Raw genomic sequence first — 121,896 nt, 5'->3', positions numbered from 1 at the left:
GGTGTTTGATAAGTGAGCCCCCACAGATTTTTAAAAGCAATATTTTGATTATTCCCACACTGACATTTACCTTTCAGTCACCTCTAGTGCCCTCCCCTGCTCTAACCTGGCCACGGCTTTTATTCCGGTAGCACAGGTGAAACAATTTTCAAAAACAATCCTGAAGTAACCAGAACTGCAGTACTATGTCCCCACTAAGGAGATATTCCAAGTCAGTTTGGAAGTGCTCAAAGTGTACATGACATTAAACTTGACCTATAGCCAAGGGAGCAAAGGGAAGAACTGCCATGGTTGAAGCTGTAAACAGGCACGCCTGTAATCAGTAGCTGGTTTAGCATGGATTTACTGTACATAGGCTCTTCTTTAGCCACCGTAAACTCATGGTAAAGTGCCATGAGTACGCAAGAAGGTGTGTGTGTGGGGAGGGGGAGAAGTCTCCTGCTGCGTAATGCACTATCCACTGAAGGAGTTTATTGAAAACAACTGAACTGTTGCTTCCTTTTATAAGGGTAAAATTGTGTATGGACAAAGAACTAAGAGAGTCATGACAGACAGTGACAACTGCAGTCACATTTGAAAAGCAGATAAAGGACTGTGGGTTTTAAATGTACACTCTCTCTCTTCCCCCTCTCCTCCTTGTCATCCTCTTAGCATATGGGTTTCAGGAACGTGAATAACTGTTGTCAAGAATCACAGTGAGTTTAGCTACTCACATAAAACATGCAGAGTAAACTGCCCACACAAGAAACTGAAAAGGTTTTTGACAAGGTGCAGTTAAGTGTCCTTCCAAACACCATTCATGGCAGAGTGATTCCTAGAGGACTGAAACATGTATTACACAGTCCAGTTCCCCCTCACAAGCAACAGCACTGAAAAGTCTGCCAGAGAATCACTTACATCGGGGTGGCCAACCTGGGCCTTAGAAGGAGCCAGAATTTACCAATGAACATTGCTAAAGAGGCACAGTAATATGTCAGCAGCCCCCCATCCACTACCCCCTCTAACCCCCTAGTGCCTCCTGCCCACCAGCAGCCCTGCCCCCTCCCTCTTCATGCTTCCCACCCTCCGCAATCAGCTGTTTTGCAATGTGCAGGAGGCTCTGGTGGGAAGGAGCGAGGGCATGGCAGGCTCAGGGGGAGGGGTGGAGTGGTGGCTGGACGTGGGGCAGAGCAGGGGGTTGAGCAGTGAGCACCCTAGAGCACATTCGAAAGTTGGCATCTGTAGCTCCAGCCTCGGAGTCAGCACCTATGCCAGGAGCTGCATATTAACCTCTGAAGAGCCGCGTGCGGCTCCGGAGCCACAGGTTGGCCACACTTTATCTACATAATGCAAGAAAGTCGCAATTGAGACTGATAATTGCAGGCTAATTGCTATAAAACAGTCCTATCCAGAAAAGATATCTGCGTCCAGCAGTCTGCATTCATTCCTCATGCAATGGCTTTCACAGCTCAGCAGAAGCAGCATTGGCCCGCTGATGAAATGGAATCTGACATCAATTAGAACTAGGTGACTGCAGAGGACAAATAGTACATGGGTAAATTTGACTTTACAATTTAGTGCTCCTGACATCCCTTTGCATGAGCTCCCTGCATCCAAAGTATACAGTTGCAAAGCTCTTAATTTTTCACATCTTGCTTCCAAGCAGATCTAGGACTGTGACAAGGAACTGGCTCCTGTTAAAATCAGTGCAATAATTGCAAGCAGCCGTTTCCAGCCCTGACAGAACTGAACTCTGAAACTTGAAGGAGTCTTCAAAGCATTAGCTAATGCAAAAATAAGCAGCACTATAGAACATCACCAACATAAAATTCTCCTTCGTACCAGAAGAGCGTCTGGCAGCTTTCAATGTGAGCCTTTTAAACTGGAATAGAAAGTCACAGAATGAAGGACCAGGGACAAGCAAAATTTGTGGTGACTTCATTCAATGCCTGGGGCTTGCTGTAGGGGTGAGAGATTCCTCATGCTTTTTAACCCTACTTGGCAGACACCACGCTTGGTTTTTTATCATTGGAAAATTCAAGCAGGGTCATTTAAAGAGACAATTGATTAGTTATGGATAATTCCTCAGGAGGGAAGGATGCTCTTGTGATCACAGTACTGAACTGGGACTAAGCAGATCTGGGCTTGATGCCTGGTGCTGACACACACAGCCTGGAAACCTTCAGAATCTCTCTGGGCTTCAGTGCCTCATCTGTAAAATGGGATAATAATGATGCTCTCTTCTTTCGTCCAAGTTTTGTCTAGTTAGATTGCAAGCTTTGGAACATGAACTCTGTTATGGGCACATACAGCACCAGCTAGGCTGGGGCCTCTCGGTGCTGTGGTAATAGAAATAATCATTTATTAAGTGGTAGTGGAAGCAATATCCACTGTAAGCATGACTAATAGCAGCAACAAATCAGAGAACAGGCAAAAGCTGCAAGGGAATTCCCCTAAACCGAGAGGGGTCAAACATTTCCTACTCCACTGCTGCTTAAGGTATAAGATTCATAGCCAGTGTTAGCCAACATATCATAACAGGAATATCATAACATCCAAACCCTTTACAATCTTAGCAGATTTGAATCACCAGGGCTGAATCCACCACTACAGTTTTAGACCTGGGTAAGATCTAAACTGAAAGGGGAAAATACACCAAAAAGCCCATGAGAACGTGACATTTCTGCCCTTAACACCTCGTGAGATTTCAGCTTGATTATACCTCTAAGCCAAGTCTGGATCTGAACGTTACATCATCAGCCCATACCTAAGTGAAGTCTACTTCTAGCACTGCCCAGTGTATCTGGTGTCTCCTTACAGAAGGGCCCATGTACCAGCAGGGAGAACTTCAGAGAATGTTCCACAAGTCCTCTTTAATACTAAGGATTCAGCTGAACCGGAAGCCAAAGGATTAAATAATAGCCCATAAAGAGCCCATTTATATCTGGGCTGAACCATCTGGAGTTTACCAGTCAAAGAAACCAGCTAGTAGCTTTTTCCATGGTTCCCTTTTAAATGTACTTTTTCTTATACCTGTGGCATACAGGAATGGAGCAGCCTCACCCCTGCCCCCCCTCAGAGCCAGTGGGTGCCAGACCCACTGCTCTTGGAAGTGTATGCTAAGGACCCCAACCTGAAGCGCTGATGAAAGCAAAGGTGAGTGACTGAAGCTGGGGCAGGGAGGGGCTGTGTTTTGGACAAGCTGATTTTCAAGTGTCGGCATGTAAGCAATTAGAAGGAGGAGTTGAAGTTCATCTTCAAAAACATGAGGTCTGCTAAAAGGGAGAGGCAGACATTCCTGTCACTCTTCGTGCTATTGTTTCAGTCCAAGATAAGAAAATGGAGGGCGGGGAACAATTTCCCCACACGTGAAATACAGCAAATGCCATTATCTATTGGGAGACAGGACATCCAGCTGCCTGGAGTGCGGGTTCTAGGAGTGGCCTTTCTAAAAGCACCTGCCCTCTGTTGTCTTATCCTTGGACTGTAAGCAGTCTGGAGCAGGGGCCATCCTCTCACCTGCATAACACCTAGCACAATGGCACCCTGATCCAGGACTGGGGCTCCCAGGGGCTTTCACACTGCAGCTAATAATGTGTTGAAGTCTCAGGGTCGGCTTCTCTGGTTAACCAAGGCACAGTACAAAGCTGGTAGAGAATTTTGCTTGGGAGGGGAACTGGTCACTGGGAGGGGGGAAGCTAGCAGAGGCAACACAGCCACCTTCTACACCAGCTGCTCACATCCCGCCCACCCTCATAAGGGAGCAGGTTAGGAGCATTCTGGGAGGGGAGGATAGCAGACGTGGTGAAGTGCAACCCCTCTATGCCTGATCCACTGCTGGCATATGGCTCTTATGCCAGTGGCATTTAGAACAGCCCCTCTGCTGTTCTAATGTCAGCAGGAGCTATGTGACCAAGGATCAGTGAGCACAACCACTTCCCTGAAGCATCCTTGTGCTCAGGCTTAGTGGAGAATCAGGGCCTTATGGTTCCTCCTCCCGGGCTTATGCAATCTGAGGCCATTCTTTCCTCTTTTCTGTGTGCTCTGGAGACCACCACTAGTCACCTTACAGTGCAGAATGACCACCACATTCCTAAGCTCCAAGTGACAAATTGTGCTCTTTTATGCCCTGGAAAAGCTATTGACTTTGCTGGGGCAGTACAGGCAGAACTGAGGATAGAATTTGCCCCTGCATTTTAGATGAGCACTGAGCTGTATTTGAGAAAAGGGACAATTATTCCAAGCAGTGATCTCATGGGAACAATTCGGCAAGCCTTTAAGTGGTAAGAACTTCTATTACTGGGTGTAATGCCGTCCACACAATAGGTAATTATCATCCCTGTCAATGCCAGCCATAAGCCCATTCAACACCTCCCGTTGCACTAGAGAACTACATGAAAGCAGGAACTGTTGTAGGGGAATATCTGTTGAAGTCCAGATTTTAATTTTTCCTTCAGCAAAAGGCTTCAAGCAAAGCAACCTGCAGACAGTCACAGCTGCAACCTAGAGATTTGCTCAAGGCTTATCTGCAATGAGGCATTTTGCAGCACTATAGCTGGACAGGGCTAGGTCAGCAGGGCTCGATGTGGATGGAAGTCTCTGGACACCAGGAAGATCCAGGTAGAGGTAATGTGATGGGTAAAACAAAAACTAGCCTAGGTACACGTATTTCTCGGACAGTATCCAAGGCTGGGTGTTTGTAAGTTACGTATACTTCATGGTTCAGTAATGGAAGTTGGACACAAAGGTCAGGAGAACTGGATTCTCTTCCTGCCTCTGCCCTGCTTTGTGGGCAAGATACTGACACCAACATTTTTAAGACTACCCCTTAATTTTAGCTGCCTCTGTTTTGGTGGGCCCAGCCTGAGACGCCTAGGCCCTGATTTCACAGTTGCTGAGCACCTACCTCGCCCACTGATTTCAGCTGAAGATACAAGTGCTCACCATATCCGCAAAACCAGGTGTCTCAAAGAGGGCACTTCACAATTGAGGCAAGTTTGACATTTTGCTTTAACTACTCTGTGCCTCAGTTTGCCCATCTGTACAATTCTGAAACTCCAGGGTCGGTGGTGAAAGTCTACAGCCCACATTACAAACTGGCCTTAAAAAACAAAACAACCCAATGGAAATGGGGACAGTGACCCTTCCCCGCTTTTGTGCAACAGGTGGAAGGGGCATAATCTCCAAAACCCCACAAATATTAATTTTAAATACTCTACTTCCTGCAGTTCCTTTGTCGGCCCCGTGGTCTTCTGTTTCTATGATGGCTTCCAGAATGGAAACTGGCAGATTGGGAAGTACCGAACAGAGTAGTAAAATCCTCTTTGTGTAGCGCTGGCGTTTCAGGTTTAAATTTAGAACATGTTATCACAGCAGTTCAGTTTGGGATATATGATGTGTTCCAGTGACTGAAAAAAAAAAGAGTGACTTCATACTTTATGAGAAGCATTTTTACAGATGTGGTTTAAGGAAAATATTCTCCAGGAAAACCAGCAACATCTGCAGATCGTATGCCGCTTATGTCACAGTAATCAGAGCTTCTATGTACTGTAACTCAGCAGAGCAAACTAATCAATTCAGACGGACCATGCCATCCTCTTTGTGGGTAATGGAGTGAAACAGGTAAATGTAAAAGTTGTTCACTGGAAAAAATCAGTTCTCTGATTTTATTGGCATTCTCTGGAGATCAGGAACCTTGAGATTTAGTGTGTCCAGTACACAGCTACAGGGGCAGTTGAAATTTAGCAGCAAACAGGGTCAACCTGGGATACCGCAAAAAATATTCATGGCATAACAGGAAGAAGAAGAAGAACAAAAACAAACAAACAAACAAAATGGCAATAGAGGCTGAGATTTTCAACACTGTCCAGGTGATTTAGCGGCACAACTGTCAGCAGCGCATGTAAATCCTCTAGGCTGCTTTGAAAAATCTCAGCCTAAATGTATATCAAAGCAGCAAAATGCAAATAGAGCAGGGGTTCTGAAACTGGGGGTCAGGACCCTCAGGGGGTCACCAGGTTATTACATGGGGGGTCGCGAGCTGTCAGCCTCCATCCCAAACCCTGCTTTGCCTTCAGCATTTGCAATGGTGGTAAATGTATTTTAAAAGTGTTTTTAATTGATGCGGGGGGTTCGCACTCAGAGGCTTGCTATGTAAAAGGGATCACCAGTACAAAAGTTTGAGAACCACTGAAATAGAGGGACCTGAGCTAAATCACAGGAAGTCAATGGGAATTTTAATGTGAACTTCACTGGGAACAGGATTGGGTCTTGGCACAAGATGGCAGGGCTATAGTGGCCCATCCCGTATGACATCAGAAGTGATTCTTTCTGATGCACCGTGGCAGATATAACTCATCCATTGCTTCTGGACATAGAGAGATAGGCAGGGGGAACAAAAGTCGGGTCCAAGAGGTCCCACCAGAGGAATCCTAATAATAGCTAAGATTGAAATTCATAGAGTTATTAGTAGTCACCTTGTTAATAAATCCTGGCCCCAAGAAGGGAGTGAGTTTGCCCTTACACAATGTGCCTGCAGATTTTATTTGGAGCAAAGTGGAACCACCCCCACTGTGCAGGCCACATCTGTGAAACAGTGGAATTGCAAAGTGATGCAAAAAAAACCCAACCCCCCAACCCACACACTTGTTGTTCAAGTGTCAGCAGGTCTAGGGACTAATAAATAAGGGCCCTCTGTAAAATATTAAGAAAGAACAGATGGAGACAGGAAGGAGAGAGCAAACATGCCTCCGTTTGCAGCGACGGATGCTAGGTTAGTTCACAGACCACCCATCTTGTGTATCGCTCCCCCGCCTCAACAGTGCGGATTGTTTTTGCAGGCACAGATGCTTGTTTTGCTCATGCTCTAGGATGAGGAATACTGAGGGCAAACAGAAGCCAGTCAACAGCACTTGGCCTTTTCAACATTGTTTGCTCTTTAGCACCATGAAAAAGAAAAGTAAATCTTCACTACCATGCACAACTACCTAGTTTCTACTTCAGTTGGAGCACAGAAATTAGATGTGGAATCCAACACTCGGGGCTTGATTCTCTACTTTCTTATGCTGTTATATCTATGGAAATGGATGGGACCTATTCGGTTCGGTGCCTCTCAGGAGACACAACAGAGATGAAATCCAAACATAAGTGGGAAGTGCCTTGAGAATTTAGGCTGCTTCAGGGGCCAGCATGAGCGTCAGTGTAAATTAGAGCAGATCAGGGTTTGCTCTGCAACCTTGAATTGCCAGGGCACAAAATACTCTAGACATTCCCCCTCCCACTCCATGACTGTGTAGGGTTGCATAAAGAAACCATAGCGAGAACAGAAATCAGGCCCAAGAAGTTACACAGGAGAGAAGAATGAGTGGGGCTTGATTTTTCAGACGTGCAGAGCACCAGCAGCTCTTATGAAATTTGATTAGAGCAGCGAGTGCTCAACCCTTCTGAAAATCCGGTTCTCACATCTGCTTGTGCCCAGGAGTTGTGGCTCTAACAGGTCTGTGTCACCCAGCTGCAAGGAGAGGGACTGAAGAACGATGCAAGGATCCTTAGCTTTTAATTTTCCTGACTTTTGAACATAAGGGTCTGCATGGCAGACCCTGGAGCTGCTGTACCATGCAGCAGGGGCATTTTGCCCTCGAAACCATCCAGAACCTGGGTAGCATAAAGCGATCTTTGTGGTCCGTCTCTCTGTGCTGAGGGCTCTGCATGGCATCTCTCTGAAAACACAGCACAGAATCTGGCCTTGAACATGTTGTTTCCCCTCAGAGTCCTTGCCCTGTCCTGCCTAGGAAATCAGCTCATTTCCCCCAGACAGAAATGATCACAGAAGTAAACAGCAAACAGGACTTGGCTGGGAGAGAAGCTGACACTCCACTAAGGTCAAGCTTAAAACAGTAAGGGACTTCTGAGAAAGTCAGTCCCTTTTATGATAAGCTCCTCCTATCATGGAAAAGTCACTGCAATAATCTAATCTTGTATTAGCGTCTAGCTGGGTAGGGGGGAAGAGGAGGAAAAGCAGCATTATGTAACTTACCTTGGAGTTCTGGGAAGACTGAAAAGAGTCTCACAGGCAAAGAAACTGCTGGGGCAGTTGCAGCAGTAGCAACAATTTGCCAAGTGCATCTGATCCCCTTTAAAAGCACATTAGATGCACCAGTTTCTTTTTTAAAAGCAAAACAGCATGTCAGTTCCCAGTGGGCTAGTAAAAGGCAGGCTGGACCCCTCTGTGGTCTAAGATCTCCAGCCTGTAGCAGGCCTAGGCAATAAATTATGGTATGGTGAAAAGCAGCAACAGGCCAATCACACAGACTCAGCTTGGACTGTAATGAGATGATAAAGTCCAGATAACAATTACCAGCTGGGATGGGGATGTGGACTCATTATCATCAAGCAGCTCATTAAGTCCAAACAAGTTTAAAAATATTTAAAGGCAACATTTGTTTGTATTTCCCATCAGTGATTGAATTAGGAAAGGGTTCTGTTTCCCCACCTACATTTTGTGGGGGTGGGGTGGGAAGGTGGAAGCTGGCAACCCACCTACGTTCTGCCATTTCACATCTGGCTGCTTAGTAATGTTTAATGGTCTGTGTTTAGAAAGGGAGCTCTTGGTCCTAAGCTTTGGGAGAGTGAGCGGGTGTGTGTTTTCAAAATGTCCTTTGAGCTTTGGAAACCAACTGATAAATCCAGTACAAGTCACAACCTAAACCTAGAAGCTAGAAGTGGTTTACAGGCTTCACTTAGGTCACAGTTGGAAATGTTTGGAGGTTTCTTCCTCGTCCCTCTGCACTTATTTTGTGCCCGATGATTATTCAGTGGCAGACGTTTCGTGACCTCCACTTTTTTTCTTATGTAGAGCTTTTTTGTAAACAAAAATGGTTTCCTGTGAATTGAGTGCTCCTACAGGTACTAGTTTGATAGCCATGAAGATCAAACCCCACTATCCACAGGATGGGGGAGCTGCTGGAGGTTCTCCCATATTGGCTTGTCAATGCACCGCACTAAGGAACGGCAGGTACAACTTCCAGCTACAAGAGGTTATTTCAACTTATGGCCCATTCGGTCCTAGGCCTTGCTGCTCAGGCTCCCAATTACAACTGATACTGTTGGTGGTAGTGGCTTTTGTGCTGAAGATATCTGTCCAGCAGGAGCTGAACTGTAGCCAAATTCATTTCACATTAGCCACCCAAGTCACAAACAAGTAACAGCTTTCCGTAATTAATCATCTGGGCGGGATTGAAGCTAGTGAACTAGGAGTGAAGAATAAAAGAAGGACATTTGTAAAATATTGCTTCACTTTTATATTGACTCACAGTTTGGGTTTTTTTTCTCCTTTGCCTTATACGTACATTCAGAAATTCTTCCCAAGCAAGATTTTCCAGAAAATGTCCTTTGCTATGTTAGCTATTGAGCATGCCAAATCTTCCTTAATCTTATGATTTGCACTGTTTTGAGCAGGTGACAAAGTATCTGGATCTGTGCCCGTGTTAGTTAAGCCTGCCTGCCACTGGATTTGAACTCCAAGTTGAATGTGTGCCAATGCCTGGAGGTCCCTATATTTCTGCTTGATGCTTTTCCTCTGGTCATTCTAATTATTTACTCAACTATAAAATGGAATCCAGAGCTTTCTGTTTCTTACACAAATAATTCACTTTTCCTGATTGTTCATTTGATAGATATATGGAATACTGCCATCCACCTCGCCCTGCTCATGTGCCTCAGCTCTGTTCTGAAGCAACATGCAGTGCTGAGACTATTTGGTCTTTATGCCCATTCAGTTCTTGGCCTCCTTGCTAAGACTTACATGGGGCCAACTTTAGCAGTGGTTTTATGGGATGTGGACACCTGTCCATTTGGATCTGGGCTAAGACCACTAACACATTCTGCACAGGACTCCAAACAGCTGTCAGATGATCACTTTGCTGAGCCTTAAGACCAGCTTGTAGACTGAAAGGAGAAAACACATTTATGGTAGATAGCGGCAGCCAAAGTGACCCTCTGTACTCAGCCTGTGAGGACCAGAAACATGTTCAGATCTGTCCGTCTGCTTGGCTACAGCTGTTGACTGCTTCCATTTGCTTTTTGTAGGAGTTAATATGGGCAGAGGCAAGACATGAGCTCCGGACAAAGGAAAAATTATAGTTTTGTACCAAAAGACCCAGGGGCATTAGATCAAAATTGTAATGGAGGCTGGAGAAAAGGCGAAAGCAAAGACTCAACATATACCTCGAACCAGCATGTGTCTGCGTAAGAGAGGAGCCATCTTGGGACAGTTACTGCTCAGTCTCAATCTGTCGTGATTTTGCAGGTTAGAGCCAAGTGGCCTTCATGCCAGATCATTTGGAGAAGGATTGTGGGTTCACAATGATACATGGTAGTTCTCAGCTATTTCTTTGTCCACCTCTAGATTATCAGAGCTACTGACAGAGTGAGTATCCATTCCAGCATTGACAGGCCTCATCCAGGCACTGAGGATGCATTCATTCTCTACTTGTACGTGTATATCCTACTGCACTTTAGAGCCTGGGAAGGTGAATCTTGATACCACAAGACTCTTGTGAGTGCACCTGGAATTAGGGACAAAACCTTTTTGGTTGATTTATCTTTACATTTAAACAGATTTGCCCTTTACAAAGCCCAGTATTAAAGGGCAGAGAATGCTATGATCACCATAACCCAGGCAGCATCTGCACATTTCTTACTTCATATTGTGTCCTCACAGATGAAACCCTCCATCCTGTACTAAAATGTTTCCAGCTGTAAACAAAATAAACAGACTTGTGAGCGAGGCTGAATCACAGGGAGATGAGACAGGACCTTACAAAACCTTCTGAGTTTGTGTTCTGGCCTCAGTGAAAGGGGTCTGGGGTTGTGCACATTAAACCTCATTGTGGGCAACTCTCTTCATATCCATCCAGGGTGTTTTTGCAGATGAGAAACTCAATGGGCAAAATAAGAGAGCCACCATCTCTTGAAGAAAAGGATCTCTGACCAAATTCTTTAGTAGCAACACCTGCCCCAGTACCGCTCTGCCAGCAATAGTCTAGGGCTTATATCCTGGACCTGACTCTGATGGCTCTGAGCTGCCCTGGCAGCAAAAAGCAGCTCTTTAGTCAGTAAACTTGGCTCTCTGAGGATTCCTGGCCCCACCTAGTGAAAACATTGAGTGGTGTAGGAACCACTGGAATATCTCCTGCACCATTCCCCCCTGAGACCCAGATGCATGATTCTTTTTGGGATAAGGGGGGAATGACTGGGATGCCCCTGTGGCCACATTGGGCTGTAGGCAGCCAGCATATGTTAGAACTGGGGAGGGGATCTCACAGAGTTAACAGTTAATTAAGCAAAAACTCCATTGCAATTCTGATCTGTTCCATTTGGCACTGCAGGACGCCAATGCTTACATGAGTCCAGTTCTGGGCGCCACATTTCAGGAAAGATGTGGACAAATTGGAGAAAGTCCAGAGCAACAAACATGATTAAAGGTCTAGAAAACATGACCTATAAAGGAAAGATTGAAAAAACTGGGTTTGTTTAGTTTGGAAAAGAGAGGATTGAGGGTGGGACTTGATAAGAGTTTTGAAGTACATAAAAGGTTGTTACAAGGAGAAGGGTGAAAAATTGTTCTCGTTAACCTCTGAGGATAGGACAAGAAGCAATGGGCTTAAATTGCAGCAAGGGCGGTTTAGGTTGGACATGAGGAAAAAACTGACTGTCAGGGTAGTGAAGCACTGGAACAAATTACCTAAGGAGGTTGTGGCATCTCCATCATTGGAGGTTTTTAAAAACAGATTAGACAAACACCTGTCAGGAATGGTTTAGTTGCTACATATTCCTGCCTTCAGGGCAGGGGACTGGACTAGATGAGCTAATGAGGCCCCTTCCAATCCTACACTTCTATGATTCTGTGAGTAACTTCACTCAGTCAATTAATCCCATTAAATGCAATGAGAGTACACCTGTGAGCGGTTATTTTAGATGCTTACATACAGACTCTGGTGCATAGTCCTCTTTAACACTAGAATGCGTTAGCAAGAGGCACAATCGGCGTTCTTAATCCAACTACACTGTCCATTCCTTTTGCAGAGATGATGGACGTGCCTGTTTGGAAGGGAAGCATATAGCAATGATAGCTCTTCTGCATAAAGAATAAAAATGATGTGACTACAAATTCAAACAGCATTAATCCCCCTGCATACGTGAGGCTCTTTGCTCCCATACCACAAAAATACTATAACTGTTAGGAAATAATATGGCTATAAATCAATAACCAAGATAAGGTGGGAGAGGTAATATCTTTTACTGGACCAACTTCTCTTGGTGGAAGATACAAGCTTTCAAGCTAAACAGAGCTCTTCTTTAGGTCTGGCCTGAAGAGAAGCTCTGTGGAGCTTGAAACTTCTACCAATAGCAGTTGGTCCAGTAAAAGATATTACTTCGCCCACCTTGTGTCTCTTATATCATAGGAGCAACTCGACCACAACAACACTGCAAACACAACAACATTATTTCCCAAAGGAAATCTGCACTGAGAACATGTACCTTCTGTTTATATAATGGCATACCCTGTATCCACCTGCGTTTGGACACTGGGAACAACATGCACACGCTTTGCATGCCCTAATGGGACAACAGGGAGCTTCATTGCTTGATAAACTAACAACCCAACGATAAAGAATGTGAGATAGGAAACTGACAGTACAACTTTATTTTGTATTTCATACAAACGTTCTGCCCCAAATGCTTTACAGAGTTAAATAATAGAGTTAACAGACACTTACGGTATTTACAAGGTTCATTCTTGTCACTAGCCTGGTATGGCAGCTAGAACAGCAGTCTGGTTTTAGTCATTTGTTATGAGACAAATAATGTAAGTGAAATGGAATCAGTCCAGGAACTAATTTACCACAGGATATTATTGCGTGAGGCGACTCCATTTTTAAGCTACTCAGGGGAGCAAATGAGTTGATTACTCATAAGAAAGAGTGGCCATGAGACAAGTGTATGGAAATTTTGATTTGTGGGAACTTATTTTCAAATGAAAAGAGAAGTAAGTTTGAATCCCTACGGTCAGATCTTGCCAGCAGTTATTTATATAACAGCTAAACGAGACCACTGAGTACACCTAAGTGAATGGTTTGCTTGATTTATACATTCGAACACAAGCGTAATGAAGCAATTTATGAATGTCTAAGGCGATGCCTCATGTTAGTGTTACAACACATCTGAAGAGTATGCTGGACACCTGCAGTGTGAAAAACCGCCTTACAAATGGGGCTGAACAGGAGACAGAGGTGCTGGAAAGTGGTAGATGGCTCAACCTGACACGTACGTCGTTCTCACAATACATCTGGATAAGCTAGGTAGGCCAGTCTCATAGTAACACTTCCTCCTGCCCAGTCAACTCTGCACTCAATCCTGTTTGTTCAGAAACTTTCATGTTCTGCTCTACGTCACTATGCTTCCGACTTACTGCCAGGTCCCCATATGATTATTATTACAGGTGCCCATCACGCATTAACTATCATTCTTTGTTGCCACAAATATTTTAATAACGAGAAAATGGGTAAGGGCCTAAAGAGGATGTTTGACTATTTATTTCTCTGTGGGAACCAGAAGGATGTTAAGTGTCTGTTTCGAGTCAAGCAAATCCAATGGACACACATGCTTGTGTCCCATACCTGATATTACGCAATGGCTTTCTGAGAGAGGACACATACAATAGGGGAAAATGCCCTTACAATCTTAAATCTTGGTGTTTGATTAAAAGGATACTTCATGATTAAAAAGACACCTTCCATCTGAGTATGTCAAGGTGCTTGACAACATGAACTCAGCTTCACAACAGCCATATGAAGAAGAAGTCTTACACTCATTTTACACATGGGGAAACCGAGGCAGAGAGCAGGGTTAAGTGACTTGCCCCAGGCATGACTGGCAGCACACCCCAAATCTCTTGACTCCTAGTCCTGGACTACCATGATTTCTCATTAAGCAGACAATTAGCTAATGGGCACATGAGAAAATGAGCATGAACTTTTAAGTGGAGCTGTAAAGCTAGAGAAAATGAGCCACAAGCAACATTTATAGAGGAAGCGCAAAGAGACCAATTGTCAGCGATGATACATCAGCACGTAAATACCCGAGCACAACCCCAAAACCGGGTAAGGCAGGCGCCCACTTCACAAAACATATTAACCAATTAAGCTGGGCCCAGTAATGGACAAGGTTAATAAACTAAGTACAAATGAATGTGTATAACAATTGCAAAGTAATAAGCTTCCAGTAGTGGCGGGCAAACAGTGCAATAATATTTTATACTTGATTAGGAGTTTAGCAGTGCAGCTAATCATTTACAGTTGTCCAAAGTATTAATGTTCAGATGATCCCAACCCTTAAGAAAGGCTAAGCATATGTAGGGGGAGACCTTACACTCAGCTATCTATGTGACAGAACCCCCTTACGTTACCTGGACCTTAATAATTAAAGCTGCTCCTCACTGAAGGGAGTTGCAAACCAGGATGTGGACGGATTTACAGACTTGATGCAGGTTTTAACGGTGAGCACAGGATATAAAAGGGGGAAAGGTATTTTCCATTACCAGGAGAAACACATGGGGCTAAGGGACAGTGCATCAATGCCATAGCCTTTTGTCTCTTGGGAGGAACACAGGGTTCAAATCCTGAACAGATCACAAGCGAAAACAAGCTACTGTCTAAACCACATTATAAAACTACTGCTCCATTCTGCGGGATGGGTAACTTTTGTTTGGGGGAAGTTCAGGCCGGGCATGGACGGTGCATAGTTGGTCAGGATTAAACTGCATAACTGAAGAAAAAAATAAAAGAGTCAGCCCTTATTTACCAAAATGTCAAGCTTTCAGCCATGCTATTAGGCTGTCACTTCCATTAGCACCACTGTAAATCAATGATCCTCTGAATGCATGAAACAAAAGCAAGAATGGACATGCTGCTGTCAGCTGGAATGACCCTCACTCTCTCACACAGAGAGATGCCCTCACCCTGCCAACCAGAAGAATTCCTGCAACTGAGTTAGACATACATGAACAGCAGCAGCCAGACCTGTGGCACCTGGACTCAGGATTGCCTGACCCTGGCTTCTCATGCAGCCTGCCAACACTACAGCACATTCAGCACTAGGAAACCTTGAATACCAGCGCTACGCCAGCAACCAGTTTCACCAATACACGGTTAACCAGGTGTCCCATTTCTAGCAGGCCAGCCTCCCTCCTGTGATCCAGCATAGCTTCAAACAAAATAAAGAATATGCCACTCAAACCCTCACAGCCTCTCTGTGTCACCGTGTGATAAGCAGCCATAGGAAGGACGATTTCTACAGGTGATTTCTATACCTAGCACTATCCAACAGATCTTTTTTTCTGACCTTCTTTTGAGACTCCATTTCTCAGACCCCTATTAGGGAAAAGCGACAGGAGAGAGGCGCAGGCCGGTTGCCCCATCTATACTGGTTTGTGCCTGCACAGAAGAGGCAGCTGTGTATCAGAGTGCCATGTTCTGCTTTCCTCACAGTTCTCTGCACAAAGCAGGGCCGGCTCCAGGCACTAGTGAAGGAAGAAGGTGCTTGGGGTGGCCAATGGGAAGGGGCGGCACATCACAGTTTTCGATGGCAATTCAGTGGCGGGACCCTCAGTCCCTCTCTTCCTCTTTGAGCTGCTGCCGAAGTGCTGCCGATCGGCTTTATCTTTTTTTTTTTTTTTCGCTTCATTGCTTGGGGCGGCAAAAATGCTGGAGCCAGCCCTGGCACTAATGGCCTGGAGTAGGGGAACGGGGCTACTGCTCCTAGGCAGAAATAGCACCCCCCATCAGATAGTAACTTTTTGACATTGATAAATAATCCTGTCCTAGACTGTCCAATTCAAACCACAACACATTCTTTTCTGGGGAGCGATCAAAACCTATGATCTGCCTGGAACAGAACTGAATATTTGCACTGAATGTTTTACTAGGAGCTGCGTGGAATGCCGTGGGGAGGTCTTGTGTTTCTCAAGAGTTACTGTTGATGTTCTTTAACTGCTAAGAAAAAGACCAGAACTATAACCAGGATATGGTAACCCTGGCAACATGCAGTTCAACGTTGGCCTTTCTGACACAGAAAAAAGGTGATTTGTTTTCCAATCTGTTTTTAAACCACGTCTATGGTTCAAAGGTCGGATATTTCAGCAAGCTGAGTGTCTCCAACCCCCACTGATCCCAAAGGGAGTTGGGGGAACTACAGTCCACCAATTTTCAGTAGAATGCACTCTACCTCTCTCTGAAGTGCAAATTCAATTCATAAGGGTGGACTAATCTCATAAGCTGCCTAGTATATGGTGGTTATTGTGGCAACTGCATCCTACTGCAGTGGGAGAGGACAGCAGGAGCACACATGACCTTTCTAAAAGAAAAATGTTTCCAGGCTTCTTATTTTTAATGTCCTGGAAATGCAGGGATAAGGTTTCCAAAGCGGTGCATGGGGGAAATTGGCCACATGGCTTCCATTAGCAGGAGTGGCAATCATGCAGCCAAATCTCAGCTCACAACTTACAAAACGGCCCAACGTTCAGCCAATACTGGATGTCAGATGCCGTTCCAGCAGGATGCCCAAGGAAAATAAAATCCTCCAAACACCAGAACAAAAATCTCTCCCAATAAAACCAAACGTTTCCCCAAAACAAAAGGGAAACCAAACCTTGTTAATGGCTTGGGTTTGCACTGAGCATCAGTGGGTCCGAATCTAATCGCACTCATTCTAGACCAGGAAGAGTGCTGCATTTCCCAGTTCTGATGTAACTTTCTATGTTCTTGATGGTTTTTGCTATTGGTTCCACAGCCAGCCAGCACAGCAGGTAGTTTTAAGAGCTGCTGTACAATTCTAGGGGCCAGTGAAAAAAAGCAAAAGCTGGATCAGGCCCATGATGAACAAAAACAAAGATACCCTTTGCTGGGGGAAGAACAAAGCAGTCAAACTTAGGAGCTGACGACCAGTTTAGGAATCACCCAGGCAGCCCCAGTACTATTTCAGGGTCCCAAGCATTAGATACCAGAGAATTCCAGAAACTATAAGGAAAAAGAAAAGCAAATGTTATAGCACAGGGATTCTCATACTGGGGGTCGGGACCTCTTGGAGGTCGTGAGGTTATTACATGAGGGGTTGCAAGCTGTCAGCCTTCACCCCAAGCCCTGCTTTGCCTCCAGTATTTATAATGGTGTTAAATATATTAAAAAGTGTTTTTAATTTATAAGGGGGGGTCCACACTCAGAGGCTTGCTGTGTGAAAGGGGTAACTAGTACAAAAGTTTGAGAACCACTGTTATAGCAAAATGTAGGTGCAAAGTGCCTTTTTGATTCTTTTTTATTAAAACCTGGAACAGGTCTGCAGATCAGGTCAATGCCATGTAATATAACTAGTGAATTTCACCATGGTTATTTTTTAAAAAGATCATTTTTGCCCAGGACAGTCATCTCTGCTTAATATCAGATCATGTCTGAAACTCTCTCCACCCCACCACCACGCTACATTGCAGGAACACAGCTTCCACATGGTCTCAATGTGTTACTGAAAGGTATGGATCTAAAGCAATGCAATAAAAGTTAGTTTCTCTTGTTAAAGTGCCTTATTTCCTTTGAGCTTTTAAAATGTTTTCCTTACATTTTAAAATGAAGAGGAAAAAAAAGAATACTGGTTTTATATGAAACAGAGTAGAACATTAATCAATATTTACACAGATCTTGGACAAGGCCATGGCAGAACTTATTTAACACCCCCCAGCACAACAACCCAAAAGCAGAGCGTCAAAAGGAAGGAAAAAATCTGTTCATATGCTTTCAACACCATCCCCTTGAGATCCCTAGTGTAAACCGCTTTATCTCTGAATAGGCATTTTACTGAGACGCTAGTAATCGGAGCTGATTACTGACATATTTTAAAACTAGCGGCATGTGTGTGGGTGGGCGAGTTGCCTTTTGACCTCTGCAGGAATAGAGTATGCACTTAGACAAGTTCGACTTTTGCGTTTGGATAAACAGCGACAACATCATATCCTTCGGGGGGCTTAACCCTTTCCTTCGCGTGCGTTTCGCAGTACAGTTGCTCCTCGATGAAGAAATATCCCCTCTGCTTCAGGTTTAGGCCACAGTCATCGCACATGAAACATTCTGGGTGGTAGAGCTTGTCCCGAGCTTTGACAATGGTCCCTCTGTGTGTAGGAGAGAAGGCAGATTACACACCAAGCTGATGTCAAAAGCAACCACGAGCGCACTCTGGAGCAGTTTGTTCCATTGCCCAGCACAGCAAAAAAACATGAACGTAAATGTCATTTAGTGGCATTTTGAAGACATCATTTGACCCCTGCAACCTCTTCTGCCTCGGTCTCTAACACCCCCCTGCTGGCCATCTAAAATCCCACTGTGAAAATTCTCTCCCTCAGCCACTGCTTTGATTATTTTGACCTCTCCTTCAAGGGTCCAATCCTGCTTCCACTGATGTCAGTAGCAAAATCCCTGTTAATGTCAGTGCCTGAAGCCCTGGACTGGCTCCTTACTGCCTTCTGCATCAAGTTCTCCTCAGCTTCAAGGTGCTGCTCAACTCTCCTCTCCATCATAGTCCCCCCAGCTCCTTTTTGCCCCACACCTCTCAACCTGGTCCTCCTCTTTGCTTCCTTCTTCCATGCCTGTCTCCACAGCACCTCCTACATGGTTATCTTTGCCTGGGACACCCTTCCCATCCCACTGTGGCATTTCTGCATCTGCTCTTTTACATTCTTCCTTGAAAACTCATTTCTTTCTCAAAACCTATCAGCATTAGGCTGTCCCTCCAACTCCACCCCTCAAGGGCCCCAGTGGGTGAGGTAATATCTTTTACTGGACCACCTTATGTTAGTAAGCTTCTGTAATAAAGATATTGCCTCCCCCGCCTTGTTGGCTTTTGTCTGTCTGTTGAGGGATCATGTCTCCTTCATGTTCTGTACACCCAGACACTTGGCACCTTCCAGGATTGGACCTCGAAGGGGATGTGCATGGTAAGCCATTTCCTACTCTTGTGGGTTGCTGCCTAACAGCCTGAATTCCTTACCCCATGCCTTGGCATGACGCTGGGTGTGCAGCAATGGTTCTCAACCTATTTACCATTGCTGGCTGCAGGTTGAGAACCACTGGTCTGGAGTATCTACATTCAGCCAGGATGATGGCAAGGAGACCAGTCTGTGAGAGCAGGGAGCCATCCCCTTAGGCTAAAGCACTAGCCTGTTCACATGCGAATGTAATAAAATGATGGTCTTCGTAAGCCAGTTATGGGAGATCTCCCATCATTGTGCTCCCCCCGTGATAGCAAGGATGGACACAGGAACACGAACAGTGCACAGGAACTTTTACCATGTTGTCAGCAAGCCCCGCCTGGACTCGCTCTAAATGACGTGTTGGTAAAAATGCCTGTATTCTGCATACAGCATTGCAACAATGGGAGCTCTCTCAAAACCCTCAAACCACCCACCACCGCATGGCTAGTCAAGCAGACAAAGCCCTACAGACTCTGCAGTCATTTACTAGGACTGAAACCAGCACCTTCAGCATGAAAAATACTGGCCTCTTCCACTGGAGCCAAATGAGAACTGAGTTTGTTGTGGGATAATAAAAGGCTGTAATAATTTCTGGGGCCATTCACATGCGTTAGGCCAGTTTATTACAATAAGCATGGTAAAATCATATGCTTCATTAGAAATCATTGATACATCACTGTACTGGTCATTTTTTTTTTGCATCTTGAAAAGGCAACCAAACTGTACTGGGGAATGTCACCTTATTCCAATTTTATATCTTGTGTAAGGTCTCACTGGCAAGAAATATGAAGAACTGGAGGACTGCTGTAAATATTAATAGAGCCACTTCTATTAGATGAATACCACAATAGAGGTCTTGTGAATAGTTAATCATCCTTTTCCATTGCATGGTGTTATTGACATCTAATGCTATGGACAGATTATGTACTTACACAATCCCATTTCCACATCTGGTGCACTCAGGAAGCATCTGCAATCCAGACATGGCACCACCAAGTTTTGATACTGGAGATTTGATGTTTCTAGGGCCAGTCAGTCGGTCGAGTTTTTCACCTGCCAAGAGTTTTGAAAAGACCCAGATTTAAAGTTGATCTCTATTTTAGAGGACAGATGTGATGATTCTGCCTGAGAAAACATGATATACATATTGCAACAGAAAACTTCTTGCAATTTGCATAACAAAGAAAATGGTGGGACCATTTAGCTAGTTCAGCATTTAAGTTCACAGAACACTGATAGGCCTCACATAAATCACATAAATCCATTGTACATCATAATGAAGCCAGAGGGTTAAGTAACTAATTGCTCAGAATGGTAGAAATGAAATGGCTGTAATATAACCATTGATTACCACATCACCATCTACTGGTACATTCTCAATGATCTAAACAGACCCCATCAATCTAAACAGACCAGGGCTGAATTTGTTTGACAGATTTTTTTGGGAGCTAAGAGACAGAGATGGGGAGAGAGAAGCACACTCATGAAATCATAGGAGAGCAGAACAGACGGAGTGGGTTCTATCTGAGTGAGATTAGATGTATTGTTTTTTATATCAATGACCACTCAAAGAGAAGATGATGATTAAAACCTTTTGGAGCACAGGGCAAACCAAAAAAAGAAAGAAACCAAACAATAACACAGTTAAGTGCATTTTTCTTCTTAGGAGATTTATTTGTTTTATTACAACTGTCGTGAGTCAGGAAGACTTTTGTGAGCTTAAAGTAAAAAGTAAAACAGCATGTTAGAAGCTGACTTTTTTCTTGGCATTAAGTTTTGTTTTACATCGGAGATTAGCCAAACTAAAAGGAAGCAATGAAAGCTTTATGCGTGGTGACTGGCACGCTCTCTCATATGAGTGTGCATGCATATATTATATATAAACATTCACTATATGTATACATATATATATAGGGGGAGAGAGAGAGAGAGAGAGAGAGAGAGATTATACATATAGTGAATGTTTATATATAATGTATACACTCACTCTGATTCATGTACATATCGCCAAAAACTGTAAAACTTAATGTACACGACTAACTGCGAGGTTTTCCAGAATGCCCTGTTGCCCACCAGATCACAGCTGCAATTTTGAATATGCTCATCCAAGCCCCCATTCAGCAAAGAACTTTAAGCACATGCTTAATTTTAGGCACATGCTTAAATTTCGTCGACCTCCATGGGACTTTAGCATGTGCTTACAAGCAGGGCAGGCTCCAGGCCACAGCATGCCAAGCGCGTGCTTGGGGCGGCACACCGCGGAGGGCGCTGCGCCGGTTTCCGGGAGGGAATCAGGCGGCTCCGGTGAACCTCCTGCAGGCGTGCCTGCAGAGGGTCCGCTGGTCCCGTGGACCTCCCGCAGGCGTGCCTGTGGAGGGTCCGCTGGTCCCGCAGCTCCGGTGGACCTCCCGCAGGCATGCCTGCAGGAGGCCCACTGGAGCCGCTGGACCAGCAAGCAGCAGAGCGCCCCCCCGTGGCGTGCCACCGTGCTTGGGGCAGAGAAATTGATAGAGCCGGCTCTCCTTACAAGCTGTGCTGAATAGGAGTAAGTATTCACCAAACAGTTACTTTGGATCTTTAATAGCTTTGATTCTGCCCAAAAGTGCCTACTACAGCTTAAAAAAATTCTGTGTATATAAAAGTTAATTCTTAGCATTTTTAATCAATCAGGGTATCATTCTTCCGGGCTGTTTATTGATCTTGGCCCTATTGTGTGAATCTGTTTGTAACAGTATATTTCTGACTTGCATTACTCAGTGGTGCGTCCCTTTCTTTTTGCTCAGAATTCATTTTCCCAAATGATTTGGGGATAAGAAGTGCCTCCTCTTTCCTTTCAGAATAAAGACGCAACACGTAAGACAACTTGCTTTGCTTTCAACACAGAAAGACAGATCAGTGCATTTCAGCTCCAGCAGTTACCAGCATCACTGTACTTTCATCCTTATAGAAACCGTTTGCAGTTAATGTAGAGGAGGCTATTCAATTATAGAATTAAGAGGTGAGCAAAGGGCCCACAAAACTGTCTCCCTCCCAAAGTCAGGGTGTTTTTTTTGGAGGGCTTTTTATTATTTCTCTGTCTTTGCACAGTGACAGAGTCTTAGTCATTAAGACTAAGCCAAAGCATGATAGTGCTCATGGTTTTACAATCAAACAACTAAGATCATGAAAGCCAAAGACTCTCTCAGCCTCCCACAAGTAAAACACAATGTTAATGTTTTCAGAAGACTTGGAATAAGACAGCTCCTCGCTCTATGTGTGACTGACTGCCCAAGCAACCTACTGAAACTGTTAAGCCCAAGAGGCCTCCAGTGCGCTTGGTTGGACTCAAGCAGAACTCGTTTGCTGAGATTTTCTGTTGAGCATGGACTGACACAATCGCGCACAAGGTCAGACCTCACAGACTGAGAGATGCTGTATTTGAGCTATTCATATATTCATTTGCCAGTTTTTAAAATATCACCCTCCTTACGCCTGAAGCTGCTCCTGTTCCTAAGCTAGGGAACTTGGATAACTTTGACAGAGGTGGGGAGAGAGGGAGAGAGAGAGAGAGAGAGATTTTAAAACAAGGCAGGACCTTCAAAACTCTCACCAGAATGCTAGGTCCTTTCCCTCTGTTTCTGCAGGCGCAGAGCCCCACAATAATTTATGTTCCTCAGCTAGGCAGCTACTAACTTTAACTAAACATTCTTGTCTATGCTTTGTGCTTAGGGTTTATCTTTCACGGTCGAGGGGCACCCATTGAGGCAACTTTAGGTTTCTTTACCAATCCTGTCAGATTCCCAGCAGGAAACATTTCTTATTAGGAGGCACAATATGAGGCCAATCATCATAAAGAAAAAATACTGCTTCTGGCAGGAAAATTTTCCATATCCCCAGTCCTTCACATGAAATACCAGGTTTTCTAAGACTATGAAGATCCTGCCTTTAAAGGGACACTGAACACTAGTCTTGAACCCAAATCATGTATTTCTTCTTTTTTGTATTTAGTTTTTAAAAGGGGGAAAGGAAAATCTGAAGAACCCTGATACGAATTAAAAAAATTATCATTTAAAAAACAATAAAACTAAATCTCTTAAATGGAATCTCTAGTACTGAGACTCCCCAATACAATAATATTTTCCTAGTACACCAGAACCCAGAAGTGAAATAATTTACTCCAAAGTGAAAGGGATTGGTCTATTTCCATCATCCAAGCTGAGTGAAATGCAAAAGAAGCTTAAATTAAGAAAAATACATTCAGATTTTAAAATATTTTATTTTTAATTACCTATGCATTTTATGCTGACAGAGTCTCTTCAGAAGAGAATATTTCATTTTTAATCCTTTACAAAATGAACCCCAGTAACTTAACAATCAATGCTCCTGGCCAGAGTTTGTGGCTGCAAAACTGGTCAGGGATTCACCAGCCTCATATAAAAATCATTAAGAGACCAGAACCAGGTGTAAAGTAAGAGAAAAAAGCATGGTGTTGGCCTAGAATCAAGATCTGAATTCTCCAGCTTACTGACCTTTTGGTTGGTATCTTTCATCAGTTTTGTAATTCCAGACTCTAACAACATTGTGCTGCTATGTTACCAGAGGTTGGCATTGCAATAAACTCCATGTGAGAGGGCAGGGGGCAGTTCTTCAAAAAATCTTTTAAAATAGTGTTGCTCTTTTAAGATACCCTATTAAAATCTTGTAAAAGCAAGGCTCTGCTGTGCTAGTTACGTCTCATCATGAGAGGATGGAAGAAGGGGAGGAGACAATAGTCATTTATGAGCTTCAGCTCCAGTGCTTTCTACTGGCTTCTTCCTAATAATGAGGTTCTCGGGTATGTACAGTTGTGCACTGCCAAAAAACCCAAAGGCACAATCAGATCCTGCTGTTACTGCCAGCTAATCATGCATTTGCCCTGCCAGCCTAGAATGGAATAGAGCGTCTATGCTAGGAGTCCCATGGCTAATCTCATATTTTGCGCTTTTCCAAAAGGAAGTTATTGGCCCTTCTCCTTGCGAACATAGCCTAAGAAATGTAAATGGCTGCTAGGGTTGAAAGCGGATTTTCCCAAAGATCATAGCTTAGTCTGAGGCCTCCTGCAAGCACGCAAGCCTGGCCTGTGGGATCTGTAACACTCATGGCCACACATTTTTCCATGTCTTGGAGGACACCTAGAGTGCACAGATGATGTTTTTAGGGCTCCCTCAAAGCCACTTGCCTACAGCAGGGGACTGGCAGTAACCCAATGATTGTAAAGCAAGGTGATGATATTCGACAGAACCCAGAATTGTCTGCCTGCCAGACCTGGACTCGGTGATACGGACACAGTGGGCAGTGCTTTGGGATGGCGGGGTGCAGAAAACTGTTCTGTTCCAGCCAACTATGACCACAATGTGACGAGCAGAGAGACTGCCAGCCCAAACACGAAATAACATTGGGCCACTCTGTAGTACCTCTTCTCTTCAACTCTCAAATGGCTTTGCAAACATTTGGGCCCAATCCTGCTCACCAGTGGAAGTTGTGTCACTGATTTCAGTGGGGACATGATATTGCTTGTCATGAATTACATCTCGCAACAGACTAGTGGGGTAGGAAAATATTCTCAGTAATTTTACGCACAGGGAAACTGAGGCGCAACAAAGCTGTGTTACCAACTCTGGCAATTTTATCCCAAGCCTTGCAATTGTTGTTTTCCTTAAAGTCCCAGCTCCTTGAGTCATGTGGGAATATCAGTCTTTTTGCAGAGAAAAGCTTGAAAATTTAAACTCTAAAGGCCCAAAGCTCAAAGTGAACAAAACATTTATTGTTTAAAATCTTGTGGCTTTTTAAGACAACCTCATAATTTTTGCAGTCTGGCTCATGATTTTTGTATGGTTGGAGACGAGTGGACAACAGTTATCTAAAATATGGGCTTTGTTACATTCTATAGGAAACTGGCTGCAAGACTGAGTATAACTGAAACTGCTGACTCCCATTATTATGTTTGTTCATGTAAATGCCATTTATTTAGATAGAAAAGGTGGGTGAGGTCATATCTTTTATTGGACCTTCTGTGGATGAGAAAAACAAGCTTTGAGCTTACACAGAGCAATCCTTCAGGTCTTCAGCACCTGAAGAAGAGTTCTGCGTAAGCTCGAAAGCTTGTCTGTTTCACCAGCAGAAGTTGGTCCACTAAAAGATATTACCTCACTCACCCTGCTTCTCTAATATCCTGGGACCAACATGGCTACAATACTGCGTACATTTATTTAAATAGGAAACTGATATTCTATTAATTATGCTCCCAATCGTTTCTAATGTATTACATCTGTATGATACTCCTAGGAAAACAGTCGCAGTGTGCATCCAACCTGCAAACCTAGACACCTTCCACAGGATGCCCAAAGTCTGAGTTTGGATGCAGTAAGCACAGCTGCTAATCTGGGCTGTGTGTTCAGGTACCTGGTTTGAAACCGCCATTGGGGCATTTATTGCTGGAGAAGTGTTCACATGTCTAATCATTCCAAGTCTCAGCACAAAGGAGGCGAGACTGAAAACAACAGGAACCAGAACAGTCAGTTTCCGCGTTTCCTTTCAAAGTGCTTTCCAGGCCTGTGGAATGATTCAGTAGAGAATTACACAGAGGCAGTCAGCCAGGTCTTTTTCTCAAGGGATGATGTGGCTCAGCCGAGAATGTGGAGTCTAATCCTTCCACAGGCAAGAAGCCAATGTATGCGCACCTGTGCAACAACAGGGAAAATCTGAGCAGAGGTTTGCCAGTGACCAGGTAATGCCTTTGCACACTGTCACAATGTCATTTCCCAGCATCCACATAAGCAATGAAAGCAGATGTAGGTTGCTGGCTGGGTTAGTTGCTGAAGTGGTTGTGGCCGGTGGAACCAGAGTGCCAGGAGCATGTGTCAACAAGCTCTCTACAATGGAAGTGAAGAGGAGGTTGCTAATCCTGTTTGAGAGCTTGTGGAAGTAGGAGAGTCAAAATCTAGTCTTTGAAGTATCCCAGTACTGAACCAAAGACATTCCTGCCCAGTCACACACCACATGCTTTACGTAGAAGTCTACAGCTCTGCCTTAAGCACTAATCTCTTTCAAGTGGTCCAGACACACCAAACTGGGCTGGATGAAAGCAAAGCTGTGGTTTTGTTCTCAAGTTCAATACATTTCTTTCCACATACTCAAGATCAATGTCACTGCATCATACCAATTGAGGGGCAGATTTCAGCTGTTCCAGCCCATGTGTGCAAAATGAAAGAGACAATGTTAAAAGACCTTCCTCACTTGCGCCTCTGCCACAGCTTGTGGGGGGGCTGTTTGGTGGGGTTAGCCCCCTGACATATCTAGGAAGGATGATGAAAGAGAGGTCCAGTGGTTAAGGCTCAGCCCATGACTTGGCAGAGCAGGGTTCAAATCCCTGTGTCACTTAACCTCTCTGAGCCTCAGTTCTCCATCTGCAAAATGGGAACAGCATTTCCCTGCATCAGAGGGGTGTTATGAGGATAAATACACTACAAATTGTGAGGTGTGCAGATACTACAGTAACAGGCAGCGAGCAGTGGAGCTAACTCTTGCGGTAAATGGCAGTGAGTGTCATGTGATCCTATCCTGTTCCCCCTCATCAGAGTAGGTGGGTACAGCTGCAGGGGGATGTGTGACTACACTCTACAAAGTGCCACTCTTTGAACCTCAGCACACTCCCCAGCATAATTCTGGAAAAGTTAGCAGAAATTCTCCCAGCCATTTCTGATGCACTGTACCACAACCTGCTCAGTATCGTAAAGCCAGGATTGGCCTTCTCTGATGAGTGAGCACCATACAGCTAACTCTGTTGGGAGCAGTCACCTTACTATCAAAGCGCTGACGTTCCAAGCTTGGAAGGGCTTTTAATGCAATCATAAAAGGTTTTCCCTTTTGTAGGGCATATCATATTCATAGGTAACAAACTGACTTAGAAGACCATAAGAATTAGGAGGCTCGGGGGAGTTTGGAAAACTCTGTATGTACAAACAATCTGAGATGCTGTCTCCTTACCATTCTCTCCAGCTTCTAACATGCCCTGCAAATATCGGAAGGATCCAGACTGCTTAGGCTCCGAAGCTGGCTTTTCATAATCCTGGAGCATCTTGTACACATCTGACTCCATGTCAATTCCATTTCTGCTTCTCAGGAGAGGTTTTAAAGGGTCAGCACTATTTAAAAGCAAAGCAATGTCAGATGGTAAGCAGCTATTGCATTCAGGGGAGGAACAAGATTCCCAGCTAATTAGGGATGTGTGAAATCGATGGGGTTGGAAGTTTTATGAGCAAGCCCAAATGTTCTGTGTTTCCCCAAACAAGTCTGCATTTCATTAAACTTTTTCATCCATAAATTATATCCACATTTATTTTCACAGAGGCTTAATTAAATCCCCCACTCCCATGTTTTTTGCCTATAGCAAAGTTTTCTCTAGGGAAACAAACGTGCAAACCATGAAAGATAAACTAGTATGTTGCTTGCTCTTCTATTGTGCAATATAACTAAGGATTTACCAGTTATCAAGAGTCTTAGAAAAAGGGCAGCTGCTAAAAAGCTTCGTAAATTACTGTGCCACAGATGGAATGTACTGAAAAAGTTCATTAAATTAATGACTCAGTGCTATGGAAGCCACCCCATCCATTGTTAAATGACCTGACATCCGGGGTATTTTTTTTTGTCGTTGCCAGCTACAGCCCCTGTGGATATGATGTTATCTGCAGTGAACGCACCTTTCTAATCCAGTTTCCTTCTGGATAATTCTGCATTGAAAAGGCCAATGGTATTTGTCCCAGAAAGTCCAAGTGTTAAAAAAAATAATAAAAATACTGGGCCCACAAAAATGACCACTAAACAAATTGATAAAACACCCTCCAAACCTATTTTATCACATTCTCTTCCATGTTCTTTGATCCCACATTGTCTGTTTAGATTGTAAATTCTTTGGGGCAGGGGATTGTCTGTCTGTATTCAAAGCACCTGGCACAATATTGGGTGCAACTGAAACAAACAAACAATGTATAGTAATGAAGGCCCTGATTCAACAATCCATCCTAATACAGCAAAGCTCTAAAAGGACATGCTTATGTTCCGCTGACTTCAAAGAGACTTTAGCAAATGCTTACGCATACTGTTGAACAGAGAAGGTCTTAAACATATGTTTAAATTCTTTTGTTGAACTGGGGCCTAATAGCATATTATAGCACCTAGGGGCAAAGACTTTGTCTTACTTGCCTGTAAAGTGCCATGCACGTCAATGTCTTTATAAAAACAATAAAAATAGCCAGAGCTCTTAATCCCCGTCAAACAGCAGAACACATCTTACTCATCATCTGAGTCACTGTCTCCACCAGCATTGCATTCATGCCAGTACATAAATCAAACAAAATTCGCTTTCAACAGTGCATTTTCTGGAAGTAATTTGGATCTTAGATTCCTACTGTGCCCAGCTTCTGTTTGGAATGTGCACTTGTTGGTGGGCAATGTAGGAACTCAAAGCTGAACCTGCAAGATCAGCTAAGCGGGACTTGATTTTCTAACATTCTAATGGGTAGTCAGTGATCTCTTCATCAAGTCAGCAGTGGCAGGACTGGATTGGTCACCAAGGATGGAGATGCCATTATATACAGTAGAGGAACAAGATCCACCACTAATTAGGGAAGGGTGTACCACGTACTCCATGGGGTTTAAGGTTTTGCAAGCTGCCCCGAGTGTTCTGTGTGTCACCAAACAAGTCTGCATTTGATTAAACCTTTTCATCCATGCATTACATTCTAGTTTATTTTCACAGAGATTCAATTAAGCTTTCTTTCCTCCTGCAATGTTTTTCTGCCTATAGGGAAGCCTGGTCTAGGGAAAAAATTATGCAAGCCATGAAGCAATCTATGCATAATTCTCTGAAGGTTGTGATGACCATGAAATCTTGAGTCAGCGAGCTGAGCTGTTGCTGCTGAGAATCGTTGAGTGCACATGGGACTGCAAGTTGTTGCAGCATTTACCACCAGTGACTTGAACCTGACTCTGCAGATTCTGCGCCAGTTGCTCTGGTGTCCTTTCTGCATGTCTGAAGTTCCCTAACTACCTTGTTATAGTGGTGTCATCCGTCAAGTCATGCGTTTTCAGCTAGGGAGTAAACTTGTCTTTAATCCAGGCAAATCCCATACTTGGAAAAGACTGAGTTCGTGACCCAATTCTGAACCTATGAATGCGTTCAAAATCAAGCACAAATGCACTGACTCATCATTAAAGCTAATCCCCCTGTTTTTAGCCAAGGTATACAAAGCCACATTCTGCTCTCAGTGATTCCTGTGCCATCTCAACAACTTCAGCATCATTAATGTCAATGAGGCTGTACAAGCGTAACAGAGGGCAAAATTTGACCCATCAAGTCCCCCAGGTGTGAATTAGTACAGACACACCGTACTCCACAATCTGAAAAAGCTTCTTCACTGCTGGGAATTAATATGGGCATTTTTCCTAGTTCAGAACTAATGTCTGACATAAATTGCCAACAGCCTCAAACAAAGATACTCTAGTCCACAAGCTGGGCTGCATCGAAGTTTCAGCTATTCATCTGAGCTGTGTGTGGCTAGAAAACTGTTTGATTTTCTATAAGCACTAATATACCACAGCCTGCCAAACAGCTGCATTGACCTAGATTTACAGACGTCCCAATTTATTGGATTTAGTTTTGTATGAAAGCCATAATCCCAAAATCTGCTCCAAGGCTTCACTTTGGAAGACTAGTCACTGTACAACAGCAATCATAGCCTCTACGGAGCAAAAACCTTTGATAAGTGTCTGGTGGACAAACATTTCCTTAAAACAAGATACTGAAGTTTATGACTAACTCAGGATCATTAGCATCATCCCACATTGGGATCTCATCTGGTGACTGCTACCTATCCAGTTCCATTAGCAGTAAAAGGATCTGAATCAGGTAATCCAAATTCAGTAGTGATATAAATGATGGGGTAAGTTATACAATGGGTGTCAGTCAAGCTGGCTGCAATTGATGAACTAGAGTAAAATGTACTAGTTTTGGCATTAAGTGGACAGGCAAAACAACTTCAGCCAACCTGATATCCACATCAGCTTGGCATCCTACAGGTAAACTGGGAATTGTGTGGGGATAGGTAGAAAGGGGGAGATCTTGCTTTTATTTCACAGCTTCCTGTTAATTGTTTGTCCTCCTACATACATCCCTTCTGTCCCCCAAATGCTCAGTTACATATTATTTGTGCATCTACTAAGTGCCTAATTGGTGCAATTTATGCCATTTGGCCACTGACATCACAACATGTGTAAATTACAATTTGTGTAATTGGCATCACTGAATTTGGCCCACAGGCTTTCATGGGTGTTACCCTTGATTGCTCTAAGAAGCATTTTGCTGAAACTGGCCTTGGTCCTTTCTAATGAGCACAGAGTTAACATGCCTGCCTCCACCTGTGGAGAATCTGCAGAAGTTAACAGAGGTGGTTACAAAAATCCAGAGTCTCTGCCCATTTGAAATCCACACTTGAAGGGCAACTGTCAACTTGGATTTTTTTTTAATTAAATACTTAAGAAAACAACAGTTGCTGACAGAGCCCCATTAAATAGCATGTTCTGATTTTTATTTTTTTTTAAGAGATGCCTTTGAAAATATTTATCCTGATTGGTTTTTTCCACCAAAGGAAAAACTGAGTAACTGACTATATAAAGAAAACTTTGAGAGTGACTGTACATAGCGTTGTCAAACGTACAAAATAAACTTAATAGAGAAAATCGCTTTTACTGTTAATATCTGTCAGTTATAGTTAATTTAGGTGTTACTTGGAAGCATAATAGGTACATCATTTTCAGATAAAAATGTGGTTTTACCAAATAGGAAACTTCTGTTTAAGAAAACGGCCAGTCTAAATGTTCAAGCATACAGTTGATTGACCCGTTTTACTGACTACAGAGAAAGATGCAAGTACCAAGCCATCCTTGCTTATAGACCATCACTGGTTGTGCTGTATTTCAGTTATGTGATGGCACCAATTCTTCCAAAATACTAATATGTTATGTCAACATAAGCTAAACTGCATGAAGAGAACTTTTGCTGTAGCAAAGCCGTTTAGTTGTATTTAGCATAATGGGGTTCTGGTCCATTATGGGACTCCTGGGCTCTATGATAATAGAAATAATAAATATGGTATGACATGCTTATGTATTGTACTGAGTACAATAAGGGGCAAAACAAACATCAGCCACACACGGCATATACCTACGTAAAATAAACAAACACTGACTGCTGTGCCCATATAGCATTTTGATTAGAAACTTGAATCTTTAGCTCCAAGAACCCAGGTTCCCCATGAATGTGGGATGGCTGCCATCTTCACTGGCACATTCAACATTAGACCAGGAACCTCCAGAGCTAAAAGCTTTGCAGCTTGCACTCAAAAGCCAGTGCGCCCTATCTATGCTGTACCAGTCTTCTATCCTTTACGGACACAGCACGGAGGGGGGACCTGTTATGTACACCCTTTCCCCACAAAGCACTTTATACAAATTGCTATTTAAAAATGTCAAATTCCATCATTAACTGGCAGCAATATAATCATACAATTAGAGCTTTTCTCACACCTGTGTGGCGAAGCAATATGGAGCCCACTCATCTGTGCTGGCAAACTGGATTCGACATTGTTATTTGGATAGAGTCGTGTTGGATTATTGTACTGTAAATTCAACACCTGTTTGTTGTCAGTGGGGCTCCCTCCGGGAGCATAGGGCACTGATCTTCGGCTCTGAGTGGGCCCATTATCCTAAAAGAAAGAAGAAACAGAAAACGGTGAGGTACATGGCTCCTAGTACTAAACAGCCACTCCGGCTATTCTTCACAGCCTATAATAGCATTTCATTTGTTGTGTGTAAATAAGCAGAGGAAGAGAAAGAAATTCACCAGGGAAAAGGAAATTCACTTTTGACCTATAATTAGATCTTGCTGAACCTGTACAGCTTTCACTGGTCTGTAATTAAATAAGCTTGACTGTTTCTCAATATTCAGCCATTGCTAATTATTTTGCATTTCTTCATTTCCCCCATATGATCAATATTTATCTGTCCTATGAAGGAAGAAAAAGGGGCATGATTCACATTTCAGTTATACCATTTCATAGTATAGTTGTGCACTGTTCCCATTTACTCCTGATTCACACTGGTGCAAGTAAGATCAGAATCAGACCCCTGGGCTATGTACTCAGGTTACACAAGAGCCCAAATAAAGGGCCAGATCCTGACACCCTCTCACCTTGAATAACACCTTACTCCACAAATAGTTTAATTAATTTGAATGGGACTGCTCTGGAAGTCAGGAGTTACTTGAAGTGACTAAGGGGATCAGAATTTATCTCACGTTAATAACTTGGTATCTATATTTACATTTTTTGCTGGCTTTTTAGTGCCTGAGTGAAAATTAACATTTTGCAGGGCCAAAATGATGGAGGATCTGGTCTCTTTGTCATATTTCCACCAAACAGGAACTGAAGCATTGTAAAGAGACTAGTTTTCATGTTATTTCAGTTTGTGACAAAGTTCCTCCTCTACCTTGGTGGGTCCTGCACTTATTGACGGATTTGCTCGCCTCACAGATTCACCCTGTGGATCAGGAAACAGCCCATAGACCTTCCCCTCTGGTAGAAGCCACAATCCAGGTCAATTCCTCCTGTGTTTGATCAGGAGTTGGGAGGTTTAGGGGGAAACCTGGGCCCACCCTCTACTCTGGGTTCCAGCCCAGGGCCCAGTGGACTGCAGCTCTCTAGAATGCCTTCTGGAACAGCTACAATTCCCTGGGCTACTTCCCCATGGCCTCCTCCAAACACCTTCTTTATCCTCACCACTGGACCTTCCTCCTGTTGTCTGATAATGCTTGTACTTCTCAGTCCTCCAGCAGTATGTCTACTCACTCTCAGCTTCTTGCATGCCTCTTGCTGCCAGTTCCTCGCACACACTTCCTCTCCTCTGGATCCCTTTGGCCTGACTGGAATGAGCTCTTTTATAGCATCAGAGGAGCCTTAATTAGAGTCAGGTGCTAAACAGCCTCACCTGACTCTTAGCAGGTTAATTGGAGTCAGGTGTTCTCATTAGCCTGGAGAAGCCCCTGCTCTGGTCACTCAAGGAACAGAAAACTGCTTCTCCAGTGGCCAGTATATCTCCCTTCTACTCCTCTGCTCTTCCCAACTGGCCTGGGTCTATCACAAGCTATACAAAATATTAACAAAGGCTGTAAAACCCACTGAAAAATATTTGATCCTGTGCACACCAGAAGGTACAAAATACATCAGAAGTAACATTTACTGCTAGAGGTGCTCCCTACCAACCAAGCTGTACCCATGTTTTATCTCCTTTCTAATATCCTGCTTGGCGCACTATCAGTAGAAAGAAGAACCGTGGTATATTGACAAGGGAAGACAGGTTATTTCATATCCAATTATCAAAAACAAGGCAAAGCATCTGAAAACCAAAGGGCAGTCCTCTTCCACTTGCCCTGTGCTTGTTATTTCCATTTGTGCTAGTCAGGTTCATGTCTGTATTGATGGAAGAATAGATATTTACATGAGACATTTTAACTGTAATGCATTCTGGGCTGGGCTCCAGGAGCTACGCTGATTTATACCAGCTGAGGATCTGGCCCTCAGTTTTCAACATTCTTGCATATTTAAGGCTCGTGAAAAGCTAAGGAGAAAAACCACATTGTGACCAAGTAATGGAGTGCACAGTTTGGGTTCTATTACCAGGTTTACTTTTGACTGAAATCATCCAATAAATGCTAATTGGAAACAAAAGTTTATCACTGGAATATAGAATGAAATAATTTTATGTCCAAGTATAGTAAAAATTAATTGGTAAGAAAAATAAAAACAGACCCAGCTAGAGGCACGGGTTTTAGCATCCAATCCTGAAATTCTTCCTCAGGCAAAATTCTTAACAATATCAGTGGGATTTTTTGGGGGGGTTCCAGGATCAGGGCCTGATCCTGGAACCACCTAAGCATGTGAGTAACTGTGTATGTGAACAGTCCCATTGGACTCAGTGAGACTATACGTATGCATGAAGTTACTCATGTGCTTAAATAGTCACAAAACTAGAGCATTCTTTGTAATGCTATATCAGAGACATATGGGGGAAATAATTGCTTCCAACATATTAGATCAAATTATCTGTTAAAAAATAATTTCCCTGTTGGGAATAATATTTCAGTTTTTTCACCCGAATGATTCTTTTAAAAAAACAAAAAACCCGTCAGGTCACAGTTCCCAATTCCCAGATTTACAGTATTATTTTAAGGGAAATAAAGCAAATACTTTCTACCATGCCCCAGAGGAGAAAAGGAAGGCCATAAATGTTTGAGGGAAAGCAATAGTGTAAATTGGCCAGATGGTAAATCATTTTCAGTAAAAAGCCATCGGTTCTTTGGAAGCCAATCCTGTAAATGTCTATGTCAAAGGTCTGAAATTGCATTTCACTCCAAGGAAATTGAATGCTACCCTTTCCTGAGTCAGATGAAGAAATCACAGAGCAACAGACAGAGGCTAGTATGCGTCATGACTGAGGTTTGACACTTCTGTTTTACATGGATGAGCCACTCAGAACTATGGACCAAACTCTCCCCTGACAGATGCATGTGCAGCTCCCAGAGAAGCCAACATAAATACAACATGTGTGTCCATGGGGAGAATTTGGATTGAAATTATTTGGGAGGCATGTTTCTCTCTATCATGGAGTAGAGTGCATCTGCTTTGGAGAAGAGTGCAAGTTATCTGAGAGTATTATGCTACTGACTCTGTGCATGCTCTCACTCCATCCCCGCCCCATTGTAGGTACACGGTGAGTAGTTAGTGTTCTGCCGATAGTGCTGGGGTGTGCTGGAGGCAGTGAAACCAGGCTGGACTGCAAAGTCATCTAACTTTAAGGATTCTCAAAAGTAAATCTGCCTGAGGGTTAATTCTTGTTCAAGTAACATTATCTTCTCCCAACCACCTTAATCCTTCTCCCTTGGGTGCGGGCACAGAGGGAGGGGCCCTTCAATGGCACAGCTCCTGATGGCGCCCAAGCAACCACAGAGAGGAGCTGGAGAAGGATCCTCATTACCTTTTGTGCAGGTTTGGGATCCCTCTCCTTCTTGGTTGGAAGATGCAAAGGAAAAACTTTCCTGGGTTGACCCCACAGGGTTTCTGGCATTTGTTTCCCTCCCTCCATTTTGTCCTTTTTTCCATACAAGGGATGATTGGGGCCTTCACCATTAAGGTAACATGGGATTGTAATCCATTTCTGGAATAAAATGCACTTTAATGTTGGCCTAGAAAGCATGATCTCCTGGGGCTCCTTTAATCTGAGGCAGTTTGTAAACTGTCAGGCATTCATTTCTGTTGAACAAAACGATGTGTAAATCAACAGCAAATGTGTCTTAAAAGGCTAAAAAATATTGCTTTGACACTCTCCGAAGTGCATAGAAATTCAGTGTTGGATGCAGATTTATTCAGTCTTGTGGGGGCCTCCCCAGCTACACCCAGTTAGGCAGTGCAGTCTTGGAAACATTTCTGTGTGGAGTGGTATCAGTTTGGTGACAAGCACAAATGGTTGTGAGGCCATTTCACAAGCAATGATGTCCCTTGCTGTGTTTTTGTGGCCAGCTGAAGAGGGTCACTCTAAGTGGGGAGGTGCAGGTCCTTAATGGTTCCATGCTGCTCCCTAACAGTCCTAGCCTGCACCTCCATGACACTGTTTTGGCTCAGGTTAAAATGAAGCAGGTCTGTTCCAGACAGGATTCTAGCACAGACCCCATGCCTGGTACCCCAGAAAGAAACCAAATGCCAGCTGGTTTAACTTTAAAAACAATCATATCAATTTTTTGAGCTTCTTGAAACCAAGGACAAACACATTGCCTAAAGGTCCAGTACCACTCTGACTGAAATCTGTAGCCTCTGGTTTAGGCAAGTCGCAGAGTGAAGGGACAATACCATGTCCCTAGTAAGCAAAGGCTAACTGGAGACCTGAGCACTCTTTTTTCCCCAAAGAGCTCAGGGTCAGATTCTCAACTGTTCAGCACCCACAAATGGGGCCAGATTTCCAGAAGAGCCTGGCACCGTACAGGTCCCATCATGGCATTTACTGCCAGCTTTGCAGAACAACTGAGCACTAACGTGCTGAGCTCTTGAATATCTGGCCACTTATTCTGTTGCCAGAATGGGAACTGACCCCTTTGGAAACCTGTCCTGAGAGGTTCAGGAGTGGGGTTATAAGAGGCTGGCTAGGGGAATGCCTGCGAGAAGGCAGGGCTCTATGCCCAGGTGCTGAAGTCTCCTTGAATTCCACGCTGAGAAGGATTTTTGTTTTTCTCCAGATGCCTTTTTTGTTTGCATTCCTAGTTCTAAAGATTCGGAAAAACCCTTGCAGACTGCTGTTATCTCATTTCCTGCTGACTCACCCCAGTAGCGCAAGGGGCTCTTTTACTGTAATGCTCTCTCCAAATTCCTGTCTTCTCAAAGGGGACTGAACTTCTTGATTACATATTCACTGCGAAGCTGAGTCCAACTTCTTTGTTTTCAGTCTGCCATGATACTTCCCTGCAGTCACACACAATGACCCTTTTGTACCACATGTAGCCCTGGTGATGTGAGAGCTGGGATTCATTTAATTTTAGTCACTACTAATTAATCTGTGGTCATCACAACTATATGAAAAATTCATACAGTGTAATCACCTGCTCTCTCTGCTGTTTTCAAGGCTCTGCCATTCAGACTGACTAACTGATAGCACAATGGTTATTTCCTATTTACTTAAAACCTTGGTCAGTTTTCTAGAATTTCACCTGTGGGTAACTGCGAAGTGTTGTGCCAGAGTGGAGTGAAGGAATTATTGGCTACTGGGAGGTGCAGAAGATTAGTATTGTTAGGAGCAGCCACGCTTTATACCTACATTGTCTCTGGAAAGGGAGTGAGCATTATCTTTTTTTTTTTTTTGGACCAACTTCTGTTGGTGAGAGAGAGAAGCTTTCAAGTCACACCTTGTTTCTTGAATATTCTGGGACCGACATTGGTACAACTACACTGCATACTCCCTTTCCACTCAGGATCACTCTCCTGCTCTAGTACATGCTCTCAGCTTTGACCCATTTTCCTTCACTGCCAGTTCTCAAACCCTTCCTCAGAGCCTGGAAGCTGACCTGATGGTGTCTCCTTGAAGATCGAACGACTGATTCCAAGTCCTACTGGAAGATTTCAATTGGCTTAAATGGGATTGGGACAAAATGCACAAGAGCATCTGGCATTGTCTCTCCCTGCACTGGAATGGGTTCAATAAGTTCTTTGAGTAGTTGCAGTCTTTGATGGGTTTATTTTCTTGGACCACGCTGCAGATTCAGGCTGTGGATTAAGAGGAAAAACATGGAGAATATTCAGTCTTCTGGGGGAAGTCACTTGTCTTGGTCTTCCTTGGTTGTACTCCTTCAGTTGCCTGGATTGGTTTCAGACTCCTTTCTCAGCATCTGTCTCAGAGTTTTCAATGAAGGCCATGCAAGATTTTGCATAGTACAAAACATTCATGCCTTAGCGCTTAGAAATCTAGATCCAGATGGATTTCTTTCCAGCTCTCAATGTTTAAGATTACAAAAATGTCCCCAATTTGGTGGCTAATTTTCTTTACTCTGCCAGCTTTTTTCTGTTCTATAGAACATATCCTAGTTAGAGGAGTTTTTTAAAAAATTTCTTATTGAGTTTCACTGCTAAGAACTAGTTTTACCAAAGGGAATTCTTTTGGTCTTCAAGAGCGAAGCATTAAAATCTATTTTCTCATGCTAGCCTTCCAAGATAAATTATAAAGCACAACAAAATCTAATGGAGGTTGTAGCGAGCTTTTGGGATTCAATGTTGTGGGGTTTCTCCCTCATGATTTGTGTTGAGTTAATTTAACATGAGGTGCTGAGGTGAGATCTCAACATCTGTTGGTTTGATTTTGTCACAAACGAGAAGATACTTAGAGAATCCTGGCAAGCTGCTGCTTTGCACCAGTTGAGAACAAGAGGACGTCAATGTTGAGGTCATGTCCTATGTGCAGAAGGCACACTTCTACAGAAGTTTATATGGCTGAGGCCAAAGGAAGCAGAGCACAGGGCCAACCACAAATGAAATTGGAAGTTGGGGAATTTTGAGGGATTTAAAAAGCCTAAACCCTCCCGTATCAATTCTTGCCAAAGGAAGGAGACTTGCAAGGGGCTGTTCAAGATGAAAGTCCATTCTAGGCACCACCACAGCTACATCATAGCTATGTGGATCTGCTGCTGATGAGGTGAGATCAGGTATTGAGACTTTCAGAGCAGGGACTGTGTTTTTAGAGGCCCTAGCACAATGGGGACCTGATCTTTTGGGTACTACTCAAGTACAAAATTACAATAATGTGATCTATTGCTGTCTGAATGCATTAATTGGTGCTGTGCTAGCTGTATGGTAGTCTCTCCACTGGCCAGCTCTGGGCCAGGCTTTCTACTTCTTCCTGACTATTATATGGATAGAGATCTCTAACTCCCTTCCTGACCCATGTTGGGGGAGAATACATAGAGGAAAGATGATAGAGTAAAGAAGGAGGAGAGCTTGGGTGGGGAAAGGATTGGGAGGGGGCATCTGCTAGGAACTGGGACATGGACTGTCTTGCCGAGTAGTTGGAGCAGGAATCAGGCCTACAGGGCAGAATAGGCATCCAGAGAAGAAAACTGAAGTGAAAGTCCGGACCAGAATCAGAGGCCAGATGCCAGAGTCAATGGTCCGCCAGAGTCAGACATCAGCTGGTTTTAAGGGCAGGTCTGCTGATGCCCTCTGCTAATTGGGTGGTTTAGCCAATCAGGCACTGCAACTGAGGTCCAGCTGCACTCTTTGGACTTCTAGGGGGTTAAGCTAGCTAGCAGGTAAGCAGGCCAGCTGCAAGCTCTTACTCCTGACAGCATTCTTCATAACATCAGTGGGTCCCAGATCCCCCAAATCAACTTGATCAAGCTAACACTCCCAAGAACAAAGCTACTGTCCCAACATTCATGTTTTGTGTTCTATCCATGTGAACACCTGTCACTGTTTTCTCTGTGTATTTCCTCGGAACATTTAGTTCAACATCATGTTTTCCTCTTAAATATATACATCACCCATTTATTAATGATTTACATCCCTCGGCACTGCCTATACATTAACGGCTACTGATATGTATGGCCTTATGGATGTAGTCCATACATCCTGATGAACTATTTCCAGAAAAAGGAAAATGCAACACAATATGGCTCTGAGTGTTTCTTTTGGCATGACACAGAGGAAGTGAAAGGAAATTATAAATATACATTTATGGTAATAGTAGCATTGGCAGCAAGCCATGATTACATGCATTAAGTGCATACTCTGATAAGGTACATTAAATTGGCTATTGTATTTGGAGCTACTGAATTTTTTCCCAATAAAGCCACATTCTGTCAGTCTTGCATACACTGAGTAGTGTCTCACTCCACAAAGAATCTTAAGCAATGGCACTGAAGAATATACTTATCACGGGAAGAGAAGGGAGAAACTCAGTTGTGCTGTCTATCTCTAACCTTTGCCCTTTATTGTTACCAAACATATCAAAATGGAAAATGTCACGTGAACTGTTCTCTGAAGAAAACAATCAAGTTCACGAGATTTACACTAGGAAATCTGGAAAAGAAATGGGGTCCCCTGCCCCACAATTAGATTTATTTTTTGAGTTAGGCTTTTTCTTGAAACACAAACACTTTTCTAATTTAACTCTTTATATGAAAACCTTTTATATTTTGTAACGGTTTTCGGGACTGAGGTGGAACATGTTTATACAAGCGACCCTTTGCACCACGGGCTCTTACAGGTGTACACTGCTGGCTTTAAGGTGGCAACAGAAAAATAGATAGTTGTTTATCTCAAGTATCTAGTTCAAACAAACCAGTGCAACTAAATGGAAGGACAAGAAAAAAGCTGCTGGCTCTGGAATGCTGGTTACAGAGTCCAGCAGACATGAAAGGTTTTTTGTTTGGGAGGATAATTAGCTATTTATAGTTAAACAAGTTCACTCCTGACCTTTCTTTATAAAGGATGGAACAGAATCTGGTTTTGCAAAGCTTCTTTCATATGCAGTGTATCCCATGGAACCTCAAAAAGCAATAATATGCAGCAGGAAAATAGCCAGAAAGCCACCAGTAGTGGGCATCAAAAAGACCAAGTACTCTGTACAACTATTTTTCTCTTGTCCCACAATGCACCAACGCTTTCTGTACTGATGTTAAAACACAAACTACTTTATTCTGCATCCACTTAAAAACTCTTAATACAAATATGTAAGTTTCTATGTTGCTCTCATCACAATGGCATCTGCAATATATACAAGTGAAACAACAGAGACGTTCAAGCTGGTATTTGGAACAAAGAGTACATTGACAAAGTGATTGATTGATGTGTTTTTAAAAAAAATTAAGCATGTTATTAAAATTTAATTGAAAGGACACAAATCTTCTTTATCAACATGTTTAGAATATAATGCACAAAGCCTATTGAAAAGCCATCATGACAACATCATCTTAAACAGTCTGTTCTGACAGATCATCAAGGGGGGAAAAACTCAAACTTTGGCTCAGCTGTCCAACTGCTAATGCTATTGACTGAACATTTTTCGGCATGGCTGTCTGACAGCCTGAATACTGTAACACATAGTGCCTCACTAAACAATCCAACAATTTTCTTAAAATGGAAATTATGCAATTTTTAAGGAAAGTGATATTCTCAGTATTGAAGATCTCCTCATTTTTAAGAAAGGCAAAATTTCCTACAGTTGAAAGACAACAAGTTGTTGGATTTGTAAAACTATCCCCTGCTCTGCTTTCGACCTGAATAAAGAGTCAGCAATGAGTACTGCAAAAAAATGAGATCCACCTTCACAGGAGGCTGTTTCTATACTTCTTTCCATCCCTGGAAAGTCACTTTAGAATCCTGTCCAAGTCACTGGTGAATCTTTTTTTCCCCACTAGCTCAGTGCAGCTACAGTTTCTCACCTATTACTCCATTCACGCCAAGACACAGCCAGTGAAGTTCCAAGGATCAAATGTTTTTGAAAATGCCTGGTCTCCTCCAGTCTCAGAGACACACAGGAGAGGATAAAAAGAAGTAGGATGTAGGTTTCAGTAGAAATACAGAACTATACACCACTATTCCAGTTTTACTATGACTAATGGCTTGTCTACAAAGCAAGCTAATGCCTGGCAAGCCAGGCTACAGCACACCACACCTTGCTGCACTGTGGAACTTGCTACAGTGGTCCTGGAGTGAAGCTTAGCATACTGCTCCTCTGGGACCTTCACTGCACTGTAGCAGGGTCCACACAGCAACGTAGTGCTTGGCAAGCCAGTGTGCTGTAGATTTACACCAGGGGCGAGAAAACTTTTTGGCCTGAGGGCCACATCGGGTTTCTGAAATTGTATGGAGGGCCAGTTAGGGGAGGCTGTGCCTCCTCAAACAGTCAGGCGCATGGCCTGGCCCTCATCCCCTATCTGACCTCCTCCCCCACACTTCTCACACACCCCCCAGGACTCCTGCTCCATCCAACCCCCTCTTCCCTAGCAACCCACCCTAGGCCCCCTGCCCCCTGATCGGCACTGGGCCCCCAGCCACCCCCTGCCACCCCATCCAACCCCTCCTCTCATTCCTGATGGCCCCCTACCCCGGGACCCCTACCCAGTAGCATAGCTAGGGGAGGAGCAGGGCAGCAGCCGCTACCCTACTGAGGCCAAGTGGGGTCTTTTCAATTTTTTGGCACCTTTTTAATTTTTACTCACCCAGCGGTACTCTGGCACTTTGGCGGTGGGCCCTTCACTAGCTCCAGGTGTCTTCGGCGGCACTGAAGGACCCGCCGCCAAAATGCAGCCGAAGACCTGCAGAGCGAGTGAAGGTCCCGCCACTGAGGTGCTGCCGAAGACCCGGAGCACTGCCCTGTCAGTAAAAGCACCACCAGGTGAGTAAAAGCGCCACAGCCAGTGGCGCCTTTTTTTTCCCTCTCCCCCTGTACCCTCCACCTGGCTATGTCACTGCTTACCCCATCCAACCACCCCTTCTCCCTGACTGTTCCCAGAACCCCTGCCCCTGACTGCTCCACACCGTCCCATCCAACCTCCCATCTCCTTCCTGACTGCTCCCCAGGGACCCCCACCCCCATTCAACCCCCCTACTTCCCCAACCTCCCCGACCTCATCCACTACTCCGAACTCCTCTGCCCTCTATCCAACCCCCGCTGCTCCCTGCCCCCTTACCACGCTGCCTGGAGCACCGGTGGCTGGCGGTGCTACAGCCACGCTGCCCAGAGCACCAAGACAGGCAGCTGTGCTGCCTGGTTGGAGCCAGCCATGCCACTGCACAGCACAGAGCACCGACTCAGGCTGTGGCTCTGCAAGAACGCTGCTGCCCAGAGCATTGTGCTGGTGACACAGTGAGCTGAGCCTGCAGGGGAGGGGGAACAGCTGGGGGGGGGTGAGGCTGGGGACTAGCATCCCCAGCCAGGAGCTCAGAGGCCGGGCAGGAGGGTCCCACGGGCCGTAGTTGGCCCACCTCTGATTAACACTGGCTTACCACGCATTGCATTGTAGCAGGGTCCACATGGGGTGTTACTGCACAGCAAGCTGGTGCACTGTAGATTCACAGCCTGGCCTGCCACGCACTAACCTACCATGTAGACAAGCCCTTGGGCCACTATATCAGTAAAGCATATCAGTAACAGTGGTACAACTCTTAGTGTAGACACACTTACATCAGTACAACTGTGCTTATTATGCTATTAATGTACTGGAAGGAAAATAAGCTATGCTAGTATAAGCATGAGTTATACAGGTGTAGCTGTGTTCACAAGAAGGGTGGGACTGGTATAACTACGATGGAGCAGAGGGAAAGAGGCACACTTCTAACCAACATAGTTTCACTGGTACAAAAAAACCCTCTGAGTGTAGATCAGGCCTAAACTGAGTTTCATCATCACAGAAATGTGATCTCCATACTCATCAATATGGTGCTATGATTTCGTGTTTAGGTTTGTTGCCCTCACACAAATGCTTGTCTCCATTATTAATTTACTAAGGGCCAGACTCTAAACAATGTATTCATCTTGAGTAGTAACTTACTCCACAAAGTAGTCCCATTCTAATCAATGGTAGCTCTCAATGGGCCAGATCCAGAACTGGTGGAAATTAGTGTAGCTCCATTAAGATCTGAGGATCTGGCCCAACGTGAGTAAAGGTGGCACAATGTGGTTTTAATTATTTTGTGCCCTAGGTGTATATTAAGGAAGGGTGACGTGTCCAAATTTTTTTTTAAAAAATATAGAGTCCATCTATCTTAGACCAAGGTTATGGATGGCAGTATCAAACCCGATAGCACCGTATTTCAGGGGAGAGGTATCAGGAATGTGCAGGTTAACAATCCTCAAGCTTCTTTAATTAGTTTGTAAAACATGCCTCGGAAGCTGAGCGCATCTATCCAGCTAAATATTTCTAATATAAACGTTCCTCTAACTGGGAAAATATGCAATCAGCCAGGAATTTTGGAAAGAATTAGAAAATTAGTCTCTCTCTCACTATCGAAGACAACGTTTATCATATTATGTAAATGCCTTTTTGTACAGTGAACAAAAACCAAAACACTTTTCAAAATGTGACAAGGAGAGCTTTAGACTGCCTGCGTAATGCGAATAATGGTGGGATTCAAAATTTCACACAATCTTCCAGTAAGGATTTGCATCTAAGCCCTTTCCTTGGCAAGTGGAGGCACTCCGTCCGCACTCCATAACTAAGGCTAAGATGCTGGTGGTATCAAGAGCTAATTTATTCTCTGTTTTAGATACTATCAATCTTCCTAAGCTGACTGCTCTATGTCCTCCTCACTCAGAGGGAGATATTCTGTGCTAGGCACGTGATTTCTGAAAGTTTGGGAACTTTAGCTCTTTCATTCTGAATTTTGATACCTATCTTGGCAAGATACATACACTCTTATTTGGCTTACTGCCTTCTGAATGCTTCCAGCTTTGCTGCCTCAAATTCGGTTGATTCAGATTTATTAGGATTTTTTTATTTTATTCTCCTTGTAAGGGATTCTGCAAAATGTTTTTTGTCCTTCTGTCTTTGTTCAGCTAGAAAGCTTCATTAGTAGGCAGGAGTCCCTGTTATAAGGCAGAATGTTTAGAGACAGTTGTATAATACTTAACTCTTAAACTTAAAGGTCTGTTCCAACTCCAAAGTTCATTTACTTCACTGGCTTTTGGCTCAGGCTCGTAAAGGTTGAAAGTACAAACATTAGAAAACTACTAATCCCTTGTTATTCAAACACTCACACCTTGTGAGATAGGTAACCCCATTAACCCCATTTTACACGTGAGTTAACTGAGGCAGAGAGATTAAGGCCAGAGATTTCCAACTCATGTGCCTAAAGATGGTACCTACATAAGCGGTGATTTTCAAAGATTTTGAGCAGCTGCAACTTTCAAGAACCAACTAAAGGCACCCAAGTATGAAAATGCTGTTTGAAGTGAATGCCCCATGGTCACAGAAGTTTAGAACCCACAGCTCTGGGTTTAGAACCTAGTAACTCGTTAATCCTGTGCTCAGTCTTAAAGATCACATTGGTCGTGACCAGATGTAAGGGGCAGTTCTGATAGGAACACATGGCAGTCAGATACCTAATTCCCATTGTGTTAGGCACCTAACTGCCTTTAGTGTGTTTGAAAAATCTACCTACAACATTTATTTTTCTAAACCACAGGGCCCAGCTTTTCCTGTCAGTTCTATACATGCAATGCAGCTGACATAAATCGAGCTGCCTGTGTGAAAGAGAACACCCAGGTTGAGACTCAGTGATGAGTTTGATGTACTTCAGATCTGCTGTGGTCAAAAACACACTATCATTTTGCAGTGCTCAGTTAATTACCTTGACACTTACGGTTTAAGCTAGATGTTTACTGAAATAAAGATATGAGGCTTGATAGGTGTAAAACATGAGTTGAAAATGTCATCTGTTGTTAGAGTCAATTTACAAAAGTATCCCTTGGAGAAATGTTTTTGCGTTTGTAGCTGGTGGGAGCAGCCTGTGAACACTCCAGCCCTTAAATAGCAGGACTCTCCTCTGGCCTTTTGTATCTGAATTTAGATGTATTCCATAAAAAGATGACAAGCATTTCTCAAACCCAGGATCTGCAATATATGGCTAAACAATGTGTCCTTGGCAAGGGCTACTCGAACGATTACAGTAGACAGAAGAAGAGGGCAAAACAAAACAAAACAAAACAAAAACTACCTGAGTGGAGCCTGTCTAATGTTTGTTCTAAAAAAGTGCCCACCACAGGCCTTGAGAGATCATCTAGTCCAGTACTCTGCACTCATGGCAGGACTAATTATCTACACCATCCCTGACAGGTCCAGTAATGGAGATGCCACAACCTCCCTAGGCAATTTATTCCAGTGCTTAACCACCCTGACAATTAGGAAGTTTTTCCTAATGTCCAACCTAAACCTCCCTTGCTGCAATTTAAGCCCATTGCTTCTTGTCCTATCCCCAGAGGTTAAGAAAAACAATTTTTTTCTCCTCATTGTAACAACCTTTTACATACTTAAAAACTATTATATCCCCTCTCAGTCTTCTATTCTCCAGACTAAACAAACCTAATCTTCCCTGATAGGTCATATTTTCTAAGCCTTTAATCATTTTCGTCGATCTTCTTTGGACTCATTCCAGTTTGTCCACATCATTTCTGAAATGTGGCGCCCAGAACTGGACACAATACTCCAGTTGAGGCCTAATCAGAGCGGAAGAATGTCACGTGTATCATCTGTAAAAGGAGACATTTTTAATCAAAGGCACAAGCTGAATCCTGTCTCATATTCTTGCTTAATTTATGGAAGATAGCTACAACAATCATCTCAAATTAAAAAAAAAAATTAAGCTTGCTTCAGAAACTGTACTAATTCTGGTCCCATCATACACATTTTTGTGAGAAGCCGAAGTATTTCAGCTCTTCCATTATTCATTTGAGGAATGTTAAATAGAAGAGAAAATGAAATATATAAAGGTTACAAGTACTGAGCTGCTAAAATTATCCCAGACCCTATGCGGTAACACTATAGTTTAGGGTTTATCATTCCCTTTGAACTAATCACAACTCCAGAAAAGCCAATAAACCCTTGTTGTAGTACAGCACTATGTTTTCGAGTGGTTTGGTTTATATGTAACTACAAAGCAGGTAATTGTAGCCACCTATGCTTGTTCTAAAGCACAGAGTAACTTTGCCCTATACACTATAGAGAAAAGCAAAACGAATCAATTGAAATAAAAACAATCCCTTAAATACAGTTATCCTGGAAGGCGTGGTGAGCTGCAGCACAGACCAGGAACAGACATGTGCAAAGAAGGCATAAAGCTCAGCTTTGCACTTCCTTGGTGCTGGGGTTGCCATGATGTATGGGAGCAGGTCACCTGGTGCGAGAGCTGCCTGAGTGGTAACCTAATTCAGAGTGGCTGCTAATTGCCCCATGAGGTGAAGCTGCAGCTGGAGATCCCTGCAATGTAGGGGGAATTCTGGTTACCCCCTCTATCCCAGTAGAAGATTGTTCACAAATGAATGATGGTATTGGAGCCTTCAAGCCAACTCTAGACTAGAAGAGTATTCCCCTTATACTGGAGTGATCCTCGCAATGCTAGCTATGCCATCTTTAGGGCCAGTCTACACCAGCAGCCTGGCACAATTCACCCACACTGCATCAGGGAATCTGGCTGAATTGTTTCAAATTTAGCAGTAAGGATATAGGGCAAACAAGACAGAAATTCCCGAGAGGGTTGGACAGTATTTTGAAATCCAAATTGATTATACCTGTCATCCAACAACGAAAATATTTATAGACAGTATGGCTAGAGGCTTAAGTTTCTCTTATAGGATTTTGCACAGCTGGCTACCTCCGGCTCTGAAACCAGGGAAACAGAATACAACAGGTCAGAGTTGGCAGAACAAGACAGACCTGGCCAAAATGTTTTTAAAATATAAGGTGAGATCTCTTCATATGCCAAGCCTCTATCCTGCTCCAGAGGTCAAACTCAAACCCTGAAGGCCTCATTCTGACTTGGTGCTTGATTTACAGTGGTGTTACTCCATTGACTTCTGATCTCACAGCATAAAACAAAATCAGGCCCTAGAACTTTATTAAAAATAATTCAGTTTCATATCCCGCCAAACCTCAAACCAAACTTAGTCACAGCGTCCTTTTAAGGGCAGTTCTGTGAGCAGCTCACATGGGCAGCTAAAAAGGAGGCAGGGACATGGTTATATGATTCCCCACTCCAGACACACACCTTTATATTTGTTAGTTTAATGCTCATAAAAGATGCTGGTTTGGAGACTGAGGTCCATTATTTGTCAACAGAGCCTGGGTAGTGTTGGTACCATTTTAAAGTGAACATTGGTGCCATGGTCATTTGTGTGATGTGATCAGCTCTCCTTTAGTAAATGGATTGATGCCACCACCTCATTCCAAAGCACTCTGAAGAGATGCTGTGCAAGATCTTTATTTCAAGGTATGCACTCTGAATTGTGTGGAGACACGAATGTAAACCTATGATTACACTGAAAAAGCCACACACATTAAAATTGAGATTATTTTCATTTGACTGTCAAACTTTTCTTTCTGAGTAAGCTTTGGTTGACTATGGAGATTCAAAAGTCAGCTTTGTGGATAATCCGACTTCAGGCTAATTTTAAACCGTCCTTGTAAAAAAGCCTGGAATTTCATTTGGTGTTGAAGATTAATAGATAAGAGAGAAAGAGGATTGATTCAGCTGGCTGAACTGTGTTTGTTTTTTTAAAAAATATTTCAAGTATTCTGCCGAGAAGTAACTATTTCAAACAATGATCCAACACCTAAGAAGGAAAACATCTAAGCTGCCTTTACAACTTACACATTCATCCAATGATCGCCAAAAGGGTTTGTCCAATCTTCCCTTTTATATATTTTAAAGTTGGAAGGTCTTTCTACACTCCCTTTAGTTAACAAAGAAACAGAAAACATTCATCTGAAATGTGACCCCATTTGGAGCCTGTCATAAGTAATACATTTGCGTCCGCCTCTAATAAGGTTGGTGGAATTTATCCTGAAAAAGCTCTGCTGTTAATAGGAAACAGATGAGATCTGGGGATAAAAAACAGTCACAGAGCTATGGGCTTAAGTACTCCACTGCACATCCAAGAAAGCATTCATTTAGCTGTATAACAACTGCAAGGGGGAAAATGCATTATCTGCATGCCAAGTATTTAAAAAGGTTCCTTCAGCTTCACATCTCTATTATCTGGGATAGTACTCGCCAAACTGAAGAACAGTTTTTTAAATGATTGTTTGCATGGTACAGTCTGCCATATCCCAGAAAGCTCTCATCAGCCACAAGAAAAACATCATGTAAGGGTTTTCTTTTTTATTGTTATTTTTGATGGCAACCCTATGGCCAGCCTTGTGACCTTACTATCAGTTGTGGATTTTACCACCATAAAATCCTATTTCCAGTCAATAAATATGTTATCAAGACCCTTTCCCTAACACGCTGATGTTAAAAAGTCCTCCATAAAATGTGCCTTTGTAGTTGTTTGAAAACCACAAACTGGGGACTATAACCACCAACATTTCATGGACAGCCAGAGCTTGCCAGTGCTTTTAACATTATCCACTCTGTAAACATATGCACATCTGGAGTACAAAACAGCAGCTTTATAAGCCTTGCCTTCTGTTATTAGAAATATTTTCTTCATAGCATTTGCAGCTACTACATGAATTATTTTAACCATCTGCCATTTTAAAAAAAATAATAAAAAGGGAAAATATGCATTTCCTCGCATGATCCAATTACTGTGCAATTAACCCCCCGCAACCCTAGCCATATGATCACATTAATTATATTAGAACAAACCCTCACTGGGACCTGGCTCTGCACCTGTGTGGAGTGTGCTCAAATCCAAATGCAGAAGTGACCTCCCAGGAGGTCAGTACTCCACAGCCATGTGCCACAGTGAAAACCAGCAGAGGGCTGGGAGAAAGTGCCTGTCTGGCATACCTGCCTGAGTCACAGCATCTCTGTTCCTGATTGACTCCCTGGGAGATGCGGAGTAGCCACTTCCTCACTGGAACAGCACAGGGACCAACCTTTTCTCTTGCCCATAGAGAGTGGACTTTTCAGAGATGGTCTGAGGAATATTATTAATAATTATTGTTGATTGTTTCTGTAGTGCCAACACTGTACCAGACACTTTAAAAACCAGCATGAAGACAAGGTACCCATGTGGACGCACACGCACACACACATACTCTCTCTCTCTCTGTGACCCAAGGAGGATAGGGATTGGGAGATGATTAAAACACTGGAGCTGAGCAGTGAAGTTTAAAAGATGTCTTGGTAGTTCCACCATTTCTGTTTGGGTTTTTCTTTCTTTATGGAGTGAAGTTGCTCCCCAGTGCTTTTGTGCATAAACATATCCATGATGTGAAGCATTACATGGGCAGCAAGGGGGAAGCCTGCTCTGCCGCTGCTGCCTGGATTTTAACTCTTCTGCTGATAATAGAAGGCTTCAGTCCCCCAGATGGGAAAGCCAGCATCTTTCCCAAGTACTCAGTGCACTATTCAGAAAAGGCTAAACATACATAATAGGAGTGGCTAAAGTTACAGGTACAGACAACTCATGCTAACTGATCTTACGTGAAGAGCCCTGCATCCTCTTCCACAGCCTTCAATTAAACCCTTTAACCTATTCAGAGAGAATCTGCTGTTGCTATTTCGTTTGCTTTCCACTCAGTATCACTGAGAAAAATAAGTTTCTTGGCAACACTAAGAAGCGTATGATTCAGCTACCCTTACTTACACTGAGTTGCACTGCGCTCTGGACAAGTCTCACTGACTTCAGGAGGAGACTATTTGGAGTGCTAGGCAGTGCTAAACATTAGTAAGGGCTGTAGACTCGGCTCCCAAATTAATAGCTCCCGCTTCGGAATTCTACATGAGACAAACAGCTGACAAATGCTTCAGGCAGAGAAGAATTGTTTAAAGAGGGAGCCCAGTCCTGTGGATAGGGCACTGGCCTGGGTCTCTGGAGACATGGGATGAGATTCTGTGCTGTGTCTTGAAGAGACCTCGCAGGCACAAGGGCGTGGCAGCTACGGTGGCCGGATCTGCTGGAGGGAACGCCAGTGTAACTAAGACAGCCCTCGTGTGCTGTATAAATTGCAGCAGCCTTCCCAGGTTGCAACGATGTCCAGAATCAAAACCGCGTTGAGTGCTGCAGCCCCACCCCTCCACCACACCTCCTCCTCCCCCAGCATGTCCCTTCTGCCCCCAGCATGTCCTCTACATTTGCAAACTGGTCCGGGGAGGCAGACTTGTGGCTGTCTTTCATAATACCTGAGCTGGGAGAATCCTGTCCAGCTCAAAATGGCATTTATGGAGCTCCTTTACCCAATATAAAGCGCACAGACTGTGGGGGAGGATCTCGCTTTGGGCTCTATTCCAGGCTCACCATTAACCCACTGTCTGACTGAGGGTGATCAAAACTCATGAGACTTTTAAAATAGCACATTTTGTATTTTTGTTTGCCAACTGCTTCGTGAGCCTGTAGAATTTGTGTTTGAAAGTTTCTCTCTACACAGAAGTCCCAAACCACCCAGACTTGCTGCAATTTAACTCTCCAAAGAGGGAATTGGTTTTGTTTATTTATGTTGTGGGGGTGTAAATCCCCACAAGACTCAAAACCTGAAGAAGAAAATTACATAGATGAGAGAAAAGTATCAAATTATATACATGCTCCTTTGCACCACCAGAGCCAGATTAAAATCTCATTGACTCTCCTCAGGCATTAAGGAGAAAAAAATGCCCCAGATTAAAGTAATTTGTATTTGATCCCAACACCAGAAAGTAAAGGACAGACAAGGAGACAGGTGACCCCACAGAGCTTGCACACAAAATCAGTGCATATAAATCTTCAGGTTCCATAAAAAGAGCTGTTCAACCCAGAAGGTTCGGCATAACAAAGAGTTGCTCTAGACTTTTATAAGAGCTGAGACAGGCCTGTACTCCTGTGTCTTGCTCTACTATTCAATTTTGGTGTATCATTCCTCCAACCCTCTGCCCCAAATCCCTGGCCGCTAATAATATAATTTCCAAAACAACAAAAAATACCTTGCCCTTATTTAAGGGTATACAAATGGAAATGGTTTGGCTACAAACATTCAAACATACATTTCAACCCCCCATCATCTACAAAACATTGCTCACATGAGCTAAAAAGCCAGATGTAATAACTAGGTTCGTCGCTTCTAATAAGGGTATGAAGAGTATGACTTAAAGACCTCTTGATTTGGGATCCGGGGATTTCCCTGTTTTGGCTGGTATAAGTTAGACTCAGTTACGACAGACAAATTTCTCAGTGACTGTCGGTTTGTACATTTTAAATCTATAAAGATCTCTTGCGTGTCTGTGTAAGAGACAATTCTGTGTTTTAACATTTGTTTTCAGAAGGATGGGCTTGGAAAGAAGATACACATAACCTGAATACTGAAGCCAAGTGAAGCTACGCATGATATCGCTTGGGTCTTCCCAAACGAATGTCATGTCACTAGACTGTTTACATGAACGTGGATTTTTACACCTCTTTGTCCAGTGATAGACTATCAACTGGTATAAAGCTCAAATTACAAGCTACTTGCCTTTCTCTGGCCTGGGAGAAATAGCAGACTTCAGCTGAATTTAGTGCTGCTGTTTTTACCTTCACAGAACATGCACTCACCAGAGAAGCAGAGAGGAAAAGATATCAATAAAAATGTAACTGTGAGGAAGTGGAGAGGTTGCAGGGCCAGATCCTCAACTGGTGTAAATTGGCATAACCGCATTGAATCGATGTAATAATGTCAGTTCTCTACTCTATTTGCAGGGCCTTCATTCTTATCTGAAAGGATCACCTTATGTAGTCTTCACATTGGGTGAGTCCTGGCTCCCTATCATTGAATTTTAGCCATTTTTTCATTAAAAAAGACAAAATTACAAACACAAAATAAAGTGAGACTGTCAGTGGAGCAGGTCAGTGCCTGCTGGTAACCAGGGGCCTGATCTGTACCTTTGAAATCAGAGGAGGTTTTGCCATTGACTTCAATGGGCATAAGGTCAGGCCTGAGTAGCTCAGACCATCCTGGGGCCAAACTCTGGCACCTCCCACCTGCTTCATCCAGAGAAGAGCATACACAATCAACCCCTTGGTAGAGGCCACAGAACTCATTTCACATGAAAGCTCAAGATGGACTTGAATTGCGGTGCTGCAGCTTTATCCTTTAAGCCACCTGGCTCTCTAACTTTCTCTCAGAAATCCATAGCGATGGAATAAGTTACCCATGCAAGACAAGAATGTTTGAAATGTGTTTCCACTTATCTTGCCAGGCTAAGTGCTGGGGTCAGGATTTCCAATGCCAACAATACACGGATGCGTATAATGAACAGCCAAAGGAGTGGAGATTTTTGCACTAACGTTGTGTCAGTTTTATGAACACTTTTAACCAAACAAGTTAACTAGTTAAAGACATGGATTATACATTCTCTTTTCCTTCTGCTGAAGTGGAACATATAGAATACACTTATTCCTTTTCTTGACATGCTGCCAACATTTGTCTTGCATCACTTCTAATAAACCAAGCATCTTCAAATGCGTTCCCTGCCCTGCTCTTGGTTCTTTGTTTAGACAAATCTCTCTCGCATTTGCAGTGAAAGAATATTTGGAGCCTAACGTAAGAACAGCCACTGGGCTGTGGTTAAACAATGAGCTCTGTGTTAACACTGGGCTGTAGTTACTGTATCTTCTAGTGTTCAAATTCTTAAGACAACTCCAGGGCCCAGGTAATTTAATATGAAAACGGTACTCAAATTTACGAGGAGCCAAACGAATTTTCAGACAGAATGAAAACCATTCTTCTTTTTATTAAGATTATAAAAGGAACCAATTGCATTATATATGCTTGAGACTCAGTGGAAATAACATCATAGGAACAGAAATGCTGAGTATCACTACTTCACTCCCAAAGCTCAGGTAATTGTCAGTTTTCACCTGTGAGAGAAAACAAAACAATCCATATTGGAAAATAAAAGCCAATTAAATGTCAAGCACTTTTGCAAAGAAGTACCTTGGGTAATGATGGTGGCGAATCCTCCTATATACTGTAAAGAGCATGATAGAATCCAAAATACAAAAATATACGTCACTCAAACACAACCAAATAGCTGATAGCCTTTGGCAATAACATAATTTCCACTGCAAGGATCCAATGTACAGAGCCAGACTCTTCACTGCTGTAAATTGACCTGGCTCCATGACCACAATGGAGCTATGCAGATTTACACCGACTGAGGATCTGGCCCATAGTCCAGCCAAAGGAATAATAGCATTTTCTAACCACACTGATAATCTGAACCTTAAAAAGGATTTAATCTCTGTACCAAAGTTTTCATTGAGCCTCATGTTCTCACTTTTCCAGTACTGAAGAGAGAAGATTTCTCAATCCAGACAAGCAGACGTACATTTGTGTGTGGGTTTCCAAACTCAGTTACTTAACGCCAAGAGTTGCACATTCTGCAAGTGCTGTTCTGGGTGTTGTCTGATTACCCTTGCTAGGAATATGACATGTAGACAAATCAAAAACAGTAACCATCCACCCTTGTACTTTCGAAATCCATTTCTAAAAGAGCATTTCAGCATATCCAGTTTTCATGCCATCAAGCTCGTAGAGCTGCCTGATCTCTTTTAAGCAGGTTTGTGTTGTCTAGATTTTGACTTCTCATTGCCTACATTTTGATCTCTATGTTTTAATTTCTTAACAATGTTTCGGTGATGCTACTGGCATGCTGAGATCACTACCTATCATGCTGACCAATATGGTCTTGTTTCCTTGTGCTCCCCCATCAGTCTGTGTGTTGTCTCTTGTCTTATACTTAGACTGTAGGGAGGGATTGTCTTTTCATTCTGTATTTGTACAGCACCTAGCACAATGGGGTCCGGGTCCATGGCTGGAGCTCCTAGGCACTACTGTGATAATAAATAAATAATTCTATTAAGTAAAGAACTGTGCCCGTGATCATTATCCCATGACTTCAATTTTACTCATCTTTAAAACTCAGCCATCTATCCTGCACCATGTCTAACTTTTTACTGGTATCCACCATGCTCAAAATGTAGTAATTCTGCCATCACTTAATAAGCAACGTAATTTCCAGCTAGTGAAATGAAACCAAAAGAACAATCCTAACTCATGAACCATTTGACACTTGTAGGGTGAAATTACAGACCATTTAGTGGACACAGGGTTTGGTTTTTGTTTTTGTTTTTTTTATTTTAATTCTGCTCTAATACTGGTCAAGGGAATTTCTTTCTTCCTAGGAAGTATTACTGTATTATGCCCTCTCCCCTTCCCTCTGCACACCAGTGGAGAAGAGGGTTCAAGAGCACAAAGTATTAAATCCAAGAATCCCATATTGTTGAGATATCCTCATATGCTTAAAATAGGGATGTAAACGGTTAAATGACTAACCAGTAAGCATTAGGTTTACCGTTAATCAGACCTTAACTGTTAACCCTGGCGGCCAGCCGGTCGGAGGGACCCCAGCCCCTGCAGCCCCATGCTGGCCTGCCAGGGTGCCCTCGGTTAATGGTTAACTTTTTAAACTGATATTTACACCCCTAGCTTAAAACTAAATTTTTCTGAGCATGGATTAATAACCATCCCTCATCCTTCAGGTGGGGTAAATTACATGTGAAATTACATGAAAAAAAACCACATGAAAATGATGGAGAAAATTGTTTCCTATTTTGAAAATGACCAGCCTACAGCTTATTTTTCAGTAGTGAAGAAAAAAGGAAGCCTCTAGTCAAATAAATGTCTCAGGCCTTCCTGTTAATTACAAGTCCTGGCAATACCTGTAGCAAAGAACCAGCTCAATCATTGCAGGAGAACATGTGTCCAGAAGACAGACAAGGAACTTCTATAACTATTCACATATTAGTCATCCAGAATGGTCCCACCTTATCCTCTTTCCAACTCATTAACCAGGACTGGGGCACAGCTGTTGTTTTCCCCCTTCCAAATATTTAGTTCTGCTCTTACTGTCAGAAGTCAGTGCCAATCTGTTTTTTGCAAGAAAGTTTGGAGACCACATAAGAACATTTCTGATTACACTGAACTATTATTCAGATGTGATCATCTCTGTAAGAGCTTTGTCTTTCACATACACATCTCAAGGTCATCACTTTTCTCATCTGGGAGTCTGGACAAATAAACTAGCCTTCTGTTGTATTAACAGGCAAGCTTCTGTTCAAACAAAGGCTTCCAAATGATTCAACGTTACACAAGAAGCAGTGATGATGCTCATTACACTTCACACAAATATTTTCCCTTTGGAAGAACCAGAAAATAGAACTGTGTTTAGAATATTTACCTAACATATTGGTTGCTTAGTAACACAGAGAGATATGTTAAAACTGTAACAAATGACTACAGAGTGAAGACTACATTTGAAGTGAATGATTACAAAAAATGGAACCATCATTATGCCGCCCCCTGGGTTTTAAGAACAGTAACAGAAACACTATGAAGCACAGAAAGTAAAATTAGCAAATGTGCTTTGCAGTTTTGAAAATGAACAAGGATTTGAAACAAATACTATCTCCCACCAGACACAATATTTAGGTTGCTAATCTAAAGTTTTCTCACCTGTTACCAATAAACTTTGCAATAATTACACTAAAATATACTGTATTATTTTAAACTAGACAGAGTCACTGTGATATAGACCAGTATATAACTGTCAAATGGTATTTTCCTTTTTCCAGTCGACTCACATTTTTACCATTAATATAGCCTATAATCACCTGTGATGGGAACAAAGAAAAGCGTCAAATAAACTTCAGATTACAGAAACTGAGGGCTTGTCTATATCACAAAGTTGCAGCGCTGGTGAGGGGGTTACAGCGCTGCAACTTAGGAGGTGTACACATCTGCAGGGCATCACCAGTGCTGCAACTCCCTGTTTGCAGCGCTGGCCGTACTCCCGTTTTGTCTCGGGTGTAGAGGATCCAGCGCTGGTGATCCAGCACTGGTAATCAAGTGTAGACACTTACCAGCGCTTTTCTTGACCTCCGTGGAATAAGCAGGTATCCCAGCATACCTGAGGAAGCGTCTGGTAATCAAGCAGGTCTCCTTCCCCGGTTTGCAGGGGGGTTCGGGGAACGCGAGAGCAAACCGCGGCGAAGCTGGTCTCCTTTCCCGGTTTGCTCTCGCGTTCCCCGAACCCCCGTGCAAGCAGGTCTCCTTCCCTGCGGTTTGCAGGGGGGTTCGGGGAACGCGAGAGCAAACCGCGGCGAAGCTGGTCTCCTTCCCCGGTTTGCTCTCGCGTTCCCCGAACCTCCGTGCAAGCAGGTCTCCTTCCCTGCAGTTTGCAGGGGGGTTTGGGAACGCGAGAGCAAACCGCAGCGAAGCTGGTCTCCTTCCCCGGTTTGTTCTCGCGTTCCCCGAACCTCCGTGCAAGCAGGTCTCCTTCCCTGCAGTTTGCAGGGGGGTTCGGGGAACGTGAGAGCAAACCGCGGCGAAGCTGGTCTTCTTCCCCGGTTTGCTCTCGCGTTCCCCGAACCCCCCTTGAAGCCGGCCAACAGCGCTGCAGTGTGGCCACATCTAACACCACTTGCAGCGCTGGTTGCTGTAAGTGTGGCCACTCTGCAGCGCTGGCCCTATACAGCTGTACTAATACAGCTGTAACAACCAGCGCTGCAAAATTGTAGATGTAGACATACCCTGACTGAGGAAAATACCTGATTGAAAAGCTTTAACTACAAAATTTCCCCTTTATTGCTTAAGTGCTTTTTTTCTTAAACACATGAGGATTATTGAGAAATTCACATATTTAGGTCTTTCAACAGTTAACTAGTAACTGACTGGGTGATACAGGCCTCAAATAAATCTAAACTGGTTACTGCACAAGGACCCTGTATCTTGCACACACTCCTCAAATGGAACTCCCACTGAAGTCAACTTAACTCCCATACTCATACTGAGCAGTAATTTCCTCACTGACTGAGCCAACTGCTCTCAGTGGAACTACTCATGGAGTAAGGTGCTACTCAAATGAGTACAGATTTTAGAACAGAGTCTTCAAATACTAGTAAAGGCTTACAATATAGGGCCTGATCCAAAACTAGCTGAAGTCAATGTGAAGGTTTCCACTGACTTCAGTAGTTTTTGCTTCCAGCTAACAGTGTATGAACACTTTACTAAGGGCTAGTCTACACTGGTTTCACAAAGTTGCAGAGTGAGAAAGTTGCAGTGCTGTAAAGTGCCAGTGTAGACAAGCCCTAAATAACGACAGCATTCAGAAGCCTTTTTCCCCAGACAATTAGGCTCTTTTTGTACTTTTAGGTTAATGGCCACATCAAATGCAGTTTGCCACATAATGTTACAGTAACAATTCCTTTGCTTTAAACTTTATTAACATTGTTATCAGTTACAAAACCTGCACCAGTTTGAAAATCTACATTGGTTTGTATATAACCGCGTTGCCCAATAAATTGGATATGCAACACTGTTAATGTCCTAAATAGTGATATCTGAACTTGAAACCCTGCATAAATACTTTGAATTCACAGTGGCCTTGAAGGCTTCTGTGTGTTTCTACAATTGAATCAGTCCTAGGACAATAAGCTAGAGAGTTCCAATGTGATTGGGAATCTAATGTTGTGCCAGAGCATTATCTCACCCTTTGTTTTCCCCAAAGTGCAAAACAGAGATTTTTCCCCTTTTGCCAAACAATGCACTAAATTATCCTCGAGCTCTCATGCATCAAACGTTTGTTTGTTTGGTAGCCTGCAGTAGCAATGAAGATTTTTCTAAGCAGACATGATCCAAAACCTGCCTTTTCTATATAGCAAGCAAAGTCGAGAAATTCTGGCTGCCCAGTAGACAGGGTTTACTGCTGCTATTTAATATCATGAGGTCAAAACTCATCCCCGATGTTACTTAACTGAAGTTAATAGAGTGTTGCATCAAGGAGAAGTTTGGCCCATGCTGTCAAAAGATCTATGAACTTGGAAAACTGGCTTTAAAATATTAGCCCTTTAAAGTTGGAAAGGGACAGAAACCCTATTTGATAAATTAACTTAGTGGTAAAAAGTCCAATGTTAGAAATTTATTAAAGTTTTGGTCAGATCAAATCCCTTTGAAAATTCATAGAAGCAACTGTGCATGTACATTCAAATATTTTTCAAACGGCACTACTACTTTATAGTACAGTATACACTGCCTATACAATTACACTGTAGAAGAACTACAGGAATAATTTGATATAGCTCTGTTCATAGTACCTCTCATGACATTTCACATTACAGAAGCAAAACAACCAATAAAACCAGGAATGTTAATCATGTGAAACAGGAAAGTGTTGACTAAAGAAAAAGATTTTCATTTTTGAGCTAAACTGCCTCATTGATTCAGCACTTCTATTATCCTCCTGTAAAAGCAGGTTGCAAAGCATTAGCACACATGATACAGATATCAGATGTCTAAGCCTCAAAGATATAGTCAGCTGCAAGTCCCAATTAGATTATCTACACAGTTGCATATTTTTCTTCATATCTAACAAATCTGGAACTAACCCAGTCAGATCTTAATCAGGCAAAACTCCACTGACTTCATATGGAAATAACTGACATAGGAAACTATCTATTGATCCAGGCATTTCCAGTGAGTCCCATTGCCATTGCATAAACATTTTTAAAAGTTTGGATAAAAGAAAAAAAGTTTCATAAAGAACTTTGAAATCATAGGTAACAAGTGTAGCAAGAAGAGGGGAATCAAAGATGGCTGCTTAAAATATTATAGCAGCTATCTCTGATTCTCCTCTTCTTGCTACACTTGTTTTCTATGATTTCAAAGTTGAAACACAAGTACAGTTAAATTCTCTTTTCCTGAGTGACCTAAAGGCTAATTCCTAAATGGTTTAGTAGATATTTAATAATGCTTCTCCAAATCTGCCATGCAACTTTAAACCGTTATAGCTCAGTTACAAATGTTTACTTTGTGAATATCATCTATTCCAGTAAAAATTAACACTGAAAATCTGGTATAATTTTGTTAGCCCAGCACTGAACAGCAGACTCCTTTGTCTTGAGAAGCCAAAAGTCTAAGCTCATACACAGAACAGTTACTATTTAATTTTAACTCAAACATCCTTGGCCTCTCAATAAAGAAGTTCTGTCCTGCAGGGGAAAAACTCTGCAATGTGGCAGGTTAGAGCAGTAGGATATTCCTGGTGCTATCAGAGAACTGGGAAAAGGGCTAATGAAGAAGCTCGAAACTCACTTCTTAGTTTTATCATCCAATGCTCCCACACTAAAAAGATAAAATGAACATGAAATATACATTTAGGGACAGACTGTGGCTAGCCCTGTGCAGGGAAGGTACATAACAGGTGGGAGAGGGAGCAAGGAACAATGCAGAACATGGCTGTGGAATATACCCCCCAAAGAGAAATGGATCAGGTGGGAATGGGGACTATTGTCCTGCCCCTTCCACATCAGCCTGAGGAGCTGTTACATCACATGCTACTGGGAGTCTTCAGGAAAAATCCTGGAGGAGTCAGGAGTCCCCTGGACACTCTTCAATGAAGTGTAGCTCCCTCAATCTCCACTGGAACCAGGGTATCAGGGAGCAGGGTGGGGAAGGAGGCACTGGAACCACAGAGGTACGAACCCTTCACACAGATGGCTCTGGCTTCCACCTGGTCCCTCAAGGTCCACAAAGATCCCAGGGGACCCATGGGGTACTGGGAGAGGTGCCAACATCTGTTCTGTGGGGGTGAGGACTGTCACTCTAATGGAATGATTTGGGGAGAGGAACTCTAGAGAGGCAGCCTCCTGGGGTTTTCTTCTGCCTTTCCTCCCTTCTAGTAGTTGTACTGAAAGATGGTGACCTGGCCCAGTACCATCATAAATCACAGAGACATATTCAAAGGTTGTTTTAATCCCTTCCCTAGGATGATAGAAGTACATAACGCTGTAGAGCTGGGAAAATGAGTTAAACTACTAACACAGTCCATGCCCCCAAAGAGCTTGGTTTAAAGGCATGAGCTGATCCAATAGAAAACAGGGCTGAAGAGTGGCCTTACAACATGAACACTTCACAGAATAGGTGCGTCTTCAGACACACTCAGTTTCATGAAGACCAATCCAATGCTGACAGCCAAGGAAGAGCTGAAGAGTCAGTCACTGATGCCAAGTTTGGTTGGTTGGTTTTTACTACATTTTTCGTGAGCCCAGTGTTGGTCAGATAGTCATGGAGAGTCATGTCTTGTATTGATCCAGGCATTTCTAATCAGCCCATCACCATGGTATCTAATTGCTTCTGCTTATCCACTGAACAGGAACAGCACAGGGCCCCCCTCCTTCTCCCATTGTCCGCGTTATAAAAGACCAGGTCTTTGTCATATAGCTTCTATAGTCATTCATACCAAATCAGAGTGGTAGCATTTTACAGGCACTTTGCAATGTCATAAGTGCAGGGTGACTGAAAGTCATGCCCACCATTTCTAGGGACAAGAGCCTCCTTCAGCCTCAGTGTCTATACAGTCCTTAGCCTTTCTGATAAATCTGACATGGGTGATATCAAATAAGCTAGTACCAGTTCCAATGGTGGTTTTATGATGTGGACCTCTGTCAACTGGGAACTAATTCATATCTTATTTCCTGAGGAGCACCTCAGAGTTGTCAGAGGGCAATAACTTTTGGTCAATGCCATACTGAGCTGGATATGAAAGGCTCTGTGTTTCATTAGCCTCCTAATTCTCTGTTCCAGTTTCTGCTGTATACACAGTTCCACTTCCAAATGAATTTTTGCTGCAGTCATACTAGTGACCAGCCATCTGAACTAACTGTCAGTTAGTGAGAATGGGAGTTTGACCTCACAGTCTGAGACATGAGTTTCCAATCTTCATCATGCCACTAAGCTGTCAATTTTGGCAGCATGTGAGTGGTCAAGAAAATAAACATCCCATTCTTTTATTAGCACCATATGGCTGTATTTTGACTAGAGAGTCAATGCTAAAGAAACTAAGCTCAGTGGACTTTTCAGATACTAATCTAGTTCCTCCACTGGCATTCCCTACTTTCATTGTCTGCTAGAGAATCAGACAGTGGTTACATGTATAGTTACATTTAAAAGGGAGTGAATAGAACAGACGGCGACACTGCAGAACAAACCAAGAGATTCAAATTTTAAATAGTGAAGGCTTCTTTCAGCTACAGAAAATTAATACTTCAAATAACAACATTACTAGTATTTGGATAGCACAAGCATTGTATGACTGTAACTTCTTCAGGGTCAGTCCCATCTCTTTGCTATACATTTGTTTACTATCTAGCACGATTCACAGAGTTTAAGGAAAGAAGGGACTATTCAATGAACCTGACTCCTGCATATCGCAGGCCATTAAATGTCAACCAGTTACCCCTGTTTTGAGCCCAATAACTTGTCTGACCATAGCATATCTTCCTGAAAGGCATCCAGTCTTGATTTTAAGATAACAATGGTGTTGGGGGCCTCTTGGAGTTACCACAGAACAAATAATAAGGACCTGAGGTTTGGATTTGGCTCTGAACTTTCCCCAAGTTTCAGGATGTTTTTTCTTGGTTCACCATAGAGATTGAGCCAGCCACTCAATTCAGATCCAGATATGAACATCAATAACATATGGATCTGTGGTTGTAATCTGAACCCTTCTTTGTAAACACTCTCTCTCTCTCCGGCCTCTCTATTCCATAGGCAAACTACAGTCCATTGGCCACATCCAGCCCGCAGGACCCTCCTGCCCTGCCCCTGAGCTCCTGCCCTAGAAGGCTAGCACCCAGCCTCTCCCCCGCTGCTCTCCCTCCCCTGCAGCCTCAGCTCACTGCACAGCTGGCGCAATGTTCTGGGCGGTGGGGCTGAGAGCTCTTGCCACGCTGCCTGACCCAGTGCTCTGTGCTGCGCGGTGGCGTGGCTGGCTCCAGCCGGGCGCCGCGGCTGCCTGTCCTGGTGATCTGGGTGGCGTGGCTGTAGTGCCACCAACCACCGGTGCTTCAGGCAGCACGGTAAGGGAGCAGGAGGAGTTGGATAGAGAGCAGGGGAGTTTGGGGTGGTGGTCATGAAGTGGGGGTGTGGATAGGGGTGGGGGTGGTCAGAGGGTGGGGAACAGGGGGGTTGAATGGGGACAGCGGTCCCATGGAGGCAGTCAGGAAGGAACGAGGGGGGTTGGATGGGGCAGCATGGGGCAGTCAGGTAGGAGAGAGGGGGCTGGATGGGGCAGCGGGGGTGGACAGGGCAGGGGTTCCGGGGGCGGTCAGGAAGAAGGGGTGGTTGGATGGGGCACAGGTCTGGGGGGGGGCAGTCAGGAATGAGAGGAGGGGTTGGATGGGCCAGTGGGGGGCAGTAACGGGCGGCGGGTCTGGGGGCAGTCAGGGGACAGGAAGGGATGGATGGGGCAGGGGTCCCAGGGGGGTCATCAGGGGACAGCAATCGGGAGGGGGGTTGGATGGGGCAGAAGTCCTGCAGGGGCTGTCAAGGAGTGAGAAGCAGGAGAGGTCGAATAGGGGGTGGGGGCTGGGCCATGCCTGGATGTTTGGGGAGGCACAGCCTCCGCTAACCAGCCCTCCATACAATTTTGGAAACTTGATGTGGCCCTCAGGCCAAAAAGTTTGCCCTCCTCTGACATGGAGAGCCTTCACCACTGCATTCCATCTTGCTGATCTCCTGCCACAGTCTTAGCTTCCTTCCCTGGCATTTTGATAGCTTTCAATTCTGCATTTCCATGTTATCCTATGGGTTCTATTCCAATGCTTGTCTTGTTGTGTTAATCTGGCATTTCCTCCATGCATGTCTGGCCATCTCCATTTTTATTTTGTAACTCCCTCTCCTACTGGTTTCTGTTTGGTCCTTTCCCACAGTTACAGAGTCACAGAATATCAGGGTTGGAAGGGATCTCAGGAAGTCATCTAGTCCAACTCCTTGCTCAAAGCAGAACCAATCCCCAACTATTTTTTAAATTTTATGCCTCAGATGCCTAAACGGCCCCCTCAAGGATTGAACTCACAACCCTGGGTTTAGTCGGCCAATGCTCAAATCACTGAGCCATCTCTCCCCTAGTCCTCTGTGATTTTTTCCTGGTCATCTGATAGTGAGGATTTGTCTAAGGCAGCTGTTTATGAAAACAGTTTAGACAGTAAGGTCATAAGACATCTTCAAGTTTCAGCTCCATACAGTAAGACTGACACAGCAATGGTGTTAAATATTCAAACTTTAGTTGGGAGGGCAAGATTTCTGGTTCTCTAGATCAGCTTTAGAATTACAAAGGGATGTCCGGCTTTTGCTATTCCTGCTTTAAGATCTTCTTCTGTTCCACCTGTCATACTTACAATGTTGCCAAGATATCAGATCTCTTATATGCCAGTCCCAGAAAGTATTACTGGTGTTTCTTGTTGTGTGTTGAATCTCATGTTTTTAGTTTTATCTGTGTTCTCGGTGTTTGTAAACCCTAATTATTATTTGTTAAAGGTCTGTTTTAGTGGGATATCAGGAAAAGTTCCTAATGATGATATCCGTTAGGCTGCAGAATTGAAGCTCTATGGTTTGAGATGACTGCAACCAGACTTCACAAAGCACTAGCAAATAGACTGTAGGCAACAGTCCTTCATTGACAAGACGATCCAATGAGCCATTTCAAATTCTGAGTTCTACAATTCTGACAGCATTAGTTTCCCAGCGACTAGCGTATCAAATTAAAGGTTCTGGGATTAGTCTCCAAAGCTGTCTCCAAAGCTGTCAGTGGAGTCCTGGTTATATCAGGGACCACCTCTCTCTCTCTTTGTGACCAGGAACTTCCTTGGCAATGGAGCTATTGTGAAATGATGGAATTATCAACTACAAGAAGGAGACTTGTGAGAGCTGTCTCATTGGCTGGCCCACAGTTTTTGAACTCCTGCCTGCAAGAGATTAGAATGATTTTGAATCTTGCCACCTTCCAGACGAAGTGACCTTGGCATAACAATAAACAAACACACACTTCTTTGCATGCCACAGTGCAAAGGGGAGAAATCAGGTAGACAGCCTGCTTTTATCATTTTGGGTATGTTTAGACGTTGTGGGGGAAGATGCATTAAAAACACCGTGGTAGATAAAAAGTCCTTACAGCAAATTCCTATTTTTTTTTTAAATTTCCATTTTATTCTTTAAATCCTTCTTTGTTTGGCAATCATTAAAACAGTGAACAGTCAAAGACTTCCAAGCTATCTTTGTTCTAACAAGACAATCTAAAAGCTAACAGAGTAAAACCTTGGAGGAAGGAAATACATGTGCTCCACATTACTGGAAAGCACAAACCTCCAAGATCTTTTCAAGGACAGTCTTCAATCTCTTTTTGTGATTCATGAGCGAGCTTGCATGAAGATCTATTTATTCTTGGGTTTAAAGGCAGATTGCTTTTTCCCAGGTGCACATGAGGTTACTCATTCTGAAGCTAACTATTACTTTACAATGGGTCTTTTCTTTTTGCACTTCAATAAAGACCCTCCGCTAAAGGGTTTGGTTTAACATTACACAGGGATAGCCTTCTGGCACATGGGCCCCTTCCCCAGTGAACATCAAAAGTATTCCTGCAATCAATATAATCCCAGCCTCAGTGGGAACTGGGGGCCTCCTGCAGCTGTAGTGTCCATAGGTATCCATGGCCACTCCTGACATGCTAGCAGTAGAACAGTACATCATAGGAAGTTTGAAGATTAAGACAACCACTTGCATCCCCTAAGGGCTCCGTTCCAATTACTATCATTATTAGTGGTACTGTTGTGCTTGGAAATCCCAGTTATGGACCAAAATCCCACTCTGCCAGGCACTGTACAAAGACAGGACAAAAAACATAGCCTGCCCCACCTGAGCGTGAGTGAGTGCATGCCTACATTTCTTGGCACATAAGAAGTCAGTGCAGTTCTGAGACAGTAGGCTCTTTGGGATAGGGACAGTGTCTATCAACACATTTGTACAGTCCCTACCACAACGAGTGCTACACAGAACCGCTGGGTGGTACTAAGTGTGTCCAGAGACTATGGCGATAAAGTCAAATATTAATTCTGTGGGACAGTTAAAGCACAAGAAATGGCCTATTGTCTTGAAAAAGGGGAGAATTTAGTCCAAGGACATGTTGGAAACAGAGGGTCGAAGTGAGAATTCATCTGCCTTCATCAGATATTTCTACACGTTATCCTGCTGTAAATGTGTCTATGTACTTTCTGACTACGTTAGAGATTTCTAGTTTAGACATATTTGGGGTACATTTTGGTTCATAAAAACATGGTTCTATAATAGATTAAAAGCCCCACTAACTACATTTTATGTAACTTTGCCATTATTTAAAAAGTACCATATGTAATGTACATTAATAGAAAGATCAAATCCAATCTGCTTTAAACCTCAGAAATGTTGTATCTCGCAGTCAAAATGCAGAACATTTGTTCTTAATTTAACACTGTATGCAAAGTTTTGGTCATATCAAAGTCTATCCAAAATATCTGTTGAAATATATTGCCCTAATTGATTAATTAAGCCAGTAAAGACAGAATACAAAGCCAAAGCATATAGATCACCCTATATCTTCAATAACTATAGAATAAATGGTGTCAATGTGACACAACCTCCACGGTAGAAACCTACACACTGTTTCTTTAGAGCTAGCCAATGTTTTCCTAAAATCCTATTCGAGTCTCTTGTTAGCTGAGTTCACCATTTGTTGACCTCTCTGCTGTCAATCTTAATGCCACTTCCTCATTCTTCCCTGAAGAAAAGTCTGCTGTTTTCTCATGTTCCCCACATTTTTTTAATTCTGACATCCATCTTGGGCCAGGTCCAGACTAGAGCTGTAACCGTCCACACTACAGGGTACAGAAAATCGATTTTAAGGGGCCCTAAAATCGATTTCTGTACTCCAGCTAAACGAGAGGTGTAACCCTAATATCGATTTTTTTAAATCAATTTTAAGCTAGTGTGGACGGAAATCGAAGTTAAAGGCCTCCGGGAGGTATCCCACAGTGCACCAGTGGCCGCTCTGCACAGGTAAAGGAACTCTACTGATGGCCAAGTACACAGGAAAAGCCCCGGGAACTTTTAAATTTCATTTCCTGTCTGCCCAGCGTGGAGCTCTCAGCAGCAGAGATAACAATGCAATCTCCTGAGAATAGGAAAAGAGCTCCAGCATGGAACACACAGGAGTTATTGGATCTGATAGCTGTATGGGGAGAAGAGTCAGTACTTTCAGAACTGCGGTCCAGTAGACGAAATGAGAAAACCTTTGAAAAGATTTCTAATGCCATGCGGCAGAGAGGACATAGCAGAGACTCGTTGCAATGCAGTGTTAAAGTGAAGGAGCTCAGATAGGCGTACCAGAAGACCAAAGCAGCAAAGGGCAGGTCAGGATCTGGCCCCAAAACATGCCGCTTCTATGAGGAGCTTAACGCAATATTAGGGAACTGCGCAACGACAACCCCCCTTGTCTGTGGATTCAGAGGTGGGGGTAGTGATCTCTGCCACTGCTGAAGACTTAGAGGACGTCGAAGATGTGGATGAGGAAAAGGAGGAGGACGAGACAGCAGAGAGCACAGAGCATTCAATTTCCCCTAACAGCCAAGATCTTTTCCTAACCCTGACAGAAGTACCCTGGCAGCCCGCTCAAGCCAGTAGCCCAGAAAATGAAGCTGTGGAAGCGTCCTCTGGTGAGTGCACTTTTTTTAATTAAAAGCATAGCTGGAAAGCAAGCGTTTTTTACTGAGTGATTTGCCATGAGTGCTTGCATGCAGTAGCTGGAATTAGAGTTACTGGAACAGTCTGTTAACAAGTCTGGGGATGGAGCGAAAATCCTCCAGGGACATCTCTATGAAGCACTCCTGGAGGAACCCCAAAAGCCTTTGCAGAAGGTTTCTGGGCAGGGCTGCCTTGTTCCGTCCACCATGAAACGAAACTTTACCACGCCATGCCTGGAGCACGTAATCAGGTATCATTGCATGACAAAGCCTAGCAGCGAATGGGCCCGGGGACTGCTGGCATTCAAGAAGCATAATTTCTTTTTCTCTTTCTGTTATCCTCAGGAGAGTGATATCGTTCATGATCACCTGTTAGAAATTAATGTACTTTAGTAAGGGAACAGAGATGACCATTCTTTCGTTTCTGCTGTATTGCTCCAGTAAATGAAAATCTTAACTAACATTTAGCCCTGTGGGGGATGGTAGAATGCTAAACATTCCCATAGGGCGGTGTCTCCAAGCACTTGGCAGCATGAATCATCGCTAGTAATTGCCATGGCAGAGGGGGGAAGGGGTGAGGTGGAAGGTGTTAAACCTACCTCCCAGTACAGCAGAGATGCAGATTGGGGGGGGGGGCATTCACTATTGCCCTCTGCTGAACCTTTTTCATGGCTTAAGAAAAGAATCCAGTGTTATTCCTTTAAGCACTTTGCCTCCAAAGCGTGCAAGCTACCTGATAATAGCAGGGAGTGCAGGTTAATAAAAGCCATTGCATGGTTCACTGCCATTTCACTTACCATTTTCTCCAGACACGGTTTGTGTACTCCCCTGAACTGCGTCTGAGCTGATATCTCAGTCCACAGCCGCAAGCAATAAGTATTAAAAGAATCCTAAGGCGACCTTGTAGTACAGTTACATGCGCTAGGTACGGTGAATAGCGCAGTTCACTGTGAAAGAGTATAACCATTGTTCTGTGAAATGTGTCTCTTATGATTCTTCTATCACTCTTTCCCCCCCACCCCCCACACAGCTGCACATTTCTCCAGCCTCCCTTCTCCTGTCCGACGGGGAGGTCAGATAAGGAGGCTACGGAAGAAGAGGACGCGGGAGGAGATGTTCACAGAAATAATGGCGGTAACCCGTACTGAGAGAGCTCATCAGGGGGACTGGAAACATTTGGTCGCAAAGTACAGGGAGGCTGCCAGTCAACGTGAAGACAGGAGGGACGCTAAAAATGATTTGTGGCGGGAGGAAGATCAGCATTGGCGGGCAGCAACGCTGGAGCTTCTTCGTGATCAGACTGACATCCTTCGCAGTATGCTGGAAGAGCTGCGGGGTCCAGAGTGCCACTGCAGCCCGTGTATAACCTCCCTCAGTATTCACCGTGTCCCACTCCTTCCAGAACCAGGCGTGTAAGAACGCGTGGGGGAAGGCTTTCTGCAACTGCCCACTCCACCCCCGTGGACAGTCCAATCAGAAGGCTGTCATTACATTGAAATGCCCTTTATGTCATGTTTCTTCCCTCCTGTACTCCTCCCAAACCTCTCCCGTGGTACCTTTTCATTTTTTTGACTCTCAGTACATGCTATTCAAAGGCAGTGTGAGGGTGGGTTGTTAATGATAGTAAGCAAGCAGTTCTGGAAGGCTGCAGGGAAGCTAGCTTGCAGCATCAGGAGTTAACACATGGGGAGATGGGTAATAAAGGGGAAATAAACACAGCAGTCACACCGTACCATGGACCATGATAAATCTTGTTTTCAGGGCTTCTCTGATGCGCCTTTTTCTTACCTCTCTCCCTCCCTCCCTTCCCCGGAAAACCCCGAGGTATGAAATTTCATTCAGAGGCTTGATAAAGCAAGCATGAGGGTTGGTTGCTTAAAGGGACTGACTTTTAATAATGAACACAATTTTTTAAGCATATAATAGTAACTTTATTTTCAATAAGCAATCAGTTATGGAAGGGTGCAGGGAAGCTTACTTGCAGCAGCAGGAGTCAAGACATGGGGAGGTGGGTAATAAAAGGGAAATAAACATAGCAGTCACACCGTTCCCTGGTCCATGATGACACTTCTGGGCTCCCTTAACTACCTTTGTGTTCCCTTCCTCCCTCCCTCCCTAACCCTAACCCTTTACTATTCTCCCCCCCAAAAAACCCAACTTATGTAATTCTATTCGCAGGCTTGTAAATGCAAGAGGGAGGGTGCGTTGCTTACAGGGACTGTTTTCTAATAAAGAATTCAATGTTTTCTACAGACAGCAACTTTACTTTCCGTAAGCAAGCAGTTCTGGAAGGGTGCAGGGAAGCTAGCTTGCAGCAGCAGGACTGAATACATGGGGAGGGTGGTAATCAATGGAAAAGAAACTCTGCATTCAAACTGTACCCTGGCCCACGAGGAAGCTACTTTTCAGGGCTTCTCTGATATGCACAGCATCCTGGTGTGATCTTCTAATTGCCCTGGTGTCTGGCTGCGCATAGTCAGCGGCCAGGTGGTTTGCCTCAGCCTCCCACCCCGCTATAAAGGTCTCCCCCTTACTCTCACAGAGATTGTGGAGCACACAGCAAGCAACAATAACAAAGGGGATATTGGTTTGGCTGAGATCCGAGCGAGTAAGTAGCGTTCTCCAGCGTCCTTTCAATCTGCCAAATGCACATTCTATGACCATTCTGCACTTGCTCAGCCTGTAATTAAACAACTCCTGACCACTGTCCAGGCTGCCTGTGTATGGCTTCATTAGCCAAGGCATCAAGGGGTAGGCTGGGTCCCCCAGGATAACTATAGGCATTTCAACATCTCCAACTGTTATTCTCTGGTCCGGGAAGTAAGTCCCTTGCTGCAGCCATTTAAACAGAGTAGTGCTCCTGAAGACACAAGCGTCATGAACCCTTCCTGGCCATCCCACGTGGATGATGGTGAAACGTCCCTTGTGATCCACCAGGGCTTGCAGCACCATCGAAAAGTACCCCTTGTGGTTTATGTACTGGGTGCCCTGGTGCTCCGGTGCCAAGATAGGGATATGGGTTCCATCTATGGCCCCTCCACAGTTAGGGAATCCCATTGCAGCAAAGCCATCCACTATGACCTGCACGTTTCCCAGAGTCACAACCTTTCGTAGCAGCAGCTTAATGATTGCTTTGGCTACTTCCAGCACAGCAGCCCCCACAGTAGATTTGCCCACTCCAAATTGATTACCGACTGACCGGTAGCTGTCTGGCGTTGCAAGCTTCCAGATGGCTATTGCCACTCGCTTCTCCACTGTGAGGGCTGGTCTCATCCTGGTATTATGGCGTTTCAGGACAGGGGAAAGCAAGTCACAAAGCTCAAAGAAAGTGCTCTTACGCATGCGAAAGTTCCACAGCCACTGCGAATCGTCCCACACCTGCAGGACTATGCGGTCCCACCAGTCAGTGCTTGTTTCCCGTGCCCAAAATCAACGAGGAACGGGCAGAACCTCCCCCACAACCATCAGGAGCTCCAAAGCGCAGGGGCCCGCAGTGTCGGAAAACTCGTTCTCCAAGTCCTCATCACTGTCGTCCCCGCACTGAAGCATTCTCTCTTGCATTTCTGTCTCATGGTTCAGCATGGATAGCACGAGAATGCGTGAACTGTTTACAGCATCCGCGATCAAGGATAAGAGCTGACCAGGATCCATGCTTGCTGCAAAATGGCGTTTTCTCACTGCAGCCAGTAAAAAATGCGCGAAGTGACTGTCTGCCGCTTTCAGGAAGGGAGGGGGTGAGGCTGTACCCAGAACCACCCACGACGGGGATTTTGGCCCCATCATGCACTAGGGTAGTAACCCATAATTCCAATGGGCAGGGACCCCTGCAGGAACTGTGGGATAGGTGCCCAGAGTGCAACGCTCCGGGTTTCGATGGACGCCAGGGAACATGGACGCCCAAGATCGATGTAAGTCGCCGTAGTGTGAACGCACAAAATCGATTTTATAAACCCTGCTTTATAAAATCGATTTTGAAACCACCGATTTTAACCTGTAGTGTGGACGTGGGCTTGGAGTGGACTTCATACGGGACCAGGCACAGTTAAGGGAAAATCCATGATCAGATGCTTGCAGCTAGTACTGAAACTGTGTTGCCAGAGATATGCCAGTGGCATGGACACATGGTGTTCATCTTTGGATTCTTTGTAAATGTTGAGGAAAGGTAAAAGATCTTAAAGAAATTTCTAAAACAAAATTGTTGCAGCAATCACCTTAACAGAGTAACAGCATGAACAAGCATGAGTATAGCAAGTAGAACTTTTCATGCCACCAGCTTCTGCAGAATATAGCAACCTACCGTTTTGTAGCAAACATAACCTTCCAAACGGTAACCTAATGTGAACCCACACAGTGTTGTCTTCCTAAGTCTGCAGGCAGACAGTTCCAGTGCCTCTGCTGCTACTGCTCAACATAGTAGATCCTTCACACTGATCTTTAGTTGTGGGGTTTGTTCCCTAGCTATTAGGTATCTTCGTGTAAGGGGATGTGGGTGCTTCAACATGTGGGTAAGTGGGCAGACGGGGAGGGGAATAAGGACACTGATGAGAAGTTAGACTAAAGAAATGTAATAGTGGGGGGCAGATTCTGGAGCAGAGGAAGAAGAGACTGAAAATTAAGGGAAAAGAGATAAAATACAAAATAGAAAAAGCAAGACAGAGAAGAAGGGAAATAGAGAAAAGAAAAGAGGACAAAGACACTGACACAGGCCAAGATGCACCACAGTCTATGATACGACAGACCAGATAACAAAGTGGAGTGAATCCCACAAAGCAAGACGATATGAAACAAGTTAGAAAAACATGTTACATAGAAAACTGGCTGACAATAAAACATGTTACTATTAAATGGCAAGGGGCATTCTTTGGGGACATGAGAGCATGAGTGTTTTTCACAAGGCTAGAAGATAGTTAATAATTGCTCCCATACCTGTGATTCTGACTCTGTGTTGATCCGGTAAGCTTGTGCTTTTCCATCTTCTAGAATATTAGGAGACCAAGTCTTGCCTTCAGCCCTGCAATAAGAATTAAACATGAAAATTAAACAGAGAAGTTTAATGAAGAAATGATTTCACTGGAGGTAATTGAATGCTATTCTTAAGCTCTGCAGAGTTTACATGAACATCACTCAGCAAGAGGTTTGTACCATTTGCTGCCTAAGTTATTCTTGATCCTTTCCACACCATGTGCCTGATAAAGATGACATAATGCTTCAGTTTCTGTGCACAAATGCATCTTCAGCCATGCAAAGCAAGAGCGCTGGAGCAGGCAAATGTCACTGTTCAAAGATTTTCCATAGGCCTGAACACTTTTTCCATGGAGGTGTCCCAGTGTACGGTAGGGATTAGCTCACTGACATATTTCTGTTCAGTTCAATGTACTGAGCACGTAGGACCTGCTTTCTGTGTCTGCTGTTTGTTGGAAAAGCCCCTTGGTCTCCTCTCTACAGCAGAGAATTGAATGGGCATGCACAGGGTCTAGCATATGTATTCATATGTTTCACTGGCATTTCTGAGGCCAAAGAGAGCCTCTTAAGGGGGCTTAAAATTTTCAAAGGCACCTCAGAAACTGAAATGACATGAGAAGAACAGGGAGAGGATTTTCCAAAGCCCCGAAGTCCCATTTTCAAAAGAGAGGAAAGAAGGAATCCTTTGACTTTCAGTGATATTTAAGAGCCTAAGTGCCTATGTCACTTTTGAAAATGGGACTTAGCAGCTTTTGAAAATCTTGGCTCTGGACTTCTCATGCCATTTCAATTTCTCAAGACTGAATACTAGGATCTTCTGTTTGATTCAGTTTTTTTTTTAAAAAGAACCTTGTATCTATTCAGGTATTTATATGACACACCCTGCCCCTGAATCACTGAAATGTCTCCCAAATGGTTATCCTCGCAACACTCCTAAGATAGGATAATATTATCCTCATTTTACAGATGGGGAACTGAGGCTCAAGGAGATCCAGTGATTTGCCGTCACATAGGAAGTCTATGGCAAAACTAGGAACTGAACCTTAATATCCCAGGTATAAGGCTAATGCCTTAACTACAAGGCCATTCTTCCTCACTGCTGAACCTGTGGATCCAAAGGAGCCTACAGTAGCTGTTTCTAACATGTAGTTCAGAGCAGTGTAGACTATTTGTTAATAACACGATCAGATCAATATAGCTATTGTGAATGCAATGCTGGAAAAACATTATTCCAATTTTTATAAAACTGCATTAGTGTGGAGGTGCTGCAGTTTTTCAATAACTAATATAACAGCAATCTTCTGTACTTACATCACACCCTTCCTCCAAGGATATCAAAATGTGCTAACAGCCAGACAAGCTGAGACCCATCAAAGTCATAGGGACAGTTTCTCAGAGCTTTGTTTTCCCTCAGCCCTGGAGTCACCAAGAGCTTGACAAAAGTTAAAGCAGCCTCAGGGCTGCTGCAACTTACACTGGCTGGTAACAAGACTTATCCCTCAAGGGCCATTATGCAGCTGGGGATCACCAGAGCACAAAGCTCCACCCCAAGGCTCCAGCCCACTCTGCCCCTTCCCCCGAGTCTCCACTCTTACTCTGCCTCTTCCCTCCCCCTCCCCCAAGACCTCCAACCTGCTCACTGCTTACCGCCCTCCCCCAAGCACCTCCCCCTAGCTGCCAAACAGCTGATCAGTGGCTACCCGGAACAGTTGTGGCTGGTGGGTGCTGAGCACCCACTACTTTTTTTCCATGGATGCTTGAGCTCCGGAGCATCCATGGAGTTGGTGCTTATGGTGCCAAGTATCTGGTCTGCAAAGGTTTCTGAACAATTTAGCTCTTTCTGAGGGAATTTCCTTAGGAGGGGATGATGGAGTCCAAAGATTTCATTTTGCCCCAGTCATTTTAACTTGAAGGAATCTGTTGCCTGGGTCTGCCTCTCTATCTTCATCATGTGCTTTATTCATGCAACACAGAACTTTCTGTATAACCTCAGGGGCCACGTGCAGATAATTTTTGGAAAATGTGGCAAGTTTGTTTAATCTAATAGGTGTAGCTTATTTGCTGCAGCCAAGAATCCCTTCGCTGGACTCTACCCCCAATTTGCCACACACCACAGCTGAATTTCACTGAATTATTTGCAGCATCTCAGTTTGGAAAACAAGAAATGCACAGTTTTATCCCAGGAATGTTTTACTTGAATTCTTCCCTATTTTCTGTCTTTTGCTAGAGGCATCCCCTTATAAACCTCTGCAAAAAAGGGCCTGATCCAAAGCTCAGTGAAGTCAATGCAAAGACTCCCATGGACTTCAACAGGCTTCGAACACGCCCCAAAGCTCCAAGCTTTTATTTTTCCACATTGTTTGCTGCCTCTGAGTCTAGTTTTTGCAACACAGGGACACATTTTTTCATAGCTGGACATTTTACTCTAATATAACTACCTGTACAAACGCCTCCCGACTTAGTTCCGGAAAGCCTTCCATAACTCAAATTTTGCGTAAGCCGGAAATCTATACCCGCACATTATGCAAAAATTTCCACAACTCGAAAATCCTATTTCTGGTTTATGGAACTTTTTCCGTAAGTGCAAATTTGCGTAAGTCAGGTCTTGCGTAACCTGGGGAGCATCTGTATTATAATGACTAGATGCTGGGGAGAGGAACCCCCCTTGTAACTCAAGTCTGTCCCTAGAAATGTTTTACTGTTCGGCATCCCTTGTCCTAGGGGTGGCTGATCCTCCCACGAATCTTAGCATTCCTAACACTCCTAGCTTGATCTTTACCATAATCTACTGCTGTGTGTTTGCTGCTTCTACTTTGAGTATTTTATTTTGAGGTGGCAAAACAGGAAAATATCTAGGTACTTTGGTTAAGGGTGTGGTGGGGGGAAAGGACCATCATAATTTCATTCTTCCCCCCCGCAATAAATTAGTTTGACATTTGTTCAGATGGGAATCAGACAGTTATGAACTTCCTGCTCTGATCTGCTTTGAAGACCAAATGCCAAATGCAATTTAAGAAGAATCTCTAAGATTGCAACAAATCCAGCAAATAAAAGAGGAAGGATTCATGAAGTGATTTCAGTTCTGAAAGATAAAGTGATAAGCAAAAGGATGTTCTCTCTGCCTTAAGCTGCCTAAGGGATATAGTCATTGCTAAATGCCGAACTGTGATTTCTCAGTTCTCCCTGACTCAGAAACAAAGAGCTCCTGTTGCGTGTACCAGGAAAACTAGGATTAAGTTTCCCAAAACCATTCAAGGTTTCTTTTTAGATGTATCATGAAAGATAGGGTTGGAATTTAGTCCCCAGTTCACACATGAAATCCTATTTGTGGCTGGAGCTTTTTAAAAAAAAAATCAAACGAGACTTTTTCTCCATATCAACATTTCTGGCCCATAAGAAAAACTGATTTCTGATTTCAGCAGCATCAGGGTTTGGCCTGAATGGAAGATGATTTTGGTTTTAGCACTTCTACCAAATAACTATCTAGAAGGGGCCACACTGGGCAAAATTCTGATCTCAGTGACACTTACAGAGTTACTCTGCATTTATACCAGCGTGGCCCAATGTCTGCAAGGAGGTGCTGTAGACCAGAACTAACTGAAAAAAACCCAGCAAATAAAAGTTTGAAATGTGGAAAATGTTGACCTGTCCAGACAATAACCCTAAGACACACCCGAATCCCCACAGAAATGCCCAATTCCAAGCTACTTCCGTCCTACTCTGGGGCCTGCGTGTGCTTGGCCTGTCTGCAGATGTTCAGTGATTGGTGAAGGGACGCAAGCAGCCTTTATTCCGTTGCATAATCTGCGTAAGAGCCAGGCCAAAGTTGAAGGGCTGCTCTCACTGAGCCTACATGGGGGCACACAGAGCCCCATTAAGGAGAGGTCCTTAGTTCTAATGCTACTCTGCACTTGCCCACTGAATGAGGCCAGCAGCATGCAGAGGGGAGTAAGCTGCACTCCATAAAGAGGTAATAGTAGCAGACCCATTCCACCCTATTTCCCCAGAGCAGTGGGGAGCTCAGGAAGGAATCTTAGGGTCAGGGCAGCTCCATGCCACCCCCAAAGCAAGACTGTGCCTTAAAGCACAATTGAGCCCTTGCTGTATGTAACAAAAATCAGACTTTTCTAATGTAGTAGGTGACAGATTAGGCCTCTCACTTGTCTGTTTCTAGTAGGCTGCTTAATTCACAGCTCAGGGCGGGCAAAGTGTTTTCAGACATGCTGCATTATGTCGAAAGGAATTAAAGTCAGGTATGCAGAAGTCAATACCTTGTATCAACAATACTCTACTTTAATTGAACATCTTCTACAACTATACTAAGAAAATAATTCTACCTGCATTCTGTCATGCCTTCAATATATAGTTCTGTGGGAACAGAGCCATTGACAAGACATTATTAAAAAGCCAGAAGAAACTGTAGTCACCCTTTATCCTGCATTATAAATTTTTTGTCTAGTTGACTCACTGTAATTTTAGAAAAATTGCTTGCATACAGTCACATATTTAACAAAAGCTTTTTCACCTGTTAACAATTTGAAGATTTGCTTTAAAGTCATGGGAATTCCTGGATCTTACTGTATTTCTAATTCCTCCACCCCCTTGCAAATAAAATCTTAACATTTGGGAAAAAGGCCAAGGACAGCCTTGGACGCTGCAGTCCTTTGTTTAACAACGGAACAGGTGTGACCGTGCGCAGCAGCTGTGCAAGCTTCCCAACACAATCATACCATTGTGCCCGATCCCTGGCCTGCCAGGGTCACCTTTAGGGGTGAGGGATTAGTTCAGTGTCCACGTTCATCAAGACATTTGCATCTCTGATTAGATGACAAGTAAACAGAGAGTGTGGGTTTTATGATATGGACACTCGTCCACTAGGAACTGGACTGAAAACACCAGCTGCTACAGCTACTGCTCATAATCCCAAGGGATAATTTCCCTTAGGTAACTACAGAATGTTGTTCAATTACTACAAAGCCACAGAAGACTATCCTCTACCTCAGCAATAGAGTTAAAAAGTCACACAACCAGATAAACATGGATGGGAATTGGAAGGAGTGGGTAGGAAAGAAAATTTATGGAATATTGTCTAGGAATCCTGGGCTGCTCAGAAGTTAGATGATTCCTTCCCTGAGGTGAGTTAATTTTATGGAGTCCAGTTCAGCAAAGCACGTAAGCATGTGCATAACTCTAGGCATCTGCTTAAAGTTATGCATATGTTTAAATTCTCCCCTACTTACCAAAGCACTTAAGTGCACACTTAAAGTAAAGTACATAGTCATGTCTGTTTTTCAGGGCACACTGAGAGTAGCTAATCCAGCCCTGGAGCTTCAGGATTCACAAGCAAGTTCCTGTGACTTGGGAAGTACAGAACTCTTGGGCTCATTCAACCACCTTGCCTTTTACAGAGCACTTCAATAACTTTCTGTGGAGATGGAGTTTGACTTCCTCCGCCCAGCTAAACTGGTACATTGCCTTCTGGGCTTTGCACATCCAGGAAGGCTGTGGATATTTTTTTGCTGGATCACACCCTGAGGAGTTCCAAAGGAGACGCTGTGATTCATCTTTTTTCAGTGGCACATCTACTGGAAACTTGGGACCGTCACATATAGTAATATTTCCCATATCCCAGCAATATTACTGCATGATTTCCAGCAATTGTACCGAAGACATTACCCTCCAGGGAGCCTTATTAAACTTTTACAGTATTGGAAACAGTCAGAATGCAAAAGGAAATTGACCATGCAAAGTTCTGGAGAGTTTTAGGGGCCATTACCAGGCCACCTTTTGCGAGCACACAGTCAGTGCCTGTCCATTTGAGGTAAAATTAATCTCACACAGAGAACCAGCAAGGCCTCTCAAACCTGCCTTAAGTGGAACTTAAATGGTGCATAGGCTTCATGCTGGCCCTTTGCACTGGAGTGAATGATATTCTTTGATAGAACTGCATGAGTGAGTAAGGCAAGCACAATCTGGCTCTTAATCTTTGCACAAGGCTCCAGATGACATCAATGGGAGTTCAACAGCAGGGCAGAATTTGGCTCTTCATGATTGTTAACCGCAGCTCTAACCTTTGGTTACACGTCTAAAAGAGACTGTAAAAATGGCACTACTGGGTTCCATGTGTATTCTCTCCCTAGTAATCATATCAAGTCTGATCTGGGTGCCAGTAAAAAGCTGGAATTCCTAACTCCCGCAAACTCATCCTGGCTCTGAAATTCAAGGTGCGATCATTCTGCATCGGGAGCTCAGTTAGCTATTCTGCTGATGATGCTGGAGGCAGAATGGAACCCCTTTTACTCTCCCATAGCTGTTGGTTCTGGAGGGCAAACAAGAGCAAAAAGCAGTAAACATTTATGTTTGACTCTGAAGTAGGCCTGTTAGAATGAGAGGTTTTGGTAAGTGGCATTTTAACATAGTTACTTTTCAGACTAATGCAATTCAGTTCAGGACAGTACAGAAAAATCAATTAAAGATGCATATGGTGCACCTGTTCCACCTCTGGGACACAGGAGAACCACGATTTCAGGAAAAATGGATACTTGAGGTAACAGTATGTATGTGTGATTACACTGCAAAGTAACCCTTCCAAGCTATTTTACACTGAAAGTACCCCAACGTTGGATCTCATAGAAGTCACAATCTAGAAATAGTTTAGGATAAAAAAAAAATCCATTGTGCTCCTTCAATCTGACAAAAAGTAGAAATATAGGAAGTTGAAAGGCAACTTGAAATCTACATAATATGATTAACCAAGGTCTGCCTTTTACAGCAAAATTTAAGAATTTTTTTTAGGCAAGATATCTATTTTCAAGAGTTCATATATAGAGCAAAATATATTCTTTGGGATGAATCCTTGTACTTGTCAGACTTGCAAACAGTGAACTGTTGGCTATTTGTGTGTACTATATAATGTGTTTTGTGTTCTAGTTCACAGAATTTTTAGGTCTTGTGCCTTCAACTCATAGTCTTCAATGGGAGTTAAGAGTGCTCAGTATATTGTAGGATCATGTGATTTATTCAATCAACCCTGGCAACAGCAGAACTCTAGTATTAACAGGCTATAAAGGGAAAGGAGTGTGAGGGTGTGACAGCATAGCTAGTTTTTCCCCATTTTTGTCTATTACAGACAAAATGTATGTATGAACTAGGAAGGCATGCTCTATATGAGACAGAGCATGCCTTCCTAGTTCAAGCTTCTTTTCGTTATTTGTATAACTCAGAACCACCTTCTATTACAAATAAATGAACCTGGGCAAGATTTACCATACAATGATTTTATCATCAATTTACTTTTTAAAAAAAAATTAAAATCTCTGGCCTCCAGTCAAATGCAAAGGTTTGATGATTAAATATCAGAATGTCCATAGAGCATTTCTGCGAGAAAGAACTCTGCACGCCATGCTGAATAATAAAAATAACCTCTTCTTTAAACAGCTGGCATAAACCTACCATTTTACTCTCCTTTGGCAATCTCAGGATGATGAATGAGCCATATATTACACTACCTTGGCTCCAAATTTAACAGGAGGAGGAAAAGATGACCTAGAAGCATGCCAGCTGAGTTATAAGATGTCATACTAAATTGTTCTGCTAAATCTTCATTTACACCCTCGTTTACTTTCTCCCACATAAACCAGAAGACGTGCCATTAGTAGCCTACTAAACCCACTTGAACTCTTGCCCTTGGATCTGAAAGCCATTAACCATGACCCTAATGTCTGCCCCCTTTCATAGGAATGCCTAGGTAATTTCTCATACATTACGTCAGTAACCACATGTGAAACAGTTATACAAGCTGGCTTCATTCAGGGGCTGAGGAATATTTTCCTCTGCTTCATTTCTGAACAAATGGGCTACTGTATTACTTTGTTTGCCCTAGCATGGGTGTCCTTGAATGGCCTCACGCACCAAAGGGAAAATCCTACTCTTGCTGAAGCCAGTAAGAGTTTTGCCATTGACTTCAGTGGGAACGGAATCAGGCCCCCACATCATAGACAGATAGAAAGCAGCCTCTTATAAAAACATGGTATAGTCCTCTAACTGAGGACAGATCAGAGATTAAACACATACCATACAGCCTTGCACTGGAGTCAGTACGGAGGCAGACAGCTCCAGCTGGAGCTAGAGGAGACATTGTGCCTGAGACAATATTGGCTCCTGGAGCTCCACAAAGCCTCTATAGCAGCATTTCTCAACCTTTTTGATACCAGGGACTGCCTTGCTGCCTTCCTCAACTGCGTCTGGGAGATCTAAGGGACCAGAGCTGGTCCACAGACTGGCTGTGGAGAAACACTGTTCTACAGCATCATTGAAAAGGCTGAAACATCCATTCCTCAATGCACATGGCCAGCCCAGCTTTCCTTCCTCATGCTCTCTGGAAGGAAAGTAACACATAGTCCTTGTGGATGGGATAGCACAGGTACCAAAGGAATCTCCTTGCACCGTCTCCCCTTCCTTGAAAACTGGTGCAGGACAGGGCACAAACTTGTCAAGAGCTTCCCATTTATGTCTATTGAGGGCAATGGTAGCAGCATCAGCCCCTCAGTCTTCAGTTCCAATGCAATTATGTATCCACTGGTATCACCAGCTTGTTTCCTATTGAAAGAATGCCGCAAATCTTAGGCAACTGTAAAGAGAGTGGATGCCATTTGGAAAAATGAAATTTCGAGTGCTCTGCCTTCTTCTGGCTTTGAAATCTATAAGCAGTCTGGACATTCAGCTAACAGTATCTTCTAGCCACTGCTTCTCCCAGCACTGCTTCTTAACATGCTTAGCGCAACAAGCCTCAGGTGACACATGACAGGATTACGCACCGAATTTGGTCAGCTGGATGGATCGTTAGCTTCCCTGGAGTGGGTACCAATGGAGAGTACAATGTGAACACTGATCCATACCCTGCCTCCCAGGACTAAAATAACTAACAACCACCACCTCTTATCTATACTCGATCAGGTCAAAACTCAAAACCATTTTACAAAACTACAGCAACCAAGCTGGAATCAATACTTTCAAAATTGGGTCCCCAAACGTAGGCACCTGAAGTGGGGTCTGCACGTTGCCGAACACACTTTACTCCTGCCAAAATCAACTGAGGGTGCTTGGCACCCTGTAGGAAGGCACCTTAAACATTAACCCACCTCACAAACTGGTCTGATTTTCAGCGCATCCACCGTTCTGTTTGAGTTGAGAACCTCTGAAAACCACTCAACACCTCTAACAATAAAGACACTTATTTAGGTGGCCAACCCTGGGGATGCAAGCATTACTTTTTGGTGACCAGGAGGCTGTATCACCACCAGTCTTGGGACACAGATCTGACAATCCTTCTATGCTTTGAAGGTAGAAATGCCAGTTTCCACATGGCACATGCATTAAGACAGTGAAGTTAACTCATGCCCAGTCATATACAATATCAGGTGTGCTCAAGGGGGACTTAGGTTATGAGTGTTATGAGAACTTCCTTACAGTCCTCCTTTTAAAATCTCAACCAGGGGTTTCATCCCTGATACTCTGAGATGCAGCACAGTCACTTTTGTCTACACTGCTGTTCCCCTTGCACCTCAGTTGTTTTTCGCTGCTTGACAACATAGCTCCTCCAGGAGTCCTGCTGCCCAGGATTTCCCCAATTGCCAGGTGTCTCCAAAGTCCAATTCTGGAGGTTTCTACAGTTGGCAGACAATGAGGGGAAGTGCATCACCCTTTCCCCAATTGCTGGGTTGTTCTTTGATTTGAAGGGCTAACAGACGGCACAGTTGGATGAGAAGGAGTATGTGTCAGAGCTAGGAATAGAATCTAATGTTAAGGGATCTGGATGCCAAATTCTCAGTTAAAATTAATGGTACTTAGTTATCAAAATCCCCTGGGCAGCTCTGACTATCTCAGCTTAAATGTCTTGGCACTCCAGCTCCTGCTGTAAACCTCTGATACTTAACATTTTTAGTGAATAATATCCAGTGTAGGAAGGCAATATCATATAGTTTCCATATTATATAATATCTTTTGCTAGGCAGAGAGAGAGAGAGAGAGAGAGAAAGAGAGAATGAAAGCTCCCTTCCTCCAGGTTGGGCTTTACTTTGTGTTTTCATTTAAAAACAAAACTGAACACAAAATGTAAACAAGTCAGTTATAGTACTCATCATCCAGTATAAATAATACAGCATGTGCTGTATGTTAGCATTTGCTATGAAGATTTTTATGTGTAGCACAAATACTGTAAAATAGGAATTTGCTAATAATCTGAAGAGGAACTCTGCTTTGACTTCTTCGGGTTTAGCCAGAGGACATTACTCATATGAGCATATTTTAATTCCTGGTACTTTTTGTGCTGCTCTTCTACTGAACAGTCCAAGCTGGTAGATATTGCTAAAAAAGATTCCATGAATATTCACTCAAATTCCTATGTGGTTTCACTTTGGCTACTGTCATACTCCCTTTGTGATCACTCATCACCAATGGTCATGTGATCCAGTGTAACTGGCAGGGATGTTCATGCCTGTGAATTTCAAAATTGCATGTGTGTTTGTATTTGTGCTGGGCGTGTTTATGCAGCTATCCAATCAGGGAATAGAAAAAATAAATTATAGCTTATCTGACCCATCATAACCAACACTGCTCTTATGTCAGCTACACAACTATTTGCAATCTATCCATGAAGTCATCTCTGCCCCTTATCAACAGATCCCACGTGATGGTGAAAGACCTACTGCTTGAGGTGCTCCTTCCAAAATATTGTTCAGGTGCACAGGCTGGGCAGCACAGGAAAATTTTCATTGCCTATACTGCACCAACTCTGTGCTGAATACATTTTCAGTCACTCTGGGTTTTTATACCATGCGCACCAGCACAGCATCTGAGTGCCTTATATGACCCAGTTTTACAGACAGGCTATGCAACCCACAACTCCCAAGGTCAATGAGGGATGTGGTTGATCAGCACCTCTAAAACTCAGGCCGTTAGTGTGTCCAGGGCTGTTAATTTGTTTTCTTTCAAAAGATCGGACTTCTTTCTTTTTTATAAATTATTCATCCAGTCTCTGATTTTCCTGCTGAACTTTCCAGTGGGAGTCAAAGGGTATGTGATGTACACAATCTGGAAACAAAAACAATCTTGTTACATATCTGAATAGCACATAATGTTGAGAGTTCTGTGAGAAAAGGGTGTTGGACGGAAAGCCCCAAAAGAAACAAAAGGATGAAAGATGTTCATTGAGAGGTCCTCTACTCTCTTTACACGATGATTAGTCACACTGGATTTTTGGGTGATGCCTTATTTGGCAAAATATTTGCAGCAACAAATTCCATAAGTACTCACTCAGCAGATACAAAAGAGTAACAAAACAATAAATAACCCTGCTATCTCAAACATGTTTCATTCACACATCCCCCACTTTTGTTCTAATTTGTGAGCTAAAAAATAAGCAAATTAAAAAAAAAAAAAGATTTTTGCTGACCAGCAAATTACTTTTTATCTAGAAGAAAACAAAGAGGTGAAACACATCAAGGACACAACTTGGAAAACGTTCACGTAATCACTGAGATAGGAGGGCGTCGGTGTAAGAATTCCATGTCTCAGAAATATGTGCAGTACTTGCACAGGAGTAAGAAGTGGTCAACACCCTGCATCTCGGTGTCTTTTTAGAACTCAGTTCAAAGCAAATCCCTAAGGAGCTAGATTCTTCAGCAGGTGTAGTGCAAAGCCAATGAAAAATACCACAAAAGAGGCTGGCCTTTTGTACCTCCAGCCCTGATCAGAAATGGAAGTGGCTCAAATCTCATGGAAAACTTGACCCTGGAAGAACTCCAGACGAATTGGACAGACTCAACTTGTTCTGTATGCTTGTCTGGACCATATCCAAACCTTTGATGGTTTACCAATCGTGAAGTTAACGTGTGTCAGCTGACTGCATTGGCTGCTATGGAAAGGTCTATCCTCTTAACCCAAAGCCGGAGAGAAAATTAAGTAAGTAACCGTTAGAGTGTTTTGGCTCATTAACGGCCTACAGTTGACAGAGACAGTGCTGTTAGGCATTATTTTGCATCCCTCAACCAGCTTTCTGGCCATGCAGTGGCTGGGCTGGAGCCTCATTAGTGAAAGGGAACCTTTAAAGGGGAAGACTCCCTCCCAGAAGCCATGCTGGGGGTCAGTGAGCCACAGCTGTGGAGGTGGCAGCTCTCAGCCCCAATTGGTGGTAGTGGTGTGGAATGGGGAGCGGTGGGAGCACCTTTAGTGAACTCCTTTGCAGAGGTGGCCAGATTGGTGTGTGCCAGCCTTTTACCACTGATACTGTGGTGGGAGCCAGAGTCACAGCCATACTTGTACAGCTTCCAAATGGTGCAGAGGTGGGGCGGCATGGCCAGAGGCACCCTACAAAAACTGGCACCTAACCAGCTACCTATGAAGCTTATGCCTAATGCAGGCTTGGAGGCTGATAGCACAGTGCAAGGGCACCAGTGTCCCATATGCAAATCTACTGCCTCTGGTTTTTCATAGACAGACACAAGTGTATGTCAGCTGACTCCGTGCAGGCTAAATGACTTCTAATGCATGGGAAACCTGCAGATTTTCACTACTGTGAGGATAGTAACACTAGACAATTAAAATAAAAATCCTTGTTATCCCCAGAGGTAGTTCCCTCACTCAAATGATCTCACTTCTTTCTTAGAAAGGCAGCTCTTGAACAGTGATTCATTTTCACTGATGACATAGCCCTGGATCAGACTTCAGCAATGACTAATTATTGGGCAAGATTATCTGGAACTCAACAGATCATTCAGAACTGAGCAGAGAAATCCAACAGCCATGTCACCAAACACTCAGTTTGGGCCAAGCTAAAAATAGAGCTAATGAAGTGTTACTGTAGTTGCCTGCCTTACTGTACAAAATAAACTATTCAATTTTTCCTATCAGGAGAAAGGCCTTATTTAAATATTACAGTAATTAACTTATATTGGCACAATAGCCTTAAGGGTACATTTTCTTTATAAATAACTACATATTCATATATGAAACAACTGCAGGATCCAGTCTAAGGGTATGTCTTCACTACCAGCCGGATCGGCGGGCCGCGATCAATCCAGTGGGAATCGATTTATCGTGTCTAGTCTAGACACGATAAATCGATCCCCGCGCGCTCTCCCGTCAACTTCTGTACTCCAGTTCGGCGAGAGGCACCGGCGGAGTCAATGGGGAAGTGGAAGCAGTTGACTCAGCGCGATGAAGACATCACGGTAAGTCGATCAAAGTACGTTGCCTTCAGCTACGTTATCCACATAGCTAAAGCTGCATAACTTAGATCAAACCCCCCAGTGTAGACCAGGCCTAAGTTAAAGCACATAGTAAATGGTTACTTTGTAGCCAACTCTGTCCTCGGGGATATCAGTATTACACTTGTGGAAGTCAATGGGAATTGTGTATGGATGCCTGGGTCCTTTTATCTGGCCCAATAACTGGCCACATGTTATTAGGTGCTTACACAGTTTGCCATCCTGCGTAACAGAGGCCAAAGAATCTCACCCATCCATTGCTGCATCAAGGTGTTAACTTGTAGTTGACTTAGAGCATCTCATTTAGAAAGACATCAAATCCCATATAAAGACTTCAGGGCCCCAATTTTTAAAGGTATTTAGGTGTATCTGCACTCAGCATTATGATCCCTGACTGCTTCAGGAACCTAAATCTTATTTTCATAAGCTTCATAAGTGCCGAAATCTCTTTTGAAAATGAGATTTAGACTCCTAAATCAGTTATATGTTACAATGCTGAGCATAGTAATACCTGAATATCTTTAAAAATCTAATCCCAAACGACAGAATCTGCTACATCTCTTGGTAAATTGTTGCAAACGTTAATTACCCTGACTGTTAAAAATGTGTGTCCACTTTATTTCTAGTCTAAATTTGCCTGGTTTCAGCTTCTGGCCATTGGATCTTGCCATGCCTTTGTCTGCTAAACTAAAGAGTCATCTACTATCAGAAATCTTCCACAGAGCAACCTACAGACTGTGATCAAGTAATCTCTTAGCCTTCTCTTGGATACACTAAACAGACTGAGCTCCCATAAAGCAGCTTGACTAGCTGTAAGATCCTCTGCTTGAGAACCTGAGGACGCTGTATAATAAAGATTGTTACAATGTTCTGGTGCCAGCATCCCGTGTCTTCAAATGTAATATATTGGTTACTCTGTGTACACTGGAATCTGATCATAACAATGGCCTGCCTGATCCAGCTCCCATTAAAGTTAATGGAAAAACTCTGACATCAGTAGGGGATTTATTTGTGCCCTTCATGAATTCACATAGGATGATACTCCATTCTAGTGGAGTGAAAGCTTTATTTCAATGCATTTCAGTGGAGGGTAACCTACAGTGAAGCTTTACTCCAGCATAAGAAGGTTCCACTGTGCTAGTCCCCTTGAAGAATATAAGAACTGGGTCAGACCAAAGGTCCATCCAGCCCAGCATCCTGCCTGCCAACAGTGGCCAACAACAGGTGCCCCAGAGGGAGTGAACCTAACAGGCAATGATCAAGTGATCTCTCTCCTGCCATCCATCTCCACCCTCTGACAGACAGAGGCTAGGGACACCATTCCTTACCCATCCTGGCTAATAGCCATTAATGGACTTAACCTCCATGAATTTATCTAGTTCTCTTTTAAACCCTGTTACAGTCCTTGCTTTCACAATCTCCTCAGGCAAGGAGTTCCACAGTTGACTGTGAGCTGTGTGAAGAAGAACTTCCTTTTATATGTTTTAAACCTGCTGCCCATTAATTTCATTTGGTAGCCCCTAGTTCTTATATTATGAGAACAAGTAAATAACTTTTCTTTATTCACTTTCTCCACACCACTCATGATTTTATATACCTCTATCATATCCCCCCTTATTCTCCTCTTTTCCAAGCTGAAAAGTCCTAGCCTCTCTAATCTCTCCTCATATGGGACCCATTCCAAACCCCTAATCATTTCAGGTAGCCCCTTGACATGCTGTAGTTCCAAGGGGAAATGGTAAAGCAGAGAAGGAGGGGGAGAAGGAGCAGAGAAGCGTTAGCACATTGTGTGGAGAGGAGTAAGGAGAAATCCCTGTTTCTCAGTCTTGCTACAACCCCACTTTGTGAAGAGACAGGCCACTCTTACTAAAGCCACTCCCTGTGGGAAGCAGAGATGTGGCAGTCCTGATAGATCCTCTCTTGTTATATGAAACTCTGCTTGTGAAGAAGCTTTCTGTGAAACAAACCACTCAACCTCTTTGAGGCAAGGAGCATATACTCTGTTCATCCAGGACTTGGCACAATGGGATCCAAACTTGACCAGGGTCCCTGGATACTACTAAAATATTAATGTTAAAAGAGAGTTCTACTTTATTTATGACAGCTGTTTATAAATGACCAAACTGTATACACAGGAATAAGGCTATGGCTTTGTGAAACACCAATAACTAGTTACTTAGATTTCAGACCAGGTTTGAAGGTCCAACAATCTAAACAATTTTTAAAAGGAAGTACAAACAGTGAATGGTAGCTCTTTACACAAGGAAATGCCTTTTTAACATGAAGTGGAAAATCTTATAAGTGTACTTATATCTATCATAGATCACGTTAGTCATTAATGTGCCTCATAAAACTCACTCATTTGGCTGGATAATTATAGTAATTTGTAATTTAATTAGAAACATTTGTCCAGGAAATGAATTCCGGTGGAAAGAAAAACAAAATCCATTTACATGAACTTCTGTTTTGCTTTAAATCATTCCTAAAAGTTTAAACATTCAGCAGAGCTTGGAAAGTTTGCTAAGGCACGTAGACAAAAGAGATAAAGGTAATAGATGCTATGTATGTGGTGCTTCTCCAAGTCCAGATTTCAGTCCCAAGAGTGCTCCCGTTGAAATCAATGAGAGTTTTTCAGTGGGAACAGGCCTGGATGTTTAGACATGTAAATCTGCTTCTACCAAAAGCCCTACAGTATGCTCATGCAAATTCAAATACAAATGACCTGGAATATATATTGCCATATCTACCTTTTCTATAACGTCATTTTAAAAGCATTTGTTTACCTGGAGCAGATACACAAACCATTGGGGCACATTAAGTAACAAACCTATTGACACACTACGGTGTCATTCTTTATTCTGAGACCAGTGACTAGTCTTTTGCAGATGTACCAACTTTGCATGATATCCTGGGACAAACTGGCAGATGCAATAAAATGTATAAATGAAGCCCTGGTCCCAGTGGCCTGCTCCCTGCACAAACAGAGGCAGGATGCTTAGCACTTTGGTAGGAGGGGAAGGAATACTTGGGGCTGCTTGTCTACACTTGAATGCTACAGTGGCACAGCTGTGCCTCTGTAGCATTGCAGTGTAGACACTACCTACACAGACAGCAGGCATTCTCCCACTGACATAGGCAATCCACCTCCCTGAGAAGCGGTAGCTAGGTCAACAGAAGAATTCTTCCACTGACCTAGCACTGTCTACACCGGGGATGAAGTCAATTTAATTACATTACTCAGCGTTGTGGATTTTTTACCCAGCGATGAAGCTAGTGTAGACCAGCCCTTAGACCTCCTTTGTACAGGGACACTCAGGAGAGTTAAAGTGAATCAGCTAATAGGTGTGAAGTCAATATCCATAAATTAATGGGTGTTTCATTCTGGAGTAAAGTGACCATAATTTGCTGTAATTTAATCCTCATCCAAGGATTCCAGGGTGGATTAAGGGCTTGTCCGTGTGAACAATTAGTTCACCGCAAACTGGGGTGTGAATTTACCCCGCACTAGCCTGCCTTACACTATCTGTCCAACTGGACCTACTAATGCACATTAACAGTTAATGTGCTTTGACAAATCCTTAATCCTCCCTGGAATCCTTGGACGAGGATTAAATTACAGTGAACTACGTACTATGGCCATTTTACTCCTGAATGAAATGCTCTTTAATTTATGCATGTTGACTTCACACCTTTAGTAGATTTACTTTTAACTTCACTGAGCATCCCCATGTACACAAGCCCTTAGGGTCACTCAGATGTGATTATTTTAGGGCATTAAGATGTCGCATCAGATCTGCTCCAACACGAACTGCCTTCCAGTCCTCCTTAGCTAGGAAAGACGCTACAGCTCAGAGATTCAGAGGAAAACAGGAAAGTGCTCATGGTTGCCATGGGGTTGCAGAAGAGCACCTCAAGAAAGGGGACATTTAGTTACAAATATGGACGCAGTTACTATGTAGAAGTGTAAGTGTTTGAAGGGAAAATGCAGACACCTACCTGTTCACAGATAGCATCAGCTGGTCCATACATGCTTTGATCTTGTTTTGTGCTTCTAAATGAGTCATGTTTTCTGTGCTCTCTCCATTAATTGCCAGAATAATATCTCCGGGGCACAGGTTAGCCATGGATGCCTTACTCCCAGGATTAATCTACACAAGGAAAGAAAAAAAAAAGTGCTACTAAAAAGGATGCTTTGTGTGAGAACACATAACAGTTAAAGAAAGAGGACTAGTTCTTTGGAAAGGAAGGGACTGTAGCAAACTTCCTGTTACCAAAGCAGCTGCAAGTGAACAGTTTTCAGTGGAGAAGGCCATTGTGCTTTGTCTGGGATGAAGATATTTACCAGTTTGGGTGTATTTTCAGAAGTAGCCTCAATTTTGGGGTGCCCTATTTTCTCCCCTGAAGACTGTGTTCTGCAGACACACCGGATGATTCTAGACATGGGTCTGATTCAAAGCTCTTTGAAGTAAATTAAAAGATTCCCATTGACTTCCATGAGCACTTGATAACATTCTCTTTGCAAACTTGCTTTTATACATTCAAAAATGTAATGTAGACCTTCACTCAAAGGGATCTGGGCACCAAAAATCCCTTGGGATCCTTTGAAAATCCCAGCCTCTATTCCCAGGCTCCATCACATGCTTGAGAACCAACTTCTGAAGAGTGCTGAAAAAATGAAAGTTGGTGGGAGTTTTTTGGCAAAAACAAAGAGAAGCATCATAGCAGTTATGCTGACAGCTTCCTTCAGAGATGTGATATTCTACATCAGCTTTCCCCAACTGCTGCTCAAATTACGTCTCTTTCCAGTCTTGAATCATTATGCTTATTAAATCTCCATCACTTTTCCCCTACTGTTTTTGTATTAATGCCAAAATCTCACTAAGCTTAGAATACCTTTCTGGGGAAACTAATGACATGTCCAGGTACCAGTTGTGGTTGGATTGTACAGATTTAGGGCCGAACACTATAGGTCTGAGTGAGCCATAGTTATTCAAAGCAGTGGGCATTTGCCTGTATCTGGCCCAGTATATTTCTAATTTTTGCAAAAATAAAAAATTATGTAATATGTAGGCAGTACAGTTGCCAATAAACGTGTGTCTAACTGCGTAAACTGTTGATAGCTAAATGTTTGTCCTCAAATTTCCTCCTCAGTCATTCAGAGCATCTGTTTATGCTGCCACACACTTGCTATGAGAGTCACCAGCATGGTTTATCTAGTGAGAAAGTGCAGTCTGTTAGATTTTGTATTTATTCATCTCTCATTGCATTTTAAATTTGATGGTTTTTGGATACTATTTAATGACAGTCTTTATTTATACCAGAATAATCCTGTCTCTCAAGAGATGCGTGACTGCTTCAACATATTATTTTGCAGAATTACCGAGGTACATCTCTGACAGACAATTTAGGATTAAAAGAAAGTCTAATTTAGGATCGACTAGAGATTCCACCTCCCCATCCAAGTATAAATTACAAATTAGTCATGGAATTACAGCCTCTAACAACTGTCTCTTGGCAACTTTACTTTCTCACGGAAAACTCTTTGGCTTTGATTTTTTCCTATTACACACAACCCGTAATCTCTGTTGCATCTTACTCTTAAATTGGACTATGCTTTTTTATATGGATTGCAGGTGACCGGCCTGCTGCTATAGAATGACAGTATTAACGACATAAAGAAACCTCCAAACACGACTGTTTGGTTTGAGAATAAAGTGAAAGGGAAATTCTTCAATATTGTGACTTGGTCACTTCAAAGGATCTCTAAGAGAAAAATGTTTTTAAATAAAAAAATCCCCACATTTTACATCCCTAGAAAGTAAATTTCCTATGCTATATTCAACATGCGATTCAAAAACCAGGATCGCTACTCAGCTCCGTACTGTCTCCCTTACTCTCTCCAATCCATCCATGCATTGTTTGGATGGATGCAAGGAACAAACTGGGTAACAAACCACATATATCAATTGTATCAAACACCTGGGACCCAATTCAGGCCCTAGTTGATTACTGGATGCCACCAGGCATGCACACTGCAGTGTGTTATTTATTCTGAGCCTCCAGAGACACACTAGGGACCTTAATAAACAAGCACAAACATGATTCTTGCCTTAAAGAGAGAGTCTAAGTTTAAATATGACAGATGTAGTGAGACAGACAAGGGGTGAGAGGGAGACCAGGGCAATAGCAATATCACCTGGCTAATAGGCTCAGGCAGACATTTTGATTTTGAGGCCCATTTTGTATTAGAGAGGAGTATCATATGAACTCATGTTCTGATCCAGCCTCAACACCACACAGAGCCCTCTGCCGGCACAACTTGTTCCCCCAGCAGGAATAATGTGGAAAGACATTGAGTGAACAGGGCAGGGAGCATCCAGTTTAAAACATACTGACTATGCCACTTGTCACAGAATACCCCCTTCATGGTGATGGGTACAGAGTACCAGTGGGGCATGAACTCTAAGGGCTTATGGGGAGATCAGAACCTCTTTTCATGTCTATTCAGAACAAGCAACCTGCACTAGGCCCTTTGATGCTTTTGACATTATGAATCAGCATTTATTTACTTTTCAGTGTTTTCAGATGGCTTATTTTGTTCTGTACAAACCATTGGGCTTTCCACCTCCTTCATTTTTAGGCTCCACTGTGATGAAAGTGTCCATTTTCTATAATGCACAAGTAAAATCTAGATTCATGATAGAGTTTTCCCCCACCATTCAGCTTAACTAAATCAGAGCTTACTTGGAGAATAAGCCATTCATAAACAGCGTTCTTTGTGGTTTCCTATTTTTAGTTTGCAATTTATTTAAAATTACTTTGGCAACTTTCTCATATTGGAATTATTTTATGCTATTCATGGAAATGTCTTTCAAGGTCTCATCTGTTTGGGATATAAACACTGGTCCTTTAGTTAGCTGGGAGGTAGTAATATGTGTCAGGTCCAACATTTGAATTGGTTGCTGAATTATGTGTAAAGCACTACGGGCCAACTTCTCCAGATATACAGCAGTGAGATGATCCCGTTGACATTCTGAGCCAAATTCAAGCCACTGAGAAGTGGCTATTAATGGGGGCCTCTAACATGCTGGCTTTGGCCCCAACTGCATTTGAATCTTCTAGGGCAGCGTTTCTCAACCAGGGGTCTGGGGTCCCCCGGGCGACCTCGAGCAGGTTTCAAGGGATCTGCCGAGAAGGCCAGCATTAGACTCACTGGGGCCCAGGGCAGAAAGCCAAAGCCCCACCATGTGGGTCTTAAGCTTGTGCCCAGAACCCTGCCACCCAAGGCTGAAGCCAAAGCCTGCACAATGTAGCTTCATGGAGGACCCTTGGGCATGGGGCTCCAGGCAACTGCCCTGCTTGCTACCCCCTAACACCAGTCCTGGCTTTTATATGCAGAAAACCAGTTGTTGTGGCACAGGTGGGCTGTGGAGTTTTTACAGCATGTTGGGGGGGGGGAGGGGGCTCAGAAAGAAAAAGGTTGAGAATCTCCGTTCTAGGGAAGACTTACATTGGCTTCAGTGGGATTCTGCATGGATACAGGGACCCACAGAAAAATCCCAGGGCAGGATCAGGGCCTTTATAGGCATGAAAATGTGAAGTTATGTCTGGTTGTTGCCACACTAATTGGATAAGGGATCTTTTATAGCAGGGTAACAGCTTTACTGTAGTTAAGACCAGGTTTGTGTTTAAAGCTTGACTCTGCTCTAAAATCTACATGGTTACTCATGGTTAGCCTTGAAATTTGGTACCCTCCGGTTCTGACATTGATCCAAATTTGGGGCCATTTGAACAAGGGGTTCCCAAATATAACTCCAAGGAGAAACAAAACAGCTTTTCTTATAAATTGAGAGATTCCGGCAACTCATTTTTGGACACACAGACATCAGACCAGGGCTTAGTTCATTGTGCTAGGGTGTCCAATGCTCGGAAGTTACCCCACAAGAGTACAGACATGGAATTCATCAGCTCTTTGGGGAAATCAAAATTAAAAGGTTACTTCGAAAATATTTTGCCTCTTCAGTTTGGCTTGTCACAAACCTGACCCACAGGCCTAATTTTCATGCCAGATTGATTATCCTGAGTGTGGAGAGAGATGAATTAATAGGATTGTTAGCCTTGGAAGTTTCACACCAGCTGGAGAGCTCAAAGAGATAAGCAGTAGGCCTCTGAACCTGACCCTCTTTGGGCAGAAATCTGAAAAGTTGGGAGGCATAGCTGTAAAATCTGTCTCTGTTGGGGGAGGAGGGGCATGTGAGGAGGTTATTTTGGAGAATGTAATAAAAAAATTGTAATTGGATATGCAAATGATTTTACTGGAAGGGAAGGGGCCTTTTGGGGGAAGGGAGGGAAATGGGGTGAGAGAGGTTTGGGGGCTGCATCAAAGAGAAGGTGACAAATGGTGACAGGTGGTAGGGGAGGGGAGAGAGGCAGGGGTCTCAGGTGAAGGGCACCGGGAAGGGGACATAGGTTGAATAGCGGGGAACCAGGGGACAACAGGGATATGGGCATCCCTCTCTCTACCATCCTATGTGAGCTGGGATCTGGGGTTCCCTGCATATCTGACAGTCTGACCCCCCTCCCTCTCCCTTATGTGAGCCAAGTTCTGGGGTGAGGGCTTTCCTTTCTGCAGTATCCAAGCCCTCCTCCCTACCCCCATGTTAGCTGGGATTTGGGGAAGCCCAGCCCTCCTGGAAGGGGAGCTTAGAACAGGCATGCTCAGAGCAATGACCAAAAACACTGGGATGAGGGGTTAAGAACCAGTGTGCTTAACACACTTCAGAAACTCTCCTGCACTGCTGGCAGGAAAGGAGCACCCACTGACATGAATGGTTAAGTTCACCCATCTCAGAGCTATTGTTTCAAGCTATGTTCATCAACATGGAGTATTCTCTTTCCTCTGAGAACATCTCAGTGAGATGAATGGGCCACTTAATGCCTCCTTGGCCTGCAACTTTGAAGTTTGAAACCCACTTTGGGCATTTGCCTTAACTCTGTATTCCTTAGTTTCTGCTGAAATCCATGTTCTAGAAGGGCACCCTTAACTTGTATTAATGATTTTTTTTCCCAGTAATTTTGTGTTTCAGTCTGACTTGAATTCACTAAAGGGCATGTTCTGAAAATCAGTGGAGTTAAAGTGGCATAAATCAAATGAGATTTTTGGCACAGGGCTTTTGGCAGAGTGATCCATGCCTCCAGTCGGCTAGACCTGGAGCCTGCTTTGATCAATAACCAAAGTACATGTGACATGAATGAAGTATATGCCAGCAGGGTCTGAGAGTGAGCACGCACATATTAGGGAATTAAAACACTACTAAAAATCTGTGCCAGCTCATTTTATTAATTTCTTCTATATCACTCTAAAGTCACTTTCCTAACCAGAGCTCTGGACAATTTTCAAAGGAACTTTACTTGTGCATGCTTCTGAAGGTAATGAACTAGAATGGGGTGTTTTTAAGACAAAATAGTGATCTGTGAATAGTCTATTGAGGCTTTGTGACAATAAGGATGCTGGAAATTATCATTGTTGAAAACAAACTTTTATTACAAGGGACAAGTATCAAAACAAAACTGTTCCATAGTTAAGGTTATGTAAAAAAAAAACTATTACAAAATCTAAGACAATATCCATGATCCATACAGACAGATCCTCAGCTGGAGTAAGCTGTTTGCAATGGAGTTATGACAATTTATACCAGCCAGTGATCTGCCCCATAATCTCCATATTTCCATGAAGATTTTTTTTTAATTCCAGTGGAAACAGTTAAAAATAAAGACACTCATTATCAACATCTGCAATTGTTATTGAGCAGAGCCACCTGTTATCACTTCAAGCTATTTGAGGAAGCAACTTTGGCATACACATTGGGATACCTTCCCTGGAGACTATTAAGTGAAGACTCAATTCTTCCATGATGGCCAAAAGAAGTGAGTCAATATGGGATTCCCCCTCTGGGATTCCCAGTATATCTTGTCTAGCCTGTGCCCGCTTTGTCTATATTGTAAACTCTTCAGTATCTGGGCTGTCTGTATGTTGAGTTTTGCACAGAGCCTTTTATCCTAGTGAAGTCAGCGGGATTGCATAGGGTCTAATCACATTGCAAGAGAGAAGGAAAATACTGTGCAATAATCACTTGTGTACAGTTAGCATTTCCAGCTGGTCCCAAAGTATATGTGTGAGAATATCTACTTTAATTTTATATATTTAAAATTCTTTGCAGCTGATCCTACTCAAAAGCCCCTCGACAGTTGTCACCTCCTTCTTCTGACATATGGATATTTAGAAGAAACTGGAGGAACTCAAAACTTCTCAGCCTGATTCTCCTTTATACAAGTGTAAACTGAAAGACTTCAGTGCAACTGCTCCTGTTTTATAGCTGTGTAAGCAAAAAGATGATCAGATCCTCGGGGCTTGTCTACATCAGAAAGTTGCAGCGCTGGTGAGGGAGTTACAGCGCTGCAACTTTGAAGGTGTACACATCTGCAGGGCACCACCAGCGCTGCAACTCCCTGTTTGCAGCGCTGGCCGTACTCCCGTTTTGTCTCGGGTGTAGAGGATCCAGCGCTGGTGATCCAGCGCTGGTAATCCAATGTAGACAGTTACCAGCGCTTTTCTTGACCTCCGTGGAAGGAGGAAGCCTCTGGTAATCAAGCTGGTTTCCTTTCCCGGTTTGCTCTCTCGGTCCCGGAGCCACCCAGCAAACCGCAGGGAAGGAGACCTGCTTGCTCGGGGTTCCGGGACCGAGAGAGCAAACCGGGAAAGGAGACCAGCTTCGCCGCGGTTTGCTCTCGCGTTCCCGGAGCCAGCCAGCAAACCGCAGGGAAGGAGACCTGCTTGCTCGGGGTTCCGGGACCGAGAGAGCAAACCGGGAAAGGAAACCAGCTTCGCCGCGGTTTGCTCTCTCGGTCCCGGAACCCCGAGCAAGCAGGTCTCCTTCCCTGCGGTTTGCTGGGTGGCTCCGGAAACGCGAGAGCAAACCGCGGCGTTCCCGGTTTGCTCTCTCGGTCCCGGAACCCCGAGCAAGCAGGTCTCCTTCCCTGCGGTTTGCTGGGTGGTTCCGGGACCGAGAGAGCAAACCGCGGCGTTCCCGGTTTGCTCTCTCGGTCCCGGAACCCCGAGCAAGCAGGTCTCCTTCCCTGCGGTTTGCTGGGTGGCTCCGGGACCGAGAGAGCAAACCGCGGCGTTCCCGGTTTGCTCTCTCGGTCCCGGAACCCCGAGCAAGCAGGTCTCCTTCCCTGCGGTTTGCTGGCTGGCTCCGGGACCGAGAGAGCAAACCGCGGCGAAGCTGGTTTCCTTTCCCGGTTTGCTCTCTCGTCCCGGAACCCGCCTTGAAGCCGCCCAACAGCGCTGCAGTGTGGCCACATCTAACACCACTTGCAGCGCTGGTTGCTGTAAGTGTGGCCACTCTGCAGCGCTGGCCCTATACAGCTGTACTAATACAGCTGTAACAACCAGCGCTGCAAAATTTTAGATGTAGACATGGCCTCGGTCTTTTACAACCAGTTGAAAACAGTGACTCAGGCCTTGGCTACACTGGCGCTTTACAGCGCTGCAACTTTCTCGCTCAGGGATGTGAAAAAAACACCCCCGAGTGCTGCAAGATACAGTGCTGCAAAGCGCCAGTGTAAACAGTGCCGCAGATCTGGGAGCGTGGCTCCCAGCGCTGCAAGCTAATCCCCATGGGGAGATGGAATACGTGCAGCGCTGGGAGAGCTCTTTCCCAGCGCTGGCGCCGCGACCACACTCACACTTCAAAGCGCTGCCGCGGCAGCGCTCCCACAGCAGCGCTTTGAAGTTTTGAGTGTAGCCAAGCCCTAACATTCTTTGATTTAGGAACCCTGTCTTCTTCAGATGGTCAACACCCATGATGTAGCTTGTGAGAGGAATGCATTTTAAATGGAAACAGTTCAGGTTGGATGTGTCATATAATACTTGCACATAATTCATAGATCACAGGAAGACACTATTTTTTCACAGCATTCAGTGCTAAGCTGTCTAGCACACTAAGGGTATGGCTACACTTGCAGCTGTACAGTGCTGGGAGTTACAGCTGTCTTTGTACAGCTGTGTAGGGAAAGTGCTGCAGTGTGGCCACCCTGACAGCTACCAGCACTGCACTGTGGCCACATTTGCAGCATTTGCAGCGCTGTTGGGAGCGACTGAACAGGCATTCTGAATGCATTCCGAATACATCTGGAGGCCAATTACAGTGCTTTTGGTGGCCACACTGGCGGAGCAGCGCTGCATCACCAGCGCTGCAATCGTTATACCCCAGGCAGAGCAGGAGTACAGCCAGCGCTGCAGCCAGGGAGATGCAGCGCTGTATGTGCCTTGCAAGTGTGGACGGAGAGTAAGTTGCAGCACTGTAAACCCACCACCAGCGCCGCAACTCTCCAGTATAGCCAAGCCCTGAAGAACATTAGTACACAGATGCTAATGTTTAGCTCAATATCCATTCACAGCAGTAACGAATTGACAGTGACTTCAGGCCAAATACACTGTAAACACTATGGGCTTAAAGAAATCTTTAAATACTTTGACTTGAGGCCTTTAAATTAGCCAATATTTAGTGAGACAAGGTGGGTGAGGTACTGTCTTTTACTGGACCAACTTCTGTTGGTGAGAGAGACAAGCTTTCAAGCGTAGGCCATGTCTTCTTTACCGCTTATGCTGGCAAAATTTGTCACTCATGGGTGTGAAAAAACCCTGCCCGCTGCCACAGCGACAGTCTGGAAAAGGTACAAAGAGACCTGAGGAAGAGCTGTGAGTAAGCTCAAAAGCTTATCTCTTTCACCAACTGAAGTAAAAGAGATTACCTCACCCTCCTTGTCTCTCTAATATCCTGGAACCAACAACACTACAATCAACCAGTACTTAGTGTCAACTGAAAGTGTTATTAACATTCCATTCACTCTCCCTGCAACGCTATTAACAAAGATGTTAAAGGGCATTGGCCAGGACTCAAAATCTCTGCACTACCCCCACCAGATACCCTCTCCAATTGGATACGTTGTCAGCCAATATAAATCCATATGGCAGCATTCCTATCTAGCCCACTGGAATTAGTTTGATTCATAGTGCAGATATCTGATCAGCCATGCCTGATCCATGCTTAGGGCTCAACTGTGTCACTCAGGGGTGTGGATTTTCACATCCTGAGCAATGCAGCTGGGTTGACCTAACTTTTTAATATAGGCCTGGCGTCAGATCAATATTTGCAAAGTATTTCTGAATTTTCAGTTAGAAGGTACTATAAGGATGTAAAGTATTAATTTGCATTGGGCCAGTAATGTTTTCTGGGGAAGTTTTCTGTGCAAATTTACGGAGATTGAAAATAAATAAATGAAGCTATGAAAACACAAGAACTCCCATGTGTTTCACTATTGAGGTGATCACACAGCACAGTTGTCTGCCTTATGAACTACACTGGAAACATCTGTCATCTATAATGCACTCCAAAACTAGAATTATAATTATGGGCAGAACAGTCCCAGTAAGCATCCCTTTGCTCTACAATACCCCTCCTCCTCTTAGCACCCAGGAGAGAAGGTATAGCCACAGCACACTGTGCTCCGGCTGGTCTCATCTGCTGGCCTTAGAAGGTCACAGGCAATTGAGAGAGCATCCCTGACACTCTAATTTATACCAGGAAGCAGGCATTCCCGCAAAAGGGCTGAAAAACCCAGGAATCTGTGCAAAGCCAACAGAAATCCACTGTCTGTGGCACAATTCTTTGCTCCTGCACCAAGCACAGGGACAGAAAAAGGGAGAAAGAGCTCCTGAGAGATGAATTATTAAATATGTTCTGCATTGCACAAGAAAGACCCCAAAAAAGCGAGTCCATAACCCAGAGCTAAGGTGTTCATGGATAAAATACGAAATGCTGAGAAACCCAGAGGAGGTGCTAATTTGGGTTATGGGGGAGGCAGGAGAAGGGGTATACAGTTATGATTATGAACAAGTTATGTTTGCTCAGCTAAAGACCGAGCTGTTGTTGGGTTTAAGAGAATTTTCACACACATCCCCATCCTCTCTCAGAACTGTCACCCACCCACCACCTTCCTTCCCTCCAAGAGCAGGGGGAGCAGCAGCCTCAATGAGTCTCTTTGTGATGCTGCCTGCAGCTGCTGATGTGTGGAGTGGTCGGCTCTCTCCCCTGGAGACTGACACATTTCCGTCATGATGTGAAGTCTGCTTCCCCAGAGACTAATGTGGAGAGTTTGCTTTCAAATGTATGACCCTGGCTGTGGGTGGTGTCGCTAGGCCAAGCTACATTACTCCATTAGTTAAGAGAAAACACAGTTAAGTGGATAATTAGATATTATGGAAGAGATTTAACAAAAATACCAGTTACTATCTTATCTGACCACTGGAGTTTGTGTATGCTTTATAAGTGCTCATGTCAGACATCAAGCCAGTAAAAGAAAACACTCCAACAACTGTTGCTTATACTGTAATGAGCTTGGAGTTTGGAGATGCGCAACTTGATTTCCTAAGGACATTGTTTATACTTGAAACATACACACACACACGCACGCACACACACACACGCACTTTATGCTTTCCCTCAAAGAGATCAAACTCAACACTCCCTGCACAACAAGGAACCAACCAGAGTGACCCAAAGCCTAAACGTCCCATTGTGCCCCACTTATGGTGAAACCCATGGCAATGGGGCCAAGAGGGAGGAAAACTCTGCAAGGTTCCCCCTTCCAGAGTGTCCTCCAAATTCTTTCACAAAGAGCAAGGCATACATTCCCTGAGCAGGGGGCCTGCAACTCAAATTCTGTGGATCCCCCAAGAGCTGCTACAGGCTTGGACCATCTGTGTAGATGTTCTCTCCTTCTAGGGCTGCTCCATGGTCAGAGGTGGTTGTCCCAGCTTCCTGGGAGTGATGCTCCATTGTAGCCTGGGGCTATATTACCTTTTCAGAAGAGTTCCCATGGGCCACCAGAGAACAATACAGATTCGGTCTTCCCAGCTCTCCAACACTGCTTTTTTGCTCTCTATCAGCGGAACTTGGTTATAGGCAAGTTAGGGGAACACACAGTTCCATAAGCATGATCAAAAGGCTCAGATGAAAGCCTTAGAAAGACCACATCTGACCAGCTAACAAAAATGTGACAAAATTCACAGCTATCAGAGAGAACAAATGAACATGCTCTATCCTCAGACAGCAGGCCATGTACCACTGCAGTATTTCTTACAGCAAGATTTTTAAATAGGAAGAATCAAAAGTTAAGCTATCTACCAATGAAGCTCAATTCCCATCACCACCACATCTAATATTTTCCTGTTTATTTTATTAAGCTTTTAGTTTTAGCATAGTTCATGGGAGAGAGTAAAGAGGTTTAATTCCAATCCATGTGCATCTTTCCCACAACAAAGAAATTTGGTAATAACAAAGACATTAATAAGTAGGTTAAGAAATTCAGAATGGAGAGATTGCAAGATATTTGAAAACAGTTTTACATTCAAAATATAGATGGATCCAAATCAAAACCTAGATCCAGGCTTCCTTGCAGTTTGAAGCCCAGTCCAGATCTTTGAGGCTCACCTTGGTCAAACATGGAAAAGGCTGAGAATGACTGAAACCTATAAATTACACAAACCTGTTATATAAATTGTTCAGGTTAGAGAATTAAAAATGACAGTGACTGAGCAATAGGAGACAAGTGATAAGTCTGCATTTATACTTTAGTTTAAGAGCTGTTGCTTCAAGAAAGTTTACCCAGAGCCACATTTTAAAAGGTATTTGGGCCCCTAAAGATACAGACAGGCAAGCAGGCATTTCTGAAAATCCCACAAGGCACCTAGCTGCATCTTTAAGTAATTAAATACTTTTTAAAAAGTGGGCCCTTCCGAATTGGACACCACAATGCTGCAAACAAGGGTACCCTGAAAGGTATCGGATACAGTTTGCTTCCCCTTATCAATCCCCTTTCCTAGCCCACAACAAGCAGAGTCATTCCTACTCATTACCCTCAGCAGCAGGACCAAACTGCAGCTGTATTACCCCTGCAGCACTGACTGGAAACCTCCATCCCACAAGTCACTTCCTGGAATGCAAGTGGTCTGGCTTAGGGCAGTTTTGGAGCAATCTCCTGCGTGCTTTACAGGAGACAAACAGAAGCGGTTTATGGCTTTTTATCTGAAGAGTACTGGGTTTCCCAATTAGAGGAGTAAGTGTATGTAATCTCCTTTAGACAGTAATAACCAAGAGTAGTGACAGTAACACTTTATCAGGGTAGGTAGATGTAAAAACACAAAAAAATCATGATTTATTCATTTATTTATGTTGTAATTGACTATGAAAGTTCAAGGAATGAGTACATTTGCAATTTACCTTCAAGCTACCACTGCCCCTTCCCTAGTGGGAAAACTGATCATGTGATGCCTAGACTCCTCACTGAAGGCAAAGTTAAAACTCCCATTGACTGCAGGGGTGGAGGCGCTGTCCTTGTGTAATATGCAGTATTTGAGCTAACAAATGTTTTTGAAACCTTCTGTTCTGGAGCTAGATGTAGGTTGATTTTACTGTATTTTTAAATATCGGAAATCTTACTGTGGATTGCACACAAATGACACCAAATGCCTTAGAAGTTCTGGTAGACATGAATTTGAAACATGGAAGAGCCAGCATAGCTCCTTCATACTGGTGCATTCCATGCAAAAGGATCGGTAATGGCATGGATTTTGAAAGGGACTTTGTGATGCTTGGATATTATATTGGTAGTAATGCTCTTGGAGAGCGGGGTAGGTATCCTAGTGGTATTGTTCCCCATCAAAATATAAATAACAAAAATATTGTTTTTATATATGCACAAAAGTGATAGATTTCTCTCCCTAGAGGGTGTAAAGACCACTACTGAATAACACAATGCTCAAACCTTGGCTCGCTATGAAATTTTGCACAACCAGCAACGTAACAGCCAGCACACTGGGGCCATGTCTACATCTAAAATTTTGCAGCGCTGGTTGTTACAGCTGTATTAGTACAGCTGTATAGGGCCAGCGCTGCAGAGTGGCCACACTTACAGCAACCAGCGCTGCAAGTGGTGTTAGATGTGGCCACACTGCAGCGCTGTTGGGCGGCTTCAAGGGGGGTTCGGGGAACGAGAGAGCAAACCGGGAAAGGAGACCAGCTTTGCCGCGGTTTGCTCTCGCATTCCCGGAGCCACCCTGCAAACCGCAGGGAAGGAGAACCGCTTGCTCGGCGGTTTGGGGAACGAGAGAGCAAACCGGGAAAAGCTGGTCTCCTTTCCCGGTTTGCTCTCTCGTTCCCCGAACCGCCGAGCAAGCGGTTCTCCTTACCTGCTTGCTCGGGGTTCCGGGAACGAGAGAGCAAACCGGGGAAGGAGACCAGCTTCGCCGCGGTTTGCTCTCGCGTTCCCGGAGCCACAGAGCAAACCGCAGGGAAGGAGACCTGCTTGCTCGGGGTTCCGGGAACGAGAGAGCAAGCCGGGGAAGGAGACCAGCTTCGCCGCGGTTTGCTCTCTCGTTCCCGGAACCCCGAGCAAGCAGGTCTCCTTCCCTGCGGTTTGCAGGGTGGCTCCGGGAACGCGAGAGCAAACCGCGGCGAAGCTGGTCTCCTTTCCCGGTTTGCTCTCTCGTTCCCCGAACCGCTGAGCAAGCAGGTCTCCTTCCCTGCGGTTTGCAGGGTGGCTCCGGGAACGAGAGAGCAAACCGCGGCGAAGCTGGTCTCCTTTCCCGGTTTGCTCTCTCGTTCCCCGTACCGCCGAGCAAGCGGTTCTCCTTACCTGCTTGCTCGGGGTTCCGGGAACGAGAGAGCAAACCGGGAAAGGAGATCAGCTTGATTACCAGAGGCTTCCTCCTTCCACGGAGGTCAAGAAAAGCGCTGGTAAGTGTTTACATTGGATTACCAGCGCTGGATCACCAGCGCTGGATCCTCTACACCCGAGACAAAACGGGAGTACGGCCAGCGCTGCAAACAGGGAGTTGCAGCGCTGGTGATGCCCTGCAGATGTGTACACCTTCAAAGTTGCAGCGCTGTAACTCCCTCACCAGCGCTGCAACTTTCTGATGTAGACAAGCCCTGGGAGATGAAATTCTACAATACTTTGCATACGACTGCAAATGTACTGATTGCAATGGGGCCAATCATGCTCTACATGACAAAGAGAAAAATATCATTGTACTTGGTTTTAGTACTTGGTTTTAGTATTGGGAAAGTCATTTTAACCATCTTGATACTGGTTAGAGGGAGAAACTGGATTAATAAAAAATAGCTCCAAAGTATCTAGCTTTTTGGCTACAGGTCTTTTCACAAGAACTCTCAACACCTGTCTTAATAGAGCAATAGTTCAAATTTTATTTTAGAGCTAATGTTGTCATTATACTAACATTTTTTAAACGCTGTAAATCCCCCTGAGCGTGTAGAACATTTTCTGTTTTGTCAAGTCTGGCAAAGAGCTACAGTATTTTAGGGTGCATTAGGTTTATTTTGCTAAACTCAAGCCAAGGTCAGACCTTGTATGACTGGAACTACATGAATCATTCCTTCCACCTAGTTTCCTACCCTGGATTATTAGTGTGCTTGATTAGAGTAATTAGCATTAGGATCTCTCTCTGGTATTTTCTTCTAAACAAACTCCAAAGCTGAACAGCAAGAGATTTTTATTCTCTTCTCATGGCTATTTAATAAAATCTGAAGGCAGACCATTTAGGAAGCAATAAAATATATTAAATCTAATTCCACTAGCTCTTACCTTTAGTTTAAATGAATTTTAAGTGTCATTACAAATGTAGTTGCAATAGCCCAAGTTTCTCGTTCTCGATAGATCTTACAATTAGTTCTCATTAGGATAGACACATGAGAACACCTGACACACACAAAGTGATTTCCTTATAGCCAAAAGGATCAACTTACTCTAAATTACATTTTAGCTTGTTATAAATCAAGTGTATATAAATATACTTTGAATAAAAGAAACAGCTACCAACTCTTAGTTCTGTCATACAGGAGATATATATCTGGCAAAGGCTATCTTTGCAATACTAGTTTTAGGACTGATGCACATTTAGCAGTTAATTTAATCTGTTTGGAAGCTCTAATAAAAAACTGATTACAGCAATAGATTAAATAGTACCAGCTACATTAAACGAGCATAATCAAATACAGAGTTGCAGAGATCTGACGCAAAACCAAGGAACTAAACAATGGCTTAACTTGAAGGCCTTCAGGGGAAAACATACATTTGGTGGTCCGAGGTCTCCCATCAATGGTTATTAGGCTACATCACAATAATGAATAGCATATACATTCTAAGTAATGTGTTTAAAAGGCTCAGGATTGTAATGATACCCAGAGTGATTATCAGGCAGCCCTACAGCAAAATTCATATAAATCAGAACAACCCTTTTTTTTTTTAACTGCTCTGTCAGAAACTTTTACAACCCCCCAACCCTATACCACAACAAATATTCTCCTGAATGTAAAATAAAACCTAGAGCTGTTAAATTTTCTTTAAAGACTGCATGACCTCAACATTCAAACATGTAAGTGCTATATCATTCAAAAATAGACTATAAATATGTTCTTTTTCATACATTCGTTTTGTATAATTATGGGGCAATACTGAAAATGTGTTTTCTGCTGCACTCCCAGAAATCAACAGGGGAACTAATATACTAAGCTCCCCAGGATAATTTGAGTAATTTGTTTATTGGAGTAAATCTGCATTTGCTCCAAACATAAAGGCTTGGGACATCTCTGACTGAACTCAGTAGAAACATACTTAAGACTTCAGTAGGAGTTGGACAGGACTGGGCCATAAATGATCCAAATGCATTTTAAATATGCCTGCTGTACTTATAAGATGATCATTTTAATTACAGGCAGGGTGTGTATCTAGTGGTTAGACTGGAAATCAGAGAGCCATGAGTCCTGTTGTTATTCAGCTCTTAAATATCACAGTGATAGATACTATACAAAAACATAAGATAACCTAGCTCTGCCACTGAGTTGTAGTGGGACCAAACCTCTTAACTTCTATACAACTTTGTATATTATTACAGCTAAGAGCATTGAGAGGCTTTATGTCTGTTAAGTGCTTTCAAGAATCTGGAAGCAGAGTGCTGAATGAAGGGTTCTGTTTCTGTTATTAAACCACAGCGGATGAAAAAGAGGAAGCAGCCTAGCAATTGAAACTAAAATATGAAGTACACTGATTTTCCATAAAGTTCAACTTGTCTGAATTGCAATTCTTAGAATTAGCCAAGAAAGCGAAGTTGACAGTAACCAGATCCTAACTTAATTAAATCTTAGGTCTCATTTCTAGCACAATATCTGTCAAGTCATTCGGCCAGCTTCAAACAGCTGTTACCTCTGTAAATTCCACAAAGGGGGAGATAGTACAAAACATTCTACCCTCAGCACCACGCTCTCAGCTGTACTTGCCCATACGCCACAGTGTGAAGCATCACAAAGCTGATGATGTGCCTCCTCGCGTGGCTCAGGAAGCAGCCTTGCACTAAAAATGCTATTCCAGCATTGTGCCAGTATTGTGGTGATGAATCTGATGCACCTAACATGGGGGCACATTTCAGTACAACATATGTCTGAAATTGCTAAACTCAGCCTTGCCAATTTCAGCTTCACAGATGACATACAGGAGAAAACGTGAACTGAATTAGTTCTTGCTGCTAGATGGGTATGGGAGAGAGGAACGCTCCCCCCCCCACTCCCTATCACACATACCCAAATCTGCCCTTCCTACATCTCTCCTCCTTTCAAAATATTATTTTTTTAAAATTAAATGTAAAGAGTAAAATTTTAAAAATTGTCCCAAACATTAACTGAACATGCGGGCTAGAGTTCTGGCCCCTCTAACGCAATCTAATAATCAGCACCATAGCTGAAGCTCCAAATAATTTTAGACAGAGGATAATGACCGGTGTAGCTCTGATCTCATGGAGATCCTCACTAAAGCCCTCCTGGTAGAGGGTCCAATTCTACAAGGTGCTGAGCAACCACTGCTGCTGATGTGAAGGACCAGGCCACTCTATGTAATAATATTTGTGGACCTAAGGTGCATCAAATAGAAAAACTATTTTCAAGAAAAACAAATGAACTTTAAGAAATATATGTGGTTATTGATTACACGATCTTTCTTCGAATGTCCAGCAAACTGAACCTAGTTACTATAAAATAATGGACTTAACTCTAGCCTCAGCAGCAGCATCTGTGCAACTGTAATGATTAATCATGGAAGTTAGAGATAGAAGATAGACCTAGTAGGTCATACAATCCATCTCCCTGCCTGGCCGGGCCGGACTGTTCACTACAGTATTATTTAATGTTTTTAGTGCTAAATCCAGACCAGCTTTAAATACATGATGTGAAGTCCTTTCTCGAGCTTTCCTTGAGGGACCATCTTCAGCTTTCTTCTCTATAATATCCTAAGTAATTCCTCTCCCTCCTTGGGGTTTACAACCTTCAACTATTTGTACACTGTTAAAATGTCTCCTCCTTAAACGTTGCATGGCCATGCTATAAATACAGGTATTTTAGGTCTGATTCTTCTGTCTTTATTCACACAAGTAGTTTCATTTGTTTCCACCTATGTTTTTAAATGTTACCTTAGTGGAACTGGAATATAAAGGCCAAGTTCTGTTTTCATTTGTACTGGTGAAACGCAGTTTGGCACAATGGACTTTGAAAAATAAATTGCAATCTTAAAGGGTTCTCACCTACGTAACTAAGTGTAAAATGCTGTCTTATATTTGCTTGCTGTATGCTCTCACAGCAGCAACAGTATTTTTGCGTTCCATTAAAATAAGTGAATTATCTAGTCTAGAGGGAGATTATTCTTCTCCCTAGTAGTCTAGCCATCATAGAAAGCCAAATACTTATTTGCTGAATGATTTATAAAACAAACTAGACACAAATACACTTGTGTGTTATGAACAATGGAGGGTCTCATCCTGAAGGAGGAATCTGGATGAAATTATCAAGTCTTTAGCTGTTAGAGACATCTTAGTCACATTAAAAATAGTAGAACAAAGGCTGAAGTCTTCCCTCTGTCCTAACATAAACTCCTATTAAAGGGCTGGCTCATACCTATTATATCCACACAAGAAGGGATCAGGGTTGTGAGAAAACTACCTGGTTTTCAACAGACAAAGATAATCTAGTGGATTTTATGCGGAGTTTCCATTTCTTTGCATAATTTTTTTTAACTTCTATATCCAACTGAAGTGCTTACATCAGGGGTCCTCAACACGGTGCCCACGAGCATCCGCTGAAATGCCGCACAAATTCGGTGGCATTTCGGTGGTGAAACTTCTCGATGACGCCGCTTGCCACCGACAAGCGAAGTCATCGAGATGCGTCGCCATGGAAATGCCGCCGAAGGATGCTTGACTGTCACCACAGTCCTTCATCTGGCGCCAGCCAGATGAAAAGGTTGAGGACCACTGGCTTACATCATCATAATGTGTATTTGGACACTGGAGGCTCTAATTTCAGTCTGCAAGTGAAAACTTTAAGCATCCTAACAAGTGAACAGAGAAGTGATGAGAATTTTAAGGCTCTTGTTGGAAGCACTATGAGAAAGTAGTAAGACACCTATGGAACTATCTGGAAGCCTGAAAGGGAACATGAATAAGCGGGGTCGTTAGCGATTGGGTATTAGGTTGTGGCCAGCAGATCAAACGAATGGCCAGGATGGAAAGTGTATTGATATCAAAGGGTACATATAAGAACAGTATTGTCAGTCCTAAGTATGTAGTCAACATCCCCAAAAAAGAATCATAAGACAATAATGTAGGTTCTTTTTTACTTGCCTCCTGGTTTCTGAACTCTTAGAAAACATTTAGGTCATAGTGTCAAGCTTCCTCTGTAATCAGGAAAGTCAGAAACTCGTTTGTTTTAAATGAAGTTTAGGTTCTTGCCTAATCACGTCTCTATGATCTGGGGTTTTAAAAAACACATCAAATGTCATGGGACTTGCAATGAAATTGTGAGAGTTGGCAACACGGAGTGACAAAACTCAGTTGGCCCAACTAGTTAGTAGCCTAGAGACTCCTATTGCGTTTGTGGTTTTCACCCACTAAATTGCTGGCTTTACATTTCCAGTCATCACACACACACACACACACACACACACACACACACACACACACACACACACACACACACACACACACACACGGGGCAATGTGGGAGGAACACTAGCAGAGGATTCTTGTGGAGATTTTCTTTCCTACAGTCCCCTCCTGTGCATTTTGCCACAGAGAATTTTCTGACCCAGAGTCATAAGAGTTCACTGCATCAGGGCACCCAAGATTTGGCCCCATATTTACAAACAAATTGCTCTGTGTTACAGATAACACCTTAGATTACTGAAAATAAAAGTATTTTTGAAATCTGATTTGTTTTCACTACTTATGCTGTTTTTTTTAGTATTTGCACCAACAAGGGGACAAGGAAAATAATAATTTTTCTTCACAGTCAATTCATATTTAATTTCCTATTATCTTGCCTTAGCAGAATGTTACAATATCTGAGTTGGGGAAAAGAAATCACAACTTCTCACTTAAATAAATATTAATAACAACAAAACATTTCACTGGTCCATGCTTTTGTAAAAGCTTATTTTCAGTAAACCTTAAAAGTGGGACTCAATTTGACCTGACAATGTCCTTTTAATCTATGTAAAACAACTGTCTAAGAATAATAACAGCTGTATTACCACAGGAGTGCAGCAATTCACACTTAGCATCTGCATCACAGTGCAATCTGCTACAAAGTTTAACCTTTCGTCCAACCTCCAAAATAAACACTGATGTTTTTACCAAGTGTCTGAGCGTCTTTCCTGATTTTTACCATTTTCAGATATTAGTCCCAAAGCCAATAATGCTTCTTTCAGTGCTAACATTTTAGTGCTCAATCTTGCGAGGTCCTGAACATCCTAGACTCACATTAGCTTTGAGGGTGCACTGCTCATCACCTTGCAAGCTTGAGTACTTAGGGACTGAGGTCAATGGAAGTTTTCCCATTGATTTCAATCAGAGCAAGATCAAGCCCTTGAAGTCTGACTAGTTTTTAAAACAACCACACATAAAGTGTAATGAATAACATAACATGAAGTACTATATAATCGCCAGTCACATACGTTACACCTCTTAGTACTAAAGTAAAATATTGCCGTTCACTGAAATAAAAAGTTATATTTCTAGCTCCTAAATTTGCTGAATCAGATCAGGAATTTGGCAAGCTACTTGTCTGCTGCAAAGCCAGGCACTATGATTTTTCTAATATAATGATATAACAAAATATTTCCATCAAAGTAACAATAAAATATGCTTTCTGACCTGCACTAGTTATTTTACCTTCACAAGAGAAATATTTTATGATCTCGAAGAGACAGGTAGGTATTTAATTGTGATAAATTTCATAAAAATGGGGGAGAAAGTTAGCAGACTTCCTAAAATTAATGAAATACGTGTTGACACCAGCAGGCCAATTCCTTCCCCTCTGGGCACATCTAGCATGTGTGTGTTTAACAGACATCTTTTGCTCAAATACTGTCTTTGCTATTCACCATGCAACATTTTTCCTTCACTTTTAAAAAAAATGAATAAATAAAACCAAAAGATCCTAGTAATGTGTGATAAGAAACACCCCCAAATGAAAGCAAACATGCAAAGCTTTGCAGTGTGTGTAACTTCAAGATTACACACTGAGTAGTTTAAAAAACATGGCTTGTTTCTATAATCACATATAGCTTTCCTTAAACCCTATTTACTCACTTCCATTTTGTGCAGTGACTCCTACTGGCAAGTACAGAGATGGTCAACAATTTCTGTATGTGGGGGGAAGCAATTTAACAGCTGTTTCTCCTTGCAATGCCTATCAATATTCTGTACAGCATTTATTCACTCATTCCGAAAGTAAAATGACCACATGACTGATATCCTGAAACTCAGCATTCAACTCCAACACAAAAAGTATGTGCTCAATCCTGTGTGGTGCTGAATGTTTCCTCAGCGATTCTGATCTGCCACTGATTTCAGTTTGGATAGTTGAGAGCACTCTGCACTTTGCAGAGTACAGCCCTGAACAGGATACTCAGATGCTTCAGCAGAGCACCACACTTGTTAATCCAGGCCATCATACATCACTTACTTGCACACATTCCTATTAAGGATTTTAAAAAATGTGCACAAGTTGTTTCAAGCCAACAGCAGTATTTAAACAAAGAAACTTCCAAAACATACCCCTATGGTATCGTACATAAGTACTTGATACCGCAATAGTTACTATGCAACACAGAATTGGGTGTTGGACCCAGTCCTGCAGTCTTTACTTAAGTACAGGTCCCATTAACTTCAATCATATCTACCTAAACAAAAACTGCAGGGTTGGACCTATCCCCCGGACTACTCTCTCTACTGCATAGGACAGGAAGTTTCTTTACATATAAAAACTGGACAGCGTAACTGGAAAAATACATGTTATTTACTGAAACGAACTGAAGAGATGTTAATTACCAGCAAGTGATACTTTTAATGCATTTGACATAAATATGACAACTTTGGAAAACAAGGTTTAGCCTTTAAGATATTAGAAAAGAATACGCAGCGATCGGCCAGTTATTCTTTGACTCATACCCAGGCTGCATTTTAATACTTTAAGAATTCATCTCAAATATTCATTTAAACGATGCCATAGGAGACTCAAAGATGTTTGTTTATTTCCATGGGTCTATTCTCCTCCAACTGCACCTTGATATTTCCAGAGGCAGTTACAATATTTTATATTTTTACATGAAAGATGCAATACATACTGTCTTTTTGACCAATATATTAATATAACTGAATGACTCTGTCTATAGGAAAATGGAGAATAGAATAAATTAGATAGTTAAAATCCAGCTGCACCAATTCAAGGAGGACAGATTTATGCAATACTAAGTACAGAGGGGAAAAATAAGTTTACAAGGCTACTGTGAAAAGAGCAACAAACTTCAAACTGCTTATGCTGCAAAAATACACTCCATCATATTTATTAAAATTATACTATATAAATGCTCATCCCAAATGAATTTAACTCAAAAGGGTTATTAAAGAAAATTAAACACTACTTTTTGATAACTAGCAACTAACTGGCATGGTAAATTACTGTGAGTTAAATTAGTCATTATTCTATTTGCAATCCTGTAAGACATAAAAAGCCAAGTTCTGTCCTGACCTATGCTCCTGAAATCCCACTTGAATAAATGGGATTTTAGAAGTGAAACTGAAGGCCAAATTTGGCCCAATATAATAGTTTACCCAGCCAACCTGTCGCATGTCACTTTCTTTGTGCTTCCAGGTGAATAAGGAATGCCATTGCAATTGTTCTCTTATCGCATGAAAATACTGCACTGTTTTACTTTCTCAGCAAGTGAACAAAGAATTAATAATTTAGGAGGTGGCTCTCTCTTTACTTTTTAAGAGGCTTTGATCTATGCTTTAAATCATTGTATGACCAGTCGGGTGACCAGATGTCCGGATTTTATAGGGACAGTCCCAAATTTTGGGGGGCCGAGGGGGTTAATATGGACTCTTATTACCCCCATCCCCATCCCGATTTTTCATACCTGCTATCTGCAAAAAGAACAGGAGTACTTGTGGCACCTTAGAGACTAACACATTTATTTCAGCATGAACTTTCCTGAGCTACAGCCCACTTCTTCAAAAAAAGTGACTTCAAAAGTTTTTTTTCTCCTGCTGATGATAGCTCATCTCAATTAATTAGACTCTTCCTGTTGGTATGCATATTTCCACCTTTTCATGTTCTCTGTATGTATAAATATCTCCTGTCTGTGTGTTCCATTCTATACATCTGAAGAAGTGAGCTGTAGCTCACAAAAGCTCATGCTGAAATAAATTTGTTAGTCTCTAAGGTGCCACAAGTACTCCTGTTCTTTTTGCAGATACAGACTAACATGGATGCTACTCTGAAACTTACTGTCTGGTCACCCTAGACCACAGCCACATTATTGCAGAGAAGATCCTAGTGACTGACACTGTACTTGGTTGCCTTTCACAAAAATGCAGATTTTTGTTCATTGTAAAACAAAACAAAGGCATATCAGGAATACAAGAAAACGTGTAAGTTTTCACCATGAAAAGTAAGCGTTTATCAACTACGTTCAAAACCAGCTTCTCTCCCCTGACTCTTCTTTCCTAGATGGGAGCTCCAAACCATGAAGCTGGGGTATGCAATTTTTCAGGCTGTTAACTCTATTTTAATTGAGGCCCAACTGCATCGCACTGATTTTTGCCAACCCCCACTGCAGACAAAGGCTCCAGAAAGTTTCCAAGCTGGTGTAATTTCATCTACTTCGGTGGAGTTACACCAGGGATGAGTCTGACCCAGCTCCTTTTTTTGTTCTGAACAATCCTCAGCGCTCAAAGGTCTGGCTACCAAGGCAAAACAACCCCCCTAACACCAATGAATGAAACCGCCAGTCGGTGGGATCTTCCAGCCCACTGCCCACAGCCTTCTTCCACCTGCTCGTGCAGCAGCCGCCGTGCCCGCGAGCCCCGCGCCAGTCAGTCCGCTCCGGACCCAGCACGTGCAGGGAGAGGGTGCGTGCCCGGGGCGGTGCAGCGCGGACCCAGCACCGCAGCCCCGTCTCTGCCACACCAGTCCCCCCCGCCCCCCCAGCTGCTACCCCGCGCTTCCCGGCTGAGCTCCGCTGCCCAATTCCCAGCGTGCGGAGCTGCGGCTCCCCATCAGCCCCCCCCGCGCCCCCAAAACACCCCAACCGCTCGGCGGGGGGCAGCTCGGCAGCTGCTCCCCCGGGCCAGCGCCGAGCCCGGGCAACCGAGCGCCCCACTTCGCTGCGGCGGGGGGCACCGGGGCTTACCCTGGAGATGGTCAGCGGGGTGCTGAAGTCCTTGCCCCCCACCAGCCGGAAGCCCCAGGGCGAGGGGCCGGTCAGAGCCACAGTCTGGGACATGCTGGGCGGGCTGGGGCGCGCTGCGACCGGGAGCGCATGCGGCGGGAACGCTCTGCCCCTTCTCCTCAGCCACTGCGCCCGACAAGCCCCGGCCCGCCTGACGTCTCCGCTCCCGCGCCCCCTCCCCGCCCGGGGGCGGGTCCCTGCCCGGAGCCTGGGTGACAGAGCCGCGGGCCGGGCACGGGGCCGCCTGGTTCCTGAGAGCCAGAGCCCGCCTCTGCCGGGAGCGGGCCGGGGAGCAGCGGCTAGAGGCCAGGAGAGTGGGAGAGAGCGCGCCTCTCCCCCGGCTGCACTCCTAGGGGAGCTCGCCCAGCCCACCCCCTAAGGGTCCCCTCCTCTCCCGCTGCCAACCCCCTAAGGGTCCCCTCCTCTCCACTCCCTCTGCTAAACCCCTAAGGGTGCCCCCTCTCCTCTCATCCTGCCAAACCCCTAAGGGTGCCCCCCTTTCTCTGCTACCCCCCTAAGGGTACCTCCTCTTCTACCCCTCGCTAAACCCCTAAGGGTGCCCCCTCTCCTCTCCTCCTGCTAAACCCCTAAGGGTGCCCCCCTTTCTCTGCTACCCCCCTAAAGGTACCTCCTCTCCTACCCCTCGCTAAACCCCTAAGGGTGCCCCCTCTCCTCTCCTCCTGCTAAACCCCTAAGGGTGCCCCCCTCTCCTCTCCTCCTGCTAAACCCCTAAGGGTGCTCCCTCTCCTCTCCCCCTGCTAAACCCCTAAGGTGCCCCCCCTCCTGGCTGGGGGAAGCAGCTCATCTGCTCCTTTCACCTTATTTTAACCTCTGGCTGGGAGGTTCATGAGACACTACCCTCCATTTCCCATGCCACCCCACCTCCAACACCACTCCTAGGGGTACCGCTATAGCGCAGCTGCACTTCTGCTTGGTACCTAATAAAGGATATGATGCGGGATAAAGTTAGCTACGTTTCCCTTATAGCAGGGGTGGCCAGCCTGAGCCTGAGAAGGAGCCAGAATTTACCAATGTACATTGTCAAAGAGCCACAGTAAAATGTTTAGAGGATCAGCAGCCCCCTCATCAGCTCCCCCGCCCCCCCCTGCTCCCAGTGCCTCCCGTCCACCCTGCTGATCAGTGCTTCCTGCTCCCTTCCCACATCTCCTGATCAGCTATTTCCTGCCATGAGAGAGGGGGGAGAAATGAGGGCATTGCAGGCTCAGGGGAAGGGGAAAGAAGGGGTGGAGTGGGGGCAGGGCCTATGGCAGAGCCAGGGGTTGAGCTGTAAGCACCCCCCGGCACATTGGAAAGTTGGCCCCTGTAGCTCCAGCCCCGGAGTCGGTGCCTATACAAGGAGCCGCATATTAACTTCTGGAGAGCCGCATGTGTCTCCAGAGCCACAGGTTGGCCACCCCTGCCTTATACAATGGGGAAACAGCCTGGAGAAAGTGAGTGAAGGGACCGAGGGAATCACAGAAATTGCTCCTGCTTTGTTCTTATGCTTGCTCAGGACAGAACTTCTGCTGAACCTTTTTAAAGCCAAGGCTGTGCTGTGGTTTGCTTCCCACGGGGGCTACTCACCATAGTAAAGTTATTCATGTGTGTAAGAAAGTTTACAGTATCAGGACCTAAGGTTATCCTGATTTCCTGCAACATTTGTGCTACCTCTACCCTACAAAATCATGTCACCTTAACTTACATTGGCCTACAGCCACCAACAGTTATGAAATCTCCTGTGAGTATGTACACTTGGCTCCTTGTGTCAGCAGTGTGTGTCCTCACCAGGAGTGCTTATATCGATTGTATTGTCACTGTGGGGCATTGTGGGACAGCTTCTGAAAGCCAGCAGCAACCAACAGAAGCAATGCAGTGTCTATACTGACACTACGTCAACCTAACTACATTAACTGTGACTCCACATGGGTCGGGGAGGCGGTGTTACTAAATTGGCGCAGAGAGGCACTTTAGTCATCTGGAGCCAAATTTATGTGAAGACTCTTCCACAGTTAGGTCCACGCAAGGCAGTTTACGTTGATTTAACTGTGTACTGTAGACAAGGCCTAGGAGTAGAAGGTAACTGTGGTAACAGGTTGGGCAATGCTGATTGTTTAATGGCTTCCACTGTACATCATTGTTAATACTTAGGGAAAAACTGGACATTTTTAGTGAAATGCTCAGGATTTTTTGGAAAGGGGGCTACAGGATTTAAAAAAATAAACACACTCTGATGGTCATTCACATGCTCTCAGCCTGTTCCCTGATGTAATTGTCCCTATAACATGGCATAAGATACAAACAAGCCAACAATCAGCTCAGTGAAACAGCAACTGGAGAGGCAAAATTGTGTAGTTGCATGAAGCAGTAAAGTATGAGGCCCTGCTAATAAGCCTTACACTTCCTAAGTGCTAGAGTTGAATGGATGTAGTTATAACCATTTTATATAACCTACTATGGATGCAGTAGGGATTGGAGGTGGGCTTTGTGTATGCTATAGTGTGGGTACTGCAGTTCTGGGAGAAAGTCCATGTCTGCAGTGATAAATTCACTTAAAGTTGGATGTTACCAGCAGGCATTTGACAGTAATTGAACCAGGGTCTAGGTCCTAGGAAACAAAGCATTGTAGAGACAGCAGCTGATTTTGCAGGAGTAAAGTGCAAATCTATGACCTCACAGGTCTCCCTTCGTAGATGAAATCTATAGTATGGCAGCTTATAGATGCAGCTGAAAAGAGTTATGTGCCTCCACTGAAAACTGGGAGGAAAAAAGTTCTAAAAAATGACAGCTCTTGGAACATCCTGCACTCTTTCCAGTTAATGCAAGGACAGGAAAGTCCCACTTCTAAGAGAGACTAAACAAAGGGTCCATTGTTTAAAAAGTGTGAGGAAAAGCAGAACACACTTCTTCCAAAAGTGACTCCTTGTCTCTCTCTAGGACAATGCTACACTGCACATGTTTTGTTCTGGACTTGTGTTACAACATACTCATATAGGTTGTTCTTTCTGTCTGTCCCATTCTCATCACCACAGCATCTCAGAGCCTTCAGTCTTGTGGTGTAGAAGGAATAATATTTTAACTGTGTTGCCCAATTATACTACAGCCCTCATATTTGAGAACTTAAATATGTGAACATAAGAATGGCCATACTGGGTCAGACCAAAGGTCCATCTAGCCCAGTATCCTGTCTTCCAGCAGTGGCCAATGCTAGGTGTCCCAGAAGGAATGAACAGAACAGGTAATCATCAAGTGATCCATCCTCTGTTGCTCATTCTGGCAAAGTGAATTCAAACATGAATTCAGGAGCCTAACTTTAGGCACCCACACTTGAAAATGTTGGCCTATGTTCCCACAACACAGTAGCTTTTCCTCATTTAGACAGGAACTTAAATTTCTGGGCTTCATGTTAGCAAGTAAATGGCCCCCCAGCTGGGCTTTGATGTTCAACCTTCAGTGAGGTGGGGAAATAGTTTAATTCAGACCTTCCCTGCTCTTGCTCTTTGTGTGGCTAGAAACAGTTTTTGGGAAGAGCAGAGTGTACCCCTGGGTCCTCCCCCCTCTCAATGGCAAAGAGATAAACATGTTTTGTAAAAGGAACTTTAGATTTGGTGGGAAATAGCTAAACAAAGTGTAGACTTGGCAGTTTTCTTATGCTAGGGATTTTCCACTGGCATTCATCATGGCTTCATTGCTGTGGTGGTCTCTAAACCACAAAGCACTCTCAGAGGGGAGGGCACTGCAGTGTAACATACTGTCAGAAATTTCAAAATAATTCAGTGAAGTAGGAAATAGATGGTTAAACAAAAATGCCTACCATTAGAGTACAAATGATGGAAGTTTGATTAGAAAGCTGCTCCCTGGGAGACACTTCTCTTCAAGACCTTTTAAATACTTGGCCAAATTCACCCTGGTGTAACTATATTGACTTAAAAGGACTGAGCTGGGATGAATGTGGCCTATTTCCTGACATTGATAGGTCTCTTTTTCAGCATTTCAGGAAGGAAGGTGTTGGCTGAAGGTCCCAAAGCTCCCTGGCACTCTCGCTGTCTCAAACACCTATGCACCTTTTCACATATATGCTTTATCTGAACAAAGGGCAGTGGTTTTCAACCTGCGTGTCCACAGACCATGTCTAAGATTTCCAAAGGGGTCCTCTCCTCCATTTAAAATTTTTTAGGCGTCCACAAATGAAAAAAGATTGAAAACAACAGGCATATATGCTAAGGGCTCATCTACACTTAAAATACTACAACAGCACAGCTGCACTGCTGGAATGCTTCAGTGCAGACACTAACTAAGTTGATGGGAAGGATGGTCCCATCAGCATAGCTAATCTACCTCTCTAAGGGCTTGGCTACACTTGAAGGTGTGCAGCGCTGGGAGTTACAGCTGTCTTCATACAGCTGTGTAGGGAAAGCGCTGCAGTGTGGCCACACTGACAGCTACCAGCGCTGCAGTGTGGCGACATTTGCAGCATTTGCAGCGCTGTTGGGAGTGGTGCATTGTGGGCAGCTATCCCACAGAGCACCTCGTCCCATTTTGGCGCCGTGGGTTGTGGGAAGGGGACGGAAGGGTGCGGGTCATTCCGCTTCCTGTCCTTACGCCCCGTGGTGCAACGCTTCACATCCCATCAATCACTGGTTTTCCTTCCACGTTTGGCGCCATCGTGAGTCTCCCAACGGTTTCTGTGCAGCGCGATTTCTGTGGGAAATGGAGCCCGAGCTGCTGAGGACTTTGCTGATGAGTGTCACCAGCACATCACGTTTGGCAGTTGAGCTATTCCTTCAGCTCCAAAGTGACAGTGAGGAGTCCGATGATGATATCAAGTCGCCTGAGCGTGTGACACTAAATTGCTTGTGGCAGTAATGGAAATGCTCAGCACCGTGGAACGCCTCTCTTGGGCTCGGGAAACAAGCACTGAGTGGTGGGATCACATCGTCATGGAAGTCTGGGATGACGAGCAGTGGCTGCAGAACTTTCGGATGAGAAAAGCTACTTTCACGGGACTATGTGAGGAGCTCGCCCCCACCCTGCGGCGCAAGGACACGAGATTGACAGCTACCCTGCCAGTGGAGAAGCGGGTGGCTATTGCAATCTGGAAGCTGGCAACTCCAGACAGCTACCGATCGGTCGCGAAGCAGTTTGGAGTGGGAAAGTCGACCATTGGAATCGTGTTGATGCAAGTTTGCAGGGCCATTAATCACATCCTGCTAAGAACCGTGACTCTGGGGAACATGCAGGATATTCTGGATGGGTTTGCACAAATGGGTTTCCCTAACTGTGGAGGGGCGATAGATGGGACGCATATTCTTATTCTGGAACCACCCCACCTAGCATCCGAGTACATTAATCAGAAGGGGTATTTCTCTATGGTTCTCCAGGCGCTTGTGGATCACCATGGGCATTTCATTGACTTTTATACAGGCTGGCCTGGAAAGGTGCATGATGCATGCATCTTTCGGAACAATGGCCTGTTCAGGAAGCTGCAGGCCGGGACTTTGTTCCCAGACCAGAAGATCACAGTAGGGGACGTCAAAATGCCCATTGTGATCCTTGGAGACCCCGCTTACCCGTTAATGCCTGGCTCATGAAACCGTATACAGGGAAGCTTGACAGGAGCAAGGACCGGTTCAACTACAGGCTGAGCCGGTGCCGAATGACTGTGGAGTGTGCTTTTGGCTGTTTAAAGGGCTACTGGAGATCTCTTTATGGGAAGCTAGACTTGGGGGAAAGCAGCATCCCTGCGGTTATATCCGCGTGCCGTACCCTCTATAATATTTGTGAAAGGAAGGGTGAAACATTCAGTCAGGAATGGACCTCCGAGGTTCAATGCCTGGAGGCTGAATTTGCACAGCCAGAGAGCAGGGCTGCTACAGAGGCCCAGCACAGGGCTACAAGGATTAGGGATGCCTTGAGGGAGGAATTTGAGGCTGCAAGCCAACAGTAATGTTTGGTGCCTTGCATTGGAGTGAAGTGCAGTGGTTACAATGATTTGCAGTGCCTGTTTTTTCCTTGGGGTACGGTATCTTTCACTTTCTGCAAAAATAAAAACTGTTTTAAAAGCCAAGAAATCATTTATTGAAAAGAAAGTAAGTAAAAGGGCAGGAGGGTAGGGTGGTGAACTGTACAGTCAGAGGTTTGAATATGTCCTGCCTGGAATGCTGTGCAATGACTGCTGCACTTCAGGATGAAAATGCTGCATGGTGATGGGGGTTGAGTGCAGAGGGTAAGGGTCGTAGTTCTCAGGGCTGGTGGGTGAACGTACAGGTGTTGGGGGCAGCTGGTGGTGGTAAGAACCTGGATGCTGGAGAAGGGGGTTTTGAGCTGACATTAGGGCACAAGGGAAAGAGCTTTGGGACGGGAGGAGGGCAGCACAGTAGTGCTCTGCCTGCATGGCTACGAGTGACTGGATACAGTCTGTTTGGAACGCCAGGAGACTTATCAGCTGCTTCGTGCTTTTCTTCTTAGCCAATTCCTTTCTCCTGCATTCTCTTTCCCTCCAGTGCTGCATTTTTTCTCTCCAGTCCTGCAGCTTCTTACTCTCTCTGGCAGACTGATTCATAACTGCTTTCACCATATCTTCTTTGCTTTTTCGTGGCTTTCTCCTCAGGTTTTGTAGCTTTTCAGCAGTCTCTCATACGGCCAGTCGAGTAGTAGTAGTAGTAGTAGTCAAGGACACTGTTATTAGAAAAAAGACAAAAATTGAAACATTTAACAGAAAGGCAGTATTGTGTATAATCACAGTGAAGGAGTTTACAGTCTCATTTTAGCATACTTTCCACATACCAAACACAGCACAGAGAGCCCACAGCAGCGAAGACATGGTGAGTAAGGGGGAATGAGTGCAGGAGTTAATTAATCCTGGAAGCCATCTCATTGCCGCAGCTCATCTGGGAAGGGGAACTGATTGGTTCAGGGCTGCACTGGGATTTCTGTGCATTGGGGAAAGCAGAGAGCTGTGGGGGGACCTGCACTGAACACCATCCCTACATTTTCCACAGGAGTTAATCCTGGAAGATATCTCACTGCTGTGGGTTACCTGGGAAGCAAGGGAGGGTCTTCTACAGCAATGCGGATTCCGCCCTGGCCCCTATGCAGCTTGCCTGTGTGCAGCAATGGTCCCCCCCACCCCTCGCGGCACAGTGGCGCGGACACGTTAGCCTGACTGGGACAAGGACCACAGTGGCTCTCCCTATAAACTTGCGCAAGCACATTGCCCACGCTCTGGCAGAAACTTTTGAAGAGATTACCGAGGCCGATTACCGTGACGTAATAGACCACATCAATGGGCTATTCCACATCTAGGCATGCATGCATGCAGCCATAAACCCCTCTCCTCTCCCGAAACATTTCCATCTTGAAAATTAAAGCTCTTCTGCTTCTTCTTCACCAACAAGTTCCAGCTGCTCCTGGCTTGAGAAGAGCTCCTGGCTGCATGCCTCCTGGGACTCCGGGGTATCTCCCCCCACCCCAGTACCCTCACTCTTGGTTTCCTTCCCCCCCTCCACCTCCCTCTCCTCTCCCTGCTCTGAACTGTCCATCGTGGTCCTCGGATTGGCAGTGGGGTCACCCCCAAGTATCGCATCCAGCTCCTTGTAAAAACAGCAGGTCGTAGGGGCAGCACCTGAGCGGCGGTTTCCCTTGCGGGCTTTGCAATAGGCACTCCGCAGCTCTTTTACTTTAACCCTGCACTGCACCGCGTCCCAGTCATGGCCCCTTTCCATCATGGCCTTTGATATCTGCCCATTGGTATCATAATTCCTATGGTTGGAGCGCAGCTGTGACTGCACAGCTTCCTCACTAAAAACACTGATGAGGTCCATCAACTCGCCATTGCTCTATGCTGGGGCTCGTTTGGAGCATGGAGGCATGGTCACTGATTGATTGCACTCCACACCTGGCTGAGCATACAGGAAGGGGATTTTTAAAATTCCTGGGGCATTTAAAGGGTGGGTCACCTGAGGCCAGGGCAGTAGAGTGCGAACTGATGAGCAGAGTGACTGAACAGGTATTCTGGGATACCTTCTAATACCCTGGAGGCCAATTACAGCGCTTTTGGTGGCCACACTTGCGGAGCAGCGCTGCATCACCAGCGCTGCAATCGTTATACCCCAAGCAGACCAGGTGTACAGCCAGCGCTGCAGCCAGGGAGTTGCAGCGTTGGATGAGCCTTGCAGGTGTGGACGGTTACTAAGTTGCAGCACTGTAAACCCACCACCAGCGCTGCAACTCTCCAGTGTAGCCAAGCCCTAAGAAGTGGTAGCTAGGTCAATGTAAGAATTCTTCCATCAACCTAGCGCTGTCCAGACCAGGGTTTGGTCCTTATAGCTACATTTCTCAAGTATGTGGATTTTTCACACCCTGAAAGATGTAGCTATATCAATGTAAAATCCTAGAGTAGACCAGTCCTAAGATTTTGTAGCTAGAAGAGGGCCTGATCTTGCTCCTGTTGAAGTTAATAGGAATGGACCCATTGGCATCAATGGGGGCAAGCATCAAGTCGCTGGTCTTTCTCCTCCCACTCCCACTCCCCCCAAAAAAGTATACCTTGAGAAACATGTGAAAATAGATTATTATTAGTAGTAATTTGTGTTACCATAGTGGTCATTGACTAGGACCCCATTGTGCTAGGTGCTGTACAAACCCAGAACAAAAAGAGTGTCTTCTCCAGGGAGTGTACAAGACAGAAGACAACAGATAAATTACAGAAAAACTGATGGGGGAATACAAGAAAACAATATTGGTGAGCACAAAAGCTAGCGATCTTGGCACACCAGTAGCCTAAGCAAAAGCTGTTCAGAAATAAAAACCTAG

General features: G+C 43.9%; 1 protein-coding gene across 2 annotated transcripts; it reads right to left on the bottom strand.

Annotated features, from left to right (window-relative positions):
- Positions 1-17,237: 17,237 nt before the first annotated feature.
- PDLIM4 (PDZ and LIM domain 4) lies at positions 17,238-113,224 on the bottom strand. Of its 2 annotated transcripts, XM_030573863.1 has the most exons (8): positions 109,975-109,979; positions 98,157-98,159; positions 89,161-89,312; positions 71,864-71,948; positions 31,652-31,830; positions 27,056-27,213; positions 19,984-20,104; positions 17,238-18,193 (listed from the first exon to the last, which is right to left on the bottom strand). In XM_030573863.1, the coding sequence occupies exons 3-8, from the start codon at positions 89,286-89,288 to the stop codon at positions 17,989-17,991; spliced, it is 876 nt and encodes a 291-aa protein (XP_030429723.1). In that variant the 5' UTR covers positions 89,289-89,312; positions 98,157-98,159; positions 109,975-109,979; the 3' UTR covers positions 17,238-17,988. The 2 variants fall into 2 exon arrangements, with proteins under 2 accessions (XP_030429723.1, XP_030429722.1); XM_030573862.1 differs by lacking the exons at positions 98,157-98,159; positions 109,975-109,979 and adding an exon at positions 113,047-113,224.
- Positions 113,225-121,896: the final 8,672 nt, after the last annotated feature.

The sequence above is a fragment of the Gopherus evgoodei genome, chromosome 8, assembly GCF_007399415.2.
Source record: "Gopherus evgoodei ecotype Sinaloan lineage chromosome 8, rGopEvg1_v1.p, whole genome shotgun sequence".
Classification (NCBI taxonomy): domain Eukaryota; kingdom Metazoa; phylum Chordata; order Testudines; family Testudinidae; genus Gopherus; species Gopherus evgoodei.
This window is presented reverse-complemented; position numbering and strand designations above follow the sequence as displayed.

Excerpts from the sequence above, each read along its gene's own strand:
- PDLIM4 (XM_030573862.1), bottom strand. The coding sequence starts at position 113,139 with ATGTCCCAGACTGTGGCTCTGACCGGCCCCTCGCCCTGGGGCTTCCGG. Across the intron at positions 89,313-113,046 it reads CCCCGCTGACCATCTCCAGG|ATTAATCCTGGGAGTAAGGC; the intron begins GTAAGCCCCGGT and ends TTCCTTGTGTAG. Across the intron at positions 18,194-19,983 it reads AGATGTGGAAATGGGATTGT|AGGGACCATTGTCAAAGCTC; the intron begins GTAAGTACATAA and ends TCCTACACACAG.